Source organism: Aythya marila (assembly GCF_965140915.1).
Source record: "Aythya marila genome assembly, chromosome: 26".
Taxonomy (NCBI): domain Eukaryota; kingdom Metazoa; phylum Chordata; class Aves; order Anseriformes; family Anatidae; genus Aythya; species Aythya marila.
The window spans coordinates 5,785,689-5,909,187 of NC_139067.1; the positions used below are offsets into that span (position 1 = coordinate 5,785,689).

General features: G+C 45.0%; 5 protein-coding genes across 8 annotated transcripts; 3 read left to right on the forward strand and 2 right to left on the reverse strand.

Moving 5' to 3' along the window:
• Positions 1-13,730: 13,730 nt before the first annotated feature.
• Positions 13,731-72,516, forward strand: LOC309887557 (tetraspanin-15-like). 4 transcript variants are annotated; one of them, XM_082779351.1, is made up of 8 exons: positions 13,731-13,909; positions 21,814-21,999; positions 45,465-45,539; positions 48,189-48,284; positions 54,400-54,513; positions 61,883-61,936; positions 62,521-62,637; positions 72,016-72,516. In XM_082779351.1, exons 1-8 carry the CDS (start codon positions 13,823-13,825, stop codon positions 72,235-72,237), a joined length of 951 nt encoding a protein of 316 aa, XP_082635477.1. In that variant the 5' UTR covers positions 13,731-13,822; the 3' UTR covers positions 72,238-72,516. The 4 variants fall into 4 exon arrangements, with proteins under 4 accessions (XP_082635477.1, XP_082635479.1, XP_082635478.1 ...); XM_082779353.1 differs by lacking the exon at positions 54,400-54,513; XM_082779352.1 differs by lacking the exon at positions 45,465-45,539.
• A 10,151-nt stretch (positions 72,517-82,667) lies between these two features.
• Positions 82,668-103,825, forward strand: SLC4A5 (solute carrier family 4 member 5). The gene is made up of 23 exons (XM_082779399.1): positions 82,668-82,770; positions 85,210-85,370; positions 85,528-85,683; positions 87,265-87,360; positions 87,711-87,766; positions 91,214-91,371; positions 91,461-91,548; positions 91,745-91,899; positions 92,302-92,445; positions 92,634-92,808; positions 93,121-93,254; positions 93,369-93,640; positions 96,467-96,528; positions 96,872-97,072; positions 97,455-97,568; positions 98,273-98,434; positions 99,705-99,883; positions 99,989-100,061; positions 100,199-100,267; positions 100,490-100,663; positions 100,872-101,033; positions 102,513-102,580; positions 103,414-103,825. The coding sequence occupies exons 1-23, from the start codon at positions 82,718-82,720 to the stop codon at positions 103,577-103,579; spliced, it is 3,078 nt and encodes a 1,025-aa protein (XP_082635525.1). The 5' UTR covers positions 82,668-82,717; the 3' UTR covers positions 103,580-103,825.
• A 220-nt stretch (positions 103,826-104,045) lies between these two features.
• Positions 104,046-113,838, reverse strand: MTHFD2 (methylenetetrahydrofolate dehydrogenase (NADP+ dependent) 2, methenyltetrahydrofolate cyclohydrolase). The gene is made up of 8 exons (XM_082779570.1): positions 113,682-113,838; positions 111,677-111,861; positions 110,679-110,801; positions 110,040-110,192; positions 109,853-109,960; positions 109,384-109,476; positions 108,251-108,376; positions 104,046-107,418 (listed from the first exon to the last, which is right to left on the reverse strand). The coding sequence occupies exons 1-8, from the start codon at positions 113,768-113,770 to the stop codon at positions 107,279-107,281; spliced, it is 1,017 nt and encodes a 338-aa protein (XP_082635696.1). The 5' UTR covers positions 113,771-113,838; the 3' UTR covers positions 104,046-107,278.
• Positions 113,806-119,281, forward strand: MOB1A (MOB kinase activator 1A). Its single transcript, XM_082779571.1, has 6 exons — positions 113,806-113,954; positions 115,282-115,448; positions 116,295-116,388; positions 117,557-117,690; positions 117,816-117,979; positions 118,573-119,281. Exons 1-6 carry the CDS (start codon positions 113,941-113,943, stop codon positions 118,648-118,650), a joined length of 651 nt encoding a protein of 216 aa, XP_082635697.1. The 5' UTR covers positions 113,806-113,940; the 3' UTR covers positions 118,651-119,281.
• Positions 119,282-119,559: 278 nt separating this feature from the next.
• On the reverse strand, positions 119,560-120,707 carry BOLA3 (bolA family member 3). The gene is made up of 4 exons (XM_082779415.1): positions 120,584-120,707; positions 120,357-120,480; positions 120,106-120,194; positions 119,560-119,721 (listed from the first exon to the last, which is right to left on the reverse strand). Exons 1-4 carry the CDS (start codon positions 120,617-120,619, stop codon positions 119,656-119,658), a joined length of 315 nt encoding a protein of 104 aa, XP_082635541.1. The 5' UTR covers positions 120,620-120,707; the 3' UTR covers positions 119,560-119,655.
• Positions 120,708-123,499: the final 2,792 nt, after the last annotated feature.

The following is a 123,499-nucleotide window of genomic DNA, read 5'->3' on the forward strand; positions in this document are numbered from 1 at the left end:
GGAAGTTCAGGGGTAATGTGGGGAGATTTCAGCATCCTGGCCCCATGCAAATCTTCCCAAACACTTTGCACTTCCATTCCTAAAAGTTTAGCAATTGCACCACGTGGTTTAGTAGCAACCATTGTTTGAGATGAGTAGAAATATTCTGGAACTTCAGCTGGATGAGATCTGCTTGCAGCTGGCCAATCTCCTGAGTGAAGCATGCCAATGCTGGGTTCCCATTAAAAAAGAAAAAAAAAAAAAAAAGAAAGAAAAAAAGAACTCTTAGGTTAGTTAAGGTTTTCTGCAGCATGGTTGCTTTTTGGGGATGCCAGAAAATGTGGTTATAAATAGTTGACTGGTTCAGCTAGAGCTTGGGATTCCCTCCTTAAAAGCATTTCCTGAGGGCATCTGAGAAATTGCCAAGTTTGAATGTGCTGGGTCTTGTCAGACATGCCTCAATATTTCCTGGAAGACTGTACTTTAATATTCCTTGCTCTTAAAAGAAATTTGCTTTCTCTGAAGGGCAGAAAAGCATGCAGAGATGCTGGCCTTGAAGATCCTGACCCCAGAACTGGGAACAGCAAAGATACCTGTGGGTGAGTTTGTATTTTCAGCCATGTTTCTTCTAGGATGATGATGGGTCCATGGGAAGAGACTGTGTCTCTGGAGGAAGCTTGCGGACAGCACAGATGGAATAAAAATGGTTTTAATCTGCAAACTTGCAAAACCCTTGTGCTCTGGGACCTTTCTGGCTTGCACATGACTTGTATTTGGCTCTGTACCAAAATACTATGGAGGAAAGCACAAGGTGGCTTGTGTGCTGCTGTTTCAGGGTAGGATGATGGCAAAAGGAACCCACTGTATTTTCTGGTGCCACCCACCCCAGAAATGTGAGGGATTTGCCTCCTCTCCCTCACCACATGTTGCTGGAGGAAGGACTTGATTGGATAATTGTACCATGAGTGGCTCCAACAGCTGTCAGGACAGATAAAGCTCCTAAAGGCAAGAGACAGACAAGACCTTAATTATTTTCCTGGTTTTTGAACATGGGAAAAGGCCACTGGGATGGTTAAGGATCAAAGGAGTGGCGGAAGGGGCTGGAGGGAGGGGTAGGGGTTGATCTGTACACAGATGTGGTCATCAGTTTGCTTTGCACTTAATTTTGACTCCTGAGGAAGCACATGTGGTGTGTATTGCATTGTTATTTTGGATCCCTCTGAGCTGTGCTGGGGTTTTGGGCCAGCAGAGATGCCCTGTCCTTGGTAAAACAGTCTTTATTTCATTTACTTATATATGATTGCTTTTGTGTTATTGTTTTTTATTATTATTGTTGTTGTTGTTTAAATGGAGTTCCTCCAAGTGGATGCTGGTTTTCCTGCAGCAGAGGCGAGTCATTCATGCAGTGAGTTAATGTTGAGACTGGTGCTGGAGAAAGTGCGTTTAGCGTAAAATATTATGGCAAAGGGAAAGGACTGCCAGACCATCTGAACTAGCACTTGTTCAGAATTAGGGAAGGAAGATATAGTTGTGCAGTGCTGAACTCAGCAGCTGTGCTTTACCCAGTAGGGCTTGATTAGCACTGAGATAGATGACTTGCCACTCCAATCTATCTTAGTAGCCAGAGCTTGCATCTGTCTGGCCATTAATGACATTTAATACTGGTTCTAGGAACTGATTGCATTTCTCAATAGATAAAACTTCACTATTTGATGCTGAACAGTATTTCTCTATCTAGAACCAATTTTTCTTCTTGGGGATTCAATATGGGTCAATATGGCAAAGCATATGTTCAGTGTGTTTGTCCAGAGGCTTATCAGAATCTGATGTCTCTTGGCTTACGTAAGCACTAGGGATTTTTAAGCCATCAGTGCTTTTACTAACAAAAGCCCAAACAGAAAGTAGCTCTTGCTACAGGTACCAATGATTTGTACTAGGTCGCAATGGGGAGCACTGGTGGAAAGGCCACTTGAGCTACTTGCTTGGCACTTGGCGCTGCTGTCTTGCATTGCAAATGTTTCTCAAGCTCTACCTGCAAATTACTCAGTCTGTATTTTCCCAGCTGCTCTGAGTTCAGCTGTGTGAGGTCTGTACATGTTGATCCCACACCACCAACCACTACAAGGATAGAGTGGTGAAGCTATTGCTAAAGCAGTAGGCACAGTTGTTTGGAGATTTGAGAGGAAAAAAAAAAAAAGTCTTCAAGAAGTGAAATGCAGTTTAGTTTCTCAGAGTTAAAATTCAGGCTTGGGGGAAATTCAAGAGCTGTAAGGCATGGAAGGTGGCCTGAGCTCTTGCAGTCCCACCTTTTCCATTAGGTATGGAAGTTGCAGAGGTTTCAGGGTGAAAGAACTATTGCCAGTAGGATAAATAGTGTGTGTGTGGGGGCGGGGGGGGAGGGGGGGTGGTCTTGGTTATTTCATTTGTATGTTATCCCCTGACAAAGACGCTCCACAGCATGTGTGTGAGCCCACCTAAATGACTCTGCAGAAGGTGTTCAGAGAATGTGTGCTTCTCTCCTGCATGAACTTCAGTCCAAAATAGGAACTGGTGCCCTTTGGGGATTTAGCAAGCAGCTAAATGAAACCTGTTGTTGTATGCAAAATGGCTTTTAAATAGCAAATCTGTACAATTTGAGAGGCTTTTCCTCCATGAAGCCTGTGCAATGCAGAGGAAGCAGGAAGGTGACTTTCAAAGGGAAAGTGACTATTTTTGGCAATAAGTTATTCAATTCTTCTTTCTGCATGCTTGACTTTAAAATAACATGTAGTGTGACTGACACATCTAAGGAAGCAACAACCAAAGGATTAAAAAAAATCTATATATTTGCCATAGAGAAATTGGAGTTGGTTGTTAACCCCTATTCAATGTCTGGGTGTCAGAGGACTGAATTTGTGTGCTTTCTGCTTTCTTTAATCATCTCCCAAGTATGTATGGTTGTAAACACAAAGCAGTTGTTTACTTAGGGCTACAGTATACATAAATGTACCTTACAGTGGCTCCTCAGGGCCCTCCTTTTACTTGTTAGGGCTTCAAAACGGAAGCGACCTACACTAGATAGGAGTTGAAGGACACTGAGAAGTGAGGTGATCCTTTACTGCACATCTTTACTGCTCTGCTGTCTCTGAGTTGTAGGTTTTGGTTTATGACTACCAGCAAAAGCAACATTTTGGAAGTGTAATAAATCAGTTTACTTGGCCAACAGAGAGATTCTCTTAGTTACCCTGATATATTTTTTATTTTTTATGTTCCCACAAATCCATATGTTATGTCACATGATTGTAAATATTTTCTCTCCCTGGGATATCCAACAAATGTATCCTGCTAGTGCTTCGTGCAAGTAGTAGCTGTTGGGAACTGGTATCACCTGGCTTTGTGCTGGTTTTTAACCAGAGGTATGGAGACAAACTGCAAGTTTGGCACAATGGCATCAAACCAAAATTTGGTCCTGCATATGGCCAGGATTATTTTCTACCTTGAGATGTTGGCTTTTCTCTCCACAGTGTAGTTGAGCAGGGTGATTAATGCTGCAGCTGCAGAACATTACAGTTGCTTTCAGTGCTGCTCAGATTGATGTTTGGCTTTTTAGTCTTTAGAACAACTTAGTACAGGGACTGCTTTTCCTTCCCATTAATCATATTTGTTTCTGGTTGCTTCAGATGCTCCTCTAAGGTACACTAAAGGATCTAGTGTTGGCTTAAAAGCGTAGAAAGACTTTGTACTGCGAGGTGATTTTTTTTTTTCCCTTAACGAACATATTGTGATGGCATGGAGTATAAAAGCTTTTGAATTCCACATAAAATGCATAATTTTGGGTGAGAATTGTTGGTGATGAGTTGATTTCGGGCATTGTGTGTTTCAGCTTTTGCTCTAGAGCTCTATAAGGTTTGATATATAGTTCAGCTCTGTTTTTTTTTTTTATTATTATTTTTGTTTGTTTGTTTTTGTTGTTGTTGTTGTTTGTTGTTGTGTTTTTTGTTTTTTTTTCTTACTGTCCATCATTGCAGATGAGTTATCATCATCATATCCAAGGCATGAGACTCAGCTCCAGAAGGTGGATAAGACGCAAGAAGCCTGTATCAGAGTGGCATTTCTGCTTCAGGTTTGAAGGAGTAGAAATGGCTAAGCCTAGGAGACTTCTGGTGTGAGAGAGTGATAAAGCTGAGCTGCGCATACAAGAACATAAAGGAATTTGTTCCGTAGTTACAGCCTGAAAGGCTATGCATCATATCCATGAAACTATAGGGTCTCAAGGAAACAACATGAGGAAAAGACAACCCTGAAACCCTAGGTGAGTAGAAGACCACTGAATGGGCAAATCACAGGGATCTGTTCAACCCAGCCTCCTGTTCTGGCATGTGTTTTTCAAGAGGGAGAAAGCCAGTTTCCATGTTCTTCTTCAAGATCATCAGCAAGAAAGTGCAAGGATGATTGGGCATGCAGAGTACTAATTTTTTATTATTATTATTTAATTTTTTTTACTCCTCTAGATGCTTCCTCTCCTTATATTATATCCTCCACCATTGTTAGTGGCTTTGGGAAGGAAGTCCTTGTTGCTGGCGATGGGCACTAACACCAACACTAACACCAAACTACCTAGACTCTGACGTACCCAGGAGAGTACTGTTCAGGTTCCTATTTTCTTGAAGGCATGCGAATGAGATCAGGATAGTACAGCTGGACTGGGGAATGCTTATTTTATTGTCAGGGCTCTAATCTGGGCTTGCGTGATTGGGGGAAAAAAAAACAAAAAACAAAACAACAAAAAAAAAACAAACAGAAACCACTCTGGAGATAACATCTGCAAATTGAAAGCTTTCATTGTGTTAGAGGCTTTGGTTTTCTCTATTGCTATAGCAATGGAGTGTGTTGGCCCAGAGTTGCTCATTGATGTTGGTGGGAAGGAGTCTGGGAAGAATTTGTGCCTCTGCTACACGCAGCTGAGTAAGAGAGGCAGTCATGAGTTTGTGATTTGCTGTCAGTTAATTAGTGAAGCATTTTAATGAAGAGAGAGAACTGCAGTGACTTAATCACAGAATCACACAGAATCATCTAGGTTGGAAGAGACCTCCAAGATTATCTAGTCCAACCTCTGAGCTAACACTAACAAGTCCTCCACTAAACCATATCACTAAGCTCTACATCTAAACGTCTTTTAAAGACCTCCAGGGATGGTGACTCAACCACTTCCCTGGGCAGCCCATTCCAATGCCTAACAATCCCTTCAGTAAAGAAGTTCTTCCTAATATCCAACCTAAATCTCCCCTGGCACAATTTTAGCCCATTCCCCCTCGTCCTGTCACCAGGCGCATGGGAGAATAGACCAATCCCCACCTCGCTACAGCCTCCTTTAATGTACCTATAGAGAGCAATAAGGTTGCCCCTGAGCCTCCTCTTCACCAGGCTGAACAATCCCAGCTCCCTCAGCCGCTCCTCGTAAGACTTGTTCTCCAGACCTCTCACCAGCTTCGTTGCTCTTCTCTGGACTCTCTCAAGCACCTCGATGTCCTTCTTGTAGCAAGTGGCCCAAAACTGAACACAATACTTGAGGTGCGACCTCACCAGAGCTGAGCACAGGGGGACAATCACTTCCCTAGCCCTGCTGGCCACACTGCTTCTTATACAAGCCAGGATGCCGTTGGCCTTCTTGGCTACCTGAGCACACTGCTGGCTCATATTCAGCCAACTATCAACCAATACTCCCAGGTCCTTCTCTGCCAGGCAGCTTTCCAACCACTCATCTCCCAGCCTTTCCAGATCCTCCTGCAGAGCCTTCCTACCCTCGAGCAGATCAACACATGCACCTAACTTGGTGTCATCTGCAAACTTACTGAGGGTGCACTCAATCCCCTCATCCAGATCATCGATAAAGATATTAAAGAGGACTGGTCCCAGTACTGAGCCCTGAGTGATGCCACTAGTGACTGGCCTCCAGCTAGATTTGACTCCATTCACCACAACATTTTGGGCCCACCTATCCAGCCAGTTTTGAACCCAACGAAGCATATGCCAGTCCAAGCCATGAACAGCCAGTTTCTTAAGGAGAATGTTGTGGGGAATGGTGTCAAAAGCCTTACTGAAGTCAAGGTAGACCACATCCACAGCCTTTCCTTCATCCACCCAGCATGTCACTATCATAGAAGGAGATCAGGTTCGTCAGGCAGGACCTGCCTTTCATAAACCCATGCTGACTGGGCCTGATCACCTGGTTGCCCTGCAAGTGCCGCATGATGACATTCAAGATAACCTGCTCCATGAGCTTCCCTGGCACTGAGGTCAAACTAAGAGGCCTATAGTTCCCCAGGTCTACCATCTGGCCCTTCTTGTAGATGGGCGTCATGTTTGCTAGCCACCAGTCGACTGGGACCTCCCCCAATACCCAGGACTGCCAATAAATGATGGAAAGTGACTTGTACAGCTCCTCCACCAGTTCTCTCATTACCCGCGGGTGGATCCCCTCCGGCACCATCGACTTGCATATATCTAAGTGCTGTAGCAGGTCGTCAACCTGGTGGAATGCTTTGGAGCTGAGTCTTTTCAGACTGTGCAGACAGCACACAGAGAACATCTTTTGCATAGAAAATAGAAAAAAAAAAAAAAACACCTCTTTTCCTGTGGTTTATGAAATAATAAAACATCTTAAAAAAAAAAATCAAAGCTGCCAGCTATGAGCTACAAATTCACCTTCGTTTTGCAATTATAGCTTCTATGTTTTCAAACACTGTTTTTTTCTTCTTAATTTTGTTTATTTATATATAGTTATATATATTTGGTACTATAAGTCTGGCTTGGCTGTCTCTGTACTCTGGAACATAACATTGTGGTTGTTTTACCTTGCAAGGTAGCTGAACTCCTCCACAACCACTATCTCACTCCCCTTCCTCAGAAGAGGAAGGGAAGAAGAAAAGGAGAGAAAGAACTCATGGGTTGAGAGAAAGATAAATTAATTAAAGGAAAATAATTACTAAGGAAAAAATAATATTAATTAAACATTTTAACTAAAGGGAAAAAATGGAAAGGGGAAAAGAGGAAAAAAAGCAACAATCAAAAGCTGCGTGGAAGTGCAGAGGAAAGAAGTTACTCTCTACTTCCCACAAACATGCAATGCTTGACCACGTCCTTGCAGTAGGGCCTCAACGCATGTAGCCGTTGTTCTGGAGGACAGACGTTTTCACAACGAGAGCCCACCCCTCCCCTCTTCTTCCTTTTTGCACCTTTTATTGCTGAGTGTGACATCAGATGGTATGGAATATCCCTTTGGTTGGTTTAGGTCAGCTGCCCTGGTGATGTTCCTTCCTTGCTTTTCGCCTACCCCTAGCCTGCTGGCTCTCAGGGGGGTTAGAGGGAGTCCTGATGCTGTGCCAGTATTGCTCAGCAGTAGACACCACACTTGTGTTGTCACACTGTTTTAGCTACAAGCGCAGAGCACAGCACTGTCTGGGCTGTTGCAGGGAAAGTTAACTCCATCCCAGCCAGACCCAGTATAACCTCCACCTCTTATTCCATAACATTTGTGTCACTCTCAGGTCCAATGTACTTTAGCATATAAGTATTCTCATCACCATTGTTCCTTGCCCTTTAACAGATTGATAGGTAGGTACATCTTTTCATTCTATAGGTCTTTCTCAAAATCATTCATAAGAACTGGTGATGATTTAGTCTTTATCTGCCAGAGCAGTCACTTAAGGCAGGCAGAGTTGGATTTCTTGGATTTCTGGATGCCAGCACCAGCTTAGCTCGAGTTGTTGATGCACTTGCCTGGTTCCTTGCAAAGCTGACCTGTCGTTGATCCTGCAGTGTCTTCCTACTACGTATAACTTAGCTTACAGATTAGTTTTCTCCCAAGGTTAAATCTCCTCGAGGCACGCACCTGATATCCCCATTCTTTTGCATTACCCACCAGGTATACCCCGGTCCTTGGGGGAAGACCATCCCACAAGTGGGTTTGCCTTTTCCCGAGGCAGAAGCAACCCACACTGCCTTCCCCATCCACTTCCCTACGTACACTACAGGGACTTTAGCTCCTCTCACCATGTGTAGGGGTTTTGTTTCAGCAGGACTAGCATGGTTGTCAGACCCTTTGTTGTTAACTAGCCAAGTAGATCTGGTAGATTTATGTCCCATTGTTTCCATGTCCCAGCACCCAATGCTTGTAACATGGCCTTTGTTACAATGCTTGTAACAGTCCATTGTACCTCTCAGCCTTCCCAGAGGCTTGTGGGTGGTAAGGGATGTGATACACCCACTCAGTGCCATGCCTCTTGGCCCAGAAAGTGATAAGATTGTTTCAGAAATGCTGTGCCAGTATTGCTCAGCAGTAGACACCACTTGTGTTACACCAGCGCTGTTCTAGCTACACATGCAGAGCACAGCACTGTCTGGGCTGTTGCAGGGAAAGTTAACTGCATCCCAGCCAGACCCAGTACAACTAGCCCCTAATTATAAGCAATATTTTGACGAAGCAGTATCTGTCAGATGTTCCATCATGTATGTTTTTTTGTTGGTTTTTAACCTGAGCTCTGTGCATCTGCACCTACCCACTCAGCTCCAGCACTGGTGCAATGATTCTCAGCAGAGCAAGTTGCCAGGGGGGGAACACACCAAAATGTCTAAAAAGTAAGAGAAAAGAGGAAAAAAAAAAAGGACCCAGTGAATGGTGCCTGTAGGAGATATAAGGAAGAAAGCAGAAACTTGTGGCACATACAAGCCTTGAAAATACAGAGAAAAAAGGGGATGCTCTCCTGCCTTCCCTAATAAAGTTGTAGGGCTTCAGGCTGTTGAGGCTGGAAGCATCAGTTGTTTCCTGAGGGGATAATGCAGATTTATGGAGGACTGCTCCATCCTGTGCAATTAGAAGTGATGCTCTGCAGACCAGTGCTAACCGAGGAGGATGCTTGAGTAAAACTGAGCCATAGGAGCTAGAAATGCCTCTGCTCCGCATCGCTTTTGCCACTGGCATGGGCACAGTGTCTGCAGTGTGATGCTGATCCTGGCACCCCCAAGACCCGCGCTTTACCCTTCTCTTGTAATCAGAGTGTTTTACAAATCAGAAAATTGCACATTAATGCTTCAGTTTTATTCCTGCTCTTTATCATGCAACATTGCTTGCTTATCTTAATCCCTCAAAGCTATTTCTCTTCCCCCCCATGGTTCACTTTATTCTTTATAGCTGCTGCACTCATTATTGTATTGAGCCAGCTGTGCCATGATTTGCAGAGTCAAAATGTTTCCACTTTAATCACTGCCTGCCTGGGAAAATACAGGCTAAGTCATCACTTCAGTAATACTATTGCACCATGGAAGGTCTTTTCATTTGTTGATGTGTTTATTAAACAGGTTGGTGCTTTCATCTGCTGCAGGAGGGTGTAGTGAAGCCAAGGCAACAATTCAGGATGGGGAAGGGCACTGTGTAATATGGGAGCTTGTGGTTAAATGTAGTTTAGGTTTGAAGAATGCAACACACAGTGTTTCATTTAGAAATATGCAGCTTGGTGTATTCATTGCCTAATTGAAAAAAAGGAAAGGGAAAGGGAAAGGGAAAGGGAAAGGGAAAGGGAAAGGGAAAGGGAAAGGGAAAGGGAAAGGGAAAGGGAAAGGGAAAGGGAAAGGGAAAGGGAAAGGGAAAGGGAAAGGGAAGGAAAAAACCTGCATATGACTCAAGAGCATGGAGCATGGGGCATTAAAATGTCAAATAAAGCATTAGCCAAATGCCACTGGTTTAGAAATGCAACATCAAAGTTTGCAAATGGGGTTAAGATCAGCACAAATATTAGTGAATAAAATCACAGGGACAAGTTAAAGTTTCTTTCTGCAGCTCTGGGATAACAGGGAGCAAAATCAAACTCTGAATCAGCAAATGGGGTTTTAGTAGGGTTTGGCAGCTGGGAAAAGAGGAGGTAGCTTGCAGTTTAAGCCTGTTATGCTGTTTGGCTTCAAACATTCTCCCTTGCAGGATGAATCTCTAAATGCTGCAGGGCGTCCAACAACTTTTTTTCCTGCCTCTTGCTCCTTTTTGCAAAGCTCTTCACTGTGAATAACTTGCCCATGATTTGTCCCTTCCTTTGGAGCTTGTAGCAAAACTTTCCTTCACCCATGGTTTAGACAAGATGAAAACCCATCTGCGAAGCAGCAAAGCTGTAATGAGGGTACTGGGAACCTTCCCATCTTCCCAGGCAGTAGCTGAAGAGAGGTGCTGGGAGTAACAGTAATTCAAAACTCATTCCGTTTTTGACACTTTTTTTTTTCGATAATTTGGTTGCAATTTGTCTTCAATTAGGTGTCACTGTGAGATGTGAAATAGCTGCAAGTGCATCCACACAGTCAGCAAGGGGATCAATACTCTGCATCATTTGCTTTGTGCTTCTTCCTCACAGTTCAGTGTGTCTGGCTTGCAAAAGAAGTGCAAGTAAGAGCAGTAGCAGCATCACTTTTCATGCAATTAAATGGTAATCTGGTTGGGAGGAACCATAATTTAGGTGCTGTTGTGGCTGTCTGATGAAGGATTGGGAGAGACTGTTGTAACTGCTACTTCCCCAGCTCAGACAGAGCAGGACAGATCCCATCAGTGCACCAGTCCTGTGTGCAAAGACGTGACTTTGCCTGGGCTGAAGCGCTAAACTTTAAATTAGCACTTTCCAACTCCAACTTGGCTGTAAGGAATTGCAATAGGATCAATTGCAATACTCACTAATTTATTCAATAGGTGCAATTAAGGCAGTGAACCCAGTCATTGAATCAGCAAATGCTGACTGCCTGCTCCTTTACCACCTCTAGTGGTAAGCCAGTTGTTCCCATACCACTTAAATACTAAGGGGATACTAAGGAGGATTTTGGTTGACCCTGTCCCATATGCAGCTAACAAAACCCAAGAGCTGCAGCTGAAAGCAGTGCACAGCACCTCTGCTTCCATCTGGCAGCTCAGAAAAATCACTGCAGAGCTCTAAAAGGCCATGGATCTAATCGTTGACCCCCAGATCCATAACAAAAGCTCCCAAAGACCCTTTTCCCAAGTTCTGTCTACTTGCACAGGGCTCGCCTTGCACCTAGCAGAGCCACAAGCAGACAGGTCAAACAGGTCCCCTCCTTGCCCCAAGAGCACCAAAAATCCTGCGTAAGGACCTCTCTGTACTTCTAGGCTGAAGCTGGAGAAAAAACTTATGGTAAAGGTAAAGCTGGTAATGTTGGAGGAGGTAGCCACATGCCTAGGCTTGTCAAACTAATCATGCCAATGATCTGTGATTTGATATGCTTGGGAACCCCACTCAAGGGAAGAAGCAGCATCTTTATTTAAGTTTATTGTTATGCCAGCTGCATGCAGACCACTGTGGAGAGAGCACATCAGTAGCACAAGATGGTCCCTCAGAAGGTTTAGCACATTTTCCTGCAGACTCAGTTTTGGCTTTGCAGAACTATTACAGGAAACTTTCTGCCTGTAAAGCCTGGGGTAATATGTGGGGTGGATGGGAAATCCCCATCCCTGGGTGTTGGAGGGGGACGGGGTTCTGTTGGTGGAAAATCTCCCCCCAGTAGCAGCATTGCCTCCTCAAATGACTGCAAAACCCCAAATTTTGACTGCTGATTGACATCCAGCAGTTTCTGTAGTCCTTGCTAGTCCTGAGCGTTAAATGCCAGCTGAGGCATTTCTTCCTGCAGTTAATGATTGCCTGGGCTTGATGCTACCAGGAATGGTACCACGTTAATGATTAAAAGCCGTTAAAAGCTAGCTTGTTCCACATGTGTGAAGCCTCTCTGGGTCCTTTACCTGGCTCCAGTAGCATGTGCTAGTGTTGTCCCAAAACTGGATTCTTCACCAGTGTGCAAAGAGACAGTCAACACACAGAGCTGAGATACTTATTTCATGTCTGTGCAAAGATGAGTGTTAGTAGTAATTTCATAAAGCTAGCACACTGATTGTCCCAATCGCAGTTTTTTATGCTAGTCTATTTCCTTATTATCAGTTAATTATTACAGTTGGTGAATAGAAGTTCCTATATTTCTAATTAGCATTTTAACATTAAATGCTACATACAGTAGCATTTTTAATCTACTATGCATATGCTGTAAGGGGTGGTTTTCAGTGAGGAGTAATATTTTTATGAGGAGGAGACTTCCTCTTCAGGAGGTGTGGTTTTCACGTAATGAGCTGAGTTCATCTTAGGGATGCAGTCTAGCTAGCTTGGGTATCTTTATGTCATATAGCCAAGTGTGGATTCCTGGTGTCTAGTCCTAAGTTTGTCCTTTTTTTTTTTTTTTTTTTTTTTTTTTTTGTACAAGATCTTACTGTCCTTTCTTGGTGACTCACCCTGTGATCGTATTTTATTTTATTTGTTAGTCTTTCATCACTAGTATCTCCAGAGGTGAAAAATATTCAGGAATAAAACTCAGTGACCCCAAATTGCTTCCTCTATAGATGGGCTCCTTTCCTGTCCCCTTTCCCTGCTCCCTCTGTACCCTGAGAACATTACACATAAGCGACCTTAAATAAAATTACAAGTCTTGCATAAATGCGGACTTTAGAATTATTCAGCTCAATGTTAAGCTTTCTAAAAGCTCTGCCTGCATCTCCATTGTGTCCAGCACAGCTTGTGCATTATCTATCCATTATGGTAATGTTAGTAATAAATAAATGTATGATTTAAGGTTGGTTTCTATCTCCTCATCTCTGAGTGCTCTACAGATGCAAGTGGCAAAGCATCTGTATGCATTTGTGCAGCCAGAAGAGTGCTTATTTCTTATTGTCTATCTTTTACAGAAAAGAAAGCATGGTATAAATTTTATTCAGTCAAAGGAAAAAGAAAAAAAAAAAAAAAAAAGTTAAATTTAAAGATCTCTGTACATCTGATTAAGGGTGTTCAGCTTGCAAGGGAAAATGCTGTTCAAGGAGTGTGGAGAGGGTCTTGACACTGCTTTTGCAGGTGTGCAAATGATTTTATTTTTTCAAGGAGAAAAAAAAAAAACTTTCTGAGGCACATGAGACTTCCTCAGAGCCCAAGGTCTGAGTAACAGTGAAAATCAACACTGTATAAGGAAATCTCTCCTTTCTGGAGTGCATCAGACAGAAAATTCTCCATAAACATTGTCATATAGAAGTAATCAGAGAGTTTTATCACTTTTCCCATCCATGCTGCACAAATCTGATTTTTAGAAAGAGTTATATGACATAATTTGCCACTTGTGGAATATGGGTGGTTATTTACCTGGCTGACGGGTAAATGATGCTGGGAACAAGTCTACAACGTGCTTGTAGCATTCTGTCCTGATTTATTGTACCAGAGGTTTCAGATTTGCCTGTGATTCAGTGGGGATGAGAGTCACCCTGAAACTACTCATAAATTCTAGGATAAAGCCAAGTTTTCTCAAAAATCGTTCTCTTGAATGTCACTCTTAATTAAGTGCATCTCCTGAAATGTCTCCTGCTCAGCCTTTCACTGGGTGTTGGAGTTTCTCACTGCAGGATTGCACTGGGCTCTTCCAGCACTCTGGGAAGGACAGGAAGCCCTGATTGCAACACATTTGCTGTAAAAAAATTTCTACAGACCTACTCAGACACCGATTTTTGGAACACGTCTTGAAGTAAACCTGCTTGAACAGAGGTTTGCTGTCGATCTCAGCAAGAAAGCCAAACAGCAAAGGCAGTAAAGGGTTAACGCCAGCTGCTCATGCTTCTGCCTTCCCTCTTTCACGCTGGGTTCCTGCCAGGCGGAAGCAGTTCAAGTTGAAGGCTGGCTGCGCACAGAGCGGTGCGGTGCATGTCCGCGCTCCTCGGGCGGTGGTGGAGGGCAGCCGGGGCAGGGAGGGACTGGCAAGCAGCGAGCAACTCCCCCCCCCAGCCGGAGCTGCAGGGATGGCACAAGCTTCCGAGTGCCGAAACTCCCTCCTCTATTACTACAGCGTCAAATTTGCTCTGTCCACCTATGCTACCCTCTTTTCGGTAGGTGCTCGGGTTTACTTTGCTGTCTTACTGGCATGGGCCCCACGGTGCTAGTCCCATGGGTTTGATACGACTTTCCAGTGTCAAAATTTCCTCTTTCAAGGTATCAAATCCCTGTGGTAAAATCAGGTGCCATGGGTGTTGCAAAGTCTCTTGTGCCCTGAACTATCTGGGTCTAAAAAGGGCAATGCTGGGTGAAACTGCAGGTTTTGATGGATTTAAGACCATCATCTTCAGACTGTCCATCCCCAGAGCTGCTCCTGCAACTCCTCTATGGCAGAAAGCTGAGTTTCAAGACATGTGGATCACAAACGTGGAAATTTAATGGAAATGTAACATTTTTATGGTGCAAGAAGTTATTGGACAACAGCATTGCCCATCTCAGCTGTTACCTTTATGTGGTTTGATAAGGATGAGGCTGAAGCTGAGCATAGAAGCAGCCAGCAATGCCTATTAGCATGGATGTGGCGTTTGTGGGTATTTGGCCAGGCTTATTCATTTTTAGAGGAAAAAATGAAGCTTGTTTTTAAGCAGTTTTGACTCAGATATGATTAGGGTGAAGCCTCCCTGGCACCTGGGAGGGTGCAAGCACGTGTCTGGGCCAGGGAAGCTGGCAGGAAATTCCTCTTCCATTAGGGACAGTGCATCCACAGTTAACAGATTAGATGTGAACTTAGCACCTTCCCTGGGTTAATCTTGCATAATGCAGTCCACAATATTTACAGATATTTCCTCCTGAAGTCTAATCATATTTGCCCCATGCACTGTTGCAGGCTGGGTGTGTATAGTGGTATGCATATTTAATTTGTACAATTGATTGCACAAGTATCTGTTGTGTTCCCAGGCAGGCAGAACAGAAAACAGGGTTGCAAGCAAAGTTTGAAAATGCTTTTTTCCTATTTTATTTTGTTTTGTATTTTATTTCATTTCTTTTTATTATTATCAATGAGCTGCTTGGAGAGCAACGCTCATCCTTGCTAGCTGGGGATGGTGAAGTGTGTCATCTCACCACACCAAAACAAACTTGTGTCTGCCTCAGGGCATGAATGAGAACAAGAAAAAAAAAAAAAAAAAAAAAGGCTTTTCTTTTCCAGAGTATCTCCTCAGATTCCTGTGTGGCCTTTGGGGCTGGAAGGCTCCTGATGGGAAAAGAGATGTCAAGTATATCTTGAGGGCATCCAGAACCCCTGTGGGACTCCTGCTGCACTCAGTGAGAGTCAGAAACCTGAAATTTATAAAGCTTTTGCGCCTCTGGCTTGAGTGAAGCTGCCTGGAGTTTTTTGTAAGAGACAGTGCAATATTTTTGCTTGCAAAATTAATCTGTGGGAAAACCTGTTACCATGGTTTTGTTTTCTCTAAAACTCCGAGTTTTGCTCAGCTTGTGGTTTCCTAAAAATGCCTTTAAGCCGCATGGGGATGAGGGAAGAGGTGCAATTTTTTTTTCTTTCAGTCACTTTGAACCTAGGTCTTGGCTGCACTTTGCAAATGCAGATTAATGAGGGGATGCATGAGCACAGTCATGATGCCAGATGCTGATGGATTGCTGAGTGTGTTGTGGGACAGGCATTTTGCAGAGCTCAGGATGGAGGAGCACACTACTTACTGTGTGCTTATCCATGAGCAAGCAGAAACTTCATAATTCCCTGGTGACTGGCAAAAAAGGCTATTTTGTTTGGCTCTGACCCAGCCTGGCTTCAACCTAGAGGGATGTATTTGCTCATTATTGGTCTTGGGGTGGTCCTTGTACATGCGTGTTGAACACTGAGTCCATATGGATTGCATGGCTCTGGCGTCCTTTTCACTCCCCTGACCTACTTCTGGCCTCATTTGCACATGTCACCTTTGTATTAATTCAGTGGCTCTCACTAACCAGATGTGACTGGAGCCAGGCTTCACTGCGGCCATATGCACTTGATAATAATTATTGTACAGAAACTTCTTGCTTGCACTGAGTGAAGGCCTTGAAAATGTAGCCCCCATGGGGGGGGGGGGGGGGGGGGAAGTGGAAAAGATGTGATTCACTGGGAAGGATTGAAGAGGTTCGGGGTGAGATGCATCACAGCTTCCTAGTATTGGGTGTCCCAGCCCGCAGCAAATTGGTTGAATAGAGAGAATAACACCACTGGATCCTTTCCAGCACTTTCCTGTAATGAAAGCAAATATTTATAGGTGGGAAAAACAGTAAAGAAGTGTGGGATAACTCTGATAGTGGTTCTAAACCACACATGGAGCAAATTGCCCAGAGGTTTGAGCACCACAGATTGGACCAGCAGTTTATTGCCGCTTACCACAAGTCACAGCTGACATCACTGTAGCCCATTACATTTTCTTTCTTGAAGGTCTCATCATCTCCCAAACTGCTGGAGATCTGGTCTGTGCCTCCAGAAAATAAAAATGAAACAACAACAACAACAAAAAATCTGCTATCATGCAGATAGCTATGACTTTTATTTTTTGTGTGGTGCCTCTGCTGTGCATTGGATGTTCATGTTTACAGGGCAAGAAACATAAGGTGTGCGACAGCCAGCATGTCACAGCTCTCCTTGCTGGTTTTATCCAGGCACATTTAATACAATTTATCATCCTTTTTGCTTGTTGGAGCAGTTCAGTTTGTGACCTGACTTAGAAAAGGAAAATTGCTTGGTGCCAAAGGCTTGTTTTCAAACTCATTTGTCCCCTACACTGAGATTGCTGGAATAATCCAACAGCACAGGAAGTTTTGCATTTAACATTTCCGTTATGGTAAAATCTTCTGTTTCATGAGTAACTTTCCCACATTTTGCAAGGAAAATGTTGTAAAGGATTCAGCTGAGCGTAAATCGATTTGTTTAAATAAATGGTTTTTTCATATTATTACTTTTTCCATACATTTAAAAACTGCTATTTTAATTGGCCATCATAAAAGCATATTTTTTACAATCCTACATACTATCAGTGGTTAGGTATTATATGATGTAGTTAACCACAGTATTATTAATCCCATGATTCTATCCTTTAATGATTAAAAGTACTCAGTATTTTCTTTATCATGTTTTCTCACCTTTACATTACAGCAAAACATTTTGACTTTTCAAAGAGGAAAATAAGTGCCCTGTCTGCTAATTTGAAGGCTGACAGGTCTTCAAAAACTGGAAAAATTGATTTTATTGTGAGCCAGGTACATGAAGAACAAGATTTGGAGTTTTACGTCTGGTCAGCTGAATGGAGAGCAAAATGATGCTCTATTCCCTCCTCTCCTCTATGGACCAGTGCTCTGACTCATAATCTGTCCACCTGGGTCTGCATGGGCTTGAAGCCACCATCGTCATGACTTTTTCGTGTTCCCAAATAAGGAGAAATTACTGCCTGGCATTATCATTGACTCATCAAATTAATGCTGCCTGCCCTGGAATGAGCCATGTCTGCTGCTTGGCCCTTGGCAGGCTTTGAGGTTGCGCTGCTTTGGCCATGTTTACATCCCCTGGGATTTGCGGGACCTGTTTGCTTTGCCTGTGACTGAGAGTGGCTCCCATTACACTCAGGTCTTTTGACTCTTGGAAAAGGAGAATGTGGCACCTCTTAGGTAGTAATGGGATTTTTAGGAGAGAGTAGGACCATGTGTGTCTCTGGTTAGCATTGGTTAGCTGCCTCTTTGCAAAAGCCAAGTCATACGAGGATGTAGAAGCAACACCAAGAACCAGAGAATCCATTGCTCAGAGACAGCTTTGCAAACTCCCTGTAACACCTGTGGGTTAGCTGCAAGGTCATGCCTCCCATTTGGCATTCCTGAACACTGCCAGCATAATCAGAGCTGTGTTTTACCTTGTCTGTGCATTAATGTCCTTTCATCACATTTCTTGGCATTAGTGACCTCCAAGGGCTCTAAATAACCCCTCAATCAGTGAGATTTTTGCCAAACTCCCCGTAGTTTTGCTCCCTCTCAGGACCCCACAGCCCACAGCTCCTTTCTTTGCTATTGGAGCACTGTCTTTCCCTGCAGTGATGATTTGATCGCATGGTTAGTATATAGAAATGGGATAATCGTCCTATCATTACAGAGCAAGTGCAGATTTGCTTTTTGTCTTGGATGCATTGCAGAGCACTTGTAATTACCAGCTGCTGACTATCCTGGTGTTTGTGCTGCATTAAGGTGATCATTGGGCAGTTAATAATTTAACTACAGAGGATTTACCAGCAGGCTTCATTATGTGCCTTACCATGCCACAGAGTGTGGGTAGTAGACAGTGGTAGTGACACTAGAAATCAAAAATGCCTGCTTTGACGGAATTTGTATGGCAATAACATCCCATCTCCCCTTCTCCCCCTCCCAGACAAGCCCAATGAGATTTCCTTTGCAATATCCCTTTGGTGGGAGACATACCGATACATCCATTCCCTTCCTTGGGGTGTGTGTTGCTCTGTGAGATTCTTTCTTGTGCTTGAAGGTGCTTTGAGTGGCAGCAATTCACTTTTTTTTTTTTTTAATTTTAGGGTGCTTTTTAGCAGGCAGAGTGTGGAGATGGTCCAGCCTACAGTGATAACCCTAAGCCAAGTAGTCTGCGAAGTGCTGGGTGACTTCTTAAACTAGGAGTTGAGCAGAGATAGCTAAAAAAATCAAGAAGATCAAGACAGTATTTGCCAACTTTGCTTCTTCAAATTTGCTTGTTAGTCCTGGGGAAGGGAAGAGTTTGAGGTGCACAGCACCGTCCATGCACTCAGAGCAGGGTCTGGGGCTGCATGCAGTGATGCTGGGAGGAAGGACCAGCACAGCCTCCTGCATGCCACATGCTTTAAATGTTTTGAGGATGATTTCAGCCCAAGAAAAGCTATTTTTAAGCACTGCATCCTGAAAACCCTCCTTGGTTTTGCTCCCTTGGTAGCAGGTGAAGCCCAGCCTGTGCAAGATGTTTCATTAGCCAGAGTCTCCAGCCCTCAGCCTCACTTCCAGATTTCCGTCATGCATTTCCAAAATCTCTTCCTTCATTCACATCACATATCATTAATTAAAATGGAGAAAGTGTTTCTGATTGTCACGCAGGAGAGACATTGGGGATTATTAGCAGGAGATGCATTTTGTGTGTTAGTATCTACCCCCTACCTTCAAATCCAAATGTATTTGCTGGGTCGCAGTGTAAGAGAGAAACATTAAATCAAGCCTAATCCCAATGCACTGAGCTGATGCTTAAAATAGAGGATAAAGATAAAAGTGTGATTAAAAGGCAGTCATCAGAAATAGGCCTGTGTGTTTAGTTTCAAATCGCTAACATTTTGTAAAATATCACAGGTCTAAGCTTAATTTTTTTGAGAGATTTCAGTTCGTCTACAGAAGAGATGTAGCTTGGAAGTGGATAGTGGTGGATGGACATAAACTAACTAAAATAACTCTCCACAAATAGTGTCCTACCAGAGTAGAGAAGAATATAAATCATCTCCCCAAAGGAGCATACATTGTGTGAGAATTAAGGATTGAATTGTCAGAGCAAATTAGCAGGAAGGCTTTGAGCAAACTCGTTAGGAACAATGTAGCCCCTTAGAAAGGTGAAAGCAATAGAAAAGGAATAAGAAAAGGAGGTTTTATCCTCTTTGGCAGTACAGCATTTTGAACGCGGGCACCTGCAGCCAGCATCTTTCCTGAAGGAGTTTTCCACTGGTATTTGGTGTGGGAAGAACTGCAAAAAGCAGCATGAAAATCACTCAGGATGCTCCTCACTTTCCTCACTAAACTTTCCAGGTTTCAACTCAGTACCAGACATTTGACAAATGGCACCCAACAGCACCAAACGCTTGGAATCACCTTGCTGGCTTTGGATCTGCAGGAGCTGAAAGGATGAAAACAGGCCTTTTTGGAGACTTGTTTTATCCCAGCACCACTTTTTTTCCACTTATGGCCATTCCATTAAAGGAGGTGGTGGTGGGGCGGAAGTTTGTCATAATCCATTGCTACTTTTTATGATGTCTGAGATCTAGTTGCTTTCTATGAGTTTCAGAGCAATTTGGTGCTCAAGGCAGGTGCTATAGTGGAATGAGTAGTTTTGGGGATCATGATATGTAGGGGGGAAACTTGGGGAGGGTGGGCTGGCAGTGTTAATGTCTGCCACCCTCTGGACAGCATGGGGTCTATGAAACCCAGGGCAAGAGCCAGCCCAAGCATCCAAACATATACAAGCAGGAAGGGGAGTGGAAAAGCCTAGTAAAATGAAGGTCAGAACTCTTCAGCTAGGTGTATAATGCTGCCTTTATACATCCAATTCACAGCCAGAAGAGCAGCCTCTTCTCAAGTGCTCTTGAAGAGCAAAGGAGATGTGCTGTGTGCTGACAGCACCATTTGGGATTGGGTTTTAAATGCATTGGAGCTGGGAGTCTTTTGCTTGGCTCGCATAGAATCATAGAATGTCCTGAGCTGACAAATACCTACAAGTATCATCAACTCCTGGCTCCACACAGGACCACAGAAAATTCAACCGTATTTGTAAGACCATTATCCAAACACTTCTTGGACTCCAGCAGGAGTGACCACTTCCCTGTTTCAGTGCCCAACCACCCTCCCAGTGAAGAACCTTTTCGTAATATCCAGCCTGAACCTCCCCTGTCACAGCTCCGTGCCATTTCCTTGGGTCCCATCGCTGTCACCAGAGAGCAGGGAGCAGCGCCTGACCCCTGTCCCGCTCCCCTTGAGAGGAAGCTGCAGCCCGCCATGAGGCCTCCCCTCCGTCTCCTCTTCTCAGGGCTGAAACAATCAAGTGACCTCAGCCACTTCTCCTACATCTTCTCCACTAGATTTTTCACCATTTTTGTGCATGGTGCTTGAGGTGAGGCCTCACCAGCGCAGAGCAGAGTGGGACGGCCACTTCCCTTGAGCAGCTGGCAGTGCTGTGCCTGAAACAGCCCAGGGTACGGTCAGCCCGTTTGGCTGCCAGGGCACACTGCTGGCTCGTGTTCAACTTGCCATCAACCGGATCCCCCGGATCCCTCTCCAGGGGGCTGCTCTCCAGCCTCTCATCCCCCAGTCTGCACATATAGCCAGGATTGCCCCGTCCCAGGTGCAGAATCCAGCACATGCTCTTGTTAAACTTTCTGCAGTTGGTGATTGCCCAGCCCTCCAAACTGTCAAGATCTCTCTGCAAGGCCGCTCTGCCCTCAAGGGAGTCAGCAGCTCCTCCTAATTAATATCAGCTGCAAGCTTACTTAGCATGCATTCCAGTCCTGCATCCAGATCATGTATAAAACATTGAAGAGAACTGGCCCCAAAATGGAGCCCTGGGGAACTCCATTAGTACCCATTAGACATCAGCCCAATGTAACCCCATTTACCCTTTGAGCGCAGCCTGTCAGCTAGTTGTACAGCCTTTGTAGCGTGTATTTGTCCAGCTGTACGCTGGACGTTTTGTCCAGAAGGATACTGTAAGAAACAGCATCAAGAGCTTTGCTGAATTCCAAAAAGTTCACATTTACTGGTTTCCCTTGGTCAACTACGTGGGTAACGTTGTTGTAAAAGTTAATTTGGTTAGTTAAACAGGACTTCCCTTGTAAGCCCATGTTGGCGGTGACAAATGACTGTGTTGTCTTTCAGGTGGTTTTCAGTAACTTCCAGAATACTCTTCTCCATAATTTTTCCAGGCACTGAAATGAGCTGACAGGCCTGTAATTACCAGGGCCTTCTTTCTTAGCCTTCTTGGAAACTGGGACATTTGCAAGCTTCTAGTCAACTGGGATCACTCCAGATTCCCAAGGCCACTGAAAAATAACTGAGAGGTGGTGACATCAGCCAGCTCTTCTTGACGAATCCCATCAGACTAATGTGCATCTAGCTGGAGCAGCAATACCCACACAAGTTGTTCCTGGGCCCTCTTCCACCTTCACCTTTCCCTCAAAGCCTCTGCTTTTTCCGATTGGCGCCTGATACCCATCTCATACTTCCCTTCCAGATCCTTGGCCTCATGATCCTTTGCATAGGGATTTATGCTGAAGTGGAGAGGCAGAAGCACAAAACCTTAGAAGGAATCTTCCTCGCTCCGGCCATTGTCCTGCTTCTGCTGGGCTTCACCATGTTCTGCGTCTCCTTTGTCGGCATGGTGGGGAGCCTCAGGGACAACCGGACACTGCTAAAGACGGTAAGGCTGGTGCCACCACCGGGTTTTCCAGATGATTTCATAAAGGAAATTTAATGTATCCTAATGAGTCACCACCATCACTTACTGGAAGCGTGTGCCCGTTACTGGCTTTAGGTGCAGCTTGATGTTTTTATCTCTGCCGTGGAGCCAGTGGAGGAGTAACAGGGAGAGGATATATATAAATTGCAGAGCTGACACCCTGTTATCCTCAGATGAATGCTTCCCAGCATCTGCAGGAGGCATTGCTGCCTTCCACCTGGAGTGGCAAGTGAATTATTTTAGGGCTCAGATCCTGTCTCTGGTGGAGGAAAGGCTCTGCTTATGTTTATTTTAGTTGCCATGATGCCAATAGAAAGTAACTTTGTTTCCTTTTCTACTGAAGTATTAGTATAGAGGAAAATGGCCTTTGAAGCCAAACTGAAAGAAATCCAGGACACCACTGCAAAACTGTTCACTCCTAACCTGTTTCCCAAAGGTTGTGTCAGAACAGCAGCATCCAAGCGCCTGTTCTGCCCTTTGCTCTTGGGGTGACACCTCTGTCTCCGGTGGGAAGCATGAGACTGAAGGGGTTTATAAACTTAGTTATAGGCCATTTACGAAGCTCCTCCATCATGCTCAGCCAGGGCTGATATCCGATGACACGCTCAGTGCTAGCTCTGTTGGTACTACAGCTGTAACTGACACTCCCTCAGTGATGAAGTTGCTTTCAGATGAATAATCTGTGCCAGCCCACAGAGCCTTCCTGCTGGCACATGCATGCCTTGCATGCTAATGGTTCACATAACACCTTTTTCTCCTACTAGTTTGAGTTGACTGGTTTATTAAAATCGAACACAGGGTAGTTAGCTAGCTCTCACTTCCACTGGCTTGCAATATTCCTTTAAAAATTGCTCAGCATTTCACACACACAGAATCACACAGAATCATCTAGGCTGGAAGAGACCTCCAAGATTACCTAGACCAACCTCTGAGCTAACACTAACAAGTCCTCCACTAAGCCATATCACTAAGTTCTACATCTAAACATCTTTTAAAGACCTCCAGGGATGGTGACTCCACCACTTCCCTGGACAGCCCATTTCAATGCCTAACAACCCTTTCAGTAAAGAAGTTCTTCCTAATATCCAACCTAAACCTCCCCTGTCGCCAGGCACATGGCAGAATAGACCAATCCCCACCTCGCTACAGCCTCCTTTAATGTACCTATAGAGAGCAATAAGGTTGCCCCTGAGCCTCCTCTTCTCCAGGCTGAACAATCCCAGCACCCTCAGCCGCTCCTCATAAGACTTGTTCTCCAGACCCCTCAGCAGCTTTGTTGCTCTTCTCTGGACTCGCTCGAGCACCATGATATCTTGTAGTGAGGGGCCCAAATTGAACACAATACTTGAGGTGTGGCCTCGCCAGAGCTGAGCACAGGGGGACAATCACTTCCCTAGCCCTGCTGGCCACACTGCTTCTTATACAAGCCAGGATGCCATTGGCCTTCTTGTCCACCTGAGCACACTGCTGGCTCATATTCAGCCGACTATCAACCAATACTCCCAGGTCCTTCTCTGCTAGGCAGCTTTCTCACCACTCATTTCCCATCCTGTAGCACTGCTTGGGGTTTTTGTGCCCCAGGTGCAGGACCTGGCACTTGGCCTTGTTGAACTTCATACAGTTGGCTTGCATTTTGAACTAACACAGATTATAGCCCAGATCAGAAAGACAATATTATCTTTGCTCCTGCATTACTGGATGAAATTATTATTGCTTTCCAATACATCCTGTTCCATGCCACCTGTGATAGGTGGTTGTTTGCATTGCATTTAAGAAGGTGACTAGGATCAAAACTGTGCTCTGTTGAGGTGTGATACCACCTGGTCCATTCGAGAGCTCAGAATAAGCTATCTCCTGACTGTGAATGCTTGGAAAAGTCTCTAAATGAGAGGTCAGAGAAGTCCTGTCCAGGTGACACTTGTGGTATTTAAATAACCCTGATAGCTCAATAAACAAGCAAACAATCAAACAAACTCTCTGTCAACTGACTTTTTTCTTTCTCTCTGGGTTCTGAGTTATCCCAGTGTGTATTTGCCTCGACTGAATTATATCTCTAGTATATAACTGCCTTTTTGCTGTCCATAAAAGCAACTTGAAGCTCTGTTTCTTCATGACATAAGCCCAGATGATATTTTTCTGCCAAAACTGAAGTTATGTCACCTGTGGAGAACTTTACACCTTTTTTCTCTGTCTACCTTTAAAGTTATACTGTATTGTGTTCATTCTATCTAGGATTTTGTGTTCATTCTATCTAGGATTTTGATATCCTTTGATTTCCAAAGAAGGATAATCACATCAAATTTTTCATAATATTTTCCTTTCTGTACTAATACTTAGGATTCGTGGTTAATACTCTTTTTCTTTGGCTGGCTTTGGAAGTGGAAAATTGACACATCAGAGGGTAAGAAATCTCATCCTCATGGCAACCCAGGGCAACAGAAACCCAAGCTGATTAACTGCATTTCACGGGTTGACAGTCAAATCAATTCTGTGATGGGCATAGCTGAGAAAAAGAAATAATCCTGCCTATTTGGATTGTTGTTTTTTTCTCTTCTCCCTGTAGATATAACCAGCTTCATGCCTGCCATGTGGAATAAATAAAACAATACATGTGGAAGTCATCAAGCACAAAAACCCATGCATCCCTTTTTGGTAGGTTACAAGAAAGGGGATGCTGGTCTCCTGTGTCAAAATACATTGTATTTTTATTTTTCAGAGGTACTCCAGGCTTCTTGGTCACTTATATTTGGCTGCAGATTGCCACAAATTCATTATCAATTTTCTAGCAGCAGATAGGGGAAGTGATATTTCTAACAATGGATCCAGCCTAATTCGCAGTCTTTGAGCTGAAACACTGTTTCCCCCATGGATATATTCAATTTGATGGGCATCAGCACAAAGAGGAAAACATGGCAGCAGTCTTTCCAAGATGAAGTGCACTTTATCCCAGTAGTCCAAAACAGGTCCCCAGTGAGACTGGGCTGCACTGGAAAGACCATTGTTGCCAGCATGGTTTTATGGCACTGAATTACTTGATGCCTTTATGTGCTTTTACCTTCTCATAGTTACATTGTCTTGAACATCCGTACATGCCATTTTCTGGGAAATCACACTAATAATGATGAGTAAAAAACTTCCCTGAACTTCAAATCAATAATAAAAATTGAATCGTCTCTTCATCTAAAAATATGTCTTGCTAACTTGGAGAGCAGACAGTAAATTCCTCCTATTTAGGAAAAAAATATTTCAGTGCCCTACAAAAGTCCATCAACTAGCACTTGACATTAATAACCAACTTTTACAAAGTATTGTAAGTGTAGGTGTGGGCGTGTACATACTTGTTAAATCCTCATTGATCCCAGTCATTTACTGCTATTAAAAGGATTATCGTTTTTCTCAGCCTCATGGACAAAACTCTACCAATGTTTCTCTTGGGCAAAACAGTTATGAGAGCCATTAAACTTCTAACTTTGATTCTTAATGTATTATTCTAATATCCCCCCTGCAAGATCACTACAGCTGAAATTAGATTTTGGTATTAATCTTTTCTTATCTTGTTCTCTCAAGACATTACCTGTAATTGCCATAAACATGCGCACACCTCTTACCCGTGTGTAAACCTGATTATCACTTCTTTAATTACTTCTCTAATATCCAGAGCACAGACTGTTCAATAAAGCCTCCATCTGCTTGCAGTTCTCAGCTAAAGTATATTAGAAAAATTATATGCAAGACCTAGGGATTTTAGCTGCTGATAGAAGTAATTGGTGTTACAAAGACCTGTACTTAATAGGTGGGCTAGGAGCTTATGCTTGGGAATCAAGTTTTAAGTTGCTGTTTGCTCACCATTAAAATTTGCAAGGCTTGAATAACTGTAAATTGTCTGATGAAGACAGCTTGACTCTGTTTTCAGGAACTTCAGGGTGATTTAGCAAATGGATTGTAAAATAAGTATTTCTCTTAATTAGATGGCCAAGGTGGGGGGAGAGAGGGAGCTGGGTTGGTTTGGTTTAAGATCTGGAAACACTATGGAACAGTCTCTTCCGTGCAGTTTTTTCACTTGATTTCATCCAAATTGACTCTTATTCATAGTGTTTTTAGAGTTCTTTTTGACAAAAACGTGTATCATACTCAGCAACTCTTGCCTGGGTGCTTGGTTCCCACATATTCATCCCATGTATGTTTGACATTCCAAAAAGTTACTAAACCCCTAAATATGCAGAGGCAGTTTCTGTAGAGTTGCATTTGTTTTATGTAGAACAGGAAAGAGATGAGAGTCCAGGTCAGACAAGAAAACCAGCTTTGCCTTTTTTGTGCGTGTCCATTTGGTGAGCTTCTTGGGTGCCTCCCTTTCTGCCTTGGATTGGCCCAAATTCATCACACTGGGCAGAATTTGACCTTTGGTCTGTGAAAGCGAGAGATAGACCACTGCACCAACTCTTTTGGCGTTTTGGAAGTTGTATATATGTATATATACATATATATGTGTATATATATACATATACACACATATATATATATATATATATATATATATATATTTGGCTGTACTGCTGTTTCCAAAAGACAGTAATGCCAAGATGTGAAAAGCAAACTCTGGCAACCATCAGAAGCTTTGCCGTTTGTTTTATTTGCAATTCTTATATTTTTTTTCTCTCAAGGTCAGGCTGTGACACGACTTCCCAAGCAGAGCTTGAAGTGTGCCTTTTCTACAGCTTCTGATTGCACATGTAAATAGAAAGACTAAATGCTAGAAAATGTCATATTTGTCAGGTTTGGAGAGGGGAGCGAAAACGGCTGTGGGGAAATGGGTGGCAATCACAGAGCTATTGTGTGAATGGAGAAGCATCCTTCTCCCAGCAAGACAAATTTCACCTTGAGGACAGTCAGATACTACAGTGATTTGAAGCTTTGGGGCCCTTGCCATTTCTGAATGAAAGCAATCAGAAGAACACATGTGGAGGAGCACTTTGAGGTCTGAGCTGGTCCAAGCAGCTGTTTTTCATAGAATCATAGTATATCCCAAGTTGGAAGAGACCCATAAGGATCATCAAGTCCAACTCCTGACACTGCACAGGTCTACCCAAAAGTTTAGACCATGTGACTAAGTGCACAGCCCAATTGCTTCTTAAATTCAGACAGGCTTGGTGCAGTGACTACTTCAATGGGGAGCCTGTTCCAGTGTGTAACCACCCACTTGGTGAAGAACCTCTTCCTGATGTCCAGCCTAAACTTCCCCTGCCTCAGCTTAACACCATTCCCGGTGGTCCTATCACTGGTGATTACAGTGATTTTGTTCCCAATTGCATGGATAAAGAGGCACAAATTACAGAAAACCTATGTTACAGCAGAGCTATGCAGAGCATCCCTCTGCCCCATCACTAGCCCTAATTATTTATTACCTAAGAGCAACAACTTAAAATCAGTTTTAAGCCAGAGGATTTAAAAAATACCAGTAAATAGCACCTTTCACTTAGTTTTCTTCCATGCCTGGAAACATTGTGTTAACTGTTTAAAGAACTAGTGTTTCCAGGTGCACTGCTTGCACTTAACCCACTCAGATACTTGATTCGGACTAATTCCTCTTCTTTTCAAGGTTCTGGAAAACGTCTTGGTTGAAAGCAGAGCATTTGGAAGGGGTATCCAGTTCACCCATTTGCCATGGATTGCTCAAATCCAGGCCAGCAAAAAGAAACACTCCCTTGAGTATCAGCAGTAAAGAGACAAACTCCTGAGGCACAGGGTTTGGAACAGGCATCATCCCTGTGCCAAGCTAGCAATGGCTTAAAATGAAAGTCTCATCATGACAACCCACGTGTGGCAACATCCATGGCTTGAGGGGTTTGGTGAGAATTTGGGCTATCCTGGGTTTGCAAAGTTTACAGCTGATGGCTGGAGGTAGCTTTTTCTGCCCCTGCAAAATGAATGAAGGAGAAACAGGCAATTGAGGAGGCAGCATCCCACTCTGCAAAAGAAAATGGGGCATTTATGGGCAATATGGAAATTCCCTTACAGAAAAAAAAAAATTAAAGCAACTTCCAACTGCAGTGGGATTTGAGCAGCATCTCCTTTAGGCTGTTTTTCAGCTATTTCTGCCCTTTTGGGGAATGATCAAGGCAAAAGAGTTGCCCCTTCTGCTCTAGACACAGCAAGAGACCCTGCCACTTGTATTTTCCCATCGACTGCTGCTTCAAGCAGGGAAGGTGAAGATTTCACAGAATCACAGAATGTTAGGGATTGGAAGGGACCTTGAAAGACCATCTAGTCCAATCCCCCTGCTGGAGCAGGAACACCTAGATCAGGTCACACAGGAACACATCCAGGCAGGTTTTGAATGTCTCCAGAGAAGACTCCACAACCCCCCAGGGCAGCCTGTTCCAAAGTTCTGTCACCCTCACCATAAAAAAGCTTTGTCTCATATTTAAGCAGAACCTCCTATGTTCCAGCTTGCATCTGTTGCCCCTTGTCCTATGACTGGATGTCACTCAGCAGAGCCTGGCTCCGTCCTCCTGACACTTGCCCTTTACAGATTTATAAACATAAATAAGGTCATCCCTCAGTCTCCTCTTCTCCAGGCTGAAGAGACCCAGCTCTCTCAGCCTTTCCTCATAAGGGAGATGTTCCACTCCCTTAATCATCCTCGTGGCTCTGCACTGGACTCTCTCAAGCAGTTCCCTGTCCTTTTTGAACTGAGCGGCCCACAGCTGGACACAATATTCTAGATGTGGTCTCACCAGGGCAGAGTAGAGGGGGAGGAGAACCTCTCTTGACCTACTAATCACACTCCTTCTGATACACACCAGGATACCATTGGCCTTCTTGGGCACAAGGGCACAGTGCTGATTCATGGTCATCTGGTTGTCCACCAGGACCCCCAGGTCCCTTTCCCTTATGTTGCTCTCCAACAGGTCAGTCCACAACTTATACTGGAACCTGGAGTTGTTCTTGCCCAGATGCAGGACTCTTGCCCTCATTATATTTCATTAAATTTCTCCCCGCCCAACTCTGCAGCCTCTCTATGTCTCACTGCATGGCAGCACCGCATACTGGCATGTCAGCCACTCCTTCCTGTTCAGTGTTATCAGCAAACTTACTGACGGTGCAGTCCATTCCCTCATTCAAGTTGATGACTATATCAAAAAGTACTGATCCCAGTACTGACCCTTGAGGGACTCCACTAGTACAGGCCTCCAACTTGACTCCGTCCCCTTGACCACAACCCTCTGGCTTCTTTCCTTCAGGCAGTTCACAGTCCACCTCACTACCCGATCATCCAGACCACACTTCCTCAGTTTAGCTGTGAGGATGCTGTGAGAGACGGTGTCAAATGGCTTTACGGAAATCAAGATAGACACACCCACTGCTTTATCATCATCTATCCATCAGGTTATGTCTTCATAAAAGGCTATCAGGTTGGTTAAACATGACTTCCCCTTGGTGAAGCCATATTGACTGTCCCTAATAACCCTCTTATCCTTGATATGACTAGAGACGGAGCCAAGGACAAGTTGTTCCATCACTGTGGTGGTTTTACCATGCTAGGTAGCTAAACACCACAACCGCTCTCTCACTCCCCCTCTTTAGATGAGGAGGGGAAGAAGTAAAGTAAAGAACAACTCAGGGGTTGAGATAAGGATAATTTAATTAAAGGGAAATAAAAATTATTATTATTAAGGAAAGATTATTACGAACTAAACAATTCGAAGGGAAAAGAAAGGGAAAGGGAAAAAAGGAGAAAACAAACAAACAAACAAAACAAATAGAGGCTATGTGGAAGTGCAGAGGAAAGAAGTTTGTTGTGGTTTAACCTGGCCAGCAGCTAAACACCACGCAGCCATTCGCTCACCCTCCCCCTCTCTCTCTGGGACGGGGGAGAGAAATGGAAAGTGAGGCCCATGAGTTAAGATAAAGACAGTTTAATAAGACAGGAAAATAATAATAACAATAATAATATATTAATATTAATATTGATGTTATTAATAATAATAATAATAATACAATGATGATAATACTACTACTAATAATAATATGTACAAACAAGTGATGCACAATGCAATTGCTCACCACCCGCTGACCGATGCCCAGCCTAACCCCGAGCAGTCCGGCCCCCTCCCCCCGGCTAGCCACCCCTATATACTGTTTAGCATGCCGTCAGATGGTATGGAATACCCCTTTGGCTAGTTTGGGTCACCTGTCCTGGGTCTGTCCCCTCCCAGCTCTTACTGCACCCCCAGCCTGCCTGTTGGCAGGACAGAGCAAAAGGCTGAGATGTCCTTGGCTTGGTATAAGCACTGCTCTGCAACAATTAAAACATCGGGGTGTTATCAGCACTCTTCTCATCCTAAGCCAAAACACAGCATTCCACCAGCTACTAGGAAGAAAATTAATTCTGTTCTAACTGAAACCAGGACATCTATCCACCCCTTATTCCATACCATTTATGTCATGCTCAGGTTACACTCTTTTCCATACATTCTAATTAGTCACCTATAGTAGTCATGGTAGTGATAACATACAGTATTATATAGTAATTAACATGGTACAATTCAGTTCATGGGCTATTCTCACCCAGTATTAAATCCCCTTGAGGTACACACCGGACCTCTCCGTTCTTTTGCATCACCCACCAAGTGTATCCAGGTCCCTGAGCGAAAACAATTCCACGAATAGGTTTGCCTTTTCCTGAGGCAGGAGTAGCCCAGACTGTTTTACCCAGCATATTTCTTACATACACTACAGGAACTTTATCCCCATCTACAGTACATAACAGGTTTGATTGGGCAGGTCCAGCTCGGTTGGCAGATCCCCTAGTATTGACTAACCAGGTGGCCTTTGCCAAATGCGTATTTCAATTTTTGAATGTCCCAGCGCCCATTGCTTTCAATGTAGTCTTTAACAGTCCGTTGTATCGTTCAACTTTCCCGGAGGCTGGTGCATGATAGGGGATGTGATACACCCACTCAATACCATGTTCTTTGGCCCAAGTGTCAATAAGGTTGTTTCGGAAATGAGTTCCATTGTCTGACTCTATTCTTTCTGGGGTACCATGTCGCCATAGGACTTGCTTTTCAAGGCCCAGGATAGTGTTCCGGGCGGTGGCATGAGGCACAGGATATATTTCCAGCCATCCGGTGGTTGCTTCCACCATTGTAAGTACGTGGCGCTTGCCATTGCGAGTTTGAGGGAGTGTGATGTAATCAATCTGCCAGGCCTCTCCATATTTATATTTCAGCCATCGTCCTCCATACCAAAGAGGCTTTGACCGTTTGGCTTGCTTGATTGCAGCACATGTTTCACAGTCATGAATAACCTGTGCTATAGCATCCATGGTCAGGTCTACCCTTCGATCACGAGCCCATCTGTATGTTGCATCTCTACCTTGATGGCCTGAGGTGTCATGGGCCCATCGGGCTATAAATAATTCACCTTTATGCTGCCAATCCAGGTCCACCTGAGCTACTTCAATCTTAGCAGCCTGATCCACCTGCTGGTTGTTTTGATGTTCTTCAGTGGCCCGATTCTTGGGCACATGAGCATCTACGTGGCATACTTTCACAGCCAGGTTCTCTACCCGAGCAGCAATATCTTGCCACAATGCAGCAGCCCAGATGGGTTTGCCCCTACGCTGCCAGTTGTTTTGCTTCCATTGCTGTAACCATCCCCACAGGGCATTTGCTACCATCCATGAATCGGTGTAGAGATAGAGAACTGGCCATTTTTCTCATTCAGCAATGTCTAAAGCCAGCTGAATGGCCTTCACTTCTGCAAACTGACTCGATTCACCTTCTGCTTCAGCAGCTTCTGCAACTCGTCGTGTAGGACTCCATACAGCAGCCTTCCATCTCCGATGCTTCCCCACAATACGACAGGACCCATCAGTGAACAGGGCATATTTCTTTTCATTCTCTGGTAACTGGTTGTACAGTGGGGCTTCTTCAGCATGACCCACCTCCTCCTCTGATGATATCCCAAAGTATTTGCCTTCTGGCCAGTCCATGATCACTTCCAAGATTCCTGGGCGACTGGGGTTTCCTATTCGAGCCCGCTGAGTAATCAGTGCAACCCACTTGCTCCCACTTGCATCAGTTGCATGATGCGTAGAAGAGACCCTTCCCTTGAACATCCAGCCTAGTACCGGCAATCGGGGTGCTAGGAGGAGCTGCACTTCAGTACTGACCACCTCCGAAGCAGATCGAACTCCTTCATACGCTGCCAATATCTCCTTTTCAGTTGGAGTATAGTGGGCCTCAGATCCTCTGTATCCCCGACTCCAAAACCCCAGGGGCCGACCTCGAGTTTCCCCAGGTTCTTTCTGCCAGAGGCTCCAGGTGGGGCCGTTCTCCCCGGCTGCAGTGTAGAGCACATTCTTTACATCTGGTCCTGTTCGAACTGGCCCAAGGGCTACTGCATGGACTATTTCCTGCTTGATTTGTTCAAAGGCTTGTCGTTGTTCAGGGCCCCATTAAAACTCATTCTTCATACGTGTTACTTGGTAGAGCGGGTTTACAATCAGACTGTAATTTGGGATGTGCATTCTCCAAAACCCCACAACACCTAGGAAAGTCTGTGTTTCTTTTTTGTTAGTTGGTGGAGACATAGCTGTTATTTTGTTGATCACATCCATTGGGATTTGACGATGTCCATCTTGCCATTTTATTCCTAAAAACTGGATCTCTCGTGCAGGTCCTTTGACTTTATTTTGTTTTATGGCAAAACCGGCTTTCAGAAGGATTTGGACTATTTTCTTCCCTTTCTCAAAAACTTCCTCTGCTGTGTTACCCCACACAATAATGTCATCGATGTACTGCAGGTGTTCAGGAGCTTCCCCCTGCTCTAGTGCAGACTGGATCAGCCCATGGCAAATGGTAGGGCTGTGTTTCCACCCCTGGGGCAGCTGATTCCAAGTATATTGGACTCCCCTCCAAGTGAAGGCAAATTGTGGCCTGCACTCTGCTGCTAGAGGGATGGAGAAAAATGCATTAGCAATATCAATTGTGGCGTACCACTTGGCTGCCTTCGATTCAAGTTCGTACTGAAGTTCCAGCATGTCCGGCACTGCAGCACTCAGTGGTGGCGTCACTTCGTTCAGGCCGCGATAGTCCACTGTTAGTCTCCACTCGCCCTTAGACTTTCGCACTGGCCATATGGGACTATTGAAAGGTGAATGAGTCTTGCTGATCACTCCTTGGCTCTCCAATTGACGAATTAGCTTATGGATGGGAATCAGGGAGTCTCGGTTAGTGCGATATTGCCGCCGGTGCACAGTTGTGGTAGCGATTGGCACTTGCTGTTCTTCGACCCTCAGCAACCCCACAACAGAGAGGTCCTCTGAGAGACCAGGCAAGGTAGATAATTGTTTAATGCCCTCTGTCTCTAAGGCAGCTATACCAAAAGCCCACCGGAACCCTTTTGGGTCCTTGCAATACCCTCTTCTAAGATAGTCTATGCCAAGGATACATGGAGCGTCCGGGCCAGTCACAATGTGGTGCTTTTCCCACTCATTCCCAGTCAGACTCACTTCAGCCTCCAATACAGTCAACTGCTGAGATCCCCCTGTCACTCCACAAATACAGATGGGCTCTGGTCCTTTATAGCTCGATGGCATTATAGTACATTGTGCACCGGTGTCTACTAAAGCCTTATACTTCTGTGCGTCTGACGTGCCAGGCCATCGAATCCACACAGTCCAATAAACTCGATTGTCCCTTTCCTCCCCCTGTCTGGAGGCAGGGCCCCCCTAATCCTGCTCAGAATCTTCTTCGTTTCTGTGTTTGAAGGACTGTCTGCTGGAAGTTGGAGCAGCAAACTTTTCAGAGAATCCCTTCTTCCTGATTGTTTTCTTTTGCAACTCACGTACCCATGCCTTTCGGGTCACGGTAGATTTTCCATCCCATTTTCTCATGTCCTCTCCATGGTCTCGTAAGTAAAACCACAGGGTGGCACGGAGTGCGTACGCACCATATCATCTTCCTTATGTGGATGAACGCCTACCCCTGATAGCTGAGACACTGCTTTGTACAGGTATGGAGGAGAATAATCTCTCTTCAGGTTGGTGAACCTTTTCAGAAAGTTTCTCCACAGTGTTCTCTTTTGGTTGGTGGACACTGGTTGGTTCAGGTGGGGAGGAAGATAGATTCTCTTTAAGTTGGTGGAACTCTTCAGAAAGTTTCTCCACAACTGAGACGCAGGCCTGTAAGGAAGAGGAGAGACATTCTTCGTACTGCCGGAGTTGTTTAGCCACTTCATCCACTGTGGGTTCCTCATCCTCTTTCCAGGCCATTATTGCCAATGAGCTGGCATGTGATGATGGTGCACTCTGTACAAACTTCCGCCACATGGGTTGTGTACACCTGACTTCATCTGGATCTTTGGATGTTTGTATGAAGTCTGGATCCTCATAAATCACTTCCCATACAGCTAATTCCCTCAGGTACCGAATTCCCTTCTCCATAGTGGTCCACTTGCCTGGTAGACATAAAAGTTCTTCCTTGAAGGGATACCTTTCCCTCACAGCTGAGAGGAGACACCTCCAGAGGCTGTTAGATTATGCTCCATCTGCAATTGCTTTGTCAATGCCAGCGTCTCGAGCAAGGGATCCCAGCCACCTGGCTTCCCTGCCATCTAATTCCACACAATTGGCTCCAGTGTCCCAGCACCGGAGCAGCCAGGTGACAAGCTGCTCACCTATACAACGACCAAAATCTTTTCGCACATCTCGTAGCTCGCGCTCGTATAGGCTTCGGGTAGTTACTGTTGATTTTTTGGCATCCTCATCTTCCTCCTCCTGAATCCTTGATGGCCCAGCGTCGTTGTCGTCTCCGTCGTCTCTATACCTAGATTTGGCAGTAGACTCTCTGTGTTCTAAACGACCTGAATCTCTATACCATTTTTTCACCTTCTCTACAGGGGCAGCTTGCACTGCTACTGCTCATTTCTCTGACCTTGTTACAGGGTCTGCCACAGAGGTTGGAATACCCTCTGCAGGGTCAACTTGCACTGCTACAGCTCGTTTCTCTGACCCCGTTACAGGGTCTGCCACAGAGGCTGGAATACCCTCTGCAGGGTCAACTTGCACTGCTACAGCTCTTTTCTCTGACCCAGCCACAGGAGCTGGAGCGGCTGCAGGAGCTGGAGCAGCTGCAGGAACCGGAGCTGGAGCAGTTGCAGGAGCTGGGACTGGAGCGGCTGCAGAGTCCACCGTAGGGGTCACAGTGGCCGTTGGATCTGTCACAGGGCTTGGAGTGGCCACAGGGTCTGTCACTAAGTTGATAGCAGTATCCATGGCAGCTCGATAGGCATGAGCCAGGCCCCAGCATGTTACAATGATTTGTGTTACTTTGGAACTGCCAGAATCATGACACCTTTTTTTCAAGCATTCTGCCAGTTTTTGAGGATTTTGCAGTTGTTCAGGGGTGAATTTCCAAAACACTGGGGGTGCCAACTGCTCTAGATGCCTGCCCATATCCTCGCATACTCCCTGCCACCCACAACTATACTGCCTCCGGGCAGATCTCCGGATGAGCTTCCTAAGCAGTTGTTTAAGCAGAATCTGAAGTGCATTCAGGAGGCAGAACAACAAGACTATGCTGGTCTGAGTATCCCAAGGCTATTCAATATCTTGGAGAGCTATTGTAACAAGCTCAGAGGATAAGAGGGTGGTGAAGGAGGAAGGGAGAGTAATCAAGTAAGAAAAAATATCTTCCCCTTTCCCCTCCACAGATTGACTCCCTAATGGAAAAAAACAATAGGTATAATTGCTAATAGTTTCCAAGATACAGTTTCCAAAGTACAGAGTCGACGATGTTTCTGAGTACAAATACCAAGTTAGAGTCATGACCAGATATCTCATCGTCTCATAAGCCATTGCTACAACACACAGTACCATAATGATCTGAAACCAGGGCCCGGAGAGGATAAACAACATGACAGAGAGCAAATACGGAAAATAATGTACTATAATACTCAATTTGGAAAACAGGTGCAGCAGAGTTGAGATTAAAGCAATCAGCATTATGACAAGAGACTATTAAGCAGGTCTAATACTTACACCAATTTTAGTTTAACACACTCTGGTCAGATCTGCCGTTATCTCAACCTTTCGGGCCCCACGTTGGGCGCCAGAAAGACTGTCGTGGTTTAACCCGGCCGGCAGCTAAACACCATGCAGCCGTTCGCTCACCCTCCCCCTCCCTCTCTGGGACGGGGGAGAGAAATGGAAAGTGAAGCCCGTGAGTTGAGATAAAGACAGTTTAATAAGACAGGAAAATAGTAATAACAATAATAATAATAATAATAATACAATGATGATAATACTACTACTAATAATAATATGTACAAACAAGTGATGCACAATGCAATTGCTCACCACCCGCTGACCGATGCCCAGCCTAACCCCGAGCAGTCCGGCCCCCTCCCCCCGGCTAGCCACCCCTATATACTGTTTAGCATGCCGTCAGATGGTATGGAATACCCCTTTGGCTAGTTTGGGTCACCTGTCCTGGGTCTGTCCCCTCCCAGCTCTTACTGCACCCCCAGCCTGCCTGTTGGCAGGACAGAGCAAAAGGCTGAGATGTCCTTGGCTTGGTATAAGCACTGCTCTGCAACAATTAAAACATCGGGGTGTTATCAGCACTCTTCTCATCCTAAGCCAAAATACAGCATTCCACCAGCTACTAGGAAGAAAATTAATTCTGTTCTAACTGAAACCAGGACAAAGTTACTCTCTACTTCCCACAAATTAGCGATGCTTGACCACGTCCTTGAAGCAGGGCCTCAATGCACATAGCCGGTGTTTGAGAGGAGGACAGATGTTTTTACAATGAGAGCCCACCCCTCCCCTCTTTCTCCTGTTTCCACCTTTTATTGCTGAGTGTGACATCAGATGGTATGGAATATCCCTTTGGTTGGTTTAGGTCAGCTACCCTGGTGATTTTTCTCTTCTCACATTTTTGCCCACCCCCTAGGAGGGTTAGAGAGGGTCCTGATTCTGTGCCAGCACTGCTCAGCAATAGACACAACAGTGGTGTGATAACACTGCTGTTCCAGCCAGAAGTGCAGAGCACAGCACTGTCTGGGCTGCTGCAGGGAAAGTTAACATTCCAGTCAGACCCAGTAGGACCACTTTACCAGGGATGGAGGTGAGATTGACTAGTCTGTAGTTGCCCGGGTCCTCCTTCATGCCCTTTTTGAAGACTGGAGTGACATTTGCTTTCCTCTAGTCCTCAGGCACCTCTCCTGATGCCCACGACTTACCAAAGATGATTGAGAGTGGCCTAACAATGACTTCCGCCAGCTCCCTCAGCATCTGTGGGTGTATCCCATCAGGATCCATGGATTTATGGATGTCCAAATTGCTTAATTGGTCCTTAATCCAGGCCTCATCAATAGAGGCAAACTCATCTTTTATCGTGACTTCCTCTGGGGCCACTGCAATACGGTGCTCCTCAGGACAGCCTCCAGCATTATAGACAGAGACAAAGAAAGCATTCAGTAACTCTGCCTTCTCTTTATCTTCTGTCACCAGGGCACCCACCTCATTCATCAGTGGGCCTACATTGCTTCTAGTGTTAGTTTTATTTACAATATATTTGAAGAAGACCTTTCTGTTGTCCTTGACCCCACTTGCAAGCTTTAATTCTGAGGCCTTAGCTTTCCTAGTTGCTTCCCCAGCTGACAACAGCCATATATTCCTTCAAAGTGGCCAGCCCATCTTTCCATGATCTGTAGACCCTCCTCTTCCACTTGAGTTTACCCAGCAGTTCCCTGTTTAACCATGCAGGTCTTCTGACTCCCTTTCCTGACTTCCTACCTGTTGGGATGCTCTGATCTTGAGCTTGGAAGAAGCAGTCCTTGAATGCTAACCAACTACCTGGGGCTCCTTTACCTTCAAGTACCCCGTCCCATGGGATTTCCCCTAACAATTGCTTGAAAGGACCAAAGTCGAACCTACTGGGTCCAACAAGGTTGCAATTCTGCTCGGTATTCTGTTCCTGCCACATGAGATCCTGAACCCCACCATCTCATGGTCACTGCAACCAATGCTGCCCTCAGCCTTCACAGCTTCAACCAGTCCCTCCTTGTTAGTGAGGACAAGATCCAGGACACTTCTCTGTAGGATAACCCGACCGAAAGCCCCGGGACAAACGGACACAACGACCAGCGTTCTGTGTCGTAAGCCAATTTATTACTGCATGACATTATCTTATATAGTGTCAAAGCGTCCCACCCAGGAACCCAGGACCCCTCCCACTGTGCTCGCAGGCACCCCAGACCCCTCCTTTCGTGCACGCAGGCACAACCCGGAATAATCCCACATTCTCCATTTTGGAGAAGTGATTTCAGGTTTTGATTTCAAAAGATGCAGGTTTTGGAGGCCAGGTGTACACGACATTCTCCAAATCACGTGTTATAATTCAGGACATTCTAACTAATAGACCAATTGGTCTCTGGGGTGGCAGTTTTTGGTGGGCCTGCAGTGCCCATATTACACACTGAGTGAAGAGGAAAACTTGATAAATAAAGTCTGCTGGTTACAGCATTGCATCAGAAATGCAACCACATTACTGCATCTGAACTGCATCATCCTGGGTTGTCTGGATGAGTTATTACCTTGCCTTGAAGGTCAGCAGGCATTTTTCCATTCACTTTTCTCTGCTTTCAAGGTAGATGAAAGTTAATTGGAGGATGGTTTGTGCAAAGCATCACTGCAAACCCCCAATTGCTCTTTGCAGCCTGAGGGTCTCTCTTTGTTTGCTTGGGTCTGAGGCTTGCTGCCCTGTGGGGCTCAGCTCCTTGCATCAGCAGCAAAGAGTTTCCTCTGGATGTCAATATCAGCAGGTTTCAGCAGTATTGGTTTAAATCCCCAAAAAGCAAATTTCTGGTAATTAGCACACAAAGAGGATCCTCTTGAGAAAGCAATGTAAGAAACTTTCCCACAGAGGTTTGCTTAGGGATATGCATTTTTTTTTTTTCTTGTTAAGCCCGCTGATTATATAGTTCTCCGATTAGAAGCTCTCTAAACAAAACCACCATTTTCTTGTTTTTTCTGCTTTGCTACACAGAGGGGTCAATAAATGAGCAAACCTGATATTTATGCAACAGCAAGTGTTCAGGATTGCTAGGGGAGCTGAGCACTTAATTAACTCTGGAGCAAATGCTTGAAGTGAAAGGAGCAGAGCCTGGATCTGCTGTGACAGGGCTTTGGGCCAGGCAGGTAGCGATGCTCTTCGCAGGTAGCCTTTTGCACTGTGTTTGCCTAAGGAGCTCCTCTATGAACTGGACTAAGCATCTGAAGCCCTCTCATGTGTGGGACAGATCTATAATTGCTAAAACATCAAAATCCCAGAAAGGTACAGTCAGAAAAAGCTCTCTACATCTAATTTGTTCTCCTTTAAATCTTTTTTTTTTCATATATAGTAATTATTATTTAATTTGACTGAGACAAAGTAGGAGCCCCGGAGCAGCAAGAGGAGCTTTCTGCAAGCAGTAGTAGCTGATCTCCATTAAGGGTTAGTCACCTCTTGGCTGGGGCTTTTTAATCACTGCAACATGCTTTAAATGGAGATTCATTTTGGCTCAGGTTTGGCACCAGGGGAGAAGAGGGAGCTGGAGCCGTGTAGGTGTTTGTCACATTTATTTGCACTTCCACATTGAATTTCTTGCTGTGAACCCATTCACTGTCTTTCTAGGAGCAGGTTGGGAAGGTTTTGCAAGCAGAAAAGCATAGTTTATCCTTCCCAAGCTGGATATGTTAAGTATCACCAGCAAACTTCTAGCTGTTCCATTCCTTTATTTGGTACTTGCTCTTTTTTTTTTTTTTCTCTTTCCTTTCTTTTTTTTCTTTTTCCTTTTTTTTTTTTTTTCTTTTTCTTTTGAATCACAGAACTAAATTAGTCATTGCAATAATAACAGCCAGCCTTGCAGTGAATTAGTGGGGCTTCACGCCTTCTGGAAAGCCCAGTAAATACTGATTTTATAAAGTCCTTCCAAAAATCCTTCAACTGTGGATTATTTATGGACATGGACAACCAGATGTTTCTGGTTCTGGTTTCTCACAGGTGGAATTGCAGGGTCATTGCTCTGGGATGTTATCCACATGCATTGCAGAACATGTTAAAAACATCTTTCACCAGATGGCAAAATCAATGTGGACCTTTCAGTGGAAGTATTGTTTGGAGTTTGCATAACCAGATGCGAACAAGCATCTTCAGAGTTACTATCCTTTTCAGTATGATTTTCTTATTTATTATTTTTTTGATAGTAGTTATAGCCTATGCTGTATTTTCACTGCCTAAAGAGAACTGTCAGTGGTGCCCTAGTGTTCTTCAAAGTTGATGCTACCCATTCTGTGATGATGAGATGCTGGTGAGCATTGGATGAAGCTCAAGGAGTTTTCTTTTTGCAAAGTCTGAGATGATATTAATAGCATCCAACTGGTTTGATCTGTATTAGGAGTTTGCAGTGCATTGCCTGATGCTTTCTATAGGATTGAGCTGATTGTGCCATAGAAATATATTTTTTTATGATTGGGGAGGAAAGCAACAGGTACATACATCTTTGGAAAGAGGTGAAATTTGATAGTTTGGCCCTCAAACTCTGAAATAAGTTAGATTTGCAGAGAGACGTCACTCATGGAACTGCATGGACAGGACTGTAGGAAGTACTATCCACCCCTATTCATAAAAAAACTCCTTCTCTGTGTTTTTTTTTTGTGGGGAGGATGAGTGTGTTGCAGCTCAACCTGGTGCACTGCAGCATCTGTCTTGGTCTCAAGATAGGAGCAGAGAGTAGCAGGGCTTTAGCTAAGGAAGCATTAACAGCTTGTTAGCAGCTGAAAGTCTATAAAAGCCTAAATGAGGGAAAAACGGTTTTCTGTCATGTGAGGGGAGCAGAAAGGGGTATAACTGGTATTCAGGAGGGCAGAGCTGGCATCTGTGGTACTGGGTGGAGGCAGAGCTGTTGTATGGAGGAAGGGGCTCTTGGGTAGTCCCAGACAATTATTTACAGGACTACCAGCCATTTGGGGAATAAAAACAGGTTTCTTGTTTATTTAAATTATGAAGTATAAAGGAAATGTGTATTTTGACTCAAAGCTTGGCAAAAACTTGTGTGAAACCCAGGTAGGCGTAGTTATGAGTCTCAGCCTGGGAGGATGGGCAGGAGGGGTATGTTGTGTGCTGCAGAAATAAGACACCATGCTTAATAAAGAAGGTGCTCTGCAAAGTCTCATCGTCTCCTCATCTGGGCTTTGTTGTTTTCATTTAATCTGTGTAGGGGAGGCATTTCTGAGAGATCTTCTGAGATTTTTTATTTCTTCAAAGCATATTTGAAAGCTCTCTTCCAATGTAGGAATAAATAATTGTTTGAATTTTCAGAGGAAGGGCTGCATGCAAGCGCCTTTCAGGGAAAAAATAAATAAATAAATAAATAAATAAATAAAGAGAGCCATTCTGTGTAGGAGAAATCTTTAACACATCATTATGAAGTATTATCTCTTTAAAAGCACTACATAAAATCGAATCTGTGATGAAACTAGCTGGATGTAGATTTCTGTGCTTATGTAAAATGGGGGATGCCTTCATGCCTGGTCTGGATGAAGGCAGAGGATATGGCAGGCTCTTGCAAAGGGCATGACTTAGAGGCCTACCAGGCTGAGTGAAAGGTTTATTTTTTACATGCCTCTGCATTGTCCCTTCATGAGCATGTCAGGTACGTTTCACATGGCTACACTTTTGAGCTGTTTTCGTTTATCAAGGGGGGACGACCAATTACTTCTCTGGATACGCAGGAATATGGCAAAACTTGAGGATTGGAGAGGGGAGGGGAGGGGAGGGGAGGGGAGGGGAGGGGAGGGGAGGGGAGGGGAGGGGAGGGGAGGGGAGGGGAGGGGAGGGGAGGGGAGAAACTGCTTTTTTTTTTTTTTTCTCTTGTGCTTTTATGTCATTTTAGGAGCTCTTTTCCATCCTTGAAGCCGCATCCTTTCCCGTACTCATCCCTGGCAAAAAGAGCCTCCCTCTACCATCCCAAATCCCAATAGTATCACACCTGGGCTGAACACATTTGAGCCTCCCATGGCCATAAGTGTCTTGAGGGCACCTGTGCTCAGGGTCGAGCAGATCCATGCAAGGAGCTTGCAGCTCCCTCTGTGGCTGCAGGCTCCTTGAATGGACTGACTCCTGAATAAATCCCTGAATGGCTTATTCATTGTTCAACCTAGTGCATCCAACATTCCCATGGTTCCTACCCTAATTCATGGTGATCCTTTCAGCCTCACGTGAACATGTTTAAGCTGGAAATTTGAGGCAGCTGCGTGCTGCTCATGGTCTGGAAATGAAACACAAGCAGGTTTGCACTCCTGTATCAGCCAAAACCCATGTCTAGAATTGTTTGCTAATAAACTTCACAGCAAGACATTCTATCTGGTATACAGAGGATGGTATCCTAGAGGATGTATGGGAAGGGACTGCACCAGACAGCCTATATATTGCTTATGCAAAGTAATGCTAATGAATAAGGTTGTTCCCCAAACTGGAAGGAGACATGTCTTTAAGCTAGGGTTAATTCAGGTCAGGATTCATAGATGGCCAAGAGTGTGAGGAGCACCTTTGCTCTGGGATGGTCAGGGTGAGGATGTAGAGCACGGCCCCTGGGATCTCTCCTCCCACTCTCGGTTTGGCTTCCAGAGAGATTAATGATGAACAAAACAGAGCTGGAGACTGTTAGAGGAGGAAAGGAGCAGCTCTGAGCTCTGCTGATCACAGGAATAGGGGTGATTAACCCTAAGTGATTAACCCTCAAAGTATTTGAGGAAATTAAGCAATATAATTTATTGTGAAATTTTAGATCGACGAGCTACTTGCTTGCCCTGTGCAATTGCTTCACTGCACAGGGAATATTTTTGCAATAATGGGGGGGGGGGGGGAACAGCTTCTTGGCACATTGTTTTATTTAAAAAAAAAAAAAACACCTTTTTTGTGATTTTTTTAGCTTGTTGCAAACCTGCAGCAGCTCAAGGCAGGATTAAATGCTGTTTAATGTGGATTTTTGTTCTTTAATTTATGCTGCTGGAGTCTTTTTAAGGAAAAAAAAATGCTAATTTATCCATGTGCAGTCTGACAGACATCAAGGACTGCAATGCACTTGTTAAAGAGATAATCACAGATGTTGCCAGCAGTTTTGCCCTTACGTGTGTTCCAGTTACCAGCGGTTGCTGAAGTCCTTGGAAAAGCCAAGCAAAGTGCCACTTTCTGCTAGTGTCTATGCAGCCAGTGGGGGTTCGCATGCTCCATTCAGCCATTATTTGGGATAAGAACAGCCAGTGTTCATTCAGGCTGCACTTTTGCAAGGCTTACACTGGAGACTGGGGTTCTAGTCGCTATTCTTGTAAATCCTCCTTAAATTAGGGGAAATTGTGTCCTTTCTGGAGGCAAGGTTATATATTGCATGGTCCAGGAAGAGCTGGGCATCACCAATGTGACTTTCCAGGTTGGCAGTTTAGCTCTTGTAAGGAGAGTTAGCTCTTAAAAGGAGAGGTTAGCTCTTGCAGTCAGCCTCAGCCAGCTTATCTCTTTCCATGTCTGTCTTCCCAAGTAGTGTTAGCACTTCTCATCCACTTAAAAAGACTGTGAGCTATGCTCTTTCTTCAGGTTTTCTCTTGGAAACTGTGGATTTTTCTGGCTGTGAACCTCATCTGATGAAGTATTTGAAAGCAGTCATTTTTCCAATAGCCAGGTACAGCCAGCATTCCATGGACATATGCAAACTGTGCCCACATTTGTTTATAAACCAAATGAGACTCCTGGATATTAAATATTACCCTTGATTTCAATATGCATGGAGCAGGCTGAATTGTATTACATAAATCTTTATATCTTGATTTGACAAGCTATACAGCAGAAACACAGACCACAAGAAGGAAATAGAGTGTAGAACAAAGAAATCAGTGTGCAATGGCCAAAACACTGGAAAGAGGTTGGTTAGCAGCCCAAAAATCAGAAAGTTTTCTCTTTTCTCACAGTGGAAATATTGATAAGAGTTAGCACCTTTTTTTTTTTTCTCTTTTCTTTTTCATTTTTTTCTGGTAAATGGGGTACAAAGTGCTCATTTTTTTTACAGTTTAACTAAAGTTGAAAATACTGAAAAAGCGGAAAAATGTTTCCAAACGGTGATTTCCTCTCTGTCTCACTGATTGCCATCTTGCTGTAGCATTGTATGACCTATACATGCCTTGTTTGGTAAAACTATCAACCATGTCACCTTGGGCTTCTTACCAAATCAACCTCTTACTAATCAGTACAGATGTGTTCACTTCTTGCATATTGTCTCTGACTACAAGAGAATGGGTATTTGGTCAGTTGTATTCCTTAATTATGAGATTCCCTTCCCAGTTAGATCTGATTTAGATGGTGATGAAAATGGTGCTGCTTCTGTAGTGGGATTACACTAGTTGGCTCTTAGCAAATGAACATGGTGCAAAACTCAGCCAGGGACAGCTAATTAAAACCCCTACAGTTCTGGGTTTAAGTGGCATGCTGCTGCAGTGTTGCTTTGGTTTTGCCAAACTTGGGAAATAATTTCTGGGTGTGCTTTGTAAACAGGCTCTTCTGATAAGCCAGTGGTCAAAGTGAATATCACAGTAATAAATCACCTCCCCCCACTTTATTTCTTTAACTTGCTTTTAGATTTTTAGCTAGTTACCATGGTAACTTTCCACCTCCCTTTTTCTGGTGAGTGTCCAAAGTCACAGATGGAGGTAGCCTTGGGGAGACGCATGTGAGCCAAGCAAAGCTTTGCTGTCTGTCTTCTGCAAAGTTGGATGCAACCCCATATGGGACATCTCAAATAGGGACTGAAGCTTTATGAGACTGATGGGTGTAGGCTGCAGGAATACCAGACCTCCTAGTTTAAGTTGTTTCCTCCATCAGGACATTGATTGCCAGCCTAAATTTGTTGCCACAATGAGTTCTGGCAGAGATATGAGTTACTGCCTGTACTCTGGAGTTGGTTGACCCTACATTGGATGTCTGGCTTGGAAACATCAGTGTTCAAACAACCACTGGCATTCCATCACAAAAGGTGTTGACTTTTCTGTGGACATCTATATCCACTCAGAGATAACAATTGCCTCCACTGCATCTGTTTTACCCATGTCCCCATGCAGAATTTGGCCATCCAGATTGCATTTGGTTTGTGTTTTTTTAATTCATTCTTGCTTCCTGCCACTCATTATACATGGGAGCAAATTTAGGACAGAGATTTTCAGAAGAGATTTGCAGCTCTCTGGAGCAATTGTAATGAAATGGTCTAAGTGTTTCTAAGCACCTCATGGTTTCCAGGTCTCCCTCTTCAAAGTTGGCTGGTAGCCGGCACAGCCTTGCTTGGAGCAGGGCTAATCCTTCTCTTTTTTTTTTTTTTTTTTTTTTTTTCAGTTCTTCTGGGTTCTTCTGATTATCTTTCTTATGGAGCTGCTGCTGATATGCATTGAAATCATCTTTGAAAGCAAGGTGAGTGCAATCAGGAGGCTGGAGAGCTGCACATTTGCTTAGCATGGCAGCATACTGCAGCCCTGCATGTCATCAGGGGAAATTTCCTTCTCACCTCAAGTATGTGTCCGTGTATGTCCTGAAACCGGAAGAATTTCATTTTTCTTGCTCTTCTTGGGTTGTGCCTTGCACTCCGGAGCTGCAGCAGACCTACAGCACCACCCAGAGCTCCTGCCACAGTGGCAGCTCCCATGCAGCCAAAAATTTTTTTTCTTTTTCTTTTTTTCTTTTTCTTTTTTTTTTTTTTTTTTTAAGGGGACTCATTAAGTTCCTCACCTCACTTTTGTTAATTGCTGGCTTGTATTTGCAAGGACAGGATTGAGTTATAGATGAACTAAGAAACATCAGTCAACTCTTCCAGTGCATGTCCTTTCTGTCTGCCCACATTCTGCTGAAGAAACCCTGCCATTTTCAATCTTATTTTACCATTGTAATTGATCAAATGATTAAATATCAAATCTCAGTTTCTGATGGCTCAAGGATTGTGCAGACCAGGAGAGTAACATCTGAAATAAGTACTTAGGGACTATAAAAATCAATTCACTTTTGCACAAACAGCTTGATGCTTTCAAACCTGTAAAGGTTGGTGGGCTATGGGTAGTTTGAGGATTTAGGTACTTGGTGAGCCCCAAAGTGGAAGAGAGGCAAAGGAGGAGGTCATTGCCTTTTGGATGCTGCATCAAATTTTGTCCAGCAGATTTTGAGAGCTCTCCAAAACTCTCCAATTATGGGAAAATTAAGGGTATTGGGTCACCAGCAGGGAGACATGATTCTCTAAGGAAAATCAGCACTTGAGTCTTTCCCATGTATAGAAAATCAATATGTGCTGACACACAGTGGCTTTATTTTCATGAAAATTGGCATGAAATCCTCTGCTTTTCTCCAGCTGTCTACCTTTGTCTGCCAGCATTCAGCACCATCCTGTGCTTCAGACATGTTGCATGGAATCCGTAGAGAGAGGGGATCACAGCTTTATGATTAAGCTCAAGGGTACAATAAAACCATTGGTGTGTAAATTGTCCCTTAATTTAAATTTAACAGGCAATATCAAAACCCAATTAAAAATCAAACAATGAAGGAAAGAGAAAAGAGAGATACAATGTTACGAATCCATTTAACCTAAAATTGTTAGGAGGCACAAATCTGTATTTGCAACAATGTTTGTTTATTAAACTTGTTAGAAAGATTTAATTGGATTTAGTATTAAATAAGATGGTGGGAAGGGTGCAATGAGGAATTAATTTGGTGTCCTTGTAGCTGTTGGAATTTTGAAATATACCCTGTTGATATGTAATTTTTTTTTAATTTTTTTGAGATTATTGAAGATAACTGATTTGTTGTCCTTGAAGCAAAGTGAGTGGAGATGTCTCATAACAGAACTTAATGATTTAACCCTGCAACATTTAGCTCCAAACTTGAAGTCAAGATTTAATTTGAGACACTGCCCTCTAGACTGATGTCTTCTTGGAGAGTGACAAGATTTCAGGGTGAGCCTACATAGGGGAAAAAAACAGGGAACAGTGAAGCTCAGGCATTGCCTGTTGTGATGCTTGTAGCAGTGGGAAAAACACAAATTAACATTTTAATAAACTTCCACATGAGCAATTTCTTAAAGGCTTTTTAAGTTCCCCTTCCCTGATCTCTTGCTGTTGGCAGGCTTTGTTTAATACTCCGATACGCCTTCATTTTTTTTCTCCAATGTTCTTCTTCCTTTTCCCAGTTTGCCCACCCTCTAATTTTCATGTCAGAGCGAATTATGAAGAACAATGTTTTCTCCCCCCTTCTTTCTCCCTGCTTCTAACTCAGAAAAGGTTCCCTTTTCCTTCATAAATCTCTCTGCCTGGTGCTTTGTCAGGAACCAAATGGCAAACCTGTGGTGTGCTTTGGCTTTGCATAAAACATTTTACAGCTCTGCTTCCAGCTCACTAATAAGCTTTCCATTCATCTGTGAAATGCATTTTTCATTCAGTTAGTCTTCAATTTGAAATGCCTGATGTGTCAAAGTGTCCTCAGAGATACAGCACAGAGAGCGTCAGAGAGAACCCAGACCGGTTGTGCTGCTGCCTCTCCAGGCACAATTAAATTGCTGGATGATTTGTTGGGATTAGCAGTGATTGAGGGCTCTTACGAGGTCTCTGCTCCTGTGTTGTTTTCCTCATCTGAGGGAAATACCACCACACAGCTGGTGGAGTTGGCTATCACAGGGCATTTTGCCTATTACGGCTGCTTCTAATGCTTATGAGGGGTTACAGTTATGTCGGTGGATGGGATTTGAGGGCTTTAGGGAGCTCCCAAAGAAGTCACCCTAAAAAATCAATTTAATATGCAGCATATAGGAAAAGTCAAATGAGTAAAGGATCACTTTACGAGATCAATTGCAGCATGCAGGCAACAGAGAGATGCTATGAGATGCTGCTAACCAAGAGTGCTCAAAAATGATGAATTTTTCCCCAAGAAACAGGGTTGTGACATCATATGGGTTAGATTCTTACTCTGGTAACAGCTGGTGAAGCTTGCTATGAAAAGTTTTCTCTGCATATTTTTCATGGTTTGTAATATTTTCACATAGTCTGTTCCATATGTGAACTGTGATTTTTGCTTTTTCCTCAGATGAATGCGGTATTCCACTCCAACATCCAAGAGGGCATCCGACACTATTATGATGACCTCGACTTCAAGAATATCTTGGATTTTGTACAAGAAAAGGTTTGATTTTGCACAGGGGACAGCACTGGGGAGGTCTGTCTGTGAAGTTTTTCAAGCATATTATACTTCTGTGAATGGGAAACATAATGAGTGATTTACTTTGTGCATCATTGCTCCTTTTACCTAGCTTTACACTGTGCTGCTCCCCAAGCCTATTCCACAGGTGATTTTGGCCAGCCTGTGCTCCTGTGAGAACTATGAAAAGCATGTTCAATTCTGTAATGGAGCACAGACGAGAAGACCCCACCCATATATTTATATTTCCCATTCCTGATTGAAAACTGCCTGATTTTTTTTTTTTTTATTGCTGTCACAAACTGCATGGAAACAGTAGGTATAGGAATGAAATATAATGCACAAAAGCTGCTTTGGGAATGTGGTAACTCTTAGGTGGGCCACCTTAGATAACTTTCTTTTCTGGGACATGTCATCTGCAGCCAGGCAAGCACTTGACTGATAGCTGATGTGTTTCCACATGGTAGCTGTGAGGAGAGCTCCTAGTTTTCCATGGGCAGCACTGCAAGCTGCCCCATGGACTCGTGAGAGAAGTGCTAGTCTGCACCTTATCTGGTGTTGGGGCTTGCAATGTCTCCTCTATTTTTTTTGTTTGTTTGTTTGATTTAATTGTGTGTTTTCACATTTCTTAATGGTGATACCTAATGCTTAGAGCCTTCCAGATCTTGGCAGCATCCTTCCCCTATTCTCAAGCCAACCTGCAGTTCGATAAACTATTCACCTTGCAGCTGTCTATTTTTAACCAAACTTTTGATATTCCTCTGCCACTGTTGCCTTGTATTTCATGCACTGTGTGTTTTTTTGAGTTGCCTGTGGTTTCTAGTCCTGCTTTTTATTAAATTAACATGCCTTCCTAATTACTGTCCTCTACCTCCAGCTAGATGGTTTCCCACAAGCCCCTTTACTTCCATCTCACAAAACCCCAGGTAATCATGCCTCAGCAAAGCAATGATGCATCCCTCCAAGTACATTGAAAAGCCAGACTGAGGGAATAATCCATGATGTGGTACCACTCAGAAACAAAATCCCTAATTTATACACAGGATTAAGGCAAGAGATTGAGTTGTGTTGCCAGCAATAGGTTATTGATGAAACTCTGCCTTGCTAACCATTCTCTGAGAAGCTGTTTTGCTGCAGTATAGTTTAGGACACACTTCGTATCACACATGCATTCAGCAGAGAGCTTGCAGACCTAATTTAAAGTCAAACTTGAAGCTTTTGTCCACACCATTAGGAGTTTGGCCATTTTGGACAAGTAAGGTTGGCTCTAACATATGTGTTTTTCCAGTAAAATGAGGACCTGCTCCTGGGAATTAAGGAAAAGTAGATTTGCTGCTGTTTTGAGCAAGGATATGAAGTTTGACTGTTATTTGTTTTATTGTGAAAGGAAACACTCAGCTCAAAGCATTTGATGAATTCTTCGAGGAAAAAAGAAAAAAAAAAAAGTGGAAAAAGCAAAACCTCAAGATCTAGGAGAGGTAAAAGGGAGAAATTACATCCAACTTGCATGCTCACAGCTTGGTTTTGCCAGTAGAGCTGCTTTTCAGAGCTGCTTTCTCTCACCTCAGCTTGATTTCTCTCCTTTCATTGTGGGTTGGAGCATCATAAATATATAAATCTTATCTCTAGCTTTGAAGGAGACCAAGAAGCTCCTTCCTCTTTGATGTAGTTGAAATTCAAGGCTGGTGGTGGCCTCCACATTCCTTTCTCTTTTTAAATACCTACTTCTGACTCTTGGAGTTGTCATTACTGAACCAAATGCATTAATAAAACTGGAAGACCTCTAAAGGTTTCAAGACTTCACTGATCTCAAGAAAGATCTTAATCTTTTTTTAAAGTTTGGCTCCAACCTCTCTAAAAAGGTGCTGTAATTCAGTCCTCTCTGTATGAATGATAAATGGATGCTGCCACAAGCCAACACAAATGCATGTGGAAACTATCCTTGATGAGCCCTGGCAAGGAGGTTAGACCACAGATCTCTAGATAAAGCAGATCTGTTTGCGGGAAGGTTTCTGTATCTCCAAACAACCAAAGACTAGGCACTTATTATATAATCCCACCCCCTTTTTATGACATTTTTGTGTCTACTTCCTCACTTGAGTTTTTGTTTAAGTTTTCAGGGGGAGATATTCATCTCATAGCATTTCTCTCTGTACTAGAAGTTAATGGCTACTTCTAATATTGCCGATAAGTTTTTAGCATCCACACATTTTCTTCTGTAGCAAGAGAAGGAGCTTTGCAAGAACTTGCTGCTCATCGCTGCGAGTTTTTGTATTAGAGTATAATTTGCAAGCCGGGAATGACAGCAACATCAGCAATTGAAATGCATCCTACTGAGATAGGAGTGGGGAGAAGCAGTGCAGAAGCATAATTTCTTTTAAGAGAGAAAATCACAGCATTCTTGCATTCTTGCTGTTCTAGGCATTATGCTCAGCAACACTTGGATTAGATTAAAAAAATGGTGGAGTTGCTGATGCCAGTGGTCTCATAATGACTTGGACTTGGCTCCTGTGGGGCTTTACAAGACCCAAGCAGCCCAAACCACTTTGGAGGGATGAAAATTTGTATCCAGTCTGGAAGGATTGCACCCCAGCTTGGTGGTTTTGTTTGTTTGTTTTGTTTTGCCAAAACACAGGCCCAGAGCACCCTATTATAACCATTTAGTGCTTATTCTTGCCATTTTGGGGGGTAAAAATCTTGTCTACTCATTGGTTACCTGGCACACAGCTCATTTAGCTCAGACAAAACCATGGTACACCCCTTAGGTATTAAATTTTGCTTAAACCCTCTCTCAAGCAATGCTGACTGCTTCCAAACATGTAAACCAGTATCATATATTAAAATAAGTAATTATGGTCCTTTCCTAAATAACAGATGTACATAGAAGTGCCAGACAGTAATTATTACATTACCATGATTATGGCACAAATGAGGTGGTTTTACCTGCCAACACCTACTTGGTCTTGCTGTCTGTGAACAGGAAGATATTGAAATAAATTTGCCTTAAAAATAATATTTACACATTTATATTATTTGTTTTTGCTGAACAAAGTGTACCCTTTGTGCATGGTGTGCCCTTTGCACACCATGGATGCAAGTCTGGAAACCAAAATTACTCAGTTTGCTGAAAATCACTAACTGCAGCTCTGTGCTGCTTCTTCCCTTGTGTCTTCTGAATGGTTTGCTGAGTGCAGGTGGGAGAGGAGAGTTCAAACCACTTTGCTGAGAACAGGAATTGAATTTCAAAGCACTGATAAGGCTGTGGTTTTTGCTCATACCTGAGCAGCTCCAACCTCAAAGTAAGGCTTGGAGAGTTGAAGGTGTTATGCTTGCAAACCTGCATCTTTATTCTTCAGGGAAAATAAAGGCAGCTTCCACCCAGCATGGCTCGTTTTAGTGCATTTCTTCAAGGCCACTGTACAGGGCTATGGTCATTAGCCATAATAAGCCTGCATGTCAGGGGTTGTAGCAGCAGTACCCAATGCGTAGTACTTCTTGGACTTTTTTCTTTTTTTCTCCTCCTGTGTATTAGCTCTCTCTGAGGTCTGGGAACCCATATGAAAGTAAAACACAGACCCAGATCTGTCTCAGCTTATGAAAAATAAATCCAGGCACAACAGTAGTTCAGCTTAAACCTCTCCTTGCAGGGAAGAAAACACCCTGGTGAGCCTTCCCAGTAGCTAGTAACACTCATTACAATGATTTTATACCAATTTTTGCAGAATTATAAAAGCAAATGGAAGAAACTTCTTTGCAGCATGGGAATGCAGAGCAGGGTAGAATATCCAATATCCCTTTAGGGGTTTTTCTCTCCTCTTTCTGGACAAGTTTTGCAAGCTTGTCTCCCTCACTGATACAGATGGGACTAAAAGTAATAGATGAATTAAAGGTAGGAAGTCAGAAATTAGTTTTCAGTTTGTGGGCTGGTAGCTCCTGGCCATATCTGCCCATTTCGGCATGGGAGGAGGCCATGAGGACCCAAAGAGCTGATGGCTTTTCCTGCTCCTTTTCGCCAAGTATTGTCACCAACCTATGAGCAGGAGAGGGAACAGATACTCATGGGGTATTAATTAAACTCGTTCTGGAAACTGTTCCTTGGAGACTGGTGCTTACAGAAATGGGGAAAACCTGGAATTTTCTGTCTTGTCAAGCATACACACAGCTCTCCTGCCCACTTCAGGCTTTTCTTTCCAGGGGGAAATGTAAAGATTCAAGTTTGTTTACCAAGAGAAGGGACGATTTGATATGTAATAATCCCAATTTTATTCCACAGAGAACAGAAAATGACTTTCATTAAACTTTTTATTTTTTCACATTATACAAGAAGTAGAAAAAAGAAGTTTTTTCATTTGTAGCTGCAGCATTTGATCTCTAATTTAACTTAATTGGAAGAGAAATCCCTGTTAGACTGCAGAGTCTTATTAGCATACTGTTGAATAACACCAACTAGTTGAGCAAAGAAATACATTTATTCAAGGTGCTGAAATAGCCATCTCTTCTACACACCCCAATAGGATGGATTAGTTACCTATAATTAAATCAGCAGGAAGAAAGCATGAATGAGCCACGATGCCTCCTACACATGCATGTACATCTCTATACCTGCTACACACTTCTAAAATGGGGCTAAACCAAGCTAAACATCTGCTTTAGCTTTTTTGTTTGTGCATTTGTTAGTTTTTAACACAGAGTCTTCAGCTTCCTGGAAAGTAAGAAATCATCCCATAAGCAAAACCTGGCGGGATGAGTCCTGTGGCTGGTGTGCTGCAATAGATGGTTACAGGCTCTTCAGGAGGGACAGGCAGGGTAGGCAAGGTGGTGGGGTGGTGATGTATGTGAAGCATGGGCTGGACTGCGTGGAACTTCAAGTTGGGGATGGCAAAGTTGAGCGCCTCTGGGTAAGGATTAAAGGACGAAGGGGATGTCGTTGTGGGAATCTATTACAGACCACCTGGCCAGGACGACAACGCCGATGAATTATTCTTTGCAGAACTAAGAGATGCCTCGAGATCAACTCCCCTTGTCCTTATGGGAGATTTCAACTTGCCAGACGTCAACTGGGATCACCACATGGCTGACACGAGCAAGTCCAGGAGGTTCATAAAGCACCTAGATGATAACTTCTTGGTGCAGGTGCTAAGGGAACCAACTAGGAAAGGTGCCGTCCTTGATCTGTTGCTGGAAAACAGAGAGGGTCTTGTGGGAGACATGGCAATTGGCGGCCGTCTCGGTCATAGTGACCATGAAGTGATTGAGTTTAGAATTTATGGTGACACTTCTGTGCCACCAAAACTTCAGCCCTGGATAGGGGGAAAGCAGACTTCAGGCTGCTCAGGGAACTAGTCAGCAAGGTCCTCTGGGAAGCTGCTTTTGAAGGCATTGGCGTCCATCAGTGCTGATCAATCTGTAAGCACTACCTCTTAAAAGCACAACATCAGGCGATTCCAAAATATCAGAAGGTAGGCAGGCGGGACAGAAGGCCAGCCTGTCTGACCAGGGATCTTCTACTGGAGCTTAGACAGAAAAAGAAAGTGTACAGCTGCTGGAAGGAGGGTCAGGCAATGAGGAAAGAATACAGGGATGCTGTTCATGTTTGTAGGGAGAAAATTCATGGGGCCAAAGCCCAACTAGAGTTGAAGCTGGCCATGTCTGTGAGAGACAATAAAAAAGTTTTTTATAGATATGTTAACTGAAAAAGAACCAAAGAAAACACAGGTCCGCTACTTGACGGGGAAGGTCTCCTCACAGACAATGACATAGGCAAAGCAGAGACATTTAATGCCTTCTTCACCTCTGTCTTCAATGCCGATGATGGGCTTCAGGACCCTGGGTGTCCTGAAAAGGAGGACCATGACAGTGGGAATGACAAACTCCCATCCAACCCTGAACGTGTGTAGGATTTGCTGCTCCACCTGGATCCATGCAAGTCCATGGTTCTGGATGGGATCCATCCCAGGGTGGATCCTGTGGACCTCTTTATACCAGCATTGCAAAACAGCACTGAAGATGCAGTGCAAGTCTGGACAGGAGATGCATCAGAGAGTTGGAAATGTTGAGGTTTGCTCATCTGCATGTCTCACTCTTTCCTTTTCTTTTGCAGTTTTCTTGCTGTGGTGGTGATGAATACCGAGACTGGGAGGTTAACCTATACCACTCGTGCAATGGCAGTGGGCCACTGGCATGTGGGGTGCCCTACACATGCTGTATCAGGAAGGTAAAGCAGCCAAGGCATGAAAAGTTTTTACTTCTTGTTTCTGTACTTGAGTTTCTTATTAACTGTGTTGCCATTTTGAAAAGTGGTTTGAGACAGCATAATCATTTCATGCTAAAGAAACTAAAATATACATATATATGGGCTACACTGCATTTTAGTATGGTCTGCTGTTTTAATACAGCATAAATAACAAAGAACTGGGATATTAATTGCATTTGTATTGTGCCACGGATTTGTTAGAAATGCTGGGTTCCCATCTCTCTACCTACTATGGGATGAAATGCTTTGGAGGATGGTTTTGCAAAGACTTAAATGCTTGGCTGTATCACAACGTGGATCCAAATTAGCTGTTGTGCTTTGTCTTCCTCTGTAAGAGCATACATTTCTCAGCCAGCTGCCACAACGTTTAGCAGAATGGGGTTCATGTGTGCTGGCATCTACTTTTAACAAGGAGGTTTTGAGGGTTTTGTCATAAATGGAGCCATGAGAGGAGTACAATTTGCACCCTTGTGCAATTGAATAAAAAAAGTCTTGTGAGCAAATGCAACTCCAAGGCTGTATTTCTGACATGCTGTGAACTGGGACAAGATCTCCCCTTGGAGGGAAGGTTGGGTGTCTTTCCTACTGCATGACCATGAAGGTTTATTAAACTGATTTTCAGTGCTGCAAGCCAAGATTCTCCTATGTAGTGCTGCTGAGACTAAGCTAAGTGCTCTCACACTGTTTTGCTTAATATAATGGTCTGCCTTGTTGCAATCAATCTAACACATACTGAGGGAAAACAGAAAAGCTCAGCCAAGACTGGGTAAAAAAGTGCAAATATCCCTGGCTACTGTGGCTAAAAAATGATATACATGGTCCTAAAAATGAGTTACTAGCATAATCCTGACTTTAACACTAGTGATGGGCCCTGGAAGTCCAAGAGCCCTGAGTTAGAGGACCATGACTGGGGAACAATAAACTCTCCACCAACTCTGAACTAGTGAAGGATTTGCTCCTCCGGCTAGATGCACATTAGTCTGATGGGATTCGTCAAGAAGAGCTGGCTGATGTCACCACCTCTCAGTTATTTTTCAGTGGCCTTGGGAATCTGGAGTGATCCCAGTTGACTAGAAGCTTGCAAATGTCCCAGTTTCCAAGAAGGCTAAGAAAGAAGGCCCTGGTAATTACAGGCCTGTCAGCTCATTTCAGTGCCTGGAAAAATTATGGAGAAGAGTATTCTGGAAGTTACTGAAAACCACCTGAAAGACAACACAGTCATTTGTCACCGCCAACATGGGCTTACAAGGGAAGTCCTGTTTAACTAACCAAATTAACTTTTACAACAACGTTACCCACGTAGTTGACCAAGGGAAACCAGTAAATGTGAACTTTTTGGAATTCAGCAAAGCTCTTGATGCTGTTTCTTACAGTATCCTTCTGGACAAAACGTCCAGCGTACAGCTGGACAAATACACGCTACAAAGGCTGTACAACTAGCTGACAGGCTGCGCTCAAAGGGTAAATGGGGTTACATTGGGCTGATGTCTAATGGGTACTAATGGAGTTCCCCAGGGCTCCATTTTGGGGCCAGTTCTCTTCAATGTTTTATACATGATCTGGATGCAGGACTGGAATGCATGCTAAGTAAGCTTGCAGCTGATATTAATTAGGAGGAGCTGCTGACTCCCTTGAGGGCAGAGCGGCCTTGCAGAGAGATCTTGACAGTTTGGAGGGCTGGGCAATCACCAACTGCAGAAAGTTTAACAAGAGCATGTGCTGGATTCTGCACCTGGGACGGGGCAATCCTGGCTATATGTGCAGACTGGGGGATGAGAGGCTGGAGAGCAGCCCCCTGGAGAGGGATCCGGGGGATCCGGTTGATGGCAAGTTGAACACGAGCCAGCAGTGTGCCCTGGCAGCCAAACGGGCTGACCGTACCCTGGGCTGTTTCAGGCACAGCACTGCCAGCTGCTCAAGGGAAGTGGCCGTCCCACTCTGCTCTGCGCTGGTGAGGCCTCACCTCAAGCACCATGCACAAAAATGGTGAAAAATCTAGTGGAGAAGATGTAGGAGAAGTGGCTGAGGTCACTTGATTGTTTCAGCCCTGAGAAGAGGAGACGGAGGGGAGGCCTCATGGCGGGCTGCAGCTTCCTCTCAAGGGGAGCGGGACAGGGGTCAGGCGCTGCTCCCTGCTCTCTGGTGACAGCGATGGGACCCAAGGAAATGGCACGGAGCTGTGACAGGGGAGGTTCAGGCTGGATATTACGAAAAGGTTCTTCACTGGGAGGGTGGTTGGGCACTGAAACAGGGAAGTGGTCACTCCTGCTGGAGTCCAAGAAGTGTTTGGATAATGGTCTTACAAATACGGTTGAATTTTCTGTGGTCCTGTGTGGAGCCAGGAGTTTGAGTCAATGAGACTTGTGGGTCCTTTCCAATTTGTGATACTCTATTACTCTGTGATCCCAGTGGCAAAACCTCCTTAGAGTTAAGAACAACAGGCAGCATTACCTCTGAAACCTGGCCATTCCACTAGCTTTATGAATTGCACAAGGAAAACATAGCATAAATCTGTTATTGTTGTTAGCTTTTTTTTTTTTTTTTAAAGGAAAATGAGGAACTGTGAGGTGCTTTATTATTCATCTAAGCATGACATGCAAAACAGCTGCAAAAATAGTTTTTATCTCTAATCGGGGTGTTGATTAAGGATCTTTGCCAGCTCCCAAAGTTGAATTAGAAATTCATATGTTGTCCTTTTGTATTGGTATTAAGTATATGCTGGAGAAAGTCAGGTGCCTTTTTCATTATTTTTACATTCCCTGTGGTATGTTGGAACAATGTGGAAACAAAACACCTTTGCCTGACTGGCACTGTTTGAGTTATAAAAATCACAGATGTGTAATATAGTGGGATAAGAAATAAGGCAACTTTCTGGCTTCACATTTTAATGAGCAATGTCTTGGGGAATGCTCTAGCAAAGGACTCCAGCTTCTGGGAGGGAATATTGATGGCAAATTCTGTACATTTTTTTTCAAGATTTAAAGCCTGTGAATGTGTCTCTGACTGCCAGAGAGAAAGTGAGACCTTGCCAAATGAATCTAAATCTCCACATGGAATGAAACTCTTGGCAAGAGCAGTAAGCAGGTAGATAGATGTGGCCTCTTTCTTCAAATTTATTTGGTTTTTGGCACTGCTTTTGGTTAAGAATCCATCGCTATACAATATCAATAGTATATTAAATGAGTTAGGAGAGCAAGATCCCTTGGAAATTTTCCACTTACTATGGCATAGAACAAGCAAATAAAAATATTTTTAACAACAGAATTAAAAATAATAAAAAGTAAAAATAATAAAAAACATAATTGCATTTTAATAATAATTGCATAATTGCATAATAATAATAATTGCATAATTGCTTTTGCATGTCTCAGTGCATAGTTGTTACCTGAAATTGCAATGTTATTGTGGAGGTTTTCCTTGCAGGCTGATAAGATGGGAAAAGCACTTCAGGATGAAGGCGGTATCTGTGCATGATACTCTAGATATACCTAGTTGTTCTGAGCAATGTACAAACCCTATTCAAAACCCTTTCCTCCAAAATATGCTACTTAAAGGCTGAAGAGAAGATTTTGTCCAGGTGGCCAAGAAGGCCAATGGCATCCTGGCTTGTATCAAGAATAGTGTAGCCAGCAGGACCAGGGAGATGATCATCCCCCTGTACTCAGCTCTGGTGAGGCCACACCTTGAATACTGTGTTTAGTTTTGGGCCCCTCGCTACAAGAAAGACATCAAGGCCTTGGAACGTGTCCAGAGAAGGGCAACAACTCTGGTGAGGGGTCTGGAGCACAAGTCTTATGAGGAGTGGCTGAGGGACCTGGTATTGTTTAGTCTGGAGAAGAGGAGGCTCAAGCGAGACCTCATTGCACTCTACAACTTCCTGAAGGGAGGTTATGAAGAAGGTTGACCTCTTCTCCCAGATAACAAATGATAGGACTTGAGGAAATGGCCACAAGTTGTGCCAGGGGAGATTTAGATTAGATATCAGGAAAAAAAAAATCTCTCAAAGTGTGGTCAGGTGCTGGAACCCAGCCCAGTGAGGTGATGGAGTCACTGTCCTTGGCAGTGTTCAAGAAGGGCCTGGACAAAGTGCTACGATATATGGTTTAGCAGCTTAGTGGGTAGTATTGGTGATAGGAGGACGGTTGGACTAGATGATCTTGTGGGTCCTTTCCAACCTTGTGTTTCTATGATTCTATGAATTTGTCTGTGCTGGTTCAGAGATGAACCACAATGGTCTTTCCACTGAATAACCCTTGTACCAACCAGTTTAAATACACCAGTTTGTAGGGCAAGAAACCCTTTTCTTCTTTAGCAACAAAATGTTGTCCTCTATTTGCACCTTCATGAATGAAAGATGGAGAGCAAAGCATCCTCTTCTCTTAGAGGACCTTTGAGTTTTAAGTAGAGAGGTACTAGAAGATGTTCTTTGGAAATAGAGTATTATGAAAAAAGGAATAGATACTGATAGGATCAAGCCATGCAGTACAGCCCCATCTAGGTAGGTTTTGGGTGAATACCAGCAAAGTGGTCAGGTTTTTGACCATTTCTTCTGCTCTAGGGTGTCTCAGCTCAGTCCTCCAAACCAAGGCAATACAAGACAACAATATCACATGCTGCACATGATCCTTCTGTATTCGCCAATTCTGAGTAATTTTCATTGGCAGGTCCAACTTCAGAGCTTCTGTTAGACCTCGTACACTTGTCAAACAAATCATTTGTTTGTCAGGGTGGTTGGTTGGTGAGCTTGTCTGAAGGAAGGAGTATGAAACATGGTTTCAGAAGTGTTGTTAACCTGTCATTCATTAAATGCAGACATAAAACCATCCTGTTTTCAAAAGAAGACACTTCTGTTGCAAAAGCCTCCAGAGCTTTGCATCATATAACCTTGGGCATCTTGCAGGGCAGGCTGAGGTGCATCAACAAGAACAGACATCCTCCAGAAATGCTGGCTATTTTAAAGAGTCTCATATCTAAGGTCACAGGCCTTAAAGTCTTCCCAGGAATAAGGAATGAGCAAATATACACCTACTGCAGGGGGGGCCCTCTGTATCCTCATCGCTAAGTACTTCTCTAAATGGTTTTCCATTGCAGTTAGGCCTTCTCCTGTGGAAGACACAGGGTAGCTGTGCCTCTGCCAAGCACAGTGTCTCTGAGCCCCTCGTGAAATATCTGATTTTGTGGGTGGGAAACTGTTGGTTAAAAGAAAAGTGCAAAGATTGCAGTCCTCTGCCCTTGGTGGGTTTTAAACACCTGCATTTGTTGCTGTTTTATGATCTCTGAAAGCATCAAAATTCACTTGGGAAGACTAAGGATGTCTCCTGGTTTTTATGTTAGAAATATCTGTTCAGCTCTGACTTTCACTTCCATGCAAGACAATAACAAAGATAAATCAAGGCAAAAAACTCACTTGTCCACAATTCACCCAAATACAAGCTGTTGAGAGAATTACTCAAGTGGATGGTCAGAATTGGAGATGATTGAGAAACCCTTCATTATTTGATGCAAGAAGGAAGAAAATTGGTGATAAATTTGCTCCATAGATGGATGTTGTTCAATGGATAAGTCCTATAGAAAGCTATGATGTTTCACCAGTAAGGATCCCATGATGTCCATGGAAGTGAGTCTAAAAAACAAGGATAACTGAAAGCTGCCAAGAACTAAATGCTTTAGTTTTTCTTTGTTTATTATTTGTTTTTGTTTGGTTGTTTTGTTTTGTTTTGTTTTGTTTTGTTTTGTTTTGTTGGTGATTGTGGTTTTTGAGTTGTTTTTTTAAATGCAAACCAAATAAATGGTTCCTGGATCATGCGCATATTCCTTTATACCACTATTGGCAACAGCATGTGCCCTAGGAATGTCTCAAATTCTCCTTATTCTGAGGGCTTCCTGTTTCATGGTCCCAGTGCAGGATGAGACCTGCCAGTGGGCTGATCTCTGGATGTCCCCATAAGTCTTTAATACACACAAGGACTAATTATTCTCCTTAACTATGCCCAGTTTATAAATAGCGTACTGAAGTGGTGACAGATGGTTGTGGTGTGTGGTGGTTTTTTTGATAGCCCTGTCAGTAATGTACAGAGGTACAGATCCTCTTGGTAGTGTATTGCTGGAATAATTTCCCTACCAATTACGGAAGGAATGAGCTGCAGCTTTATGGCTGGAGCCTGTCTGAAGGTGCACATTTCTTTTATGCTGTGTCTTGCAGGAAAGTATAATTTACCCCTAAATGTGCACATTTCTCTTTTTCATCTTTGTGCCTCTAAAGCACAGGTAGTTTTTGTTTTGTTGTTCAGGAGCTTTTACTCGTTGTCAAAGTCATCTTACTGAAAGTGTAATAATTTCAGCATGTTATTATTTCATGAGTATGAGGCCCCTTTAGAAATACATGGTATTATGGAAGCTGCTATAAGCCATAAATAAATAAATAAATAAATAAATAAATAAATAAATAAATAAATAAATATCAATCCTGAGAGGTGCAAAGTACACAGCTAGCTCAGGGTGTTCTGGAGCTACCTCATAGCTTTCCTTTTTCTGGGATGAGCAAGAACTAGTTTTGTAACTGGTGTTAAAAAATGTTGTAATCAATTCAAAAATGTATCCTCTTCCACCCTGATGGAAGCAGAGGAATTTGGTTTGATTTAATTTTATAGAGCTACTGCATAGCAGTATTTGGCTAGGATTTCTGCAACTTTTGAAATGCTTTTTTTTTTTTTTTGGGGGGTGGGCAGGGGGCAGCGGGCGGAGCAACAAAGGTCTAAGCATTGTGGATCCCTAAAATCCTTGGGTTTCTCCCCAAAGTGCTGGGAGACTTTTGGGAAATTCCCCCTTGACTTCTGTAGAACTAAATACATTTAATCTTGGTGAAATTACCTTTTTTTTAAGAAGGTGAAATGTGACTGAATATGTGAGAAAAAGTGGCTGGAATTGAACAAGGAGAAAATCAAAGTAACATTTTAAAGAACCACTTTACTAAATTCTCACACCATGTGGAGTTGCTTTCAGCTCAAATCACTGGACAGTCCCGTATCACTGGATAGGAGAATGCTGAGCAGATTCAGAAATGGCTGAGACAAGTTGTTTAAAATAGTTTTTCAAAACGCAACTTATTGCTGGCCCAAGCCAAGCTGGCACCTACAATATCAGCAATGCGTTTGAGGAAAAAGGATTAAACGGTAATAAAATGAAGTTTGAGGCTAACTGTTTGCCTTGTACTATGCTGAATGGTCAAGGCAACTGGGCAAGTTTTTTTATTTCTTTTTAGTTTTATTCTTTTTTTAATGTCCCCTTTGGTTTCCTCCAACCTAAGTTTGCACTAATTCTCTGTCTACAGGTTCCTGGAGAAGTCATTAACACGCTGTGTGGATACAGGACACTCGATAAAGAGGTAACTTTTGCTTTTTCCTTCCTATGTACAATATTTTTTTGTGAAACCCTTCCTTTTTTTTAAAAAAAAAAGGTTATCTTCAGGGAAACCCTGCCTCACAATGGGAATCTCTTCCCCACCAGGGATAGCTGTTACTGCAGCTGTATATAAATTTATTTTTATTTCTTTTCTCTAGCATCCCTGCACAGGCTTGCAGAATTTGAGCAGGCTCATCTGTGTAGTCTCTGCAGGCTTTGGTGTGGCATTTCTGAGAGCAACGATCTCTCTACTGGATGAGTCCCAGGAAATGCTGGTCCTGAGTTGTGATTTAAGGCTTGGTGGTAGGAGAGAAGCTGCTTTTGAGGCCCTCAGGGGTGATTGTGGGGTATATCATTGCAGAGAGCTGCAGTGTGACCTATAAATTTAAGGGACTGTTTTTTTGTCAAGAAAACCCAAGAAAATATCAAATCCAATAAATCAATTCCCAAATGTTTGTCATGGCACTCCTTTGGCTTGCGGGAAGGAGCAAACACAAGAAATAACATCTTCTTCCAAGTGCACCATCTAAATTAAAACAGTGGTACTTCTTTTCAATCTGCTTCCAGCGCCTGGAGTTGCTTAATGTCATCCACGTGCGAGGCTGCATCCATGCTGTCGGGCTGTGGCTTAAAGACAACTTTGAGGCCACTTTGGGCATCGTTTGCTCCATGCTTCTTCCCCAGGTAGGTGGTGAAACTGGTCAGCATCATCTTGCCTTTTATCTCCATTCTGGAGGAGGAAAACAATTTGGTTTTAGGTATTTTTCCCCACTACCTTTACATATGAAATCTGTGTCTTGGGTGTGAAATGTCACAGCACTTTTAAAGCAACTTTAGCAAAATGCTGGCTTTCTAATAACACACTCCTAAAATTTAATTAATGTTCAAGTAATAGCGTCTAAAATCAAGGCATTTCTATGCTAGACCAGCAAATCCTTTTACATTTGTTTTTACAGTTCTCTTCAAATAGAACATAAATATTAACAAAAATAAACCATGATCATAAATTTAGCTGGGTTTGCCATACATCATGAAATTCATTTTTGAGCTACTTGCCATTAACAATGGCAGATGATCCTGGCAATTTTGCAGCACAAGTTATTAAGCTCTCTATCATGGATGCTGGATATGGAGAGAAACTTTGGGTCACAGCAGAGGCTACCCTTTTACAATGCTGTTGCCACTGTGCTAGCAAGGAGGTGAAACTCCAGAATTATTGTTATTGTGTTGGTGTTGATTGCTTTTTTTTTTTTATATGTATTTCCTTCAAATCTTGCAAGTGAAAGCTTTCTTTTTTTCTCCCTGGATGTAACTTTGGATTTGCCACTGGATGTACTTGGTGATGCTTTCATCAGATATGGTATTTTATCTAAGTGGAAGTGAAATTATTCTTTTTCCTGGGTTTCTACTTGCAGTGAAATGTAGAATACTGGCTGAATAAACAGAAGCTGCTTGAGAAACGTGACAAACTGAGCTAATTTTTCAAAGGATTGAAAAGGATTTCTCCTTGATGTCTCAGATGGCCTGAATGAAAAATAAATAAATAAATAAATAAATAAATAAAAACAGACAGGGGCTCAGTGTGTGCCCAATCCTAGCTGCAATGCTCTGCTTTTATAAAGTGCTTCCTCCACGGTGTGCAGATGAGCAAGAAACTTCTACTGTGCTACTACCAGGAAATGCAATGGTGTGGTGGTTTTACTCAGCTGGGCAGCTGAGCTTCACCACAACTGCTCTCTCACTCCCCCTCCTCAAATGAAAAGGGGGAGAAAATATGATGGAAAGGGTTCAAGGGCTAGGGTTCAAGGGCTAAGATAAGGACAGAGCTATCACTCCAAAGTTATTGTCATGAGCAAAACAGACTCAGCATAAGGAGATAAGAGAAATTTATTACCTATCACTAACATGCTAGAGCAGTGAGGAACTAAAAACAAGCTAAAAACACCTTCCCCCCATCCACCCTCTTCAACATCCTTCCCCCAGCCGGCACAGGAGAATGGGTGAACGGGGGCTGTGGTCAGTCCCTAGTGCTTCATCTCCGCTGCTCCTTCTCAGTCACTCTCTTCCCCTGCTCCAATGTAGGGTCCCTCCCATGGCATGCCATCCTTCCCAAACTGATCCTGCATGGGCTTCTCACAGGCAACAGCTCTTCAAGAACTGCTCAAGCATGGCTTCGTAACACAGGGTCCATCCATCAGGAGCACACAGCTCCAACCTGGGTCCCCCATGGGCAGCAGCTCCTGCCAGGTCCCCTGCTCCTACATGGGCTCCTCTCCGCGGGCTACAGCTTCAGCCCAGAGTCTGCTCCTGTGGGGGTTTTCCACAGGCCACAGCCTCCTTCAGGGCAGATCCACCTGCTCCGCTGTGGGCTCCTTCATGGGCTGCAGTGTGGAAATCTGCTCCGCCATGGTACACCATGGGCTGTGGGGGCTGTTTCTCAGTCATCGCTCTCCCAGCTGCACTGCTGCTGCTGTTGTGCAGCAGGTTTTTTACCTTTTCTTAAGTCGGCTCTCACATAGGCACAACCACCATCGCTTTTTGGCTTGGCTCTGGGCAGCAGCGTGTCCCTTTGGAGCTGTCTGGAACTGACTCTTATCTAACATGGGGCAGCTTCAGGGCTTTTCTCACAGAGGCCACCCCCACAGCCCCCAGAACCTTGCCACATAAACCCAGTACAAATGGGCACAGAAATGGGGTGAGAAAATGCCATAATAGAGGTTACCATTACCATCTGCCTTGCAGGATGTCTAGAGCCCATTACAGGAGCTTCCTGTTGCATTATCCATTAACCTCACAGCATGATGCTTTTAATTGGGAAGGGTAGGGAGACAAACCAGAAATGGCAATAAGGATCACTGAGCCTTGATGAATATCAAGTGCTTTTGAGCAAGCATTGTGATTTTTCTGGCATGCCATTAAATGCTCTTCAGTTGGAGAATCTTGTTCTTCCCATCTGCTCATGATTTCCAGGTTTTAAATATAAATTGGATTTGATGCTGTCAAGTTTTGGAGGGAATTGTTACAAATGGCCATCTCTGTTGCCAAGAACTGTCAGCCTAGAAACAGATTCATCCCCAGCAGCTGCCATTGGAAAGCCAGGGTGAGAATATTGTCCTTGAACTGCCAGTTGGAGTGGGAAGAGGAAGAGCACCGTGGACATGGAGAGGTGATAGTGTCTTGAACTTTGGCTTGAATGAACATATTAGCATGTCTTATCTTTGGTCATTGGGTATTTGTCATGTTCTGCACAGGACATATGCCTCACTGTGCACTTGTGTTAATTTCAAAAATAGCTGCAAACCACCTTGATGGAAAGCTTGCAGGATGCCAGGAAGAAAGTTGGGACCAAAATCTACATCCCAAGTCCAGCTTTGGGTTTTGCCCAATTTTCCTAAAAGCGTAAGTTTCCTTAGAAACAAACGTCAGCCTCGCCTGTGATGTTGAGCAGCTAAAGGTGGGATTTTGAGCATAGGTGGGATTTTGAGCTTGGCCAGTGTTCATCACCCAAGTGCCAAGATTTGTGCTTGTATTTGAAGTAAGCAATATTCTGGCCCTTCTTACACAGAAGGAAGCACAGAAGGAAGCACCCAACAAAAAATTGGGCTGCTGTAGATTGCCCATAGAAAGCATATGTCTGAGCAACTATTGCTATTAGTAATATTAATTGCTAATTACTAATTGCTAATTAGTAATTACTAATTGCTAATTAGTAATTAGGCTTTCCATCCTACTCAGATGTGGGAAACCACCATATTTTGATTTTCCATAATGTGGGAAGTCCTTGAATTTACTTATTTATTTCTGAAATCTATACATAAGAGACCGAAAGGCACAAGGCTTGGCTTTACTTTCTCATACATTCTAATGTTTATTTAATTGGGTTTGGAGAAGCTGTAAAACAGGTACTGAATTGATCAAACAAGTGAGAAAGCAGGGAGAAGTCTCGCCTGGGAATGTCACCAACCACCCTTCTGGCTCCCACCCTCATCTTTCCATCCTCCCAGGCAGCTTGTAGTCATTGTACAGCACCCATGGCCAGAGACAAAATCCCTGAGAATTTGTGCTTTGAAGCACTTAGGTTTTTTCTTTCCAATGGACATAAATTTCCTTCAGCTACTTGGGTTGGATGGCAGAGTTTATGGCTGGCCCTTGCTGATGGCAGATGTCCCACTCACCCATTCCATTTTGCTGGTTCAAAAGGAAGATGAAGTTACAGAATCATAGAATTGTCTAAGTTGGAAGAGACCTCAAGATCATCGAGCCCAACCTCTGACCTAACACTAACAAGTCTTCCACTAAACTATATCACTAAGTTCAACATCTAAATGTCTTTTACAGACCTCCAGGGATGGTGACTCCACCACTTCCCTGGGCAGCCCATTCCAATGCCTAACAACCCTTTTGATAACGAAGTTCTTCCTAATATCCAACCTAAGACACCCCTGCTGCAACTTTAGCCCGTTCCCCCTCGTCCTGTTACCAGGCACGTGGGATAATAGACCAACCCCCACCTCGCTACAGCCTCCTTTAATGTACTTATAGAGAGCAATAAGGTTGCCCCTGAGCCTCCTCTTCACCAGGCTGAACAATCCCAGCTCCCTCAGCCGCTCCTCGTAAGACTTGTTCTCCAGACCTCTCACCAGCTTCGTTGCCCTTCTCTGGACTTGCTCGAGCACCTCGATGTCCTTCTTGTAGCGAGGGGCCCAAAACTGAACACAGTACTCGAGGTGCAGCCTCACCAGAGCCGAGTACAGTTGTTCTACCCAAATCGGGTGGTTGGGGTAAGCTTCATCTGTTGCTTTGCAGGCAAGTCCTAAAACACTGTTTAACCCCAAAAGGTCTTTGGCTGTGGTTGGTCTTTGCTGCAAGATGCTGGTTTGGATCAGCTCAAAGATGCTTATTTGCAGCTGGAAGGAGGCAGAGACGTGGGAATTGGCAGCAGGTATCTGCCCTGTTTCTGTTCTGCTCTGCATTTAGACATTTATTTATTTATTTTTTAAAAGCTACTGGCTATGTCCTTTCTGGTGCAATGTTGTGTGCGTACTGGGTAAAAATAAAATAATCCAGGTATCTGCATGGCCCTAAGGACTTGCCTTGCTTTGTGATGCTTTAGTTTTGCAAAGTTTCCTGTCCTGATTCTGGTGCAAGGTGTCTGGGGAGCAGATGACAATGTGGGCAACATGTGCCAGTGTGGAGAAATGCTTGCAAAGTGAGGGGTGCAGAAAGTATATGCACACGCAAGCCTTTGTGGGCTTCCTTCTCAAATAATATCATCTGCAGCTTGTTTTTTCCATAGGTGTCACTGCAAAAAATCCCCAATTTTGGGTGCCACTAAAAGCTGACTGGAAGATGGCAAATCTTCTACCAATTTTCTAGAGGGGCAAGAAACTGGACCAACTACAGGCCTGTCAGTCTCATGCCAGTGCCCGGTAAAAATACGGAGAAGATTATCCTTGAAGTTATTGAAGCGCACCTGGCGGACAATGCAGTCATTGGTCCTAGCCAATGTGGGTTCACGAGGGGTAGGTCATGTTTGACTAACTTGATTTCCTTTTATTATAAAATCACCCATCTAGTCAATCAAGGGAAAACAGCTGATGTGATCTTTTTGGATTTCAGTAAAGGTTTTTGAAACTGACAGTTTCCCATAGGATCCTACTGGACTAAATGTCCAGCATACAGCTAGATAAAAACATCATACGATGGGTGAATAACCAGCTGATGGGTAAGGCTCAAAGGGTTATGGTAAATGGGTCTGCATCAGGCTGGTGGCTGGTCATCAGTGGGGTCCCCCAAGGCTCCATTTTAGGGCCAGTTCTCTTCAATGTTTCTGTAAACAATTTGGATGTAGGACTAGAAGGTGTTCTGAGCAAATTTGCTGTTGATACTAAAATGGGAGGAGTTGTTGACTCTGTTGTGGGTGATGGGGCCTTGCAGAGAAATCTGGACAGGCTGGAGAGCTGGGCAACCACAGGAAGTTTAACAAGAGCAAGTGCTGAGTCCTGCACCTGGGACAGACCTCACCTGGGTCTCTCCTGCGCCTGGGACAGGGCAACCCTGACTGTATGTACAGACTGGGGCATGAGACGCTGGAGAGCAGCCCCGCAGAGAGGGACCTGAGGGTTGTGGTTGAAAGCAAGTTGAATATGAGCCAGCAGTGTGCCCTAGCAGCCAGGAAGGCCAACCGTATCGTGGGGTGCATCAAGCACAGCATTGCTAGTCGGTCAAGGGAGGTGATTGTCCCGCTCTACTCTGCACTGGTGTGGCCTCACCTCAAGTACTGTGTGCAGTTCTGGGCACCACAGTATTAGGACATTAAACTGTTGGAGAGTGTGCAGAGGGGCCTCATTGCAGCCTACAGCTTCCTCGCGAGAGGGAGTAGAGGGGCAGGTGCCGATCTGTTCTCTTCAGTGACCAGCGACAGGACCCGAGGGAATGGTGTCAAGCTGCAGCAGGGGAAGTTCTGGCTGGATATGAGGAAAAGGTTCTTCTCCGAGAGGGTTGTTATGCATGGGAATAGGCTCCCCAGGGACGTAGTCACGGTACCAAGCCTGTTGGAGTTTAAGAAGTGTTTGGACTGTGCTCTTAGTCATATGGTCTAAATTTTTGGGTAGACCTGTGTGGTGCCAGGAGCTGGATTCAATGATCCTTGTGGATCCCTTCCAACTCGGGATATTCTATAATTCAATGAGAGCATAAATATCATTGTCAGTGCAAATTGCAATGTATTGTAAGCACTGCAAAATGATATTTTTCTATCATATCACAACTGCCTAGTGGGTCTGCATGCTTTATTGATTCCCTCAAAGGTCTTTGGATTTATTTCATGCAAACAGCTGTGTCTGTAAGAGCACCTACTTGATGAAATTGTACACCATGCAGAGCCTGTGCATTTGAATCCGCCTGCAAAAAGCTCAAAAAGTGGCAGAATAGAGACCTTCCCAGGCAATAGTGGTTTATGTACTTTGCTGAATACCAGCCAGAAATAACTTGTAATTTTACTACATTAAGTGATCCATAAGCAGTAACTTCCAAGCAGTTCTGTTGTTGTTCAGTCATGGTTATCATTACAAGGTGGAGGAAGGCAAGGACAAGAGCAGTTTTTAAATTTAAATTTTTTTTTTTTTTTGCCTGATGCTTCATATATTTTGGTCAAATGGTCAAATGCTCCTCTGTAATAAAACCTTCCTTCATATTTCAATGAAATAAAATCAGCTCTCATGTTAGAAGTCTCTTCACTTCTGGAAAACATGGTGCCCTTGATGCCAGGGATATTGAATGCATCAATATTCCTGACAGCTTTTTCTATTTTCATTAAGTGAAAAAGGATATTTAAAGCTGGGCTGGAATGGAATTTGGTTCATAACTCAGCAGAGAGCAAAAGCTAGGGGATGCAGGCTGCTGACTGAGGACTTGGGGTATTTTTATTGATTTAAAGAAATCCTCAGTTTCACTAGGATGCTGTGTCCCATGGTACCTGGGACATTGCCGTCAGGAGGAGAGGAACGGGAGAGATGTTTCCAGCAGTATGTCCCTGAACCTAGCTGGCTTTGCAGAATACGATCCATTTGCATTAAGCTTACTGTAAACACTAATCTTTTTCTGAATTACTGTTTGGTTCATGGAGGAAAAATGACACCCTAGTCTTAAGAATTGTCATTTCAAAGGGTTCGGTTTTTTTGGTCCTTTCACAGCACAGCAGTGCATTTTTAATCTGTCCAGTGATAGCATGCTAATGGAAGTAGATAATGCTAAAGCTTGACATAAATTTGCATATTATTTTAAAACTTTTTAAATCCTTAAAGGCTCTGCTGTTGAATATGAATTAGAACAAGCTTATTTTCCAAACTCATGTTGGAGCAGTTGCTCTGGGCTCTCCCTCAAGTTACTGGACAGATGAAGCTGTCTCCAAGCATCATGTAGCCTTGCTGTGGCCTCCTGCACCCCTGCCTAGAGGTTTCTGCAGCTCTGGGGGACTGAAGAGGAGGACATATATGCATTAGGAAAGCAGCACCCTTGCTGGTGTTTCCATGACAAAGTCATGCCTTGTTATTTTTGCTTCTCCACAAGAAAGCTGGATCATGGGCAACGACAAGGTTGCACAGCACCATTCTGGTCCTGTGCATGTTGTTGGGAATTAATATTATCTCCATACACAGAGTGAAGTCATTTCTTAGAGTGCTTGGGAGGGAGTCGCCTGCTGAAATAGGCATATAAAATGCATCACAGCAGTGAAGAATTTCGAAGGCAGCAGGGAGCTACACAGCTACATAAATAGAAGTTACCAGTGCTGTGAGATAACCTGATTTCAGGCCATTTGGACAAGTAAAGGAGTTCCAGAGTTCAAATTTTCTTTCAGTATCTGCAGTCTTATTTCTCAGCAAAGAACCCTAATGTCATTAATCCAGTACTTCTGCAATTCCTGCAATCAGAGAAAGCCCTTCTAGCCATAACCACACATCAGCCTCTTTCACCCTATCTGTTATTTCAGTGATTAATCCTGTTATCAAGGGAATAAAGATACCTTTTGCTTGCAATAATTAGGTGGAAAGTAAAATAAGCAGGATGTTCTTTGAGGATTAGTGCAGTTAGTAAAGTGGGAATTGGACAAGATCAAACTTCAGGCAGGGAGGCCTTTCCCTCTTGGGAGAGCATCTGAATGGACATAGTTTTCCCCATTTCTCGTTGAACAAAGAACTGTCAGTCCTGGGGTGGAGGGATCCCCTTGCGATCCACCTGCAGGTGAATTTGGGAAGGAAAAATAAATATTGAGTGTTTTTGAGGTTTCTTCTGTGCAAGGCGCAAGCTGCTAGTGGAGATGGCAGGGTATTTCTCCATCTCTGAAAAGCAAATTAATGAATGCTGATTCTGATCATGTTTGCCTGTTTGCTTTCAGGTCACCAGATGACACTTAGGTGATTTGCTTTTTCCCCTGTGGAGGTTGCCTCCTCTTGGCAAACATGTTCCATTTGGGGATAAAATGATCCCTAATTTAAGATGCATTACAACCTTTTGCTGCTAACCCCATTTATCTTTCTCTTAATGTTCCCACTCTCCAGACTATTTAACTGGTCAATTAGGACCCAGATAAATGATTGATAACATTTTTCAGCTCCAAAAACAATGTATTGCAGTACAGCAGGAGATGCCAGTTGAATGGTACACGTGAACTTTGCTTATTTATTTACTCTTTGCTATGCAGAAAACATTGTTAGCTCTTATTCTGTTAGCCTCAAAAATGAACAGAAAAGCCACAGGGCTCAAGACAATATCCTCTTTATCCATCCCAGCCTGGTTCATTGAAAACATCATGTGTAAAACTGCAGTTTGTATCCTGGATATTGACCCCTGCAATATCCCAGAGCATCTTCCCTATAGGGAATAAACCTTATTTCTAAGGAAAATGCCATTTGCTGAAATTGAGATAGAGAAAGGAGTAGCGCAAAATAAGCACCTTGTGCTGAACATGATGATTGTCATCATTCCCGTCATCAGTGTCTGTTCTGCAAATAATGTCTTGTGACTGCTTATCACCTAATCTGTTCTCTCACTGGCATTTTGTTCATAGCCACCACACAATATCACTGCAAAGGAAACATCAGGCAAAATCAAAGCAATGGACTTGAAATCCTCTGCTTTTTGAAATGCTTCTCTTTTCCTTCCTAAAGATCTAAAAATCATATCTAAGCCCAAACCCAAGATCAGATTATTTTTTTCCCTGACAGCCAGCTTGGGTTATTGGGAAATAACCCAAGTGGCACTGTGCTCACAGCAATATCTTAATTTTAGCAAGAACCTGGACCTGTGCCACTCTCTTTGCAATGCTTGCAGCAACATCCAACACGTTCCACTGTCAGGAGCAACGTGCAAATTCACGAGGTGGACACAGCTGTTAACAAGTTTAGCAATGTGTCCACTGCTTTGTCAGCTCATGTTACTGCTTCTTGTTCTCTCCCATCTTGCGCCCAGGTTTGAAAGTTTGGGTGACAGCTCCCCTTGCATGGGAAGACCTTCAGAAATGGTTTGCATGCCCACAGTGGCTTTAACACATGCATTTTGCAGGTAGTCGGCCTTGTGATGGCTTGGCTGTATTGGCAAAAGCTCAATGAGATGTATTCGAAGCTGGACACTGTGGACTTCAAGATGTTGGAGATACGTGATTTCAGCTTTGGGGCAGTGGATCTGAGCGGTGCAGGCTGGTGCTGGTGCTTGCCCAAGGAAGGGGGCTACATTCCCATCAATGTCATGGAGGAAGAAGATAAGGAGGAAGAAGGTGCCATCTGACACAGCAGAGTGAGAAGGCCGAAGACGGAAAGCAGTGGTGGAAAACAAAGCTTGGAGCAAAGCTTTTAGAGAGGCAGCTGATGTAGAATGTGGAAATAATGTGATTTATTTTCTCAGGTTCAGGAAATACCTTGGGAGAAACTGTAAAGTAACATCGGAAGGTTATAAAAATGTAATGCACTGTGTGGACACGCGAGCTCACAAGGGTCCTTTTACTATTTTGGCATTTTGAAGCATTTGTACATTTCTTTATTTTCTTGTTACACAATAAATGTGACTTCTGTTCTATTTTGCAAAGTCATTTATACTTGGTGTACATTGGTCGGGTTGTTGGTGAGGGAAGAAGCACTTTTGGTGTACCTTTATATTTATATTTAGCCCAATATCCTAAATAATAAAGGCTTTATAGTAGATTCCTGGATCTGCCAAGGCCCCAGAAAGATGTAGCTAAAGGAAGCTGAACCGTTTACTCTGGGGAATCCTTCCTAAAGGCTTTTCCAAAGGATTAAAATACCCTGGGAAACACAGCCTGTGCCTGCTAGAGCAAGCTACACACCTGCTGTTTGAGCAGGGCTCACACAGGGCAAGAACCCCAGTGTCTGAAGCTTTTATCCCCAGGCAAGGAAAAAGAGGTGAGCAATTTTTATACTGAAGGCAGCTTTATTGCAGCAACGTGTTGATTCTGGAGATGATGATAACTCATTTCTTCGAGACAGCAACCTGTAAAGATTGAGTAAGAAGGGGAATTTTCTATTTTGTAACGTTTACTTTTTAGCACAGTAACATGGTGATCAAGGCAGCAATTCCCTTCTGCATTGCTCAGGATATAAGAATTAAAAACCTGGTGTATGTTGCATCCAACCCTGGACTGGGTGAGTGAGGCACACTAGGAAACAAGCTCATGGAGGGCATGGAGGGAAGCCTCAAGCAGATGAATTACAAAAACGTGTGTTTTTATCAAAAAAGTAAAACAGTAAAACCCTTTGCAGAGCTCCACTAGGGCAGGCTCAGCGGCTCAGCAATAACCTATTATCAGGCTGATGAATGGCAAAGCTTCCCGCAGCAGCCTGAAGTCAAATGTGCAGCTCAGCAAATGCAGAGAACAGGCTATCCGAGACCTATTTTCTCTCAGAACATGGCCAATTCCTATGAGCACCCAGGGCAGCAGTAGTAGCTGCAACTATTAAGTGGGGAAGTCATTTCAAAAGTAAAATTCAAAGAAAAATTCATTTCTTAAAAATGGCGATGTCTGCAGCACCACTAAGCAAAGAAAGGCTGAGTTTATTAGACATCCTTTTTATTCTGCCGCCCTTTGATTCAGTGTCGAAGTACCCAAGGCAGTGTGCCACGTTTCGACTGCTGGGCTGTCTCCCTCTTCTGACTGTTTTGATGCTTTTTTCTTTAACCTTTTAAGAAGCACTCCACCAACACAAGCCTGTGAAAAAGCACCTTTTTCACTGTTTATTTCCATACATTATGTTGACAATGGAGCTGTGAACCAGTAGTGGAGTTGATTAGTTTTAAAACAATGTGACCAAAATTGTGTGATTTTTTTTGCAAGTGTGAAGGTCAAAACCTCCAGCCCAGGAAAAGTGGGTGATCATGATCATTTAAGGGTGGCTGCCTTCATCAAGCATCTTGCTAGTTTTGCAGATTTTGTTTTTCTTCCTTCCTCCTCTCCCTGGGAGGTATTTAGTAAAACATTAATATATACAAGCTGATAAATTCAGTCTGCTCCTTGGGTCTGATTTCCATTTAATATTTGGAGGAAGGTTTGTTTCTCGTATTTTTCCATTTTCTTTGTTACAGGACAATTGGCTGCTGTCATATTTATACTATATTCCTGTGGGGGAATGCCATGTTAAGGCTGGACTTCAGCATTTAACAAGTCAGAGTCAAGCAGGTTTTCTTGCTTGGACTAACAAGGTATGTTTTTTGGCAGGCAGTGAGTGATGGGAGATACAGGGGAAAGCAGTTCATGCATTGGCTTGGCATCCAGATACATTATTCCCACAGAGTCAGTCTGCAAATGCCTGGAATATTGGGAAGGTAGATTTAAGCAGGAGCATGAAATGCTATAAGTCAGTCATCAATGCCCTGTTTAGGAGCAAAGACCCTCATTTACAAAATAGACCTCATAACTTGGGGTGATAGAGTAAAAGGTGATGCCAGTAGTATTCCCGTCCCCCACCACCCCACTGTAATTCACCCTAAAGTTTGCATCTTGAAATTGCTGCTGTTTTTAGCACTTTCCTCCAGACCTGACCCTGATAACCATGAAAAAGCAGTTTTAGTAAAACAGAGGCTGAGAAGAAAATGGTAGCGTCAAACAGGCTTTGTTTTGCTTTACTTCTGCTGAGCCTTCATATCGTGCTAGCAGACAGCTCAGGAAATGTGGGCAGGCAGGGGAGAATGTTCATACACCTGTGTGACCAGGAAGCTGGTTCTCACTCAAATTTACAGATGTTCAGCGTGTTAAAGGCAAAACATGTAAATTGCAAAATAATTTGATGGGGAACACTTACTAAAAATAAAATAAAATAAAATAAAATAAAATAAAATAAAATAAAATAAAATAAAATAAAATAAAATAAAATAAAATAAAATAAAACAAAACAAAATAAAATAAAATAATAAAATAAAATAAAATAAAATAAAATAAAATAAAATAAAATAAAATAAAATAAAATAAAATAAAACAAAATAAAAAATAAAATAATAAAATAAAATAAAATAAAATAAAATAAAATAAAATAAAATAAAATAAAAGGTAAACTGTATTTGATGAACTGTATTTGATGGCCCTTGGTCAGGTCCTTTCCATTCCCATTCATTTTAGGAGTTTTCTCAGTCTTGGTGGTACTTCTATGCACATTCCTGAATAATTTTCTCCTGTTCTTTGAGATTGACCATTATGTAATATTGCACAGGGGAAGGAGGGAAGGAAGGAAGGAAGGAAGGAAGGAAGGAAGGAAGGAAGGAAGGAAGGAAGGAAGGAAAAGACAAAAAAAAAAAAGAAGGGGAAGGGGAAGGGGAAGGGGAAGGGGAAGGGGAAGGGGAAGGGGAAGGGGAAGGGGAAGGGGAAGGGGAAGGGGAAGGGGAAGGGGAAGGGGAAGGGGAAGGGGAAGGGGAAAAGGAAAGGGAAAGGAAAAGGGAAAGGGAAGGGGAAGGGGAAGGGGAAGGGGAAAGGAGGGCAGGGCAGGGCAGGGAAGGAAGAAAAGAAAAAAGAAAAGAGCAAGAAACACAGAAGAGACAGTTCATGGAAGATAGGGTTTTAAAGCTTATTTGTGCATGGTTTGATTTCTAGAGACCATCACTGCATATGACTAGGCCTTCAACTGGCATGAATGTCATATCCCCTCTGAAGGTCTGTTTACATCCCATGATGCTTTTCTGTTCTGAAAGTCAATCAGCATTGCCCAAAATACATTTTAACCTGGGAGCTACAGAGCTGTTGGCAGTAGGCATCAATACGATGTTTGCAAAAGCAGTTTTCTCTCAAGGCAGTCTGGGCTCCTGCACCCACCAGCACCTACAACTTTATTCCACTGAGCACAGCCACACAGCCCTGTCCTCCAATTTCTGACTGTTTCTGAGGAGCTAAAGGTGAGTTTATTTATGCTAAAGTTTGCTTTTGTGAGATTGAAAGCTGGCAGGGGTGGTGGGATTTAATTGGCAAAAATTATAGTGCTCTTCTTTTTCTCCCCTTACTTTCATTGCATTTAAAGTCACATTTTCAAACAGTTTTAGTCTGTGTCATGCTTGTGTTTATATTCAAGAGCTTGGGGAAAAAGAAAACTTTCTAAGTAAAAAAAATAAAGGAAAAAAGTCCCAGCCATAATCAATCAGGATCTTCCATTTATCAGTAGATCTAACGAAGTGTGTTTTTATCAGGAAATTGATTATTTTTTCTGCTATTCTTTACAGCTCTTCTGTAGTAGAGCTCTTGATGGCTAATTTGGGTTGTAGAAAAATCATATCTCTTACAAATGTAAACTCAACTGGAGAATTATGTATCCCCATCCATTTTTTGCAGTGTCCTGGAAGCTACGCCAACATTGATACTCTTGGGGAGTTCTTTTGTTGGTTCATGACACTTCATCTTCTAGAAGGTGCCAGGTCAATTTTAGAGCAAAATTATTTATACCTGCAGCAGGGTAGGTGTTATGCTGTTTTTCTTTCCATCAGCAGCGTCCTGAACCCCAGAATTAGCAGAATATTCTTGGGAATAACACAGGAAGCCAAGGCTCACCACTGATATTTGTTATCCCTTAAAGTAGACAGGTTTGCAGCATGGTTGTCCATCTGGAGATGTTTGCCCATAAAATAAATTGCTTTCCACAAATGAACAAGAACTATTGGGTCAAAAATCCCAAATCTGTTAGATCAAGAGATGTATTCAGATAGCAAGTGAGTCTAGGCTGAAGCTCAGATTGGTCTCAAGACGGTCTCTGCCTTGAGGGAAAATGGGTCAATAATTTAGCAACCCAAGCAGAACAGACCTGGCCAGTTGTGAACTCTTCCAGCTGTTTAGGTGCACACCCTGTTTGCTTTTTATTTCTAACTCGGCTTGAATTGAGATTTTGCTTCCTTACAGTAGATGGATAATGATATGATATTGCCATGAATGCAAGCAGTTGAAACAAAGGATGCAGAAGGACTGGCTCTCTGACTGCTTTCAAAGTGACTTTGGGAGGCATCGACCGGGCTGCCATTAATAGTAACCATTCTCCCATCCAAGTCAAGTGTGAAAGTCAGTCACTGGAGGTCAGATAATCAGGAGATTAATTAGTGACTGTGGCAAAATCCAAATAAACTCACATGGGGAAGATATCGGGAAATGGGGATGTGAGCAGTGAAAAATCAGGCTGCACTTAGAACAAGAGGAAAAAACAAACTCTACTTCTGCAAAATTCTTATTAGATGTGCAGGTCTCCCCCAAAATTAAATGGGTGTGTACTCCCAGCACACAGCCCCATCGCAACAGCTCTGTTAGATGAGTGAGTCTCCATAATCATACTGGCAAATCTAATAACCACTTGAGCCATCCTCCAAGCATCAGGAGACATTGCCCCAGTAAAATTTATCCAAATTTTCTGAACTGTGGGGAGAGCAGAAGTGGAGTGATGGCACAGAGTGAGGCAAGGCTGAGCCAGCTGCTACAGGTGGGCAAGGCGAGATGAGTGCACTGCAGGAGGTGGTGGAGAGTCCCCAGTATGTTCTCGTTCTCCCAGGATGGTCTCTGCATTAGCTGGGGATGCACACAAGGGTTTCCCATAGTGGGGAACACCCAGCAGGTGAGCAACGAGTCTTTTCCCAGCACCCCTTAAAATAACCTCTTTTCTCTGCCTTTGACCCCACCATTCAGCTCTCAGCAAGCAACAGGACCATGCTGGAGGATGAGGATGGGCTGAGCGAGAGGGGTCTCAGCAGCTCAAGGAGGAGATACGATGATGAAGAAGGTGAGTGAAAAAATGAGGATCCCCAAAATGGCAGCACAATACCCTGTTATATGCCAGCAGGGTCCTTCTGACATAAATGCACCAGAGCTCCTGACATTCAAGGCTGCACAATATGAAAAAAGCTCCTGTGGGTAAAACAAGGTCTTTTGACCCTGGTGGGAAGAAGGCAAATATCTCCCTGGCTTTTCTTTGAAAGTTAGAAATGCTCAAATCTGCTCTCTAAAGCTTCTCCCCTCTCCCCAGATTACCACTCCATCTACATTGGGGTACCAGTGCCCCGGGGCTACCGAAGGAAACGGCGCCGGCGGCGATCTGCCTCCAGCCGGGACAGAGCAAGCGAGAGTGAGCGGCACTATGAGCAGCAGGAGCGCTCCGACACTGATGACGGTGGCCACGGCTGCTACGAGAATGGCAATGACAATGCCAGCAGGACCAGTGAGTTGCCCTTGGGTTTCCCAAAAAAGCAGATGGGGTTTTGCAGCACAGTTTGGTTTAAACTGGGGTTAAATAAGCCTCAGCACACAGCCACATTGCCTGTATGGCTTTTGCTTTCCGCATTGCTTTTTCTGATGCTTTCCAGGCTTATTTTTCTCCATGGGGGTCTCTGAGAGCTGAGCACAGTGTGTGAAACTGCTTTTGGGGCTGCTTATGTGATGGGTAGGCTAAAAAGAGGTTGTCAATGGAGTGGTACAGTGAGGTCTTGGAGGTACAGGCACATCTCAGGCATCACACCTTATTCCCAGTAGGCTATTGCCTGGGGCTTTACCCAGTCTCATTAGGTCTCCTTAGCAAAGATTAATATTTTGCACAGCAAAACAGCTGTTGATCTCTTGATTTTTTTTCCACTACCCTATAGAAATTTGTGTTTGGTTTTATGTCAAATCAACCACACTGCAGTCATGGCTCAGCTGTGCGGGCAGGGTCTTAGCTTTGCTTTTCCATAGAGAGGGAAAAGTTTTTCCAGTTTTTTTCATGGGGTCAAGCTTTTTGTTTGCAGTGGGCTTTGCTCACAGATTAGGTGGTGGCACGCTGTGGCTTCACCAGCAGGACCACATTCCCTCCTTTCAGCATTCAGTAAGTGCCACTGGGATATAACACAGTAGGTTGATTTGCAGGGCAAAGTCATTTTATGGAGGAGAAACACCCCAGAAAAGCTTACCTCTTCAGCAGCCTTGCTTTTCCCTAGAAGAGCTTCTGGTGTGCTTTATTTGGGTGTTTCATCACCACCATCACCCCACACACACACCCCACCCCACCTCCCCAAAACTGCCTGAGCTGAGGAAAAGCTGCAGGTTGTTTTCCCACTTCACACAAGATGGAAAAAAAAACACCTCCTCAAAACAAACCCAAATCTGTCCTTGGATTTCCATGCTCCCATCTCTCCTCCCTCCCCTTTCTTGCTCCATCCTGCTGCCACACATGCCCCCAAGTGCTCACCTCTCCTGAACGCATCTTGCTTGATTTGGTAACTTCCCGTCATAAGAGCTGAAGGGAGAGGAAAGTGCTTTATATTCTCTATAATCTGCTCCTTAAGCCTGGGAGTTTAACAAGCTTGAGTGGATAAAGGAGGAAGTTTGGGGGGTTTTGTGCCGTGCAGTGAAGGTTTGTTTCGCCGTGAAGAAATGGGGGAAAAAATGGAAACAATTCCAGGTAGGAGCCAGTGCCGCGTGTTATTTCTCCTTCACAGCCATGGTAGAGGGAGCGGGAGGGGGAGGAAAGCCTCCATTTTTTTTCAGCTTTTCTTCTCCTTGGCAAAAGCAACATGGGAGCCAGCACAGGGCTGGTTCAAGTGCTTGTGATGCTGGCTGGATAGCCAGGATGATCCTGGGGGCACTGAGCTCCAATGCTGTGGCAAAGTTCGCCTCAAAGATAGAACAGGGGGGATCTGTATCACCATCTACTACACCCCAGCACCAAGGGAGCAGCACAAACACTGTTTAGGAGAAAAGCCTCCCAGACCTGGGGGCACCTGATTTATTGATATGAATGGGAACAGAGCATTTAATCCCATAGGATGTGCACCCCAGTCTCTTTTTTTTGGGGGGAAGACCATGCTGAACCATGAAAAGGCTGTCATGGATTCAGAAGGACCATGACAACAGATGGTTAATGTGCTATAGCGATAAGCAGGGGTTGCAAAGGGAGCTGCATGGTACTGCTGCCAAGCCGTACTGCAAACTGCAGGCAGCACCATGCTCCCCCTTCCTCCATGGGGTGACATTTCATCTTTTTATTGTGCCTCTCAGTTAATCCCAAAACCAAAGTGGGATTTTTGGTTTGTGAAAACATTGTAGCTGAGGCTTCACTGATTAATCAAGCTTGGGATGTGAAGGGCTCTATGAACCTCAAATCAGTGTAGGCATAAATCAGAGCAACTGGTCTGTCCTGTCTAATTAGCCATGGAAATGTAAACTCTTCTGTATGTATAATTATCCTCTATTATCACCAGTGCTAATGCTGAGCTAATCCTACAGCTGTGGGCTTGATTCAGATCCACTCTGGCTTAAATCACTGCAGCCAGAAGAGGTTTGATGGACATAAATCAGAACAGAGCATCTGTGAGCATTCTCCCATCAGAAAAATTGTTTAAGGGAGGTGTGGATCTATTATGTTCACCCTTTCCTCTTTGAACAATGTCTTGTGAGAAATAGGTGCTGTTTGGAGATGTCTCAGAGGTTTTTGTGTGTCTCTGCAGCAGTTTTACTCTTGTGCTTTCCAAATGCCAGCCATGGCCTCCAGCAAGTAGCCGTCCTTAGGTGATTTTACTAAAAAGACCAGCAGCAAACTTGGAGAAAACAGTGGCAAAATGAGATAAACCCAAACAGTAGCTCCCTGCCCTTTTCATATCCTCCAAAAAGATGCCACTATCCAATATATCCTCCCAAGTGAAAATTTGGTGCTTTCCAGGATTAATTTCATGGCTAGATCAAATTTTCAGAAGGAGAAAAAACCTGGAACCCAATGGCTATTTCCCAGCCATAAATGGGCCCTCCAGGTGAATAAATCACAAGAATTTTTGCCAGTCCTCATGACACAGCAAAGCCCCAGTGCAGTTGGTTTAGCATACAGCTCTTTGGGTCAGCGAGCAGCCAGGAGGCTCAGCAGCTCTATGCAAACTGATCTGCCAAGATACCAAAGAGGACCACACATTGCATATCAAGAGATGAGCTTATTCTTTCAGCTGGGGGAGAATGGGGGAAAACAAACAATCAAAAAAAGCAAAAATAGTAATAATAAAAAACTCCCCTTTGTCTATTGTGATTTCCTGCAGCTACAACACATCACAGCCCCAACACCCTGAAATGAGTCATAGGGGAATCCTCCAACAGGTGGAAGCAGGAGGGACCCTGTCTTCAGCACATGGTGGGAATTTGGGCAGTTAGGTGCAGCAAAATTACAAAGTCATGATCAGGTGACAATTGGCTAAACTATGCCCAGCTCTGACCTGCTGCTGGAAAATTGCAAATCCCCTTTTTGCAACTCATCTGGAGATGGAACCTGAGAAGGGCATTTCCAGCACTCCTTTTGCTCTGGTCCAACTCATTGCATTTGCAAAGAATTTAAGGTTTGCTGTGAATTTAAATTTTGCAGAGCAAAGCGGGTCCAAGTTGCAGGCAATGTGAAGTCAGGCTGTTGCTGCTATTGCACCAAATTTCACCCCCCCTTACTTGAACAGTGCTGAGGGTAAAGAGTCTGAAGCTGTCCAGGCATGTAGCTCATCTCTAAAATTAACAGGAATATTAAAAATCAAAATAATGAAGCTTATGGAAGTGCAAGGTCTTGACAACAGGTCTTTAGACCTGGTGGTGTGGCTTAAAGTGCTTAAGCAGTTAAGCAGGCTCAGCTGGAGTGCAAGGGACATCCCTTTCCCTGCACCACGGCTTGGGCTTCAGCTGATTTGATGGCAGGACAAGGCAATGCTCCAGCAGCAACTCAAGCTTTTCCTCTGATCACACATGGCAACTTAATTAGTTGCTTCCTTGTGTACCATATTACCTGACTTTCATATTCATGGGTCCGAGAACAGGAGGATTCTGCTAACAAAGACATTTTCATAGCTGGATTAACTCCTGTTGTATTAGGTGAGGGCTAAGACCCAAGATTTTATTAAAAATACACCATTTCCATGGAGCCTGGAGTAGGGCTGATTAACCTCTTGTCTGAATAACTGGGCAGCTGGAGAGAGGGGAGGGAGCAGTCCCAGCCACCCCATATCTGCTCAGGCTATATACTTCAAAGGGACAAAAACTTTCCCTATCACAACTGAAAATGTTCTGAGCTGTGGAGATTTGCAGTTGATGTGATGTAGCTCAGCTTCCTAAAACACACAGGAGGCCTACCCCAGCCTGGCCTGCTGTTTGTGGCAAAAAGGTGGATTTTCCTGTAGAAATCATAAATTCGTATCATTTCCCTTGAAGAGGGTTACTGGGACACAGAGTGAAAGCACTGAGCGCTCATGCATACAGTGCAAGTGTAATGTCAGACAGGGATTTGGTTGATAATGGCAGGCAGCTCTGACTTGGCAAAGATAAGCTCAGTGGGTGGGAAGAATGTGGGACATTCCACAGAAATGGAGTGAAAAATGCTCCTGTGAGGAGAATTTGATTGTATTGCATGTAGTGGTGGTTGAATTCCCAGTTCACAGCTGGCACCTGCATGTTCCCTTCCTGGCTGCTGCAACCCCTCCCCATTCATCCTTTCTTCCAGAAACCAGTATCTCTTTGCACAGGGATTTTTAGGCAGGATTATTTAAAGTTTCACTACTCCTCAATAGCTGTTTGGCACCTTCAAAGTTTTGCTCAACGCTTTTTTTTTTTTTTCTTTTTCACGGGGGTGTTACCCCAGCATCCTAAATAGCCATGAAAATCGCTTTTTCTCACTGGGGGCTTCCTGCATGGGGCTGACTTGGGGCATCTCAGCAAATCTTTTCCTCTCCATTAGTGTCACCGGCTGCTGAACGCCTCCGCTACATCCTGGGTGATGATGATGAGCCTCCCAACCCCACACTCTTCACAGAGATGGACACACTGCAGCATGATGGTGAGGAGATGGAATGGAAAGAGTCAGCCAGGTGAGAGGAGCAGTTCTTTGGATCAAAAATGCATCAGCCATAGACTCCCACCCCAAATTTCCTAGGTGGAAACATTGCCCTTTGGAATGGGTTGGTGGATTATCATCATTTAATGAGGTTAGCTTCAGTCCTTTTGGCTTTTTGCCATGCCCAAATAACAGAAATTAAGAGAACATGGCTGCTCTTTTGTGGGTCTTTGCTGAAGAGGAGGAGAGGAGGAAGATTTCCCATCTTCTCCCACATCTCCCTGGGCTGTATCAACCCCAGAGCTGGATCTTTTCCCACTCCTAGTTACACCTGTATATTGCCCTCCTCGCTGCTACACTCCTCTCCACTCATCCTTTCCTCCAGCATCCCATTATCTCTTTGCACCGGGATTTTGGGGCAGGTTTACTAGAGCTGCCCCACTCCTCAATAAGTGGTTGGCATCTTCAACATTTTGCTCAAAACCTTTTTTTTTTTTTTTTTTTTCCCTAGCATCCTAAATATCTCTGCTCAAAAGGCAGCATTGCAGGGAGGATTTGATTGATGATGAAGTCTGAGCTGAGTGAGAATTTTGAAAGAGTGATCAATGGGATGATGACTCCTCTCTAGCATGCTGAGAAGGGAGGCTTTTGATAATACATATTTTTCCCCGTGGTTTTGCATGACTGTGTTAGATACACACCTCACCCTGCTCCCCAAAAATAACTCAGAGGTGCAAAAAATCAGCACTTATGTTGGGTTTTTCATCAGGAAGGGTTTGGCATGCAGGTTTACAAATTCCTCACAGTAGGATGGAGGTTTCTCAATTGCCAGATTTCCGCTCTCCACCAAGGAAAGGTTTAACCTCCTGAGCTGTGGAAAGGCAGCTTCTTGGTGTTGGGAATGCTACCTGTGGCTAAAACACGTGGTGGGATTTAGTCCCCAGGAAGGAAATAAAGAAGCTGAGCACAGCAGGGAGACAGAGTTTTGAAAAGGCATTACAAGGTGCTGATCCCAGGGCAAAGGTGCCTCTGGAGACATGCCTCAAGTCCCACACGCTGTCCAGAGGAGCTGTCATCATCAAGCTGCCACCCCATGTGCATGCTAACCCATTTTCATCAGGAAAATGGAGCAAAATAAAATGAAAACCAATTTAATCGGCTTTGGGTGAGCAACACCAGAGCTTAGCAGGTACTGTGGCCGAGCCAGAGAGAAGCTTGAATTTCCTCCCAATAAAAGCCGAGTTGTTTGAAAGGCTGGAGGAGGGATTTCTGCAAAGAAATAAGAGTGGGGATCTTTGGAACCATGGCACTAGGGCCAAACTTTGTATTTTTGAATACTCTGGATTATGTCCTTTGCATATGCCGTTTGTAACACTCCCAGGTGTTTTTTTTTTGTTTTGTTTGTTTGTTTAATAGAGACACCTTGCATTTTCTCCTTGCAACAACATTTTAATTTATTAAAATTAATTAATTTTACATTATTAAATAATTTATATTATTAAATAATTTATATTATTAAATAATTTATATTATTAAATAATTTTAATTTATTAAAATTAAAGTTTTAATTTTTAATGGAGCTGTTGCAATCTTAAGCTCTCCCCGTCCTTCCCCTGCAGCTTTCGTGAGCCATCAGAGATTTCCAAAAGCCCTTCTCCTCCTGCATCCTCTTTGTGCCCTCTGCAGCGGCAGGAGTCCAAATCCAAGTTGTACCAGTTAAAAGTTGCAAGGTTAAGCCCTGCCAAGACTAATCCAAACCTCCTTTCAAAAAAAAAAAAAAAAAAAAAAAAAAACAGCTTTTTTCCCCAAGTTGACATATCACCAATTGCTGCGAGAAATCAGCCACTGCTCCCAGATTTGCTCTGAAATCTTTGGTTCGTAAAATTAAGGAATGAAGGCAGAAGGGCTTATTTCCAAAGTACAAGAGTTTGCAGTCTCTCTCCTCAAATCCCATGGAAATGAATTGCCCATGATGAAGTTTGAACATTGCTAAGACATTATAAAAACATTTCCAATGCACTGGGTTTTTACAGAGATGCACAGAGATGCATAGAGATGCATAGAATGCATAGAGATGAAGAAGGATGAAGAAGGTCTGTCTGGTCCATGCAAGTACAGATCCTGGGCAAGTCAAGGTCATTTCCATGGGAAAACCTCCCAAGTCTTGCTGGAGCAATCTGGAGTGTCAAAACTGCAGGGTTGAGCACAGAGGTGGAGACAAGTGATTTTGCTCTATTCTGCAACTGTGCAAGTGACACCTTGTCTGATGATGTTACTTAATTTCTCCTTTTCCCATCCTGAGTAATATGCAAAAATTTTGCAGGATGAGTGGATGAGTTAATGAGTTAATTCAGGCCTGCAAATCTATCTGCTGAAAGTAAACACTATGTGTGTAGGAAATGCAATTCTCTTCTATTTCTCATACAACAGTTCACCTCCATGTCTCTTCTCATGGCTGCTACTGTCATTTCAGGTGGATAAAGTTTGAAGAAAAAGTTGAGGAAGGCGGGGAAAGGTGGAGCAAACCCCACGTGTCCACATTGTCTTTGCACAGCCTCTTTGAGCTGCGGACATGTCTACAGACAGGAACAGTGCTCCTGGACCTAGATGGCTACTCTTTACCCCAGATCATAGGTACAAGCCAGCGGATATCAGTGACTTGCAATGGAATAAGTGAAAATGGGTGTTGAGAGCCATTACATTGGTCCAATAAATGTTGACCTCCCTAGATTTCTGGGAGGGGGGAAGATTTTTCAATGGCGTGACTGTCTCCCTCATTTGGTGCTTTCAGATGATGTCATTGAGAAGCAGATTGAGGATGGTCTGCTCAAACCTGAGCTGCGGGAAAAGATAAGCTATGTGCTCCTCAGGAAGCACCGTCACCAAACCAAGAAGCCAATCCATAGGTCCTTGGCTGACATCGGCAAGTCTGTCTCCTCTAACACGAGTGAGTGCTTGGGGTCCAACTGATACCCAGTTGCATCCTTGAGTCTTCAGTTAGCAAGCCCAGGGGCAGTCAATCTCAGGAGAAGGAAAGGTGGAAACCTGTCCATTTGGGACACACAACTATTTACAGAAGCAGGAAAGACACAAAAAGCTTTGTCACTGTTGGTCCTAAGAGTGGCAGATAGTTGGACTGAAAAGCAGCGTTGTCTGCTGAGATGGACAAAGGCACTGTGCAGCGGACACCAGAACTGTGTGATGGACATTGCATTGGCGGTCACTTGGCCAAGGGGCAAGCAGCCTACAGGCAAACCCTGTCTGCTCCATAGCTAAACCTGCCTATTTTTGAGCCTTTATAAAAGGAGATTTGTTTGTTTTCATGCTAGATTATTTACTTAGGTTTAAATGGAGGTCATTTGGTGGAGCCCAGGATTTGCAAGGCTTCAGTTGCTCCCCAGGCAGACACAAACAGCAAGCCCTAAGTGCACATAAAAGAGACTGTCAATAAACAATATTCCCACCCCATGGGCATCTCCAGGTTTCAAAGTAGCCATCATCCATGTCTGAGTACTAGATATTTGAGCTAATATTTGCCCAGAAGCTCTAAAAATGGATAATAACTTGGATTCTTTGTGATTATTCTCTGTAGATATGGAAAATAAGGGAATCCTTCATTTTCTTCTAGTGCCTCACTGAGATGATGGCACTGCTTCAAGCTAGCAAGGAGTAGCACCAAAGTTAAAATGACGGCTGTTGGCACAGCAGAGGTGTCTTTCATGTTTCTTCTGTCAGCAGAACTCTGTGATACCAGACTAAATACTGCTGGCATTTTGAAAAACAGGGTCACACCTATTAAAAATTTTACCATCTTTTATAGCAGCTTTAATATTGAGTTCTGAAGAAAATGGGGATGGGTGCTGTGGTTGCAACTGGTGTTTCATTGTTGCAGAGCAAAGCATGGTCCAGATGGTTTTCCCCAAAGAAAACACACTTTGAGAATACAGGAGGTTTCCTGAGAAAACTCTGTGTCACAGAAAATGCATGGAAAAAAAATGGACCGTCTATATCTAACTAATTCAGTTAAAGCATCTGAGAATAAAAATGGGAATCATAACCAGCTTAGGGAGAAGAAATATTTACATGAAGCTTGGTAGTGGCTAATGTAAATATAATGAAGTTCATAGCAAATTTCAGATGTTGGTTTCTTTGTACAACTAAGGGTCTAAAAAGCAAAATAAAACATTGGGTCTTACTAAGAAACAGAATTTGCCCTTCTGAAGCCTTTTATGGCCTCAAAGAGAGCATTGATGGGGCATGGGGTGATACAGGCTCCTTGCATGAAACCTCTGCAGAGAAAAGACATGGGTTAAGGCAGGAAAGGGTATTTTTTGCTAGTGGAAAAATTGTTATGTGTGGGATAATAGGGATGAGAGTGGAGGCAAAAGCAAATTGCAGGTATATCAGTACTGGAAAGATCACATCAGCACTAGGCAGATGATTTTCAGCCTGGCCACTTGCCTTTAGCATCACTCAGACAGCAGCTCCCTGTGGTACCCACATCTCCCCTAGCCTCTCTTTTTTCCAGACCGCAGCCCTGTCCGGAGCCCAGCTGCTGGCGCCACCTTCCACCGCTCCACTGAGGATCTGAGGATGCGGCAGAGCACAAGCTACGGCCGCCTGCGTAAGCCAGGATGGGCAGCAGGGAGGCTGGAACAATCCTAAAAGAAGTAGGAAAAAAAACTGAGTTGCAGTGTGACATAGGGTGATTGCAAGCAGATCACACCACACCTCCCCTCTGTGGCCGTGAATGAGATGTGTTCTGTGCAGCCACAGAGTGACTGTTATTAGAAGAGCTCTTATTATTGGGCTTTTATCTTACTTCACCTAGCTTTCAAGCCCAGCTAAACTAAGTAATGTTTTATTTGCACTAAAGTCCTCCTGCACCATTTTCTTCTTGCACAGGGTGCTTAAATTCAGCTGCATACCACAGAGTGGTTTTCTCACCCTCTCTCTCTCTCTTGTCTCCATCAGGCCACGCACAAAGTCGAAGCATGAATGATATCTCAGACACACCAAGCACTGACCAGGTAATAATCCCCAAAGTGTTTATGTGATGCAGTGAGGAGAATTTCCAGCACAACTGGCTGTTATGGTCCTGTTTGCAAATGCACCATGATGTGTTAGAGACTCAGTAATAGTTAAGGTCCATGTGAGCCTTGTGCAGTTTCACTCAGTCAGTAACCACACACAAATTCCTAATTAATGAAACTAATACACATACTGATCCTTGTTAATTCTTAAGGAAGCTTTCCCAGAAATAATCATAAAATCATAGAATCATCTAGGTTGGAAAAACCTTCAAGATCATCAAGTACAACCATCAGTCTGACTTACTGAGTCCCATCACCAAACCATGTGTCTTAGGGCCACGTCCACACATCTCTTAAATACCTGCAGGGATGGGGACTCCACCAGTTCCCTGGGTTTAACCATCAGGAAATTCTTCCTGACATATAATCTAAATCTTCCTTGGCAACTTGAGGCTGTTGCCTCACATCCTGTCACTTTTCACCTGAGAAAAGAGACCGACACATATCACTACAATCTCCTTTCACATAGTTGGAGAGAGCGCTGAGGTCTCCCCTCAGTCTCCTCTGCTCCAGACGAAAAAGCCCCCATTCCTTCAGCTGTTCCTCATACAACTTGTTTTCCAGTCCCTTCACAACCTCTGTTGCTCTTCTCTGAATGCATTTCAGCAACATAATATCTCTCTTGTAGTGAGAGTCCCAAAACACTGCACTGAAGGTGCGGTCTCGGTACTGTGCACAGAGGGCCAAGCACTTGCCTCGTCCACTGGCCACACAATTTCTGAGGCAGGCAAGGATGCCCTTGGCCTTTGACCAACACCTCCAGGTCAATAACTGTGCTTGAGCTGGGGCCAGCAAGGTGAACACAGAATTAGGGATCTGCAAAGATGCTGATACAGCTGAGATCTGACCTCAAGTTGCACCAGAAGTTTAGATTAGATGTCAGGAAGAATTTCTACATGGAAAGAGTGCTTGGGCATTGGAACAGGCTTCCCAGGGAAGTGGTGGGGTTGTCATCACTGGAGGCATTTCAGAGACATGTGGACATGGCACTAAGGGACATGGTTTATTGGTGGACTTGGAGTCTTACGTGATGGTTGGACTTGATGAACTTAAGTGTCTTTCCCAACCTAAATGATTCTATGATTCTATAATCCTTGGGGTACAGAAAATATGTTTAAAACCCATTGATAGGATATGAAATGTGTTTGACAGAGTGCAGGGATCTTAAAAGAATCTTGGCTCAGCACCATTGCTGGGTACAAACAGTTTGCTTGGGGTAAATCCCAACCAGCACTTGTGTTTGCAAACAGGAATACAGCCCTTAGGAAAACAATCTGTAAGTAAAGAGGCAGTTTGCAACAATTTTTCCTCTGTTGCAATATGACAGATGTGAGTTTCTTCATGCAAACCTTAGTCTGGAGGGAGCTTTTCCCATTGAATTGCTTTGCAGAGGAGAGCTGGGAAGGAGGTCAGTCAGGCTGCCCTGGGCAATTTGCAGACAGATCTCTTCTTGGTGATGCAATATATTAGCAAGTTTTTGTGTCATTCTTTTATAAGGTGTCCTGGCCCCCTCCTGGCATCGAGGCTGTTTAGCTGGGATCTGGTGATGTGTTATGTGGACTTTTGCTGTGTTTCTATTTGTGCATGATTTCAGCATAAGTCTAAGGAAAAATTGAATGGAATTTCATACAACTATGTATCAGAAAGGTTTCATTCTGCATTTAAACTCTCTTGTCCACAAGAGAAACTGAGTAATTAAGCATGTGTCATATAGGCATGCTTTCTGCAATCAAAATGCACAGAAAATTGAAATGCAGCTTGCAATTTGGTCCTTGGAAATACTTTTGATGTTTTCCTACTACTTTCAGTCATGGAGGCATTTGATACAAGGTGTTTGGTGAGGAACCAAAAGGTAGATGTGATTGAGATGCAACTTCTGGAGCTGGAAAAGATGCTGATCAGGGGAAAGTCTGCATCAAGGCTGAGACTGCAAAAGTTGAGTACCTTTGCACCTGCCAGATCAGGGGGTAATGCCTGAAATCTGGCAGTCAGGAGCTAATTAGCAAATGCAGACAGTAGGGAAAGAAGGATCTGGCATAGATTTGAAAGGGACAGTACGGTATAAGTGTTTGCCTTCCCCTCAGGGACATCCTCACTGGATGAAATTCATATATTCTTTGATTGCCAGAGCATGATGCTCTGGGGCTCATGCTCCCTTCATGGCTCCCAAGAAATGGTAACATCTCCAAGCTTGGTCTCACTGTTTGGGGCTGGCTTTAAAATATGTCTTTGTGTGTTGAAAGGGAGCATGTCCTCTCTGTCTGCTTCACGTGCCTATTGCCATCCAGCAGGTGGCACATCCCCAAACCTAGTCAGTGGGTGCAATGGGTGCAATGGCAGGACAGGGATGCCGCAATACACGGGAGGCAACGTGCAGGCAGAAGGTTTCCAGAGCACCTTCCTAAATTAATGCTGTAAAGGAATCAGATTGCCTGGTAACGAACCCCAAATATAAGCCTCCAGCAATGGGATACAGAGGGTTAATCACAAAATATGTAAAGCATTTAGTACTGAAGAATGCTGGGTTTAATGCTACAAAGTTCAGCGTTACACAAAGCTTAGTGGTCACTGTTAACTCCTGCTCTTGCTTATTCCAAGCTGCGTTGGAGGAGTTATTTTATTACTCTTATTTTTCTTCCATTTGGGTTTAAAGGATTAGAGAGGGAGAGCCTGCTGCCCAACTCACATGCCTTCCCTCATGCTGGCATATAGATTATAATAACACCCTTCCTGGGTTTGTATAGAACCATTTTAGACTAGTAATGAAAGAGCTGCAGGGGAGAAGAGACAAGGAGAATAAATCCATGATCGAGGTTTCCTACTTGCATTATCTGCTCTAAGAATGGGATGTGGGGAAACAAGCTGCAGAAACATTGGCCTAAGCCGCCCATGGACAGTACCAAGTGGCGTTTCGGCATTATACGGGGCCTTTAGGGAGCCTGGGGCTGCAGGCCTGCAAACACTTATAGGTTTGCTGCTGGCTTGCTCCAGGATCAGTATTTTTGGCTCAGATTTTCTTCAGGGACAGGCTGGGGATTGCCACAGGCTTTTCTTGCTTAAATCCCAGTGCAGTAAAGCACCTTTTGCAAACCACCAAGTTGCATGCTTGCATTGGGGAGCCCAGAGTATGTACTTCCAAGTTTATCTTGGGTGTCGTGGTGGTTTTGAATAAGGAAGAAATTCAGGTTTACAAATTCTCACTGCTTTATTCATGGATATGGCTCTCAAATTCCCTAGGAGATCCTGGGAACATCAGAGAGCAAGAGGTTGAAGTCTGCAGTCTGCGCTTGATACTGCAGCTTTAGCTTTTGTAGTCAGGGTGTGGAAAAGGGGGAAAAGCCATTTTAGCAAACACTCCCTTCCCCACTTCATTTTCCCCAACAGCTGAAGAACAAGTTCATCAAGAAGATCCCCAAGGATGCAGAGGCCTCCAATGTGCTGGTAGGAGAAGTGGAATTCCTAGAGAAACCCTTTGTGGCTTTCGTGCGGCTCCTCCAGGCAACAATGCTAGGAGGGGTGACAGAGGTGCCCGTCCCCACCAGGTGAGCCCAGTTCCTTGGGTCTGGAGCTGATCTTGCAATATGGGTCCTGGTGGTGCAAGCTTACCAACGTGGTCCCACTCCTCTCCCAGATTCCTCTTTATTCTCCTGGGCCCTGCAGGAAAAGCCAAATCCTACAACGAGATTGGCAGAGCCATTGCAACCCTCATGGTGGATGATGTGAGTAGATGCAAAACCTGACCCTCACTGGGAGCCTCCCTTGCTCAGAGCTGAGAAAAAAAAAAAAAGGCAAAAAAAAAAAAAAGCAATTTTCATCCTTTTGCCCAAATGAATGAGTTTTAAAAGCCCACAACAATGTGCAGCATATGTGTAGGAGACCACCACCCCCAATCTGACACATCTCTTGACTCCCCAGCTCTTCAGCGATGTTGCCTACAAAGCCCGGGACAGGGAAGACCTGATTGCCGGCATCGATGAATTTCTGGATGAAGTCATCGTTCTGCCACCTGGCGAGTGGGACCCCAATATTAGGATTGAGCCACCAAAAAAAGTGCCCTCAGCTGAGAAGAGGTGTGTGGGAGACATGGGGCTGGTCCCAACCCTGTGGCCATCCCTGTCTTTCCCATTTGAAGATGCTGGAGGAAGACAGATGCTTTGTTTGCACTCATCCCTAGATATATTCTCCACAGATTTTCCAGAAATGCTGCTTTTTCTGCAGTATCACCCAATGACAGTGATATCCCCAATATCAGTTAAGAGCCATTTCCACTCCACATAATCTGCATTACACTCAGCCCCCACCATTCTGGGCTGAGAAAATCCAGCTCTTTATCTTTCCAAATTTGCCCCCAGAACCCAAGCCCTAGTGCAGGTGGTGAGCTGCACCATGGCCTTGTTCCTTTCTTCAGCCCCATATCAGAGACAGGCATGGCAAGGCAGGTGGCATGGCCAACTATGGACACTCTCCCACAGGAAATCAGTTTTCTCGCTGAACGAAGTGGGGCAGATGAATGGGACAGCTGGTGGGGCAGGTGCTGGGAGCGGCGGAGGAGGCAGTGATGATGGGGAGATGCCTGAAGTGCATGAAATTGGGGAAGAGCTTGCATGGACTGGCAGGTGAGCATCACCCAGACACCCAAAAAACCTCAGAGGACATTGGCACCCATAACCATCTCCTGCTGGTTCACCCCATGTTCTCCTGGGGCGGAGAGAGGTGAACTCCTTACAGGCACAGTCTTCTGTGCAGTGCTGTACATATTTTGGTTGAGGGCATATGCATCTTGTCCTTGGCTGTGTCTCCACAGGTTTTGTGGTGGCCTCTATTTGGATATCAAAAGGAAGCTGCCCTGGTTCCCAAGCGACTTCTATGAAGGTTTTCATATCCAGTCCATCTCTGCCATTTTGTTCATCTACCTGGGCTGCATCACCAATGCCATCACATTTGGGGGCTTGCTTGGAGATGCTACAGACAACTACCAGGTCAAGTCCAAGGACAGGGTCACTTTGAACTGGTGATGGAAAGCAGGGATGAGCTGGGATGGGCTGGGTTCTGCCCCCATTGTGCCATGTCAATTTTCAGTGCTAGGGATGGAAATTTATTCACAAATGGGACTGGCTGGCCTTGAATACTGAGAGGGTGGGAAAACCCATCTCAACAGCAATACCAGTAGCAAAGGAATACGATCCCAAACTACCCTGTATGAGTCTTTCATTCTTATCTCCATATGGGATGTCCATGGGGATGTAACCTGGCACAGCACCACCATAAACCTGGGTTTGATCTGTCCCCAGGGTGTCATGGAGAGCTTCCTTGGCACAGCAATGGCGGGCTCCATGTTTTGTCTCTTCGCTGGGCAGCCACTCATTATCCTCAGCAGCACCGGCCCCATCCTCATATTCGAGAAGCTGCTCTTTGACTTCAGCAAGTAGGTGCTGAATAATGCCAGGGGGGGCATGACCCCTCTGTACCTGGACAGGGGATGACCCTCAGCCCATTGTGCACTCTCATACGACCCCTATTGCTTTGTGCCTTCTTTCAGAGGCAACGGCATTGATTACATGGAGTTTCGCCTCTGGATCGGCTTGCACTCTGCTCTACAGTGCCTTATCCTGGTGGCCACTGATGCCAGCTTCATTATAAAGTACATCACACGCTTCACAGAGGAAGGCTTCTCCACCCTCATCAGCTTCATCTTCATCTATGATGCCATCAAGAAGATGATAGGAGCCTTTAAGTATTACCCCATCAATTCGGACTTCAAGCCAGACTATGTGACCATGTACAAGTGCGAGTGTGTTGCTCCTGACCCAGGTGAGTACAAATCTTTCTCAGCATTGGACGGGGATAGTGGGGGGGGGGGGGGGGGGCACTAGCAGAGGGTCCTACAGCAAGTAGAACCTGCTGGATCACTGGCCAAAGACGTTGAAGGAGTCAGCTACCCAGTGGGCATGGGGCAGAGACACCTCATCTTTCTCCTCTGAGGGTGATTTGGGGCAAGATTATGGAAATAGAGCCTTGTCCCCTGCAGCCAAGCATGTCCGTGCTTGCTGGGATGCAGTTAACAGTGCTGGAGAGCCAAAACATCAGCCTGAAGCAACCGGGTCTGGATGAATAAAAAGGAAAGAAGAAAGGAAGATTTTTAAGATCATTAACTCCACCCAGCTACCAATGGAAACTTATTCTCCAGAAAGTACAGAGGAGGGATTTTGTCCTCTCTAGTGTCCAGGATGCCCAGAATATTCCAGTTGGGTGTGCAATCTTCCTTGGACTGTTTTTTCTTTTTCTTTTTTTTTTTTTTCCTTCTTTCTTACTACTCTTAAAAAAGGAGAGACCACAAGGTTCTGTGAAGACAGTCTTTTGACAGCTCCCCTGGTTTTGACCCAATTTCTACTATGGGCAAAAGAGGAAAAAGTTGTAATCCCTTATTAAAGCAGGCTGTTCTTTGGGGGAAGCAAAACAATGCATTTTCCAGATATAGGCTTTTCCGATGGTGGCTCAGTTGAAGACGGCTGTAATTCAGAGTTGCCGTGAAACCGCTGCTTTTTTGCCACCACTGCTTTTTTGCTCTTGGATAGATGTGCCTGACAAGCCTCAATACACATCACAGCTCAGATGCTCCTACTGCTGCCTGAAAGGGAACAGTGACCTTCAGTTTTGGGCTAATGCCAGTGACCACCTTCTCTCAGATGAGCTGAATTCATATAAAAAGTATAAATTATAACAATTTGGGGAACTGCAGGTGGAGAAGGCAGAGAGGTATGACAGTGAAGAAATAAAAACAACCAAGACCACATTGCCTATCTCTAATACATCTGTCACTGCAACTGTCTTACATGCCATGATGGAAATAACGTTCAGTCTCTTATTGTTTTGATTTTGTGGTGTTTTGTTGTGTTTTGTTTTTTTGTTATTGTTGTTTTGTTTTGTTTTGTTTTGTTTCCCTTAATTCCTGTTTATCAACCATGTCCTGAAGGAACTGATCACATTGGGTTTTGAAGCCCCACAGGCAGTGGGAAGCACCTGGATACAACATCAGCCTTTCCAAACCCAAACCTTCCCAACTCTGGCCAGCAGAAAAGCTTAGCCCAGGTTTCTGATGCAACCCCCAGGGCTGAAACATCCTAGCCTTCCAGAGCCCCCAGCCTGGCCTCAACCAAGAGCAAACCCCAGTGGTGGCAGGGAGATGAGTCTGGGTGCCAAGAGGCATTTGCACCCTGAAACCTTCAGCTTCTTGGCAATCCGGCCCTGGTTCCTCACCCTTGCTGCTCTGGATGCCAAAGCAGGGTTGTCCATGCTAGCTTTTCCATTCCTCTAGATATTGAGAAGTTGTGTTTATTCTCCCCTACATCCTTTTTTTTTCTTTCTTTTTTTTTTTTTTTTAATAGTTCTGATTTTTGATTATTATAACTGATTTGTACCATATTTGTCTCTGCTGCACACATCAATTTGGGCTGATTTCAATTTCAAGTGAGTATCGCCTTCTAAATATTAAAGCTGTTTTAATATTTGATACTCGTACCTCTTGAGGTTTTGTTGTTATTTTTATCATGTATTTTACTTTTCTCTCTGCTCCAATAGAAGGGTTTATACAGCGCCTTTACAGGTTCTCTTCTAAGTTACTTCCAATGCTACACTGTCTTTTGGGTTGTAGAAATCACAAATTTTCTAGTTTCTGTAATATCAAAAGGTTATAGAAAATGCTTTTAATACTGTAAAGAAGCCTGAATTTGCCAGCACCATTTCCTGGAGCTTGGTTTCAGCAGTGCCGGCTTCTCAGCTTCTAACCCAGCAATCACTTCTCCTTCATTAATTCTCTGTACTGGGGAAGGAGGTGGCAGGTTGCCAAAATCCCCACCTGGCTGCAGGAGGAGGATGGACCAGAGGGACTGGGGTGGCAGAGCAGTGCCGGACCCTGCTTAGGTCACCCACAAGGAGCATGGGTGTTCCCGAAGCCGCGGAGCTGCATCACCTGAAGATTTGAGTGGAACCGCTCTATGCACCAGAGGAAAAGGTTGTGGGGCTAGAGATGAAAACCCTGTGGGGTTTTTTTACTGGTTGTTTTGCAGTAAGAAATCAAAATACCCACAAAAATATTAATGAAAAAAAAAAAAGCAACTGCCACCACCAACAAATTGGGCATTATTGGGTACTGACTCTCCAAAAATGACAGGCTACTTTTTCAGTCTTCTTCACCCTTCCACCTTTTTGGTTTGAAAGGAGGAGTGGCAGCACAAGCTGGAGTGCTCAGCCCCACTTGCCAGTGGCTTCCCACACTAGGAAGCTCCCCAAAATTTTGTTGGCACTCGCCAGCCAAGAGGGATAGGCAGCCAAAGGGGAAGATGTGCTGTCCACCAGTGCATCTCTGGATTGGGCCAGCTCTGGAGGGTGTGCATGGGATTAATCACGGAGAAGTTGCTGAGGGGTTAGAAACAAGATTTGGCTCCCCACATCCTGCTTTGTTCATGGGCACTGACACCTGCATACATGTCAGAGGATGTACTCAGCCCCACGTTTGCTTTTACACCACCCAATCTGGGCTCAGCAAGGCTGAGCTGTTCTTCTCTGGATGAAGCCTGGACATTTTTAATGTTATGTCTATGTTAGCCAAGAATCTTATAACAAACTTCTTTTTTGCAGCCAACATGACATTGTTCGATGCTTCAGCTCCAGTAGCACCAAACACCACTAACATTTCTCTGGTAAGTGGGTTTGCTTGCTCTATGGGGAAGATTGGGGTATGGGAGCAGGGGAGCTCATCTGAGGGACTATTGCACCCAGGGAATGATGCATGTTGCCTTGGAGTGAATTCTGGGGAAATACAGGCTTTACATTAATTGGGGTTCATGGTTTGGATCAGCAGCACCAAATCCCCACCTTTTTGCCCAAATTATTAGCAGCTCTGGGGTTTTCCCATGATTACAGGGCTGGAGTGGCTCCCAGCTGCAGCAGCACACTGAAGCCCCCTTTTCCTTGCATGCTGCAATTGCTTAACATGCTAATTTTGCTTTCTTTTTTTTTTTGGGGGGGGGGGGTTCTCCCCAGTACAATACTATTAACCTAACAGCTCTGGATTGGACTCAGCTGAGTAAGAAGGAGTGTCTCAAGTATGGTGGCAGCTTAGTGGGGAAATCCTGTAAATTTGTGCCTGATCTGGCCCTCATGTCCTTCATCCTCTTCTTCGGGACCTACTCCATGACATTGACACTGAAGAAATTCAAATTCAGCCGCTACTTCCCCACCAAGGTAAGAAAAGAACTAGCTCTGCAGGATCTTGCCCCTTTTTTTTTTCCAAAGGTAGGAAAAAGGGGAACTGCTGATCTCATTCCTGGATGCAAGAAGCTATGGGAAAATAAATCCATATTTCTATTTTCGGTAAGGTGATTTGCTGGAAAAGGAGATGTTAATATCAATTAGGATAATCCTATCTGAACACTGAGACACTGCTTTATCTCTTGCATTCTGTATAAACTATCACAGTGCAATGCAAAGGGAAAAAAAAGCTTTTTGTGAGTTATGCCCACCTGTGTGCAGAGCTGGAAACCCGAGGGGAAATATGCAGATGCAGGAGCAAATACCTCCATCCCATTAATCACCCTTTCCACCCCCATTTCCCATCTACCTCCAGGTCAGGGCCTTCATTGCTGATTTTTCCAATGTCTTCTCCATCCTGCTGTTCTGTGGTGTGGATGCCTGTTTTGGACTGGACACCCCAAAGCTGCATATTCCCAGTATCATCAAGGTTTGGCCACACTGGGAGGGGCCTTGCCTCTCCACTGCACTCTCTTCCAGATCCTCAGTGGTTTGGGGGAAAATTGAGTTCCCTTCTCCCTTTTGGGGGAAAATGTGGTGTCTGGGATCCTTCTGAAACACTGCTTTGCCTTTTCTGGAGGAATATTCTAATTCTGTGACTTTTCTTCCTTTCCTTTCCTTTCCTTTCCTTTCTTTCTATTCCCCCCCCCCCCTTTCTCTTTTCTTCCTATCTTTCACTCCTGGCAGCTGCGTAAGCTTATTAGTGATTTCTCTATCTTTATGTCCATACTAATGTTTGTGGGGCTGGATGTGCTTTTTGGACTGAACACCCCAAAGCTCCAAGTGCCTACTGACTTTAAGGTAAAAAGCAATAAATCCCTTTCTGGAGGTGTTGCTGAAAACATCTCTTCCCCAACCTGGGATATCACTGTCATGACATGGGGAGTCCTTGCGGGAAGAGCTCAGTCCAAATGAGCATATGGGGAAAATGGGGGGCTGAGGCACATGGCTGCTGGGGTGGTTGGGGTCCAGATGTGTGTTGATGGGGTGCAGGGATGAACATGGGATAAGATAATGCTCAGAGGGGATGGAATTTGGGGTGAAGTGTGGCTTCCTGAAATTTCAGGGATTGGGTTTCCTCCCCATCCCTGACCTGTGTTCAGCTGCAGCATGCATACTCCTCTCTACCCACAGCCCACTCGTGTGGACCGAGGGTGGTTCGTGTTTCCCTTTGGGAAGAACCCGTGGTGGGTATACCTTGCAAGTGCGCTGCCTGCCCTCCTCGTTACCATCCTCATCTTCATGGACCAGCAGATCACAGCTGTCATTGTCAACAGGAAGGAGCACAAGTTACGGGTGAGCCAGGACTCACACCACACTCAGGTTTACAGCATCATTTCAGGCAGCAGGTGCATCTTTGCAAGCACCTGCTTTTGGGGTGCAGATCTGGTGCTGCAGAGGCTATTCCTTTTCTTTTCAGGCTGCATTTTTGGGGTGAGAAAGCCTCCAGGGAGTTAAACTCACTGAATGTTGTAGGTACTGGGCTGCACTAGAGTGATGCAGGATGTACTGCAGGATATGCAGGATTCACCAGGGCAACGTGAGGTGCACCAGAGCAATATAGGGGGATGCAGGCTGCACTATGGGGCATGTGGCATGCACGATGGCAATATAGGGTGTACCAGGGTGATGTGGGGTGCAGTGCAGCAATGCAGGACAATGCCGGCTGCATCACGACTATGCAGGATGCACCAGCACAGGGTGCACAAGGATGATGCAGTATGCATGAGAGTAATGCAGGTGCAATGTGGGTGCATGGTGATGATGCAGGGTGCCACAGGGTGATGAAGATTACAGAATCACAGAACTTCTAGGTTGGAAGAGACCTCAAGATCATCGAGCCCAACCTCTGAGCTAACACTAACAGTCCCCACTAAACCATATCCCTAAGCTCTACATCTAAAAGTCTTTTAAAGACCTCCAGGGATGGTGACTCCACCACTTCCCTGGGCAGCCTGTTGCAATGTCTAACAACCCTTTCGGTAAAGAAGTTCTTCCTAAGATCCAATCTAAAACTCCCCTGGCGCAACTTAAGCCCATTCCCCCTCATCCTGTCACCAGGCACGTGGGAGAACAGACCAACCCCCACCTCACTACAGCCTCCTTTAAGGTACCTGTAGAGAGCGATAAGGTTGCCTCTGGATTATATCAGGGCAGAATGGGGTGTATCTGCATTCTGCTCTGCAGAAACACAGTTTGCTTCAGGGTGATGCAGAGTGCATCAGGGTGATGCAGGGTGCATGAGAACAATGCAGGGTGTACCATGGCAATGTGGGGTGCTCTGCAGCAATGCTGGGTGTACCAGGGTGGTGTGGGGGACACTGCAGCAATGTAGGTTGTTTCAAGGTGATGCAGTGAGTGCTGTGGTAATGTAGGGTGCTGAGGATAATTCATGAGAGCAGTGTGTAATACACAGTGGTGATGCTGGGCTCTTCAGGGAGAGTACTGGAGGTTGAAGGGTGCTGTAGAGGGAAATCTCTGCCTTGCTGGGCTCCATGGTGAATAGATGAAGCTCTTTGTGTTCCCCCCATCTCCCCTCCTGACCCTTCTGGGTACTACATTGCAGAAAGCAGCAGGCTACCACCTGGACCTGTTCTGGGTTGGCATCCTCATGGCTGTGTGCTCCTTCATGGGGCTGCCCTGGTACGTGGCAGCCACTGTCATCTCCATCGCCCACATCGACAGCTTGAAGATGGAGACAGAGACCAGTGCCCCAGGGGAGCAGCCCCAGTTCCTGGGTGTCAGGTGAGGAAGGCTTGGCTGCACTCTTCCTTGGGGTGTGGTGGGGGATCCAGATGCAGCAGTGGGTATACCCAGCATGGCTTCATCCTGCCTCTCTCACCACTCCAGGGAGCAGAGAGTGACAGGCATCATCGTATTTGTGCTGACAGGGATTTCCGTCTTCCTGGCCCCGATTCTGAAGGTAAAACATCCCCATTGCTCTGCAGATATTTGGGGCAATTTTCTTTCCATTATATGGCCCCCAGCATTTGTCCCTATCCCCAACAGTAAGCTGCTACCTTTTCTGTTGTAAGTGTCATGTTTTTTCCATGTCCCTAGTACATCCCCATGCCAGTGCTGTATGGCGTCTTTCTGTACATGGGCGTTGCATCACTGAATGGCATCCAGGTAAGCACTTCTCCTCCTCTCTGGGCATGAAGGGGTTTCACATCTGGGCAGAAATGGGGATTTTTGACCTCAGAAGTTGCATGCGTCCAAATCCCTCCATAAACTATCAAAAAGCCTTAAACTCCCATTTTGGGCACTAAAAGAGGGTTTATCTGGGTGACCAGGAGCCTGCACTGGGGGGAATGCAGCTGATAGCTAACAGCAGGCTTTGCCCTGCCGCAGTTTTGGGACCGCTGCAAGCTCTTCCTCATGCCAGCCAAGCACCAGCCCGATTATGTCTTCCTTCGGCATGTGCCACTACGCCGCATCCACCTCTTCACTCTGGTGCAGATTGTCTGCCTGGCTGTGCTCTGGATCCTCAAATCCACTGTGGCTGCAATCATCTTCCCTGTCATGGTAAGGCTCTGCACAATAGCATCCTCCAGGCTGCTTTCACTTATGTTTTATTGACCAAAGAAACACACAACTTTCTGGATTTCCACATGCAGTCTCATTATTGCAACCTCATCAACAAGATTTTGAGATTTAAGCAAATTTTGGCAAGTGTGGATGGCCCCATGGTGATGTTCCACAGGTCCTAACTCATGTATCTCTCCCCTCCTAGATTTTAGCCTTGATCCTGGTGAGGCGACTGCTAGATTTTGTCTTCTCCCAACATGACCTGGCCTGGATTGACAACATCATCCCTGAGAAGGAAAAGAAGAAAGAGGATGACAAGAAGAAGAAGAAGAAAGGCAACAAGGGAGACAGCAGCAGTGACGAGGAGGTGTGTGTGGAATGGGTGGGGGACTGAATAGCACAGACACCCTGGGGTGCTGGACCCACCTAGGAGGGGAATGGTGCCACTGGAACAAACCTCCAGGTTCGGGAAGAATGTCTTTGACTTCTGGGGATATTTCTCTGTGCATATAGGACTGGCTGATTTAGGGGCTTTAAGTGATGCTATGGGGTTGACCAGCAGCTCTAGGAGATGCTCAAAGCACCTTGAAAGCTGAAAAATCATGGCAAAAATAAAAATTAATGAAAAGGCCACAGGTCCCATAGATGAGGCACCCATTGTATGGTTACAAAGTCTCATTAGCCTGTGCAACCTCCTGCTGCAGGCTCTTTCCCTGGCAGAAGTGCTGTGGGTTGATTTGGGAAGAGGAAAGCAAAGCCTCCTCATCCTTATACACTTCCTCAATCTTACACAGAGACAGGACACCTTTAGGTGCTCTGGGCAGACTTGGAGCCTGCCCAGGCTCCTTGGTGAGCTGCAGCTTCAAGCTGCAGCCCAAGCCCTTCTCTACCTTCACTGCTTCTCCCCACTTTCTTCCCCAGTTCTCAGTTCCCTCAGTCATAAAGATCCCCATGGAGCCCCTGCCACCAGCACCCCGAAATGGGGGTCCCCATTGCCTCAGCCATAAGTAAAGATCTCAGGGATCCTCTCTCGTCCTAACTGTTGCTTCCTAACTCTCAGCAATGGGGCCTGCGCAACTGCCAATTGCACTAATCCGATAAACAAAACAGACACAGCCTGGATTCATCCTGCTGAAACTAGGGGGAGGGCTGGCTATAAACTGTATTTAAAGCAGGGTTTATGGGATTCAGCACACTTGGTGATAATAAAATCTGTGTGGCTGAAAAGCCAGGACTCCTGCATCTCATCCCTGAGCTGAACCTAAGGGAGATATAAAAATAAAATAAATAAATAAAAAGATTTAGAAGGTTTTTGAGCCCCTAAAAGCAAGAGGCAAAGAGCTTGTGACAGCATTATTCAGGTTGCAAAAGGGCAGATACATGCAATTTGGCCCAACCTCATTCCAAAAGCGTCATAAGTGACCTGGCACAAAGCTGGCCAGCCATGGAAAATAAAAAAATAAAATAAAATAAAATAAAATAAAATAAAATAAAATAAAATAAAATAAAATAAAATAAAATAAAATAAAATAAAATAAAATAAAATAAAATAAAATAAAATAAAGAGTAAATCTGGGTGAGTTTATTCCAGCTTGGCACCAGATTGCATCATGATGTCAGCAATTTTTAACGTGCTAATTAATTTACTGTCCCCAAGCTGCTGCTTGCAGAATCTGGTGGTTCCTCTCTTTCTTTGATCAATCCCAGAATCAGCATTTCACAGGAGCTTTCTTTCCCTCCTACCACCTGAGGTCCACCAGACCTGGTAGCAAGGTGGGGTGGGGGAGTGGCTTTCTGTGGGGTTCCTTCCTCATCTGGGAAGTGTTTCACCTCCATGTCCCCCCAGGAAAGAGGTCCTCCACCTGGAGCTTTGCGTTCTGATTCTTCCCCAAATGGTTCAGATCTGGATCGCAGGTAAGCACCAAATGGACTCCACCACTCACTCACTTGCATGACCCCATCCCTACGGATCCCATGCCCTTGGTGTGAAACATTTCTAGGTTTAGCAGTCAATGGTCCCAACTGGAAATCATTTTTGCCACTACCTTGAGCTAGTTGCCATTGTCTTTGGGCAACTTTGTGTTTTTTTTTTTGAAATAGCTGAATATATTTTTACAGCATCCCATGGTATTTTGGCTGCCTTCGTTTGCAGGCCATGGCTATCATGTTTTTCAAAGCAGGTTGGGTGGGAGGGGAACCGGATAACATGTTCCAAACCTAGTGTGAGAGGGCGCATGACAATAAGATGCTACTGGGTAAAGCTGCAGAGATTTTTAGGATGAGATGTACAGATGAGTTCTGAAAGCTTTGTGTAATTTTCCACCTACAGATTATACATACTAATTGCAAAAGATCAGTAACTGGTGATAGGAACCAAGGGAACAGGATGGAGCTGCAGTGGGGAGGTTCAGGCTGGGTGTTAGGTGAAAGTTCTTCACTGAGAGGGTGGTCAGGCACTGAAACTGGCTCCGCAGGGAAGTGGTCACTCCTGCCAGAGTTCAGGAAGTGTTTGGACAACTGTCTCAGAAATGTGGTTGGATTTTGTGTTCCTCTGTGGAACCAGAAGTTGGACTTGATGGTCCTTGTGGGTCCCTTCCAACTCGAGATATTCTATGATTTTATAATTTTTTAATGATTTTTTTTCATGGCAGTCGCAGCATCTGGAGCCTTTTGCCGGGGTTTCTGGGGCATTAATCAGGTACCCATGCAAAATGCTTACCTCCCTATGTCTCCCTCTTCCTGGGCAGTATTACACTTCACCTGAAGATTTCGTGTCCATCGTCTCCTGCATTTAACTACTCACGAAACCCGATCTGCGCTGTGCCCCAGGTGAAGATAGAGATGGAATCAGACTACGAGGACACTGACACGGAAAAGCCACCTCGGGACATGGGCAGTGAGACCACACTATAGTTCCGTGCAGTGCTTCTTCTAATTTATATATATATATATATATATACACTTATATATTCATATATATATATATAAAACTAATTGGACATATTTTTCTATGTGACACTGAGGATGTGGTGGCCCCAGAGGCCCATTGCTCCAGTAGCATTTAGTGTAATGCTCTTGAATTTCCTCCCTTTCTGCTGGGTGAATGCATCACTGCTGGTAGCAGAATGTGCTGGTGGCAGAATAACCCCCACTGCTGGGGCTAAAAATGTGGAGTTGGCATATTTGGCCTCCACTTGCCCTAGAATTGCTGCTGGAATGGAGAAGTCAAAGGCAGTCAGGTCCATGGATGTCAGGGAACAGTTGGCTGCATGCATGGCCTATGGAGCAGGGGACTGTGCTGGGGTAAACCTTTCAAGGGGGATTTTGGGGTGGGGAGGAGGTTTGCCTGCCTGAGAAGTGGGAGAATGTGTCCCAGCTGCCCCTGCCCTGAAATCACAGCGTGACTCCTGCAGAATCTGGCTTGGCAAAGGGGGCAGTGCATTTCCCGTGAGGAGCCTCATGCTTTGAGTTTGCAGGATGCAAACAAAAGCAGTCTGACCCCTTGCAGTGGGAGTCCCCTCTTGCAGCACAGCCATGCTGCAGCTTCCCAGCAACCCAATCAGGGTCTCTCTGCTTCAGCAGGTGGGATTCTCCTGCCCCAGGGGGACACAGCTGTGCTTGCCCCAGCATAGACATCTAAGTAGGTTAGGAGGATGCATTGCAGGCTAGCAAGGGTTGCAAAGTGGCAGTGCCCCAGGCACTGGCAGGAGGAGCAAAGGCTCTGGAGCAGGAGACCTTGAGGCCAAAGGCCATTGCTTCTTGCAGGTAACAACAGGCAGGCTGCGAGTGCCTGAGAGCAGCAGCAGAGCAGGGAACAGGGCATGATTTCTGCTGGCTGTCAGGCACTGCTGCTGCAGGTAGCGGGTCATAGTTTCTGCAGGGAACTGGAAATGGTTTCCGCAGGGAATTGAGCGGCTTCTGCAGCAGAGCCGTTAGGCAAGCATTGCCTTACCCACCCACATGCCCACAGCCCTAGCAAAGCACAGTTTTCACAGAACCCATCTAGGATCCCCAGTGCTGTCTGGAAACCTACGCTGATAACAGGGCTGGAGTAATAGCTGCATCCACGCAGAAGCCCGATGAGCTGGAGTATTATTTCACCTTGCTTTTGCCACGGGCACACTGAAGGAGCCCACCCAGCCCCTGCACAAGGGACTTTGCACCTCCTTGAGCTCCTCAATTGTAATTATACCCAGGTGGTTTAACAGCTTGAAGCAGTGATGGGAGAGCAAGTATGTCCCTCACCCTATATCCCCACACACTTTGCACTTGCTTCCCCACCAGAGAGCAGGTCAGGAGCCACCTCTGGCACCAGGCAGTTCAACTTGCCCAGCTCTCACTTTCTTCCAGCAGTGCTGGGGCATCAATGAGGCTTTCAAATGGCTTTCCTTCCTAGCATGCCTGCAGCCTATGGTTTAGAAAAACTAGTCTTGTTTGTCGACTTTATCTCTGGTAGATGGATGTTTCTTGTGGTTTTAAGGTAGCACAAAGCTCCCCCTCATCTCCCAAGCAGGAACAGCCTACCAGCTATTTATATGAATTCTGTGCTAAGGCCAGCCACAGAGGGGCTTCTGGGGCACTGGTTCAATATTGCAACTGATCTGAACCTTTGCATGGGACAGAGCCCAGTTCTTTGTAAATAGTCACTTCAAAAAAAGACATAAACGCAGTTTTCTGTTTATAGTATTTTTCTGGTTCAAGTATATCTTATGAGGAACCATGATGAGGTTAATAAAACAGTATTACTCCAGTGACCACTTAAGCAAGTGCCACTTAGCTTGATGATAACACTAAGAACTATTTCAGCTTGGATGCATTGTGTGTACTTTTTAGTGTTTTATACCAGTCTCCCATGTGGTAGCTAAAGCATGGTACAGATAGGCCTGTGACTGCCATCACTCCACAGATAGTAAGTTTGCTTTAACCAGTATATCAGCACCTACTACACAGCACCCCTACCAGAGTCCACAAAGCCTTCATAGGCTTTTGTTTCATAAAGCACAGCTGAAGCCTAAGCTCAGATCCCTCTACAACACTGCTTGTTCCAACTAAATTTGTCCTTCTCATAGGTCTTACAAATGGTTTATATTTTTTTGTTTTGCATATGGAAATACTGGATTGTCACAGATTTGCCATCCCCATTACAGCACTACTTTAGCCATTTTGTATTTATCAGTGATACAATCCAATAAATCTCATTTAAATTGGTCTCTGCTCTTAGTGTGTTCCTCATGCAATCTCAGTCATTGAACCTTCCCTCTCCAGGTGTTCCTTGTTTAGCATTGTCATAAACAGTCACTGCTCTTCCCTGGAGGGGAATGGAGAAAATGCATGGCTTGCAGTGACTCAACAGGTGGCTCTAGCATGGCAACAGACCTTCACCTTCAGAAAAAAAAGTTTCCCAGCACCCAGAAAGATAGAATCAGTCTTACCAAGGGTATGTGGCCAGATGCTGAAGAGGAAGAAGTCTAGACCCACCTCACCACCCCAGAACAATACTACACTCAAGTTTTTCCAAAATAAGGTTAATATTAGATAATCAGAGCTTGCAAGCAAAAAGCAGAGGACTGTATGTTTACACTGTTACTATAAACATCAGCAACAGCTGATGGATTTGTTCACAACTAGTCTAAAAGCTGAACAGGTTTTGTTCAGGCACGAACAAAATTAATTATGGATGTAGCACTTATGCCTTGGTCAAACTCAGAGAAAACGCCAGACCCAGCCCTGCTCTGAGGGAACAAGGGAAGCTCACTGTACAAGTGTTTTAATTTGTCAGAGAAGTACAAAACTTGCTTAGAAGTAATTCTAGGAAACAAGTGGGGTTCCCCCCCTTCTGTATTTTATTCAGAGTTATCCTGGATTATTCACCAAGCACTGGAATCCTTTCACACTACAGTCCAGGAAGCTTACTGTGGGCCCAATACAGTCACCAAAAGCACTCCACCCCAACCCCCCACACCCCACTGTTTTTCTTTGGTTAGAGAAAAAGGGTTTTTAAAAGTCACCATCCAAATAGGAAAAAAAAAAAAAAAGCATAGCTGCACACTAAAAACATTACAACAGATCTACCACTGTCTATGGCCCCAGCCAAACTGAGAACAGATGTGGCTTTTTCAAGTAGACGGTTCTACAGAAGAGCTCAACTCAAACTAAGCATCTAGCATTGAGTAAAGTATTTCAGAGCAGGTCAAAGGCAAGCAGTCTGGGCATCTGTACTAACACACAGAAGTCATTACTTCTGCACTGTGAAGCTGCACACTCCACTTCCTCCAGGACTGCACCAAGCTCCCTGGAGAACTGCACACCCAGCATCCCAAGTGCTGCTCTGTCCCTGCAAGAACAGTGTAAGCTGCAGGGCTGACTTCTAAGAAGAGTGTTAGCTTAAAAAGCAGCTCTGCTACAAGTTATATGCTGAATGAATAGGCCAGGAGTGTAGATGCTTATGCCTTAGTATAACTAATGCACATATGCTTCAGCTTCAAATAAATATCTATGACCTCAGAATAGGAAATACCACTTCTGTACAATAAATAAAAATATTGCATTTTCTATCGGCCTGTCTGGGAGTCATTTTGGAATGTTGTTTTCAGTGCTAAAAACAGTCTTATGTTAAACAGTTAAGGCTTCCAGTGCTTTGGGTTTCAACAGCTTCTTGGCAGCAATGATGGTGTTCTTCATCAGCATGGCAACTGTCATGGGCCCAACTCCTCCAGGGACTGGAGTGATGTAACTAGCTTTCTTCTTCACCCCTGCAGAATGGGGAGGAGTTATAGTTTAGCATAAAAGTCAAGAGCAGTAAGACTTACCAAGCTGGCTGACTAGTATGAAGCTGTAATCAATCTAATATTGTTGAAGTTTCTCCAAGACTGCCAGCTAAGGACTATTAGTCTCAAGTTAACTATCCCATCCCTCCCCTCTCCTCCTCATTACCCAAGGCAACACAGAGCATACCATAGCCTGACCATCTCCACTATTAAGCAAGCTTACCTTCATAGCCCAGGCTGGGGAAAAAAAAAAAAAAAAAAGATCTAATAGCTAGGTTTATGCAACAAATCAAATCTGAAACCAGATATGGATGGGCCTGATGCATACTCTTGCAAAGCTCTCCAATAAAGTAATAGTCTGAGTATTTGCCCTCTCTTCCAAAAGGACTTTCAAGTGCCTTTTGCAAGGTATATGGAGATGTGGAGCCCATCAGAACAGCCTGCCTGGGCACTGTTGCAACTAAGTTGTGAGCAAGGCCAGTAAATAGCAAGCCAAAAGTTGAGTTCCATGTGTTTTCATAAGGTAAAATTTAAAAGCAGGAACATGGGCTATAAATTTCAGTAGAGACAAAGGAGACCAACTGTCCAGGATGAATCTCTTCTGCATTGCAATATACAGTGTTTCCATACCATATTACAGGAAAGTTCTTCCCTTGTACACTGAATGCACAAGCAAGAGAGCTTTAGGATGGGTCGGCATTTGCCCCACTACATGAACCAGGACTTTCTCACCCCTTCTCAGCATGCTAAGAAGTTTAATAATGAGTTTAAGCATGAGTTTAATGCTCAAAGTATGAGATGCCATAGTCTTTTATACCTTCAAAATCCACATCCCCGACCAGCCTTGGTTTGGCAGTGATGGGGTCCTGCACTCTAGTTATCCCCACATCAATAACTGCAGCTCCTTCTTTGATCATATCAGCTGTGATCAGGTTGGGAATGCCTGTAAGAGAACAGAACCACATGCTTATAGTGGTGCTAAACAGTCCCATTCCTCCTCAACCCCACCTTCACACCGCCCAGCCCTGTAGGTTTTGACCCACCCAGGCCTTTTCCTGCCTCACAAATACAAATCTAGCCACAGTTGCAAAATCCAGTGCCACTCCTTGAGAGGTTCATCTCACCCAGAAATCAAGGATTTGTTCACTTATAGTCTCAGTATAAAGAACTAGAATCCATCCCCAAGAAAGAAGTCTGGCAAAGAATTTGGAACACCCCTTTCAATGTGGGGTGTTTGTCTGGTTCTACCACATACTGCATCAGCTGAGGAACTCATCCTACCTTCCACTTAAAACTTAACTGTTTCATGTGATCTTTTCTCTGGTTTACTGACCACTTTTGACTATGAACATGCCTTCTTTTCTGCCAGCAGCATTTCTGCTTTTATGCAACACTACCTTCAAACATCAGTTCAAATCCTTCCAGTATTTTATCTCTCTTCATACCCAATTTCTAACCCACATTTCTCTCCTTTCCCACAAGCTTACAGCAAGCTTCAGCTGCCAAGCATCAACACCCAAGTCAACTTTTCTGTTGATGAGCTACCCCCCATGCCAAGGGGATAGCTCAAGACCCCACTTCCAACATGGAGTACATCTACTTGTAGCTGTTCTTTAGGTCTGATCAAGTGCTTGCTGGCACACAAAGCCCTCCTGACAGATATCATTTTGCATTTCAAAGGGCCACAAACAGCTCTGCTAGACTCTCCTAGGCTTAATCACAGGATACACTGGCTGGCTCAAACAGCCAGCCCTTGCCTACAGCAGCTGCCAGCAGCCATAAGAATACGAAATTATCCTTGTGCTGCCAGAGATGCCTCAGATAGGGAGGCCCCGGAACATATACCAACAGAACTGTCTCCAGCAAGAAAAGATTCCCATCAGAAACATCACACAAGCTGCAGTGCAGCATCTTCTGTGTGTCTCACCTGTACTGAGAGTTCAGTCTTACCTGCTGCTGCTACCACAATGTCAGCACGGATCATGTGTTGCTTCAGCTGCTCCTTTGGAGTGTAGCGGTGTGATATTGTTACTGTGGCATCACCTGCAAAAGGGGTTACATGAAGCCTTTTACCCATAAGTGTACCTAAACCTGTCAAACTTGTAACTCTTCACCTTTGAGGACACCTGTGAAGGTAGCAAGAATACAGGAGCCTGAGGACAAACCACTGGGAGTAGCCTACAAAGGCAGAGGTCTTGTATAGAGAAGGACAAGGACTAACTGAAGAAGGCTCTGAAGCATTACAAGACTGCCTATGTGCAGAGTTAACTCTCCAGCCTCAACCACAGCCCACATGATGTCATAGTCCCTGAGACAGGCCTAGGACCTGTTTAAAAGCCTAACAAAGACTGTGGCATAGGCAAAGGGCTTCTTCCCACAACTGCCTGGTGCACAGGCTCCAAGACCAGCAAGCTCCTACCTCCTGGGCGCTCATGCCTGCCATCTGTATGCAGCAACATGGCTATGGGCATTCCCACATTCTTTGACCGGCCAGCCACCACCACATTCTTCCCCAGTGTCGGAATGCCTGCAGTAGACATGAGAGTCTTAAGACAAATACAAGCTGGAGTTGAGCCATACAGCAGCCAAATACTGCAACAGCTTACCAGTTCTCTTAATGATCTCCCACACACCCCATGGGGTAGCTGGCAGCATGGAATACTGGTCAAGGCACATGCGCCCCACATTTATTACATGAAAGCCATCAACATCTTTGTCTGGAGTCACAGCATTGCAAATCTTTCGCTCATCAATGTGTTCTGGAAAAGATAAAAGCTTTAGCACTAGGGATCAGACAAAAAAATAATTCATTTTGCAGTCAACCAGAAGCCAGGCTCACTGCACTAGCCCCTCAACCCCTTCAAAGTTTGTAAGCTTGAATTTATTCAAAGCCTCCAGTGAGTTCAAGGCTAAGAACTCCCAGCAGAAGGGGACTGGAACCACCTGGGAACTACAGTGTCACTAATGCAGAGTGTATTTTTAGACTGCCTCAGTGTCACAACCAAATTTAAACTCCTGGCTTAGGAAGCTGATACTCCTCACACAAGAATAGATTTCCATGACCCCCATCAACTCAACTCATATAGGCAGCAGTATGATGAAGTAGTAAAATCAATTTCTTTAAGCTACATCAGCGTGCCACATTTCATGTGGCAAAAGAACTCCTGAGCTATACCTCCTTATGGCCCATAAACTCTTAGAAATCTTTACATAAAAATGAAACAGATTGATATCCAGCTACTCACCAGGTAAAGGAAGCTGCACTAACAGGCCATCCACATTGGCATCATTATTTAGTTTGCCAATCAAATCCAGTAGTTCTTCCTCAGTAATTGAAGCTGGCTTGAGAATCGTCTCACTGCTGATTCCTGTGCAGTCATTGAGAGTGCTGCATTAGACAGCAGCATATATACAAGTGTGAAGCAATTTTCCGAACCCATGCTGATTTAAACTGTCTAGTTTCATTTCTGCACAAAACCCAATATGGATACACCAAGAATTTCATGCTTCATACAACAATGAACACCTTCCAGGTTGTAGATCTACACAAGTCTCACAAGTTATGATTAAGGACCATTAGTCTGTGTAGTCATTCCTGGGAAAGCCTGCTGAAACCAGAGGCCTTCCAAAAGTGCATGGAGGGCTTGGAGAAACTAAATGCAAATGTGTTATGATGTCATGCAACTGCACCTCCTGCAGACCCTCTTCACCACAGTAAGAAGGGGATGTTGGCCTAAAATGTCAGTTCCAAATAAGGCTTCAGCAGCACAGAACTCAGTAAGAAATAACACCACTGTGTGCCCTGGACCCCCTTCAGCACATTTCTCCAGAAGTATACTCAGGAAATCTTTGGCTGAACACTAAATTTGACCTTGGCTTGCAAGACTCTGCTCAATGTGATTGCAGCTTGGATAGTTAATTTAAAAAGGCAAATCAAAGCCTTGCCAGTGTTTTACACAGGCCTGCAAAGATTGCAAACCCAAACTGTAGAGTTTGATGTTGCCCTAGAGGATTCAAGTGGCATAATACATTCAAACTATGCCTATTAACTACATCTCAGCACTACTATGAATGCAGCCAAAGTTTTGCCATAAACCTAGACAGCGATGCAGCTGAGGTGAAAAGCAGCCACGTGGATGCATCCTAAGAGCTTCCACAGTTTCCAGCATAGAGGACTCCCCTCAGCCAATGAAACAGGAAGCAGTTACTTTGCTCCAGTTTCAGAGCAGAGTGCAAGACTTACCAACATCAGCAGCTGCTTTGGTTTTGTTCAATACATAGGAGTGACTTGCAGGATTTTCACCAACTAGAACAACGCTGAGGTGAGGTCTCTTGTTTCCAGCTGCTACCCACTGTTCAACCTCATGACGGGCTTCCTGTCTGATCTGTCGGGCCAGCTTCCTTCCAGAAATCACAACTGCATCATCTCTGCAGTGGAAAAAGTGTTACCAAAGCAGTCAGCATTGTTAGGAACATCAAATCCAAGCTTTGTGCAAAACTAGCACAAGAAACAGGTGCTAACCACAAAGCAGGACAGAACTGTCTCTCATCTGAGCCAAGTACAAGCCTTTATTACAAAGCTTTTTTTTTTCTGCAAGCTATGTTACGCAACATATTTCAGTCTTAATGCTTTGGGCAGTAGAGCTGGAAACTTAATAAGCAAAACTACTGGAGGGACAGAGGGGTTTTTTTGTGAAGCCTAAGAAACTATACACTCTGCTTCTCTGCAAGACTGGGGGTACACATGTATCATTTGTATTTTAGCTTGAAGCATGGGCTATATGATTAGCCTCCACTTCTCAAAAGTCAGTCACCCTTCCCTTTCAAAGGCATGAGTTTCACTACAAATGACTTACATGAGGAGGCAGAACTCATTCCACTTAAGTGGAATTTCCACTACAGAAGTTACCAAGCAATTCTGGCATGTCTGACACAAGCAAAGAAGGGTGTCATACTGCTGCACCAAGTGCAGTTCTTAGAGAGCCCGGTCACCCATAGATTTCTCAGGAATACCACCATTCCACCTCGCATACACCTGGCACATGCCCTCCCCTGCTCAACTAATTGCTGCCACCACTCCAGTCAACTCTTTAGATTGTGAGAACTGGATTGGGTACTCAATTCCAGCCCCTTCAAAAGACTACAGTGCTTATCTGGAGTTGAGGGGATAGCTGTCCACTTGAACCATGTCAGAACGGGTCCTCACATACTTCTCTGGTCTAAATTTGTAGGAAGAATATAGAGTCTCTGTCAAATGCATTCCAAGCAACTGGATAGCCTGCAGCATATAGAAAGGCTGGCACAGATTACAACTAATGAGGCCACAGCTGCCAGCCCCAATCAGCACAGCCTGTGCACACTGCTCACATTTGTTTTTTACTTCAGGTTATGGCTATCACTCACATTAGAATGCAACTCTCACTCACTAGTCCCTCTGTGAGGGATTGACCTACCCAAGATTCACTTTTAGACTTCACTGCAGTGCCTTCCTGCAAGGCCTCATAATGAGTTCTTCACTCGCTTACCCAAGTATTTACCCAAGCACTCTGCTCCTCTGTCAGGCCCCTCACACAGAGCAGGGGGAGCTGCTCCCCAGCATCACTACACAGGCATCGCTCACAGCCAGGACCTGCCCATTTCTGAGGCAATCAGCAAGCAAGATGCACCACCACCAACTTGCCAAGAAAACCCAGGAGACAACCGTCCCTTAGAAGGCAGCCTGAGAGCTTTCACCTCCCACAGCCCAACAGACACAAGGCGTGCTGCTGCAGTCCTCTTCCCCAGAACTGAGCAGCCCCAGCTACCTGACGCACAGACCTCCTCCTCCTCCCTGAGTCCCACGAGCCCAGCACTGCTTCGTGAGGGGTCTCCGTGCTCCAGGCACGGTTGCAGCAAAGGGGAGCCCCCACCGGAGCTGCTCCAGGCCCAGAGCAACGCAGAGCAGGAGCACGGGAAAGCCTCACACCCCAGCGCGAACCTGGGACGGCGTGCGGCGCTCCCTTCTTTCCTAGGCTCCGACCCATTCAAGCACGGGGCTCCCTCGGTACGCTAACCGCTCCGCACCTCACCCTAACGGCGAGCACCCCCAGCCGAGCCCCCCCGGGGCACACCCGCTGCCGCAGCCCCGCCACGCAAGGCGGCAGCGGGATTTCATCAGCCTGCAGCGCCCGGCGCGGCCGCTGGGGACCCGCCTCACGCCTCACGCCTCACTCGTCGCCGGCAGCGCCGACCCCGCGGCCGGGCCCTACCTGTGCGCGCTGAGGTGCAGGCGGCGGCCGCAGGGGGGCCGCAGCGCGACCCGGCCGAGGGCGCGGAGCGGGCACAGCGCGGGGGCCATGGCGGCACCGAGGAGAGGCGCCCCCGGCTGCCCCGCCCGCCCCCTTATAGCGCGCCGAGGGCCCGCCCCCGCTCGGGGCCGCGGCCCGGGCTAGGTCTCGCGAGAGCTGCGGGGCACGGCTGCGGCGGGAGCGGCGCCGCTTCCCCTCGGGCCGCTCGGCGCCGCTCGCCATGAGCTTCCTCTTGTGAGGGCCGGGCCGCGGGGGGCTCCGGGGAGGGGGCGCGGGGCGGGCTGTGAGGGGAGGCGGGGAGCTGGCGGCGGGGGCCTCGCGAGGGGCTGGGGGAGCGCAGCGTCGGTCGGGGGAAGCCTCGGGGGTGGCGGCTGTCGGACTCGTGGCCCTGTTCGGTGCGGAAAGGTGTCGGTTACCAGCTGCAGGGGTGAGCTGCGGCACGGCCGTGTGGTGTGAGTGCTCCGAAAGGTTTTTAGCTTTGGAAGCCTGGCGGGCGTGACGGAAGGATCGGTGTCGTTTTGTGGTGTGGGGAGGGGCCGAGCGCCTTCTTTCTGGGGTCGGCAGTGTGCTGGGTCTGTGTTTCGGGACTCTGCCTGTGGTCAGCAATGTGCTGGGCCTGTGTTGTCTGCCTGTGGTGTGACAGGAGGCAGTGGCTTGGCTGAAGAATGAGCTGGGTTGAAGGGTCTTTTATTTCCGCTCAGAAGGTTGCACATAAGCAGTGTGCAAAGACATCAGGCCATGCAGTAATGCTGAACCAGGAAGCTGGTGTGAAGGGTGCGTGAGCCAAGCACGGCTGGTTGTGTACAACGAGGGGAGGCAGCAGACCAGCGATGAAGCATATGTACCCTCCTTGATGCTTCAGCTTGCACCACCCTAAGTCAGAAGCAGAGTTGGCAAAGGCTGAGAACAGGACACTGTAGGCTCTGCTCAGTCTGAAAGTTAACATTTTGTGGTTTGTAGGCACAGAAATTCCTTCCGCTCTTGGCAGTATCAGCTTTTGAGCACGGGTCTAAAGCCAGTACTCAGTTCAATGACCTGTGTCCCTCTGAGCACCCTGCGGAGAGCAGCTTTGGCACTGTTGTAGGGGCATGGAGTTGTGCAGTGGCACAGATGTTGCAGAACACAAGAGACAATTGCAACTGCTACAGTAATTTGTGTTTTAGGGCTGGAGTCTGTTAAATTGGTATTTTGAGCAGATTGTTTCTGTGGTGTGTCTGAGTGTCTTGCCTTTGCCCTGTCAAACTTGACCCACTCAGCTGGTGGTTTTGTTTCCTGGTTCCTGGGTCACTCTGAATGTAACTGTTGCTGATCAGTTTTTAGGCCTTTGCACCAAATGTTTATTACATGTAAAAAGGGAAGTGTGCACACGGCTGTTGGAAACACTTTGGCCTGAGCATATGATATGTTCACCCTGGCAGGGGGATGGGAGGGGTAAACAGCTGGTGTTACCACAGCTAAAAGTGCCAAATGGCAAGGAGTAATTCAGCTGTATCAGGAAGGAAATATTTCTTAGGAGGGATTGCAGCTGACAGATTAACTAGAAATGTTTCTGTTTTGTCAGTGGAAGTCGATCTTCGAAAACATTCAAACCCAAGAAGAATATTCCTGAAGGCTCCCATCAGTATGAACTCTTGAAACATGCAGAAGCCACCCTGGGGAGTGGTAACCTTAGGCAAGCAGTTATGCTGCCAGAGGGAGAGGACCTTAATGAGTGGATCGCAGTTAACAGTAAGTCCTATGAAAAAGCAATCCATCCATGTGTGGAAGTGAAGTGGGAGGAATACAAATGTTTGGGTTTCATCCTTAAGAGAAAACAAACAAACAAACAAACAAAATAATAATAATAATAATAAACAGATGAAGTTCACATCCTGGCTAGATTCTGTTTAACTAGGTAGGGATAAAAGGAAAGTAAGTTGAGTGTCAAAGGGGTTTTGTGCTCTGGAAGCAAGCAAAAAATCAAGAAACAAATACATACTATTGTGGTTTTGGGGTACATTTTCTTCAAGTTCCAACTTGTAAAGATGATTAGGTTTGTGAAAGGTTATTTTTAGAATTAGGAGTAAGCCTTGATTTTGGAATTATAAAACCAGTAGTTAGTGCTGTTAGCTGCAAAAACTGACAGTAAACAGCTTGGGTAAAAAATTGAACTGTATTCTTCAACCATATTCTCCAGGTTTGTGTTGGTAACTTAGGAGTTGTATTTTCTTTCTTACAAAGGTGGCTGGGAACTAAAGCAGTTATTTCAAAGTTACAGGAAGTTAGGAGGTTATGTACAGCTTAATGCCATACAAATAAGTTAGGGGCAGTAGCCAGAAATTAAAAAAAAAAAGATTAAAAAAAAAAAAAAAAAAAAAAAAGATCAAAGCTGACTGAGAGATTCATGTTCCTAGATGGTCAAAGGGTCTTGAAGTCAGCCACATGATGGTGTGTTTGCTTTTGTGGAGGGCTTTGCAGTATGTTCACCCCTGTGATGGTGATCTTCAGAGGCAATGTCAGCTGAATGGAAGCAAATTGGTGCTGCAGTCTGCTTTGTTTGCATTTTGGGTAAAATTGATACTTTTTCATTTACAGCGGTGGATTTCTTCAACCAAATCAATATGCTCTATGGGACCATCACAGAGTTTTGCACAGAGGCCAGCTGTCCGGTCATGTCTGCTGGACCAAGGTCAGAAGTTTATGGCAGTCTACAGCTGCGATTTATGTGTTGGGGAAGTGGATGGATGTTCAGGTCACTCAAGTGTGTCAAGAAAAACTAAAAAAGGGAATCAGATGTGTCTGGATGGTGTTGGGGCACAGCATCATTCTCCTGTAGAGTCACTCATCTGCATGCGAAGTGATGTGGTCCATTAGGGAAGCCGCATGGTATCAGTAGCAGATTTATTTTAAGGAAAATAAGAGATGTAACTTTGAAGTGGCAGATCTTTCTGTTCGAGTCATCTCTCAATCTGTTGTCTCAGAGCAAGTGCTCCAAGAGGTCATTGCTTGTTTTTTTCTGAGTGAAAGTGATTGAAGAAGATTGAAAGGTTGAAGAAGAGTATATATGATGGTTCTGAACTTAAGTACTTTGAGTTGAAGCAACAACAGCGTATCATGTTGGTAAGGTTGGTTGAGGCTTGTTATTTGGGACAGCAGCATGGAGTCTGGCTGTTGAGCAGTATATGTAGGGTGCTGTGTAAAGTCCTGCCCTGCTTTTCTAACCAGAATTATCTAGATCATAAGTTCCTGTTTCTATATTTGGGGATATTTCCTGTAACGACTTCCTGTTTAAAGTGCAGTGTTCATTTTCACTTGTTGGTGGTTGAGACATGACAATTGAAACGTGTTTTTTTTTCCCTACTGTACAATTTTGCAGAAGATCTCTGAGAAGGGAGAGTTCCATGCTACATAGTGTTCTGATAGAAATGTGCCCCTGTTCTGAGGAGCTGTGGATTTATAAGCATGTGTCACTTTGAGATGGTGGCTTTTAAAAGCTTTTGGCTGACATATGGCCTCAGGATGGGGTCTTGGCTATCTCATGTGTTGGTGTGCATCTCCCCGAGGGAGTGCTGAATTCTCCGTTGATGTCTGAAAACTGTATGATTCTATATGTAGTAACTTGAGCACTGGGGTTTGGCCCCATCACGCACCTCATTTAAAGGAATGCTGATGTTGAAAGAGGTTGATACACAGTTGAACATCACTTGTGAGGGTTGCTGCAGTGCTTCTTTTGCAGAGCACACCTTACCAAGATAAGGAGGAAGCTGCAGTGCCTTGTTGCCAGAGTAGCCACAACACAATGAAAATGTATTTCTTTTACTCATATAGCAAAGATTTTTTTTTCGGTCTCCCAACAGATATGAGTACCATTGGGCAGACGGCACCAACATAAAGAAGCCGATAAAGTGCTCAGCTCCAAAGTACATTGATTACTTGATGACATGGGTTCAGGACCAGCTGGATGACGAAACCCTCTTCCCTTCAAAGATTGGTAATTGCAACTGTTGCATGATGCAACATGCCTTGTATATAGGACTGAACCACAGTGCCACCGGAAGGTCTCTTTTTTACTTCTTAACAAACTGAAACTTATCCCCGCATATTGGTGGTTTTCAGGCGTCCCTTTTCCCAAGAACTTCATGTCGGTGGCAAAGACCATCCTGAAACGGCTATTCCGCGTGTACGCCCACATTTACCACCAGCACTTTGATTCTGTCATGCGGCTGCAGGAGGAGGCCCACCTCAACACCTCCTTCAAGCACTTTATCTTCTTTGTGCAGGTAAGTTGCAGAACAATTGGTCACGTGCCTCCACCAGGGTTTCTTGTTTCCTGATTTGCTTTTAAAGGGAGTTGGATTTTAAGAGCCTACTTGCTCTTTGAAGGTCTACAACAGCATTGTGATGGAACACAGCTCAGCTCTCACCCTCTTTACCATGTGAACCATACAGCAGTGTCATCTGGGGCTTGTTATGATTTTTGTGCAAGATGGCTATAAAGGCTTCGATTTCCCTCTCTAATTTTAAGCTCACAAAGGGTCCGGACTTCAAAGAGAACTTGGGGTTTTGTAGCTCAGTAACCGACTCTGAGGTAGCAGCAGCACCTTTTTCACGTTGCCCATTATTTAACAGCCTGTAACTGTGGGTGACTCATTGAGCAGCCTCAACAGTGCAACATGGTTTGCCCAAAACACTTGAATCTCTCTGCAGAGAAACGGGAGAGATGGCTGCAGTAACGTCTGCATGGGAATTTATGCCAGCACGCATTTATGCAGCTGGTTCCCAGTGCATGTGTGCTGGCTGCACCTGGAGCCTTGTGTTTTCTAGTGGCTCTTTCAGCAGTGTGTTTAGTTCTTGTGATGCTTTTTCTTGCCAGGAATTTAACTTGATCGACAGGCGGGAGTTGGCTCCACTGCAGGAACTGATTGAGAAGCTAGGCTCCAAAGACAGATAAACTTTCCCCAGGAGGACCCCATTCAGTTTCTGGTTGTGGCTGTTCCTTTCTGCTTTGTACACCAGCCGTTCTCCCTTTCCCCTTCACCAGTGCAAGCCTCAAAAAGCTGGATGATGTGCTGGCTGGCGTTGCCTCACCTCAGTCTTGCAGGCCTTCGGCAAAACAGTGCTTGTACTGCACAGTGGCAGCCTGCATTGTTTTATAACTGGTGGCTGAGCTGTGGTGACTAGTGCTGCTTCGTATGTTTTTTTCTAAGCTATGTACTCAAGTCTGGCAAGAATTGCAGTCTGGGGCTGACACAGAGCTTGTAGCAGGTTGCTTTGTTTCCCACAGGCATGGGTGAAGTTCCAAAGTGCCACACTGCTGTTTTCAGTGCTGGAGCAATTTCACTCTGGATCCCATGGATACAGAACCTGGCCTACAAGCAGCCAGCCTGGGCGCTATAACCAGCACATGCTTCCCTTAGGAAAGAGCAGCAGTGGCACACCTTATTTTTGGAAGTGCTTTTTTTGGATTTAGATGCACTTTGGCCAAGAGCCTTAAGCTCCGCCCATGGCAGCATTGGGGGGAGGAGAAAAAAAGTGCCTGTCAAGGGGAGCCTCTCCCCTTGGTGTGCAGAGCAGCTTTTTTGTCCCCAGCTGGGGGGGGGGGGAGGGGAGGGAACATGACACAGGGAATGGCAGGGACCATGTGTGGCAAGGCAATAAAGTTTCTTCTTCCTGTTCTCTTTTTTAATGGATGTCTTGTCCTTGTTCCATGCACTGGTGCCCTCACAGCCCCCACGTGTTCCAGTTGAAAACAAACAACCCTAAGAACATTTTCCCTTGAAGGGAGTCCCCCTGGCTGGTGGCTGTAGCAGCATCCTACTTCTGCCCCCCAGTTCTGGCTGGTCCAGAGTCTCTTCACACACACAGTCTCCAGCATCTTTATTGACCAGGCCATTCCCGGCAGCTGCACAAGTCCCCTCACATTCCCCCCCTTCCCATCACAGAGCTCAGCCCAGTATCAGGGCTTTGGGGTGGAGGTGAAGATGCGCAGTCCATGCATGTTCTTGATCTCTTCACACAGTGCCTGCAAGAGACGAACACAAATACTAAGTCCCACTTCAAGGTAAAAGTGGGTGGCTTTAAAACACCAAGTACTGAGTGCTGAAGTGGAGCTCCTAACTAAGTGCTGTATGCATGTAGTGCTCAAGTGCAAATGCAGTGTGTGCTGTGTCAACTGCAAGTGCTGTGCGTGCAAGCAGACTGCATGCAGTGCTGCAACATACACACACAAGCAGGATGCAAAACTAAGCAGAGACAAATGCTGCATGCCCAGGCCATGCAGACGTGGTGCCGCAGGAGCGTGCACGTGCCAACCACTGCTGTGTGCATGCCGATGCTCGGCTGTGCGTGGGTCTGCAGCTCAGGCGCCGTGCACCGGCTGCTGCAGCTCGCAGCTCGCCGCCCTCACCTGGTTAACCATCCGGTGCTGCTGCACCATCCGCTTCTCCCTGAACTCCTCCGACTCGACGTGGACCTCGTACATAGCGCCGCATCCTCCTGCAAGGAAGCGCAGCCCCGCGGTGCGGCCCCCGGCACAGCGCTGCCGCCGCCCGCCCGGCCAAGAGGCCCCCGGCAACCGCCGCGGCCGGGCCGGGCTCAGCCCCGCGGCGGCGGAGCGCACAGCACGGGGCGGGGGTTTAAGGGGAGCTGGTGGGTTACCGGAGATGTCCACCACCCTGATGGCGGAGGCGCGGGGGAACTTCTCCCGCAGGACGCGGGTCACTCGGGCCTCCCCGTCCGTCCGGGAGGTGAAGCTTCGCCAAGGGCCGCACCGCAGAACGAGCTGGGGCGGGGAGAGGAGAGAGGGGGCGCAAAACAAACGAGCTGTGACACCGCTCCGCGGGGCCGCTCCCCGCGGCACGGCCCGGGGCGGCCGCGCCACTCACCGGCCCGCGGAGCCGCAGCCCCGCCGCGGCGGCCATCTCGGGCCCGTGGCGGCCTCGGGGACAGGCGGGGAAGGGCTCGGCGCAAGGCCGCGGCCGCCTCGCTTCGCCCCCTGGCGGCCCGGAGGACCCCGGCTGCAGCCTCGGGCCCGTTCTGCCGCCCCCTGCGAGGATCTCGGCCCGGCCGCCCGCCCCCCCGGACCCCTTGCCGTGCCCTGCTTGACCAGCCGCTCACCCCCCCGCAGACCCAGCCCCGACCTTCCCACCCACACCCCAGAGCGCGTCAAACCCCCACCGAGGCCCAGCCTCCCCCGCTCCCCGCAGCCGCGACACCATCTTGTCCCCCGCAAGCGACACACGCAGCCCCCCCGCCCCCCCCCCAGGGTCCCCTCCTCACCCCCACCTCACCGCCAGGCAGAGACAAACAGAACGGCCAAGTTTGAGTGCAAAAAATAAATATAAAATTTATTAAAACACCCACAATATTTTAAAGATATCAGGAATAATACATCTCGCAGCCTGGTCGGCTGCGTGTAACTTAGAATAAAATACAAATTAAAAAAAAAAAAAAAAGAAAGGGAAAGGGAAAGGGAAAGGAGGGGAAGGATCCATACATGGAATTCTTAGGCATCCTAAAAATAAATTTACCAAAACACTGGAGGTGAGGGGAAAAAATAGGGCATTAAGAAACAAACAAAAACCACACACAAAAAAAAAGGGAAAGAGGGAAAATTATACAAAATAAAATTATCAGCATAAATTTACTGTCCTAGAAGTATCTACAGTTTAATACACATTAATCCTATTGCCTTGAGACATGGGAAAATCTACCGTTCCTCGATCCGCCCCGGAAAAACTTCATTTCAAGTAACCACAGTCCCGAGCCGACCAAGAAATCTTCAAGTGTGAGTCCTTGGGAGCCACAAGGACTTTGCGCGGTGCCCCCCCACCCCCCTGCCTGCCACCGTCCCACCTCCCTCATCAGCTCTCTAAAACCCGAACAAAATGTCAAAAAAAAAAAAAAGCAAACAAAAAATAATAATTAAAAAAAACACCTCCAATCAAATCCCGAGCGCTGAACCCAAGAAAATGGCGCTTTTTTTCCTTTTATTACCTATTCACTGCTCTGCAGTGCAAAACCCACCGCCAAAATGCTTCCAGGATAAAACAAGGCTGAAACTATGGCAGTTTGTAATCCCTGAAGGATGCAAAAATGAGGAAAAGCCTGGGTAGAAAGGTATAACCAAAAAAAAAAAAAAAAAAAAGGAACAAACACCGCTGCAAAAGGATCCCTGAATTTGGAAAGATTTGCCCCAGTTTCACTTGCCTTCGCTGCCATGGCGCTGCGGGGTGTGTGTGGGGTTGAGGTATTTGCCTTGGTTTTGGGGCGTGGGGGAGCTGCTGCCCCCCAACTCACAGGAACCCAAAGGAAAAAAGTAGCACCAATGAAACCCAACAAAATGCAAAGGGAAAAAAGGGAAAATAAAGAGATGGGAAAGTGTGAAGCCCAGCTGTTACCTTGCCATGGCTCCCCCTGTAAGCAAACCCCTGTTGTTTCAGGGAGGGAAATTAGCTGCAAGGGATGGAGAGGTGCTGGGCACCGTGTCAGGGTACTGTGCCAGCGTATGCCCTCATCCAGTGTTGTGCAGTGCCCATGCACAGTGCTAGTACGACATGACTAAGCACCGTATGTGTGCACTGTGGCTGTGCACCAGGTGCAAGCACCACGTTCAAGCACTGTGCCTGAGCATTATGCCTGAGCACCATGTACATGCATGGTGGGCAAACAACAAGTCTAAGCACCATGCCCAAGCACCATGTCCATAATGCTCAAGCACCATGTTCAAGCACTGAGTCAGCTAACTATGGGCAAGCACTGTGCCTGAGCAACTGTTCCTGAGCACCATGTCCACACACTGTGCCCAAGCACCATGTCTGTTTACAACATCCATGCATTCTGTTCAAGCACCATGTCTGTGGACCATGCCTGAGCACTGTGACCAGTGCCTGAGCACCATGGCCATGCCCTGTGCCTGAGCATTGTCTGAGCACTATGCCTGTGCCCTGTGTGCACACAACACACCCACAGACCAGGCTGTGCACCCTGTCTGAACACAGTGCCCATGTACCATGTCTGCACGTACAGCTAAGCACCGTGGCTGAGCACCATGTTCACACACCCTGACCGAGCACCAAGTCCACACACTATGTCTGAGCACTGCAGCTGAGCACCATGTTCACACACCCTGGCTGAGCACCAAGTCCGCACACCATGTCTGAGTACCATGGTGAAGCACCACGTTCACATGCCCTGACTGAGCACCACAGTCAAGCACCATGGTCACATATCGTGGCTGAGCACCAAGTCCATGCATCCTGCCTGAGCACCAAGTCCACACACCGTGTCTGAGAATCAAACCCAAGCACCATGACCAAGCACCAGGTTCACACACCCTGGCTGAGCACCGTGTCCCTGGTGCATGGCTGAGCAAAGTGCCCAAGTATCACATCCACGTACTGTGGTTGAATAACACATCAGAAAACTGCACCTGCCTGCCCTCTTGCTGGCTCCCTGGCCCTGTACTGGAGGAGAATGAAGCCACTGCAAGCAAAGGTGCCTCCAACACTTCCGCAGGGCACCGATCTCTGTTTGCATAAAAACAACACACTCCCATCACTCTCAGAGTTGTCGCTCCAGAAAAGTAAACTTCCTTCTCAACGACATTGCTTTTTTTCTTGGTTCTCTAGTTTCCTATATACATTAGTAGCACCACAGCAAGATGGAATCAGGCAGAAGCATGATACAGTTTGTTAAAACACCATAGCACCATTTTAATTAGAAGATTTCATTTAATAAAAAATATGCCTTAAAGAGCCCACAAAGCATATTCCAGTATTAAAAGGAAAAGTCAGCAATTG

Bases quoted from the DNA above. Each gene is read 5' to 3' on its own strand.
- LOC309887557 (XM_082779351.1), top strand. From the start codon at position 13,823: ATGGCACAAGCTTCCGAGTGCCGAAACTCCCTCCTCTATTACTACAGC. The intron at 13,910-21,813 runs GTAGGTGCTCGG...CTTCCCTTCCAG, and splicing joins CCTATGCTACCCTCTTTTCG to ATCCTTGGCCTCATGATCCT. The intron at 22,000-45,464 runs GTAAGGCTGGTG...TTTTTTTTTCAG, and splicing joins ACCGGACACTGCTAAAGACG to TTCTTCTGGGTTCTTCTGAT.
- SLC4A5 (XM_082779399.1), top strand. From the start codon at position 82,718: ATGGACACACTGCAGCATGATGGTGAGGAGATGGAATGGAAAGAGTCA. The intron at 82,771-85,209 runs GTGAGAGGAGCA...CTGTCATTTCAG, and splicing joins GAATGGAAAGAGTCAGCCAG to GTGGATAAAGTTTGAAGAAA. The intron at 93,641-96,466 runs GTGAGTACAAAT...TCTTTTTTGCAG, and splicing joins GTGTGTTGCTCCTGACCCAG to CCAACATGACATTGTTCGAT.
- MTHFD2 (XM_082779570.1), bottom strand. From the start codon at position 113,770: ATGGCCCCCGCGCTGTGCCCGCTCCGCGCCCTCGGCCGGGTCGCGCTG. The intron at 111,862-113,681 runs GTAGGGCCCGGC...TTTCCACTGCAG, and splicing joins CTGCACCTCAGCGCGCACAG to AGATGATGCAGTTGTGATTT. The intron at 110,802-111,676 runs GTAAGTCTTGCA...ATGACTGCACAG, and splicing joins CAAAGCAGCTGCTGATGTTG to GAATCAGCAGTGAGACGATT.
- MOB1A (XM_082779571.1), top strand. The intron at 115,449-116,294 runs GTAAGTCCTATG...TTTCATTTACAG, and splicing joins TGAGTGGATCGCAGTTAACA to CGGTGGATTTCTTCAACCAA. The intron at 116,389-117,556 runs GTCAGAAGTTTA...GTCTCCCAACAG, and splicing joins GTCATGTCTGCTGGACCAAG to ATATGAGTACCATTGGGCAG.
- BOLA3 (XM_082779415.1), bottom strand. From the start codon at position 120,619: ATGGCCGCCGCGGCGGGGCTGCGGCTCCGCGGGCCG. The intron at 120,481-120,583 runs GTGAGTGGCGCG...TCCCCGCCCCAG, and splicing joins GGCTGCGGCTCCGCGGGCCG to CTCGTTCTGCGGTGCGGCCC. The intron at 120,195-120,356 runs GTAACCCACCAG...GCTTCCTTGCAG, and splicing joins CAGGGTGGTGGACATCTCCG to GAGGATGCGGCGCTATGTAC.